Source organism: Melozone crissalis, unplaced genomic scaffold (genome assembly GCF_028551555.1).
Source record: "Melozone crissalis strain CALT ecotype California unplaced genomic scaffold, PUWL_Pcris_2 ptg000034l_1, whole genome shotgun sequence".
Lineage (NCBI taxonomy): Eukaryota > Metazoa > Chordata > Aves > Passeriformes > Passerellidae > Melozone > Melozone crissalis.
In genome coordinates, this window is record NW_026535812.1 from 10,692,244 (window position 1) to 10,836,422 (window position 144,179).

General features: G+C 39.1%; 1 protein-coding gene across 7 annotated transcripts; it reads right to left on the minus strand.

Annotated features, from left to right (window-relative positions):
* Positions 1-3,050: 3,050 nt before the first annotated feature.
* SPHKAP (SPHK1 interactor, AKAP domain containing) lies at positions 3,051-65,114 on the minus strand. 7 transcript variants are annotated; one of them, XM_054282394.1, is made up of 13 exons: positions 64,581-64,643; positions 53,215-53,340; positions 47,139-47,241; positions 41,308-41,418; positions 21,692-21,751; positions 18,647-18,781; positions 16,021-16,276; positions 12,033-15,747; positions 8,609-8,788; positions 6,632-6,718; positions 5,572-5,624; positions 5,303-5,487; positions 3,051-3,308 (listed from the first exon to the last, which is right to left on the minus strand). In XM_054282394.1, the coding sequence occupies exons 3-13, from the start codon at positions 47,220-47,222 to the stop codon at positions 3,165-3,167; spliced, it is 5,010 nt and encodes a 1,669-aa protein (XP_054138369.1). In that variant the 5' UTR covers positions 47,223-47,241; positions 53,215-53,340; positions 64,581-64,643; the 3' UTR covers positions 3,051-3,164. The 7 variants fall into 7 exon arrangements, with proteins under 7 accessions (XP_054138369.1, XP_054138368.1, XP_054138365.1 ...); XM_054282393.1 differs by lacking the exon at positions 64,581-64,643 and adding an exon at positions 64,124-64,273; XM_054282390.1 differs by lacking the exons at positions 53,215-53,340; positions 64,581-64,643 and adding an exon at positions 64,888-65,114.
* Positions 65,115-144,179: the final 79,065 nt, after the last annotated feature.

Below are 144,179 nucleotides of genomic sequence, written 5' to 3' on the forward strand. Positions count from 1 at the left end.
AGCTTTTTCCCGCTGTCATTTTGAAATGTAGACTTCAGGATTCACAGTGGCATTCCTGTGCTTGTTTGTCATGCAGCTCTGCATGAAACAGAGCAAGAGCAAGTGTCAAACTGGCCTCTTCAGAAAAGTTATCTACTGAATTTAGCAGGTGGCTATTTTTATCACAGTCCATAAATGGTTCATTTACTTGAAGACAATAAAAATTTTCAGAGGTACGAACAAAATTGAGGTAGATTATAGTTTTTCAGCTTCTAGTAACCTTAACATTAAAAGAACCCTAAACACAAAAACATAAAAAATAAAGCTTTTAAATATCTAATTCAAATACAGTAGAATTGCTTTTGAAGAGTAGCAGATCTGCAGGCCAAAGGTTGCTCTTCATTATGTGGGTGGTAGAATCAAGCCTGGGGTGGCAATGCACCTTCCCCTGAAGCCACCTCCAGAAAGGGGAGCACTGCAGCCCTGGCTGCTGCTTCCATGAGGCCTCTGATGGCCAGGGCATCCCTGAGACAGCTCTGCAAGAACTGCTGCAGCTCCCACTCAAACCTGTGTACAGCTCCTTGCATCCTCTCATTTGATAACTTCTCATCTCTTTTTGTTTTCTTTGAATCCTGCTCATATGATTTTAATTTGTTGTATCCTAGTTTTTATCAAGAAAGATGGTGAGCAGCCACTCCTGATGTTAAAAACCTATATCATGCTCATGCAGAGGGAGATTTTTACCTAAGGCTGTATGTTGTTCTCATTTGGGTGTATTCAATACCCATTTTTTTAAAAATTGAAAAAAAAGAAGAATGGACAAGTGCTTTTCTGATTTATTCAGTGAAGTAATGGTTTCCTTTTATGTGTAGACCTGAGGTATGCAGACAATATTGCAGTAAATGCCCCTGTGAACTTACACAAGGAGAGGGGAATGCCCAGAACTTCTCTCCCCACCCTCCTGCTCACTTGTGCAAGTACTGAAAGCAGCCAGAGTGAGCACTGATAGAGGCTTGTACATTGGGAATTATGCTGGGCACTCAGGGTATCATTTATCTTTATTGTGATACTAAGAATGTTATGTTTAGCCTTTTATCTCTTGAATGACTTGTGGAACCCAAGTAGCTCTGTCACTGAGGTAAGACCTGGACCTTGCTCTGCCTTGTTTTGGTCAGAGCCATGGATCAGATTTGTCATTGAGAAGCTCCAGGGATGGCAGGCAAGTATTTAATAGGTCAAAAAAATCCATAGCTCATTTGTGAACATTTTAGGAAGGCAAAGAGGACACACATTATAACATAAATTTATTTCTGAATTAATTGCAACATTAAGAACTACTGTACAGAGAAACTGCATCACACTGTTACAACTCTGTCATGATATTTGTGCTTTGTAAACATTTATTCTATCACAACAAAAAATTGTATACTGACAACTAACTGTATTTGGTTTAAAAATAAATACACTTTCCCATTGGCCCAGTGACTCCAGTTATGTTCAGTGTTTGCAATAAATTCACTTTTCTTTTGACTGTAAAGCGACCTCTCCTGTTCTGTTTATACTGCAGAGTAGATTGATAATTACTCATGTTATTTAATGTTCCTCATTAGATTTTGATTCACTAACAGTTTGTATTTTGTAACAAATGAGTGATGCAATCATGCAACTTTTGTAATGGTTTTAAAGATAAAACTGAGAATATGGCTCTTTTTCATAAATTATTTAAAACTACTTCAAAATTTTCAAAAATATTTAGTGCAAAAGGATAGGTTTTTTTTCAAGAAATATTACAGAAGCATATACTGTTATATGGAAAATAAAACTTCTCTTAAATAGTTTTTTGGGAAAAGCAGGCAGGTATTCTATTCCACTATTTGAGTAAGAGAGATGAAAAGTATTTTCAAAAAACAAATTGCAAAAGAGCTGTGATGTTGTAAGTCATGTTTACGTTTAAATTCACACCCAGTCTCTTTGGCAGAGTTGAGAGAATGTATTACTAAGTGCATGATATCAACAGGTCATCTCAACAGGACAATAGCAGAGTATATCTTATCAAACAATTATAGAAATGTTATAGGAATGTGAACTCTCACACATAGTATCTTCAAAATGAATACATATGTCTGCTGAAATTTTAACAAACATTTTGCTTTTTTCTAAGTTACAAAAATTAACCTTGAGAATTTTAGGACAAGATGGTGCTCTTTTAAGATATGCATTTCTTCACCTCATTAACAATTTATTCAATTACACTAAATTAAAATAGTTCTTTTTTTCACTGCTTTTAATTGATATGTAAAATGTTACATAGTGCTTTCAACAGCAGCACTTTAGGTAACAGCTGTACTATCATGATTCCCTTTTGCCAGGCAGGGACACTGAGGCACAGAGGTGAAATGACTCGTCTGAGGTTGCAGGGCTGGGGCAGGACAGGGCTCGAGAGCTGCTGCCCTGGCTCACAGAGCTGTGTGCAGGATCTACCAGGTGTAGCTGTACTGAACTGCACTGCTTCCCAGGGAATCCATCTTTTAAGGATAGGAACTAGGAGACTGGATTTTATTTCTTTGGGAAGGTTGCAGGAGTCAGGAATAGCTATGGAAGAGAAATAAACACATGGGAAGAAACTAAAATGTGTTTTCAGCAGCTTTTTATGGTGTTGTCTAACTGCAAAGGTGTTAAGTGTTCAAAAGCTTTTTTACTCCTTAGCAGATCATGGGGATTTCAGAAACCCATAAATATTATCTAGGGACAAGGGTGTCTCCAGGCATTCTGAAACACACTCTGCTTCTAACAGTTAAACTGTACAAATATCAGTGTTGTTTTAAAACTGAATGGTAGGCTACTATCCCATTTTACCTGACCGATTTAATTAAATTGATGAAAATTGAATATATTAGATAATTAAGTCTTTACTGTGCAGTTCATTAATTCAGGAGGCTAAAAATCCATCCCCTCATAGTACAGTGCATCCTACAGCACAACATGTCAAGAGTCCCTCATGATACAGACACAATAAATTCAGATCCACTTCGCTCCTGGGTCAGTTGTGGCACGGACTTGTGCTGTTCATGTAGAGTTTGTACATTTTGCACATTTTATTCAGTGATGTTCAGAAATCAGAGCATTACACAAACCACTGCTTATTTAAACTGGAATAAAACAGGAGAGCTGAACCAGGAGCTTTGTTAGCCCAGCTCAAGCAGCCAGTCAAACAGGCTGGGTGTGCTCTCTCTGCCCTCCTCGCTGAGCTTGCAGTACTGCACCACGGCTTGGAAGATATCCCCCACCTTCCAGCACTTCCTCTGCACCAACTGCACCACATCTAGAAACTAAATAAAAACAACACCATGAAATACACTTGAGATTTGGTGAACATTTTCTAAGGTTTGGTGGAATGCATAGACACAGACTCTTGTCAGCCCACCCTTTGTAAATGTACAGCTGTTTGAGGGAGTGGGCACCATTCAGTGCACAGCAACATCAACGTTCTTGCTATTGATAAAAACTTAATTTCTCTAGTTCCATAGCTCCCCAAAGACTGATGGGCTCTCATGGCATTTTCTAAATTAACTGCTTCTGTCAATTATTTATTTATTGCAATGAAAGTAAAACCAGACAAAGTCAGTCTGATAAAGGATCGCTATTTGCCATGTTACCAACGACTCATTGTCAAAATAATGGAAGTGAGATTATCCATCTTGAAAACATATTTTTTTGCATTACCACTAGCTATATTTTACTTTATGTTTAATTTTCTGTACTTCCATATTTATATGCCACAGTATTTTAAATATTCAAATAGTACTGATGAGAGGGAACTCTGTGTGAAATTTTGTCACATGAAGACATTTATCACAGGTGTGTTTTAAACATAGGCAGTATCTGTATTTGGGGGTTTTTTTAAATTTCTTGAGAAACCAGAGGTTAAATATATGTTCTTAAGCAGCTGTAAAAAAATCCTGAGTTTTGTCCACTTGGTACACAGGGTCATCCATCTGGTCCCTTTTTCTTCTGAAGCACATAAATGAAAATCAAAACTTTTCAATTCTTTTAATTTCACAGTAATTAGTTTGCTCCTTCTGTTTTTAGTTTTAGAGCACAAAAGAAAAGATTGTGTCTCTAGTTAGTGTAGCTGTTTGCTATTTACACACTGCAGCCTAAACTTTTAATATATATTTTAATGATATTTAATAGGCACGTGATTTCCAAGAATGCTGTTGTAGGCAGGATGTGCTTCATTATTCTCTAGTGTATTTTTGCAATTGAATTAACTGTTTGCCAAAGCACATGGGTAAAGCTGACAGCTGTTTCTTTAATTAGATGCAATTTGGACTGTTGCTGTTGAATGCATTTTAAATTATGTTTATGATTCCCAAATGCATGTACTCAAGAAAATCAAACAATATCTCTGCTACTCCAAATGATCTTCCCATAAGAGACCAAAATACTGATTTGTAATACTCTTTTCATTAATTGACTTAAACATTAGCATGTTTTTAAGTCTTAAAGCTTAAGCTCTCTTGCTGATCTTGGAAATGGGTCTCTTTTTAGGTCTTTCTTGAGTTGCTGTGGTTGGTATTTGGTGGGGTCTACAAGGGAGCCCCAGCTGATCATTCAGAAATAGAGTCTGCACTTCTTGTGGCTATTTTGGACTTCAGTGTTGCTCCTGGCTCTGGCTTGGGCTAACACCTCAGGAGGTTTCTCAGTCATCTGTCTCTCCACTCTCTCTGGAAAGAGACTCCTCTCAACAGCTGCACCCTCAGCTGGAGCAGTTTATGAACAGCCAGGCACAAGTCCAGACCAACCTCAGGCTGCTGTAGTGGGTGTTAGAGGCAAGGCAGAACCAGCATAAGGACTGAAAATCTTAAGTCCAAACAATGTCTCACATTATAATGACCAAGTAGGTGAACATTATACATGTGATGTCTACACAAAAATGTTTTTTATTTTTATTTTTTCAAACCTTTGCACTTAAACTCCATCTAAGCCACGCGCAGCCTTTCAAATGCAGCCACATAAAGGACTCTGTTAATTCTGCCTTGGGCATTAGTATTTAATGTATCATTGATATGAAAAGGTGAACAGATTCATCAACGTATCATGGTGACATTTTCTTACGCCATAGACAATGTGCTACATATTTCACATCCTTTAAGTTCTGACACACCTGTCCTCTCATTCCTTTCTCTCATGAACAGTAGTGTTGCCATCTTGCTGTAATGAAGATGTTTTTGCATCTGCTTTTAAGGTAAATAACTTCAATAAATCAGAACTGTTACAGTTATGTAGAAATTAATAGTATGCAAAATTCTGTAAACATTACCTTTTCAATTCTGTTTTCCTGAGATTTCTTAAAATAGATAGTTGGAATTCCAAGTTCAGAAGCAGCAATCCACTGCAGGGTGGCTCGCAGCTCCACGTCAGGGCACTCTGGCTCCAGATCAAAGTTTATCACCAGGAGGTCCTTTTGGCAGTTCGCTGTTCCCACTGAAAGCTCAGAAGTACTTTCTAGAAAAATAATCCCACTAGTTACTGTGTAATTGCTTGTGTTATCTTCAAACTGTATGTTTTAATTGATATAGTTCAACTTACCCTCAGTGTTTTCTGTCTGTTCTTTAAGGAAAACCTTTTCTTCTACTAATTCACTTAGAAACAAACAACAACAAAGCTTATTAGTCATACTTAGGAACAGTCTACAACACTGCTTCATGATGAATAAACTTCTCCCTCAATGCAAGACCTAGAAAACTGCAAGAAAAAGGTTACACAGGATGAAACAATAAAATGCTGAATATATTTCATTATTTAATCTGTGAATCAGGACAAACTGAACTGCAGCATTTTTCTGTAACAGGATGAAGTACTTGTATTAGTTATGTCATGTGTTACGTTTCACCAGGATCTGTGCATCTTTAGAGTTCACGAAATGACAAGCAAATGACATTATGGTAAGACACAGCAAGTCTCATAACCTGGGTGGAAATGCTGAATTTCCAATGTCTGTATTTTACTGTGACAATTTTCTGATGTCACTGACTTCAGAAGTTGCCACGTTCAGTATGTGATGTCCATTGTGTAGGTTTGTGCAGTGGGTGTGCCCTGGCTGCATAATGACATTCACCAGCTGGCAGGTTGTACCAGGATCTTTAGGCAGGATGCACTCACACATCTCTTGATAACTGAACTGCATGTTCAGTAGAAACACTCCCAGAAACAATAGGTAAAATTACTGTGGGCCAAATTATTATTGTTATTATTATTGGAAAGAATGCTATTGGGTTTTTTAAAAATTGTTTTTAATTGATCCTTATTTGCTTGACTTTCCTTGGTATTACACTAGAGTCTTGATAATATCTGAAGTTATTCAGAGAAGAAGGTTTGATGACAGAAAAGTGATACCACAGAGAACTGTGTTTTAGACAGGGTGGTTGATGGATCTGTGTTCTCAAGAGATCCACCTGATTGAGTTTTCCTGTAATTTTTCACTGTCTGGTGCCCTCACTCTGCACAGACACCTGCATGTGCTTTTTTCTGAAGCCATGGGCAGGCACAGCAGCAGGTGCAAAGCAGGGCTTGGCATGGTTTCAGTGGCATAAATGATTTGCAGTTAAAATTGGACTAAACATCAAGTCTCACTTCAGTGACTACTTACTTAATCATAGGAGAAGATGGCACGTTCTCCTGATAAATTTCCAGGTCCATAATGCCAAGACTGCTAGTTGTACTGCTGTTGCCATTGCTGACAAAGCAAAAGTTGAAGTATTAGTGCCAAGCTGTGCTGAACATGTCTCCATACATCTTCTAAAAATTTATTTCTGTACAAAGCAAAGCGGGGAGGAGCTCTGTTCCATAAAATCAATTGTGCTCAGCAAGTAGTTCCCTGAATAAAGCACACTAGTCTGCTTAAAGTAATGGGGCTTCTTTTAAAATAGTTGTAGATCAAACATGTATCAGGTGCATCAAGTGATGCTGTAAATTGCAAGGGAAGAAAGTGGGCTGTCTTCTTGTGAATGGCTTATGCAATGAACACTTGGCCTCAAACAAAAATGGAGTCTGAGTCCTTGAAAAGAAGGATTAGCAGGTACAGAGATGTCCTGCAAGAAACCTGCAAAGATCCAGCTCCCTGTGAACACGGGCAGTTCAGGAGCAAGGCACTGGCTGCCCATCACACACTTACCTGTAGGGTAAGTCCACACTGGTAACCAGCAGCAGTTTCAGTGTGTTGCATCATACCCCAAATACTGTTTGGGGTCTGATGGAACCCACAGGTACAGGGATGGCCCCTCATGTTTCTGACTACTCTGAAAGACTGAGATTTTAATCAAAGCCAATTGTTCATTGGGACCACAAATACAAAGAAGAATTCTCTTTGGCTTCTTCACAAGGATGAAGTAGCACACTTGAGGATATTTGGAAAAAATATTACCAGCTCACTTTATAACATCATTATAAATGTGACAGTGAATGTTTATGCAGATACTGTGATAGTCTCATGGACAGGTTGTGAATTTGCTGGCTGCAAGTCAATTACCATGAACAAATTCTGTGTGGCAAGTCGCAGTGAACCACTTAATTTTTACTGAAAAACCAACTAACAGTATTTTCCCCTACATTAGATGGATTGATTAGACAGTTCCTTTCCTAATCAGTGTGTTGAGACAATCTGAGACATTGTCAGCATGCCATGCATTCAGACTTGCTGTAGCAATTTCTGTTCCAGTGCAGAGCTGAAAGGCACAATACTTCAGCTCCTTCAGACCAAGGACTTTGTTAAAGGTTATACTGTAATAACAGGATGAACGTTCAGCTGCACTGACAGCCATGTTTTGTTCAGTCATTTCAGCCAGCCAACAGTGCTCTCTGACAGAGACTCTTTCTTTTCCCTGCTTCATTACCATAATGTCTTCCCTCCTTGTCATCTTAATACTTAAGAGAAAGATGTAATTACTTGATAATATTTTGAAACACAGTCTAAGAGCATGTGAAGGAAAAACCTTACTCAATTTGATGCTATGAAAGGGCTGAAGTCCAACTACCACCACTCTATATAAACTCCAAGGACTAAATAACATTTTCAAACTTTTGTCATGAGTTGAATTGGAACAAAATCAGGTCATTGTAGTAGGAACTCTTGAATTTATGTCTACTCAGGGAAAAGGTGGTCATCTTCTATTAATTTGCACCCCTGTGCCAGTCTAATCAGATCAGGGCTCAATCTTTGTTCTCAGTGCATGGATTTCTGCTGGGAATGGCAGTTTTGTCAATCTTGGCTAAGGAGGTGCCAAGATAAACATTAGGCAAACAGCAGCAAATAAATTAAAAGAAAGACTATAGAAATTAACTTTTACAATGGCCTTTTTGCAGTAGGACTGAGACACTTTAGTGATGCCAGGAGGTTTTTTTCTTTGTCTGAATTGAGCTACTCACCAATAGCAAAAAGACCTGGCTGAGAATCAGAACATGGGTAATTTTTTTCCCTTACTAAAAAATAAAGAGACAAAGTCTGCCATTAGACATTCTTTACAGTATTCTGAGTAAACCTTGAGCTGTTGCCTCTCACTGCTGATGCAGGGTAGGCTTGGTGGGCAGAGCACAGGGTGCAGGGGAAGAGACAACGTGGGCTGGGTACCTCAGGGAGCGCTCGCTGAGCTGCAGGTAGCTGCTGGTGTCATCAGGGTTGTCCTCATCGTTGGCCAGCTGCGACCAGCTGCCAGTGCTCTCTTCACTGCTGCTGAGATGGGCTGGAAATTCTTCAGCTGTTTTGGTCTCTCCGATGATTTCAGCATCCGATCTGCTCTGAGGGCTGCTGCTGGCAGAGCAATAGGGAAGGCACATTGATATTGTAATACAGCAAACAAACTGGTGCCACCAATCTTCAGGCAATGCTGCTCATTAAACTCAACCAAGCTGCAGAATTATACACATGCAGAAGATTGGACAAGCTTATAATTTATACATAGAGTCCAGCAGAACATCTGGCCTGAGATGCTCTTAAAAAAGGACTTTCTTATGACTGCTATAAATAAACACAAACGCTAGATTTAAGTATGCATAGCTTGCACAGAAAGATTTAGCATGTATAAAAATCCTGATCACTGTAAAGGTTTATTGCTTAATGCACTTCAGTCAATCAGCGATTGAAATATGTGATATATGTTACTGCAGAATGACAGAATTTCTTGGAGATATATATTGCTGCTAAATTCCTGTCGTGCAATGGGTGAATAAAGTTCTTGACAGGGTTTTCTACTTTATTAAAATTGTAGATCTGAGAGAAGTGAAAGTAGGAAAGTATCGTGAGTTGTGAATCAGTAATGATTCTGAGTCTACCATGTCCTTAGGATCTTCACTGCTTAGGTTGAGGAAGGACAAAATATTGCAACAGTCAGAAACCAGATTGAAGATGGAGCCCAGACTGAGTTTAGAAAGTACAGGGTTAAGGGAAAAAGGCACACTTGACATATGTCACACATGTGTCTATGCAATATATATGTACACATGCTCCCAACAAACACAGAAACAAAAAAAGAAACTGTATTTTTGCTCAGTTTTTACAGCTAAGCTGGGCTTTTGGTTCAAAGAAAAATAATCAGTCCCTCCAATAATTATATCACTGTAGTGCCAGAATAACAAGTAAAGCAAAACTGTAGTTTTGTTATATTCACTGGATAGTCTGCATTTGCAATTTAGGGATTAAAGCAATGTTATGTTCAGATAACCCTCTGCAGGATCTCTCTAGAGAAGTCTTGCCTTCAGACCTTTATCTGTAGCTGTGGTTAAGGCATCTGCTTTCAGGTAAAGCAGGAGGTCACACCAGAAATCTACTGCTCCTCAGTAATCACCTTGATTAGGCATACACTGGGACAGTATCATTGTGGGTATCTCTTTTTGCCAGCTCTCACTCTCAGAGGTTGCTGCATTAATGCTGGATGACAGAGATGCAGCCTGAGCAGGGAGAATGGGAATTGCCTGCCTGGGGCTCTGCTCCCCTGGCAGTCAGCTCTGCCAAGCCCCTGTGCCTGCCACCCCGAGCCTTGTGCCCAGGGCTCTGCCCCTGCCCTCTCTGAGCAGCCAGGCCACAGGGCAGGGGTGTCACTCAGCTTCTTAGCACAGGACAGGCAGCTCCTGATACCTGGTCCAAAACACAAGAGATTGTGTGGGTGATGTTTCTTGGCATTTTGGGTTTTGTTTGATTCATTATGCAATTACATCTCACACCAGTGATGCTTTGAACTGACAGTTCCCCACTTGTGAACAGTCACTTGGAACAGTTTCTGTGTAACTGTGGCTCTATTGCACTGCCTACATACAAGAAACAGCTTTTTTTTCATTGCTGAAGGTCTTCATGGCTTTTTTTCCCCCTAATTGACTCTTTCTGCTTGATATTTTGCTTGGAGTCCTATGTGCCTGTATCTGAACTGGCAAGTAATTTCATGCAGTAGGAGTGGATCAGAGCAATTTCTACTGATGCTTTTATAGCTACATTATATACATTTCTAGGTTTTCACTTCAGCCTAGACTTAGTCCAGACAGCCATGCCACAAATAGTTCAGATCTGTGTGAAGAACCACTGGAGCCTTTGCCTTCCCAGCAAGGATAGGAGCACATCTGGAGAGCACTTGAGCAGCTTCTATTTGAGATTGCTTTGGAAGAACTCTGCATTTCATGCTGCAAATGAGGCCAATGGACAGAAATGGAGGCAAGCTGAACTAGAACTGCACAGCATTGCTGAGCCAAGATGCTCAGGCAGATGTAGCCTCTGCTTAGCAATTCTGCCCTACCAATCCTGCTTTAACCATGTCATAGCCATGTTGGGAGCTCTGCTTCAAAGGCAGAGGAAAAGATGAAAGGGCTCGTAAAGTGTAAAAATAACTTCATTTTCAAGCAGTCAAGAGTCCAAATAGGTGGATTTCTAAATTTATCTTACTAAAAGCAGGTTGCATTTAAAGGAAGAGGAAGGTTAGTGCAGGAGAGTCAGTATGAAAGACCAGTGACACCACGGTAATTATCCACCCAATTGCTGCCGTACACAGGGAAGTGCTTACAATCTATCTCCTTTCTCACTTCAAGCAGAGCTTTGTCAAATGCTGAAACACAGCCCTGCCTAGAATAAAATGAGCTACAAAATGGTTTCTAACACCAGCACCTGCACTTTTTCTGCCACTCTGAGATAATGAGGTGCTGCAGTGCTCCAAGACTGGCAGTTTAGAGACCACTAAAGGAACAGATACAGTGAAGTACTGTGACAAAGAGACAACACCTTGAGAGAGAGCATTCCCTTCACCTCAGAGCACCCACAGCAATACTCTGCATTTGCACTGCACTCTCATGATGGCTCACACTTTACCTCAACAAAAGCAAGCTTCAGATTTCCTTACAAAAGGAGTACAGCTGTAAGGAGAGGGTGGTAAGCTGTGATGTAAACTCTACAAAAGGACATTAAAATAAAATGCTCTTTTCCCTATCTAAATTCTACCAGAGAAGTCTTGAACTAAGAGGTGAGGGCTACTTTTATTCTTATTTTTCCTTCACTAAAGAATTTTTACTACTTGTAACTCCAGGCTGTAAACACAAAGTTAAACCTCAAGCTCTCAGAAGTCTGGTCTTGTTTCCAGGTACAGAAAACATTACTTGCAACAAGCATAGCAGAGAAGTACAGGTCAAATCCTACTGTCTGTTATACACTAGCACTGATTTTTATTTATCTATTTTTTAGTTCAGATACCAGCCTGCACTAAATAAAAGTTTAAACTTGGTCCATCTTTCCTGCTTTATGGGAGACATAAATGTCTGTAGAGAGAGACCTTGTCTGTGCAGTACTAGATTTAAATCTTAATACCATAATGTCATAGTCAATATAAGTTTTCTTCAGAAAGTATCACTGTGACACATGATTGGATGATTTTATGCCAAAAGAAACCTGTAGTCAAAATTTATCCTGCTTATTTCTGTAAAAGTACCACTCTTATCTTCTTCCTTTATCAAAATAACTTTTACTGGGAAAATAAACCAAAGACCAAAGCAATGTGCTGATTTGCTGTTTTGTCACTTACCTACTTACTGGGGAACTGGAAACCATGTGTTTCCCATCCAAAGCTGCTGGAGGCTTTTCTTTGCTCTGATCCCCCTTTCCAGATGGGCCACATGAAGTCAAGGACTCTGAGTCTTTATCTGGCTCATCTCGTTGATCAGTTTCTATCTGAATTAAAGGCACTTCCCTGAGCTGTCCTGCAGGGAGGCTTCCAGGGCTCTTCATGTGCTCTTTTTTCTCATCCAAATTTACTTCCTCCGTTTTGGGTTTGGGCTGTATCTGGGTTGTGCTTTGGGAATGTTTGCTTTCCACGTGTTCTCGGCTCGTATAATCAAAGGAATCCTGCTGGACAACAATTAAACTTTTACCACTTTCAACAATATTTGCAGCCAGTCTTTTTGCATACTGTTCCACATGTGGTGGAGAATCACTGTAAAACTGGTCTGCCTCTGTAGCCTCTGTCTCATCTGCGATGATTTTGTTCTTGCGCATCAGGGACTCGATGGAGCTGGCCCAGGTCTCGTGGATCAGCATGTCTGTGATCTGGTCAGTCTTGCCTCTCTGGTACAGGCACGAGTCAGACTTGCAGAGCCCTGCAGAAGCCACGGTACTGACGGACTGGACACTTAGGGAATCTTGGCGGTGGTGGGCGAACCCATCCAGGGAATTTGCTTTTATTGGGACGTTGACTGTAAGCCTGGAGCCTGAGGATCGACTGTCGGGCATTGATGACTGCCTGAAGCAGAAAGGTGACCGCAGAGAGGGTGCCAGCAAACTGCCACACCAGTCCTTTGAATTCCGAGAGCATGATGCATTGTCTTTGTTCTCCTTTTCGATTTCTCTTAGCATATACCTATAAAACTCTTCTGTTATACTTTCTGTGCTGGACTGTTTGGATGGGCAACTTGGTCTTACATTAAGATGGCCATTTTTCTTGGCTACCTGTTGCAAGGCAGAAGTTAAGATATTGTTTGCATTTTTTCCTGCGTAATAATCCAGTAATAAGTCAAAACCTCTTCCTTCGTTTTCCATCTGGTTCACCATAAATCTTGAAAATTCATCTGTAATGCTTTCACAACTAGACTGCTTTGAGACAGAACTTGTCTGGCTCAGAGAGTGACCAAAGCTGTTCATGAGGCCTAGGGTGTTGAAAGAGGCTTTGGAATCTGAGTCCTCCTCTGGTATGCTCTCACAGCTTGAGGCCTTGGCTCGGCTCCACCTTTCACAGTGCAGTCTGTTCCTGGGGTGGTTTGGACCTTGCCAGATGCTATCAACCATGGAGAGTTCAGTGAGGTTCATGATCTTGGCAGCCACTTCATTCGCAAAGAGATTGACTGAATCTGGTGTGTCCTCAAGGTTTATAGATTCATCTACTACCCGATTCATCAATTTTTCCTTTAGCTCAGGATGCTCATCTGTTTTTCTTTTGATCTCACTAAGCCGAGGCGCCCTGTGCTTCCGAACCACAGAACCATTGGTATGGGTTTCCTTCTTCCTTTTCATGGTTCTGCATGATAAACTCTGGGTCACCAGATATTCATTGCCTCTCTTCCACGCACAGAACCAGGGTTGCTTGCCATTTGAATTTTCTAGACAAATGGCAGCTATTTCTGTTGCCATAGAGACAACTGTTTCTGCCAATTCTTCTGCAAAGTCTGTTATACAATATTTGTCCCTTGAATTTTTCACCTGTAGCACAGGCTGAGAAGGAAGCAACACATGGTTTCCTAACAAAGACAAGCTAAGTTGAACATCATTATTTAGCACAGAATCACACTTAATCTTGGCTTGGTTTTCTGTATTTATGGTGGCACTGGAAGACAGCTGTTCTTGAACACCGTGCCTGCATTCACTGTTTGCAAGAGTATTTTCTCTGTCTGAAAATGATCTGTAGTCTTTCTTCTGATGCTGATTGTTACTCTGATTTGGGGATTTGTAACAGTCTCGTGCGGTTCTTTTCAGGTATCTCTTCTTGGGAGATGTTTTTGCACCAAGTATGTTATGCCCTGTATCTCCACTTGGTTCTGAATTCAGTGTGGAAACTTCATTGCTATTTACATCTTTGAACTCACTCTTGCAAGTGCTTGTGACCTTTTCAAGATCTTTGCTAGTACTGGTGCTGTAGGATGTACCAAATGGCTTAGCAGCAGAGTGATCAAGGGGGCTGTGTGAAGTTTCACAGGCTGTTGGCCATCCTTCTGCTCTTGTTACTTTCTCTGCTTTTGTGCCTTCAGAAAAGAGAGGAGAACACTCTTCAAGTTGCCTTATGTCGTTCATCTTCTTGCAAGTGAAATATATTATATTAAAAAGTAACTCATTTGCAGTCTCTGTGAAAATGTCTTGTGTACTTGAGCCATCCTCTAAATGGGCTTGTAGCTGTTTCTTCTTCCTAACCTCTTCCATAGAATGTCGTAGAATAATATTGGATAAGTTTTGTGCAAGTTCGTCCCTGATCACTCCATCAGCACGTGGAATACGTGGTCTTGCTGCTGTTTCAATAATTTTCCTGTTCATGGATTCCATAAAATGCCCTACATTTTTGTATGTGTTGGGTTTTGTCAGAATTACGGATGCCTCTTTGAGAAGCGCCTCGGCAATGCTCTCATTCAGCTTCTCCATGCTGCTTCCTACAGCTAAGCTGCAATGCAGGGTGATGGCTGCAGAGGCCTGAGCAGCAGACAGAAGTCCACTGGAAGTTGCAGGGTACTTGTCCTCCTTTGTGTCCCCCAGGCCACAGATGGCTACAGCACTTGCCACTTGAGTCATGCCACAGAGTGCAGACGGGAATGAATATTCCGTGCCAGCACAGTCGAGGAGCTGTGAGGGTGCTGCCTGCCCCTCCTCATCAGCAGCCACTCCACTTCTCGAGTCTGCGGCTTCCTGCTCCCGGCGGAACTTTTCTGCAGCCTGGGGACTGGAAATGGTTCCAATGACAGTGGCTGCACAAGCCAGAGCCACTTCCAGTGCACTTTGGTCATGGCCATTTGAGTGTTCTTCCTCAAAGTAATCTGAAACTTCAGCAGAGCTTTCTGCCTCAGCCCAGTGGCTCAGGCTGGGGAAGGCAGACCCTGGCCAGTCAGGTACATTCTCAGAGCTGTCTGGACTTTGCACTATGACAATCTTTGGGAGTTCATTCCATGATCGGGAAGCAGATGCATCTTCTGACTTACAGGAGCTTCCCACAGAGATGCTGACTGCAGCCTCCTCACTGAAACTGGGTCGAGACTGTGACAGTCTAATGAATGCATCCTGCAGAACAGATTCTGCTAAATTTGTGGCGTACTGGCCTGTGGTCGCCTGCTCATTCTGGGAGGGAGGATCAGTTTTCCTGATACCTGCACAATCTTCCCCGTCTGCCTTGCTGCTGTGTTTTGCTGTGGGGTCACCCCGAGGCTCCTCTTTGGCCATTTTGGTTACAGATACATCTTCTAACACAACTGCTGAGTTTTCACTGCCGCTAGTCAAATTAGTAGTACTAAATGATGAAGTACCTTTTTCAGCTAATTCCTTCTGCCACAGTATTTCCTGGTCTGACTTAGCTTCAGGTTGTGAGATGCCATCTTCAGCCAAAACATTCACAGTTTCAGAGACCTGAGCAGCTGCATTATCTTTATTAATGCAGTTCCCTTCAAGAATGAATGGCAACCTGGCTTTTCTATAGTGAATGTTTTCAAATCCCTTTCCTTTACTTTTTTTGACATCTGAAGATGCTTCTGAAACATTTAATTTTTCATGACCTGTTGAGAAAAATTAAAAATTAGTTTTTGGAGACTAACTTGTGATTTCTAAAAGAAACGAGCTGTACAACTTTGTAGTCCATTACTGCTCTGTAAAAGTACTGCACAGGCATGTACCTTGTCTTTGAACAAAACTTAAAAAATATGAATGGCTGTCCATTTTCTAAATTACATATGCATGAATTAACATCAAGTGCAATTTCTGTGAGCATTGCTATAGCTGTTTTGCAGTATGAGCAACAGCACAATTATGCTCAGTCCCCCTGCTTTTACCAGCTTTATATTCATCAGCCTCGTTGTCATCCTCGAGGTGCTCGGAGGCTGTGAGGAAATCTTCTTCTATTGAGGACACAGAGCAGTTTGTGTCATCCTCAGGCTTTAGGACACGAGTTTCAGTCTGCAGCTGCCTCTCTTGAACGAGCTCAAGTCCAATCAGAAACTTGTTTATTTCAAAAATGATGCAGCTTGCGCTGTTCCTCCTGTCCCCCCTCGCACACTGAACCAAGCAGACATCTGCCAGCCAAGGACACTAGAGGGGAAAAGAATCTCAGTTATTCAATTAAAAAATAACACTTATTTTAAGCTTCCTTCTCTATAAATATCTCGGGAATGTTCTGTTGCACAGATGCCATACGATTTGTCATTTCGATGTTAGTAACAGCATGCAGTTGCACGTATGCCAAAATAAGATTCCTTGGACTGACAGCTTTTGCTATACAAGTGTTTTAGTAGAGAACCCAGCTGGATCACAGGGGATTGTTTGTTTTCAATCAACTTGTTGTTTTAATGACAGATAATTATTTGATGTTAGTCATCTGACATGCTGTTATTAATGACCTCACACTACCTGTAATACCTCTCTGGAGGGAATTGTTTGTGGGCATGAAATCCTTTTCAAGGTCACTTCTGTTGCAGTGCTTGTTTGAAGACAGCCCTGTAAATACTGGCCTGATAATTCTGTAAAGAGCAGGTCACCTTTAGATGATCCAACAGACCATTTTAAAATATTTTTTGTTTTATTCTGTTTCTTTGCTGCTCTCCCTCTTTATCCAAAGCCCCATTATTTCAGGCCAATACAACCTCCCACTGGAAATGGGGGTCCAGTGCACAATGTGTTCAGCCTTTATATAAAACTGCCTTCTCTAGAGAAGCTGTACAATTAAGTTGAATGCTGGACAGAAACTGAGAGGAAGGAACTCTTGTTATCCTCATTTTACTGATATGAAAACAGTTGGACATTTATACAACAGAGCTGAGTCGATGTCTCGGCATGGGACCATGCTTGTTGTATGGATGGATCCTGAACCAAAGCCAAGCTTCTACAGCTTGTCATGCTTTGAACTCAGGCTCCCAGGAAAGAGCCAGCTTGGGTGGCACCAACTTTGGATTGGATTGAGGCAGAAGTTTTAGGCTGTGCAGAAGATGCCCTGGACCCCCTGGGCATTTGCACAGTAGCTAACATAGGAAGGTGACACCATCCTGGACCTTTTGACTGTGAACGCAAACCAATCCTCTACTAATGAAGAGAGTGGGATGAGTGTTATGCTAGATTAACATGTTCATTAGCTTGCTCTTCCTTTCCACATAAAAAATGTGTCTGAAAAGAAAACCAGATAACTCAGTGTGTTAAAACAGAAAAGATAAATTAGATAGCTGCTATGAAATTGAATCAGGCTTGAGCATGCACGGTATTGTGAAAAATGCTATGAAAAAGAGATGCAGCTTTAGATCAGACGTTCCCTTGCTTTTTCCCTAATCCACATTTTGTAGGGTTGTACTTGCGAAAACGGCTTGAGGGGGAGTAGCATAAAAATCCTTTTACAAAACTCTGCCAGTCACCTTACAAATGAATTTCTCTGAAAGCCAAGCAATAGGATGACTGTGGCATATTTGGCCAATAAATCTCATCCAGTCTCAATGCAAAGCTTTACTCGACAGACATTTATTTAGTTCCTGTTTGCCTCTTGACTCCACTCTCTGTGAGAGGGCTGCCAGTCTCAGTGTCTGTAGGCTTGTGGAGACATGGGTGACTTGGGTATTTCAGTTACCTTGTTTGGGTCTCAGACCACCCCTGTGTGGATTGCAACATCTTGGGATGTGGGGTTTGGAGCTCCATTGCTCCCACCACAGCCTTGTGCCTGTATTTGTTAAACATTTCCAAACTCAGCCATTAGTCATGAGTGGCAAGAAAGCTCAATAACCAGGTAATTGCTCTCTTTAATGATCAGCTTATTGGTAAACTATAAAATTCAGTGATCTTTGAAATACAGCTGTCTCAGGGTCTGCTTCAGGAAGGCTTTTGTACACAACGTAATTTCAGTGAAAGAAAGTTCCCTTATTTTCTTATCTGCGGCAGACAAACCTGGCAATACCTGCTCACATTGTAAATTGGTGAGAGAGTCGTGTACTCCAGGGTAACTCTGCAGTTTTAATGAAGCTGAGGGGTGAAGATGGATTGGGAATGAAAGTGGGAAGTGGCAAGGCCACTGGAAAGGCCAGCGCCCTGGCCCAGCTCTATGCACAGAAGTGTCACCTCTTTCCCTCTCTGCTGCCCTTGAAATCTGGCCTTACAAATCAGTCATCTCTGACAGCAGTGCCTGCCTCCCCTGAAGGATCAAGTGCTAGTGTGGCTTAAAGCATTAGCAGCTGCAACCCAGATCTGCAGGATCCAGGGGGAATAGCAGGATCTCTCAGCTACCTTTGTGTACCTGGTGTGTCCCCCTGCTGTGCACCACACTTGAATCTGTCTGACAGAGGCTGTTTGTTTGTTTGTATGTTCACAAACTTCCACTCATCTCACACTGATCTCAGGTCTTTGCTTTCAAGTTCCTTTTTCCCATTTTCCAAATTCCACCCTTCACAGGCATGATGTGATCTTAAAGCTGAGTTTGGCTCCTACCTGGGGAACCTCATAATCAGCCTGGAGGTTTCCTGCTGTCAATCCACTGAGCAGGACAATTTCATTTTCCTTCGGTGGCTGTACGTTCATCGAACTGATCAGTTTGGGGAGGCTGGGTGAGACACTGATCAGCTTCTGTAGAAGGAAACAGAGCTTGCTCTCAGGTAATGAGGTCTGAGTTGCACAGTTATAATTATTAAAATTAAATATCATTTAGAGGAATCCTTTTAGAAAGCTCACTTGGAAGTATTGCTTCAAGTAGATGCAGAATAGAACTGGCAGCATTATAATGCACATTCTTTCTTTTGAGACACCAGACAAGACAAGGATGTTAGTATAAAATTTTGCTCAAGTGTCCAGCATGACAATCTGCCATCCCTCACACTGTTACATGGTAAACAGCTTGACTGGATTGGTGCATCTAAATAGTTCCTGTTACATGTGAGTTCCTTAGACTGTGAAAACAGTGTCTCTCTCATGGACTGAAACACAAAAGCTTCAGTAGGCATGGTAATGAGAACGGGGCAAATCTTCCTGTTTTCCTCCACACATATGACTAGCAATAAACCAGAGGAAGTTACCTAGAAATTGCCAACCAAATTGATGCAATGATAGCAAAAATATTGGAGATACATGAAATGTGCCTTTCTTTGCTGTTACACTGCATCCCTTCATGACCTTCCATTTGTAATGATACAGTCACTCCCTATGTGTTATGTATGAGAGGCAAAAGCAGGAACAGTCACAGCATCAGTGATGCTATACAGGAGATGTGTATTGCCCCCAGCTTGTGCAGGGGACATTTGGGCTCCTCTGTGTATGAAGGCCAGGCCAAAAAGGCAACACCTGCTCTGAGGGTGCAGTTCTCTCTGCCAAGGACCTTGGTGTCCTTGTTCTGTGAGCAGAGAACCAAGGCTGACCCCTCAGAGCAGGAGCAGAGTAAACACCACCTCCATTTTCTGCACCACCGTGGCCCATGTGTCAGTGCAGAATGTGTGGCAAAGCCCTTCAGGGAGTGCAGATTTGGGCACCCAGCCATCTGCTTTAGTTACTAACCAGGGAAACAATACTTCATTTTTTTTTCCTTTTTATCCTCAAAATATTAAGCCTGCAGTACTGTTAGTTCTCCTTGGATTGAATTAGATATAATAAAACATTCTGGCTTAGAAAAGCAAAATCAATAATGGGAAACAGTTCACTTTTCAGGGGAATGATCTTCAGATGAGACTAAATATTTTTATGTGACATAACTGAATTCAGTGCTTCAATTCAGTTTGATGTTTCACTGTAGCATAAAAAAGTTCTCATAATTTATTTTTTTCTTTAAAATTATAACCTTTCTGTTATCACAGACACTTCCTGAAGTATCTCTGTTTTTCTGCCTAAATAGCCCCATTTTATCAGATTTCTTAGGTAGGAAATGATGGCATTTTATATATCTTTTACTTCACTTCTTTACCTTTTCTTCAGAAAAAAAGAAAAGAAGTCTGAAAGGACAATTATTTTACACAAAACCCTCCAATTTAACCCATTCCAAAAGTTCCATCTGTGATACAAAATCCTAACAGTATCTATTAGTAAATCAAGTACCTGCTAGTAAATATTTATTTCTTATGCCCAACAGCTGTGCTAACATCTTCAGAAGTCTTCTCAGAAATGCTTTCACCACACCAGTGTATTGCATAAAAATTCCATGCCACTCAATGCTAATTTACAAAACCTGCTTATTACACAAAGAAATGGGGATGAGGGAGTTTCCTCTTGGAAAAGAATGCATAGTACCTGTGCTAGCAGGGGATTTTTATTACCTACACTGAAAACTGGGAACAGATGTCTAATTCTAAGATTGAGGGAGAAACTTTTTTTATTTCCTCTCATAGCTTTTGTTCCTCAACAAACACTGTAAACAGCAATAAAACCACCACATTTTAGAAAACAACCAGTGCTTCTGTGGCTTCAGTAAAGTAAAACCTCTCAAGCTGTTCTGCACAGTTAACCTGCTGATTCAATAGAAAAATCATTTTGCTGCAAGATGCCATATTTATTTTTGACAACTGAATTTTCACAGATCCAGGATGCAGAACACAGCACAGAAAAACTGTTCCTGCTAACAAATGACTTGCAGGACGCATCAAGGTGCCAGCACTGGTTGTTCTATGAGTTAGAAGTGTTTCCAGCAAATGAACTGTAAAGGTTTAACCAAGGAACTCCCTGGGTACTGCCAGGAGATCCCACCTGAGCTCACTCACTCCCTGTGCTCCTCTATTGGTGTGCCAAACATGGGCACCGAGCCAGGATGATAAAAGGAACTGATAAAGGAAGATGTAAGCACAAAAGTGACACCAGGCCCTTTCTTTAAAATGTGACTTCTGCAGATTTATTGGTTTTTTTTCTGGAATGGTATGTGTTTTAAATATCATATCATATCATGATGTAGTTTGTCTCAGTGATTATAAAAGAACCAGGGTTTTTTACTGCTTTAAAAAAAATTATTTTTTCCTACTCTTGTAAATTTCAGTTAAACAGATCACACACACCTTTAGTTCTGTTCCATCTAGACCCTCTCCTCAAGAGTACATAATCTACCTCTGTGGAGTTTGACTGAGTAAGACAGCTCAGCTGAACAAGACCTAGATGAGTGGAAGATTTTCAGGAGCTTTTTGGCTGTAGGACAGAGAAAGAAATCACAAACTGGTGCCAGAGCTGGACATCAGAAACTCTTTTCATGTAGTATTATGCCAAATTAAAAGAAAATGGATGCATGTGAACATTCTCTCATAAAAGCAAGAAATCTGCTCATATAACTGCTGTGAATTCAGACTGCAATGATTCATTACAAACTTCTGGGATGGGAATAAGAAATGATATGTAACATAGTCCAGTGCTGAGACAATTTCAGATTCCTTACGCATTGCTCTCTGTAGCACTTAAAAATCTAGGCTTGGCTTTGATTTGCTCATAGAATTTTAATCATTATTTTTACTAGAGAGCCCTGGTAGGCCTGAATAGATCCACTGTGCATGTTTTTAAGACATAAGCAGTTACCTGTTTCACTTGCTCATCGCTGCAATCATCTCTGTTGGCATCTAAATTCACAAAACAAACCTGTAATGAGAAAAAAAGAAAAAGCACTTTATAAAGTTGTATCAGAGTGGCAGCAACCCTTTTAAAGTCACTATATTTTCATTTTCTAGCCTTGTAGCTGAAGCCGTTCACTGTGAAGCCTTTTCCTAGTACAAGAAAGGTAGAAAGGTTTGTAAAGAGAACGGTGGAGTAGATGTTAAGAAAGGAGGGAAAAAAGGAGTAAGAGTCATGACTTTATCTGTGCTGACAATTGGCTTGTCTGATGAATGAGCAAATATTGCAAATAAACTGTAATACAGAGGATGTCAGTAGAGGTAGAGAAAATGTTGAAAATACATTTGATCACATATCTGATAAATTCTTCATGTCTTGTTTTTCCAATGATTTTTTCTTTCAGGCACTTGTTGCTAAATGTTTTTAAGTAAGTGCAATTGTGAGCTGCTTTTAGAGTTTTCTGCACATCACATAAATAATCCAGTACCTTTCCTAACTTTCCAGAATGTCTATGAGAAGTTTAACACTTTATAAAAGTAATTCTTAAAACTTGATTCATGGGGAAATATTCCACACGAAATTTTCAGCTCTGCTCACTGGCACCACAGGTGCAGAAAAGCTGAACTGCCTGGTGAGCAAGTTCTTCCCCAGAAAGTTCTACTTTTGATGACAAGGGCTTTTGCCACTTTGATTATTGTGAGTGACTATTAAATGGTAGTGAGATTGGCTTAAACACAAACTTCAGATCTAAAGACCATTTAATTTGTCAAGATTTCTGTTTTATTATATGCTTACTGGAAGGCCATTTTCTAATAAGAAAATCCTTCCTCCAGCTTTGAGTTAGAAGCAGGGACTCCAAAACCAGGCTGACTGTGAGGTTTATGAGAGTTTGGTGTTGTCCTCATTTAACCCAAAGCCTAACACAAATTCAAGGCACAGCTGAAGCCAACACCTTACTCCAAATAAATTGCAGGCCCAAAATTTAACATAAAAGAGCTGAGTGATTTTTTTTTTTACTTCTTTTCCAGTGAAGAGGAAATACTTTCCCTAATTCCATGTAAATATCCCATAGAAAATGAAATTGCTCTAAATTATCCCCTTCACCAACACTGTTGTGTTTGGCACCCAAGCTCCTGTTGTGTGCCTGCTTTTACACCAAGACAACCCTGATTTCAGTTTATATATGCACATGCCATATGTACAGATTATGACCATCTGCAGTAACAGCCAGCACAGCAGATGGAAAGATCCAGCCAGTGCTCCCATTATAAACCACAAAAAACCCAGTGAAGAAGAAAGCTTTTTGCCCTTTTAAATAGTTTAATGTCATCTTTATATGAACTTACAAACATATTTTCCAGCCCTTTTACATTTTTTAGCAAAAATATTTCTGTGTCTGATAATGACAACAATCAGGATATGCCACCGTCATCTGCTGAACTTTTAAGAAATAGTTATAAAAATGTCTAAGCTACAAAACAGTAAAAATATCCTCTAGCAACATAGTGTGGTGGTTATGTAATGTCCTAAACATGCTGCAGTTGATTAGACAAACACTTCTCTTACTTTCTACTGGGTTTTCACATGTAGACATGTCTCATACCAACAATAGGTAGTTACCAAATAGCATTAGAAAATGTCACTCTTGATTTGCCCATGACAGTGCAAGATATGAATTTATCATGAGTGAGTGTGCAGGTGCATGGAGGTGTTTTTGCTTAGGGAACCACCAGTTTGGCCAGGGAAGGAGAGGGGAGGGTGTGGGTCTGTTCCAAGTCCTCCCCAGCAGGGTCACCCCATGTTGAAGGTTGGGCTGTTACTGAGGAGAGCTGTGAAGAAGCTGCACAGAGCAGTTGTGTCTTCAGCCAGACACCAGATTCTCTGATAAACCCTGATTTGCCCTTTGCTGCCTCCATGGGGTGATGAGCAGTGGCACTGACTGCCACCCCAAAGCCAGGCTCTCTCCAAGCAGCCAAAACCATCATCACCTCTGGTTCAGGTGTGCCTGGCACATAACTCACTCATGCCTCAGCACAAGAAACCTCAGTACAAACAGGAATATCTGGTGTTTTAGGTCAAATTGTCTTTCTTGTTTTATTTTTAATTGATTTTCAGAACCTAATGAACTTGCACTAGAAAACCTGTGGCAGAACTGAATCCAGTTTCCAGATACACTTGTCAAGTTCAATTGACATTGATTTGTTACACTGCCAAAGCAGTCTTTTAGCATTTCCTGTTCTTTGGATTTTGCAGTTTTAATTACAGGCAACTTTGAAAAAAAGCCAGTTTCACAGTGGTGAAATACACTGATGAGCTCATTTACTTTTTCCATTTGCTGGGAGCAGGAGGCAGGACTAGATGGGGAAGTACTGCAACCATAAATCACCTCTAGAATTCCATCCTGGCCTGCTCTGTACTATTGTTTCCTTCTAGGAAGTTCACTGTGAGAGTATTTTTGTTGGAGATATTTCACTGGTGGTGCTCAAAGAGAAAATTATCTATTATGAAAAATCTCTCCCTGTTTTCTGCTTACATAATACAAGTTTTAAGCTCTCATTAGCTTGCCTTGCTTGATTAACTTCTAGTAATTATCAGGGACGCCTCCATTGAAACAAGGCAAAACAACACGAGAGAACAATTAATAATCTTTAGGATGGAAACACTGCATAAATTATGAAGGAAGGCCAAGGTCAGGTCAAGATTTGCTAACCTCAATTTAATTCTGATTTTTTTTTTCTTTGTATCAGATGCAGCTTAGTTTAGCTGCAAGCCAACCTTCTCCTCATCATGGTATCTTTAAATGTCAGTCCTTTCCCAGCCACTCCTTTACTTCTTCATATCCTTGACTTCCCACTAACACCTTTTCAGTTCCAAAGTGTGTTTGCTTTCCACTTACACTGATTTTCTCTCTGGAAACCACACAGAAATGTCAAGATATCACCTTTTTTTCTGTCTTAGGAAATACTTATTTTGCAGGGAGAAAACAACAAAATTTAAATGGTGTTGCATAATACAAAAAGGAAACAACTCCTCACCCAAATTCAGGCTTTACACAGTGAGAGAGTCACCCACAACTTCCCGGGTAGGTGCCAGTGTCTGCTTTTGGCTCAGTCGTTTTTCCAAGTGTAGAAATCCCATTTGCTCAAGAGAGAAAAGAGCTGTTCTTGTGGTGAACAGGTACCACTGCACTGAAATGTAGCACAAAGCAGGATGCTGCATGTCCCTAAACCACCTAATGCACTGGCACACTGTGAATAGCAGCTCTTGCACTCTGCAGAGTCTTGTACATCAGGAGCACAGATTTGGGTCTGACCCCCAACCTTCCTCTCATCAAACGTTTCTACTGGGATAGTTCCAGCCAGGTTATCATCACTAACTTGCTGAGCTCTTGAAGAAGTCTGTACTTTCCACAATCATATAAAAATCAAATAGAGAAACTAGTTTGTTTTTTTTTTTTTCCAGATTTTGCATGGTAATTTCTATGACTGGTAAGAGACGCATAGGGTAAATTCTATGGATCAGTGGACTCCTGAAATATGCTCTTGAGTTGGTGCAGAAATTATGTAAACACCTCACTTCTTAAAAGAACTATATATTAAGCAATTATTTTTTATAAAATATGTAAGGATGTAATGTAAACACAGTATATTTTCCTCACTGCCAAATGGCTCCAGGATATAGTTAACCTGGTAAGCAAAGCGAGCCAAGTCCTGTGTTCTGTGCTGTGAAGGACTGTGGTCAACACTTGCTTGAAGGGCTGCAGGAGGTGAGCTTTTTTCCCCCCGTAAAATCAAATAAATCTGCATTATACCACCCTCCCAAAAATTTCAATATCTATTTTAAAAGAAAGGAAGAGACAAGACTTGAAAATGAGAACTCTATACAGATGGCTTGTGCAACCTGAATTTTACCTCATATGCCCACATTTATGCAATGCAGTGTTGCTGCCTGACTCAGTGAACAGCAAGCCTGCAAAAAGGGGGAAATGATGTAGAATCAGAGCACTGTGTTTCTGCCATTTTCTGCCATTTTCGCCTGTGACTCTGTAACCTAAAGGACTCTCCCAAGCAGAGTTTCTTAGTTTCTAATCCATCAATAGCTGGATTAGGACAACACAGTTTAATAGACTATTAAAGTGGTAGCAGGAATGTATGCAGGTGACACAAAGTGTTTCATCCCTGTCTCGCCACCACTGCCCCATCCACCTGATCCCCAGCTTTGGCCTCGGTGTCCCCAGCAGGCTGGGTTTGGTGCCACACACCTCAGCACAGGCTAAATGTCTGTGCAGATGGTTGGATTTGCACCAGAACTGTGTGGAACTCTCCATGTTCTGTGCTGTCCTGGTTGGTATTTCAGGATGTAAATGATGTCTTGAAAATGAGTTTATAGAGTTTTAATCTCCCAGGTCTGTGCTGTTCTGCCTTTCCCATCCTCTTCCTGACACATCACTGAGTCAGGATGAGGCATGGGAATCAGTCAACTCATGCCAGGTGCCAATTCAGACACCCCACAAGACACTTAGAGAGAACAACTGGTTTGGGACTGCTCTGCTGTCTGCCCATAAAACTCATGTCTAATTTCCTACAAACAGAAGTGAAAAAGGTAATTAGCCCCAGGAGAGATCTCAGGAGAAAGTGGTTCTGAGCAGGCAGTTCCTGGGTGCCAAGTTAAAGCAGTGTAAATGCCCAAACCTGAGGATGTGCAGGACGAACTGTGGGATATGAGAAGGTGAGCACCTGCTGAGCCCAAGGCTGAAGGCAGTTTTATGTAAAAAGCCAGTTCAAGTGCTGCTGGGAATGCAGCCCTCGCGGCAGAGAGCTGCAGCAGCAAGTGCAGCTCCAGAGCAGGGAAGGCAGGATCAGGTGCTGCCCCTCCCAGTCTGAGCTTCCCCCATGGTTGTGTTCCCTTTAAATGTCCCCATCTGCTGCTGAGCAGAGTGCAGTGGCAGGAGCAGAGGCAGCTGTGTGTCAGGACAGCCAGCTGGGTCCTCTCTGTCCTGGTTTGGAACAGGTATGCAGCTCCCCAATGTCACTTTTAAATTACCCTGCTGTGCTTCTTGCATCTTGCCTCGCTGCTTGGGAGGGACATGCACCCTACACCAGTGCAGTGATTTCTAATTATTATTTAGCATTATCCTTTGAAATACTAGAGGCTTGGCATTTTATTTCCATGCGGTTTCTCCTCCATATTTTTGGGCAGGGATTGTTTATTCTCAGGGTGTGTGCTGTTCCTTATACACTATTATTCTAAACACTTTATCCCTTTTTAAATGTAGGATTGTGAAGGTGCAGTTTGTGAAGAGGGTGACTGAATTTTACATCAACTGTGATTGCTGTGACAGTTGTTTTAAGGATTTAATGGAATCTTTGACCACAATAATTTTTGCTCTTAGCAATAACTCTGTGATAGGATGGCAGATTTGAAATTCTGAACCTATTCTCATCCTAATTTCATCTCTGTAAAGTAGAAAAAAAATACAGTTGCTCTAAACTTCTATTAGACTTAAGTCTGAGTCTCCTGGCTTTAGAAAGATTAGATCACTGTAATTTCCCCACAGCACAATATCAGAATAGAGCTGCTCCAAGGCATTGCTCACTGGAATGGTGACTATTTCAGAGAACCTACAGCTGCACGATGGGCTCCCTCAGGAGCTGAAGTCAGTGAAAGCCCGAGGAAAAAATATTGTTTTACTCTGTACTTGTGAGCCAAAGTAAACTGTAACCCACAGAAAATATCAAAGGAGTGGCAACATGCCAGATTCTGTCTAGAAACTTGCTGTGAGCTTTGTCTCTTTGAAAATGACCAGAATCACTCATATATTTCTGACTTATATTAGGATAGCACAAAATGCCTTTTCCAGCAGATTGTACCCATACAGGCAGTTTGTGTGACAGGAGCATTTGTTTTGATGCTGATCTGCAAAGCTCCCAAATAGAACTTTGCATTTATTTTCACTTGTCTTATTTATGCTAATGTGATGGCTAAATAAAACCGCCTGGACTTCTTGTGATATATAGATATAAGTGTGTGTGTAGATATTTATGTGTACTGTCTGTAAGGTCCCCTAATCACTGACCTCTCTGTTCTTTAAAACTGCAATTTCTTAAATCTTGTGATCCCAATAGAGTTTCAAGTATCATTTTTTTAGAAAGATAAAAAACCAAATAGCTGTGAAATGATGGTTTCTAAAGAAATATTCTAAAATGTCACATAAGATCATCCATTAGCTAACAAGGAAACAGAAAAATAGTTTTGAAGACACTATTAATTTTTAACCATCTAGGTGTGGTAGGACTTGTGTGAAAGGAGGATGATTGCAAACTCTTTTTGGAAGCTTGTGGCTTTGGTCACTTCACCGCAATTATTTACTAAAAGAAAACTTTCATAACTGATACCTGAGGTCTCTGGCTCCAACTCTCAGTATAAATGCTACAATATAGTTCGGATTCATGTGCTGAAAAGCTGCAGTCAGGTTTTCCCTCTGACTCAGGCTTCAGAGAGTAGAAGTCTCCCTGCATTGCATCTCCAGACATCCCAAATGTCTGAAGATTCATTGCCCAAATGAATGTGGGCAAAGATTCATTTGCTCAGTGAATCTTGGGCAGATTCACTGCATTTGATGGGAATGTCGCTATCAACCACTCTGTGACTGCCCCAATGAATATGCACATGTTGAGTGTAAAATTTCCTTCACAGAAATGACTTTGCACCCATCAAGGCCAGGAGCAATAGCCAGCCTGATATTTCTACCCTTTTTTCTCTCTCATTACCTTTACAAAGTTAGTTGTTTTTCTGTCACCACTTTTATTTATAGAGTGGCATCAAAAGGAGTATTCACTGCAGAATGAATAGAACGTATTATTGCCTGTGCAAGATTAAAGAGTTAATGTACATTTCTGTAAAACCTTATATGCCTGCATTAATCTTCTTCATTTTTTTGATAGGTCTTATTATGCTTATTTATTTTCTTTCTTTCTGTACCCATTTAAATGTTAAATAGAATCTCAGAGGACTAGATAGTATAACTGTGACAGTTAACAGATCTGATTTGAAGGCCAGTCCAAATAAAAAAAATGATAAATATAAACCAATAAACCATAATTGATACCATCATTTAGCTTTGCTCAAGTCAATCTTGACTTTTTCCATTTCCTGTATTTGAAAATTGTTGGTATGGAAAAATTATGGTTCCATCAGACTGTTGCAAGAGGTGGTATTTAAAGGAGAATTTTTTTCATGAGCAAAATAATAGCCTGAAATCAGTTTGGGGTTGCTCAGGAGCCAGTCCTGCACCTTTATCCTTCTCCTGCCTCTGAGCTCCTGCTCAGCAGGGTGGGCCTGACACTGAAATACAGCAATGCACCAGTGACCAGGCTGCTCCAGAAGGAAAAAGACAAAAGTTCATAAAACAGCATTTTTGAATTTTAGACACTTCCAGGGAAAAGATTTCATAGAAACAGTTGAAACTTTAAATTGCCAAAATGCAGTAAAGTTTTAACTGTTGTGGTTAATTATAGGCCAGACTCTGCTAAATAACTCATCAGAAAGAGAGGTCAGTCCCAAAAGGTTTTGTTTAAAATGACTGAAACCATCACTGGCTAAGAACACTGTCCCAGATGCACCAAAGAGTATAAAATATTTAATGGTTTCTAAAACCAAGCTATTTAACAATGAAACCAAGGTGAAAGACTGACTCCCTCGAGCCCCAAACTCTGATTGTCTTGGCAGTCTCTGCCCAGGCTGGTTTTGGTAAGCCAAGAAATACAACTGCCTGCAGTCTCCAAAGCCAAAGAGATGAATTCTTTAATCCTATAAGCAACTGAAGCAAGGAAATTATGATGATGTTTGGTTTTCAGAAAGGAGAACATTGATGGTACAGTACTAAATGAATGCTCAGATTTCTGGGACAGTTGAGTATTTGCTTAATGTTTTCTTTAACACACCTAGGTACTTTTATTTGGTACAGTATTGCTCTAAACTACTATAAAAATCAATTATTTTTCTCAAAGACATTTGTATGACACTTAGAAGCACAAAACAAGATTAAAGCGTTATAAGTACTTAAATCCACTCTGCTTATCTGTGCACAGCAATCCATTCTGTGGTGCTCTACAGGATTTTTCAGTCCTTGAGAAAGATGAGGAAGTCAATGTGGCTGAGCCTAATTAAAAAATGCAAATGGTTTTGCTAAACAAAGATGTCATGTGAAAATACTCCATAGCAGTGACTGTGAGATTGATTGGACTCAAATTCCACCTGCCCTGGGTCTCTGGGGGGTCCGGATGGGCAGGTATTACCAAGGTGGGAGTGGAGCTATCAGCAGACAGAGTCAATTGTGCATTACACAGCTGATACAGGCTGTCAGATCAGCAGCTAAAACACCCATGATTGGAACAGTCTATTTGGGTTTGAGTTTTTAAACTGAGCTAGTTCTTCTTTTTGGCCTCCACTACTCTAATTATACTTATAATTAGAGTACATTATTAGAGTAACATTATAATACATAATATGGTCCCCCCCATCTTTTTAAGTAAAATGTTAGTATGCATCATAGTTCAGACCATGTATGTAATTTCTGTCCTGTTTTTCACACACTGGGGCAGGGCTGCTGTATTTATTTTGCAGTCTCCCAGGCTTAGGTGCCTTTTGTTCTGGACTACACTGGGGGAAGAAGGAATGGGGAGGCGGCATCTTTCAGGACAGCAGGGAAAAGCAGCAGCTCCGTGGTTGCCACACGTTATGAAACCCTTCCTGATAAATCTCTACTCAAAGCTTTCTGTGAAGGGATTTCAGGACTGTATCCAGTAGATGAGAAACTGTTGTCTCTAGAAGAAAAACAGGCTCTGTGTCTTTTCTGATTAAAAGATTCTTTACTGAAAGCAGATCATTCTGCAAGTTCTCTGCTTTTCAGAGGATGGGCTGAGAAGGAAGGAAGCACACAGGTCTGATGATAGCTTTTGATTGAGCTCAGTCGTTTGTTAAATATGCACTATAAGAAATTAGGACCGTAAAATCTAACTGCTCTGGATAATTTCCTCAGCTCTTCCTTTTCTTCACTGGGCCCATCCTGGCCTCACTCCTTCTTCTTGCTTCCTGCCTCATAAAATTACATTTTTAAACCAAGACCTCATGTTCTCTCCCCTTAAAAAGGATTGTTTCATCCTTCCATTAAGAGAATTTACATTCAGCATACAAAATATCCACCTACAGCTGTCCACTGTTACAAGCAACAGAAATTACAGCTTTGTGATGGATACAGTTTGGTGACAGTGATGGTTTCTGTCATTTTTAACCAAACCATTTGGGACTGCCCCCTGTTTCTGCTGCAGTAGGTGTGCACATCATCTGTCTGCTCATGCATGCTCTACAGATTGCAGGGCAGCTCTGCCCCAGCTGTTGGACAGGTTATAAATAGGTAGAGCTCTGAGGCAGCAAGATTACTTGAAAAAGAAGGAATGGTACAGGTTCTTGTGCTTATGAATCAGTCTGGAAAACAGCTGGCTGTCAGCCTGCTGAGATTGGAAAAGTCTGCTTATCTGTGTATTAGCATCTTAAGGTTAACTTTTCAGCATGTTGACATGGAAGCTCTGCCACTTTGCTCTCAGTAGACTTTAATAAAGTGCAGCTCTGTCTGGTTTCTCTGTGGTATAAGGAAGGTTTGAGTTCACACCCTTACAATTTCTCAGTTTCATCTGTATTCATGAAACCTGTAGGAACTCTGGCTCTGGAACCTCTGGCCTATTGTCAAATTAGACAGATAGCATCCAGTGAGCTCAAAAGTGACTATTTCCCTTGAGCCTGAAATTATTCCTGTTGGTAAACAGGCAACCAGAAACTCTAATCATGCATTTTTACAGAGGCTGTAATCCTAGGTGTTCTCTTGATTCTTTAAAAAAAACTTAAACTAATTTAAATATAATTCAACTAGTTTGTCAAATTATTTTTATTCACACAAACCCAAAGCTGCTTTGGGAGAATGTTTTGCCACATGAATTTTTGAACAGATTTAGGTGATTCCTCAGTTGAGATCTGCTTTACTGAGTTTCAGAATCCAGTATGAAATAGTAAAGCTAAATAATTTCCTCTCACAGAATTCCTCAAGCTTTGAGAGAACTAAAAACCAAAAAGGGTGCAGGGTAGATGTGTAGCTTTGGAAGGACATTGCTTACTCAAATACACTGTTCAAGAAGTAAATGGGGAAATTCTTTACACTCTCACAGTAAATAAAGTGATTTTAACTGGGAAAATTAATTTTGGTGGATTTGATTCTAACTCTTCCCAGATACCTAGAAAAATTACTTTAAAAATATGACTACCCACATTTTCATACTGTCAGTTTAAAAGAGCATGGAATATCTCAATTAAACATCTGCTGCAATCTGGAGGAAGTGTCCATAACGTCAGAATTATTGAATCCATCCCCAGTCCCTGTGTGTCAGACAGAAGTACCTGTTACTTCTGCACACTCATTCATTCTCACATGCCCTGCATTCTCAGAGCCAGATCATGGAGCTGCTGTAATCACAGATGTTTTTGTACTAAATTACATAGCAGCTGACAGAAATAAAGATCTGTCCATGAGTCAGTTGGGTTATTAACTTTATCATTACCATTTTAAGCTCTGAAATAAAAAAGAAAAAAAAGTTGTTTGTTCTCTGTACTTAGTTGCATACACAGATGGAGGAAAAAATACCTGAATAACATTTCTGAGGGGTTTAGAGCAAACCCCTGAAGTACAACAAGAATCTTCTAGCTTTCCATTTCTTGCATCTGAAATAGTAAAGCTGGGAATCAGAAAGGTATTCTGGTCTGAACTTCTTCCCTAGACAAGCTTCTACCAGGAAAACATCTGCCTTCTTCACGGTCATCTTAAATCTGCAGGTCTAGACTCATCCTACAGAAAGAACTCTGACAGTGATGATTAAAGGCTGGGCTTCTGTAGTTCCCAGTCTCTTTGCAGAAGACCAAAGTGGTGAGAAATCTTGGCATCTACTTGAGGATTGAATTGGATCTTTTTGGAAAAGGAGCTGGAAATCTCAGCCTGTGCTAGATTCCTGCAGTACTGTAAGGAGTGGTGTTTGTGGTCATTTCAGTGACACTGAAATGTGTGGTGATTTCTGTTTGTTCTTGAACTTGGAGCTGTTGTATGGACAGTTGCAGAGCATCTTTCAGGGCACACTGAAACACCCTTTGTCTGTGCAAGGTCCTGGCAGAAGCTCTTTGGAGATCACCTTTGGCAAACACTCAGCTGCAGTTAGGTGCAACCCACAGTGCAAGCCAAGGTTCATGCTGAGAGCACAAAGCTGTGCAGAAGAACATCCACCCTGGAATGCTCTTCAAGTTCTCACCCTGCCATGGGGCCCCTGTGTTTATCTGTGTGATAAACAAGGGCTCTGCTGCCACAGCCAGAGCAGCCTGAGCTGCAGCAGAGCCCTCAGACACCCTGCCTGGGGCACACAGCTCCTGCACCCACTCAGGCACACTCTCACATTCCTCAGCTATGTAAATACATCACTGTGCAGTCACACACAGGCACTAATGACGAGGAAATGAGGATTAGCTGAAGCAGGGATGTGCACGTGACTTTCTTTTGCATATGGTTTCATAATGCCCAACGTGTCATCTTCATTCATCTTCCTTCTGGTTTTATAGGAGGCTTTAAAATGCCTTCATGCAGAGCAGTGAGGCGTGTGACACTGCCATTATAAAGCATGTAATGGAAAAGACACTTTCCTATAATTTCTGGGAAAGAGAGATCTCAACCATTAACAAACTACCAGCTGAAATGTGTGGGTTTCAGGTAATATTCTTCAGAATGTTCCTTCAGTGTTCTCCCACTTTTTTTAATCATTACTATTATTTTGCCTCCTATTACTCCACCTCAGAGTAGTTTTGGGAAGCAGGAAAGATTTTGTTTCATTTCTTGCTATTAAATTGGTATGCTGTCTTGGGTAACTCCTAAAAAGTGTCTCCTTTTCCTGAGCATACAGACAAGTATCTACTGAAGTAGTGTATATATAATGTATATAGTATATAGTGCTTTAAGGACTTATATAATTTTGTGAATATCTATGATATTATAAGAAATAAGGAAACAAAAAATTGCCAGTTGTTGCTTTTCTGTTGTGGGTATTTGTTTTTGGATTACAATTTCCTTTCCTCCACTGAACAAATTCTGGTGACTTGTTTTCACTGCCATTGGCTCTCATCACTTCTTTTTGGGGTCATTAGCAGCTATCACTAATATGCAGAATGCACAGTTATAGTAGATAGGAGACTGGGAATGGTATAAGAGATGTAGCTCTCTCCTCCATGCACAGTAAAATTTGACCTTTTATATTTAAATGGTTAAAGAGGATCTTGAGCTAGAATATGTCTTATATGAGGTGTTTGAAATAGCCTGATAGTGACTCAGAATTAAAAAAAAAGTTTCTGGAAGACAGAGCTAATCATCCATTAGCATTTGGATGCAATGCTTGTCACACATTAATTTCCATGCTTGCCAAAATGATTCTGGCAGAGGAACCAGCTGTGAAATGTAGAAATTAAAATATTAGTTTGGAAGTACTAGATATGCCCTGTAGCTACTTGCAAAAGGATTTGCATGAATGAAAATGTGAGGTAGCAGTATCATACAGGTGGGAGAATTTCTGTGCCCCCTTTTCTCCTTGTGCTGAGCAGGATGTCACATCTATGGGACATCCCTTGGGCCAGCTGGGGTCTGCTGTCCCAGCCTGCTGTGCACCCCAGTGAACTCACTGCTGGGGGCAGCACACAAGCCCTGCTCAGGAATAGCAAAAACATTTCTCTGTTTATTCCCTGTGTTCAGCAGAAATACAGAATATAGCTCCACACCAGCCACTGCGAAGAAAATTGCCTCCAGCCCAGCACACAGTGATAACCTCAGAGTATGAAGCAGCTCAGGCCCATCTTCTGTACTACAAATAACTCCAAAGGCTTCATGGCAGGTATCCCTCAGTGGGATACAGCAGTACCTTCCTTATCTCACCAAAGTCAGATCAGGCTGCCATCAAAAAATCCATTTGTGTCAGAGTAGGACCATGGTGCTCTCCTGGCAGTTTCTCTGCCCAAAATTACAACAGGATTCAAGGCAGGTTGGGGAAACATCAACTTGAAGCTCTGAGCCTTCCTTCTGTTGTATGGTCCTTTGCATGATTAGAGAGAGGCAATTTCCATCTCTAGCTGTGAGTGGAGGAAGTCTTCCATTCTTGCCCTATATTTTCATTGGGATGGTGACAAAAGCCACATTACTCCCTTCAGTCTCCATGTAAAAACCTCTCCTGTGAGCTGCACAACTGCTATGTACCATGACATGAGGGTTCCAACCACTCTCCTTGCAGGCCCTAAGAGAATGTTTCCAAAAGCAGGCAGCTCAGTGCATCTCCTGCGAGTCACTCAAATTCACCTAAATAAGGTCCTGACATGACTCTCCCTTGTCTCCCCAGCCCAGCCACAATTCTCTTTCTGGTACACCTTGTATGTTGTCAGAAGGATATGTTATACTGCTCTCCTTCTACCATTTTTAGCAGTAATGAATTTGAAATTTAGTCCAAATTATTCTTCAGAAGGTGCTTATCTCAAATGACTTGGTGGATTTTTGGTTCTTGATATTTTAGAGCCTATCCCTACTTTAATGGCTGGACTGCATTAATGAATCTTCCTGAGTTATCTCTTCATAAGCCACTGCTTCAAAAACAGCTGTGAATATTTTCTTCCCATTAAAGCTTATTCCTTTGGGTTTGATGTAATTAATTGCCACTTAAGACTTAGAGAAAATATTCCAATAAATATTTATGCCACATGCACCATCTCCTCTCTCCAGTGCCCTGTATACCTAATGTTTAACAAATTTCTGCAAACCTCAGCCTGCAATTTATGTTAGAGAGAGACTGTGGTTGTAACAGCAGCACAGTCACAGATGTCCACTCTGGAGGTAGCACAAGAATCTCATTTCTTGATAAAGCAGGTCGTGGAGAATATGCCAGAGTGGAATGCTGGAGAGGATACAGCTGCAATACCACGCCTGATCCCCCAGTGCTTATTTACAGCTTTGTCAGAGTAAGGTTAAGCATCTGCTTCTCTTAAGGACAGATAGAAAACCACTGCACTGTGAGACTGTCACAGAGGGACAGGAAAGAAGATGGCATATCTAGACAGATGATTAAAGAGTGTCTCAAGTCTAAAGTTACAGGAAAGAGAAGAAAATCTATTGTCAACCTTTCACACTCTGAAATTCATGAGGCTATGAATTTGACTGCTGTATGGTACATGTGTGGTACTGAAAATGTGGAAATGCGACCCTTTAAGAGCATATTTGAATTCTGTCTTAACATTAGCTCATACGTGAAGATATATTTTTCAGAGCCAAGTATGTACAAGAGCAGAAAGAGAAACATATTTTACAGATTATGCAAGTAATCTTTTCAGTGGTCTTTGAAGTGAGTGCTCAGTCTGCCTGCACTGTGCTCCATAAGGCAGAGAGCAATTGCTGGAGAGGAGGGGTTTTGTTTCCCTGTGCAAGCCAGGGGGGGCTCTCTGGAAGGTTCAGTTCCTTACCACAGCAGCATGAACACCCACACATGCCTGAGACAGGACTACAACTCAATGCCAGGATTTAGCCTGCTGCTGTTGGTTCCTGCACCTTGGCAGGATGTAATTAAGGTATCGTCAAGCTGAATAGGAAGATGAGACTTAAGCCTAAAAATATCCCCAGTAATTATGGTTTAGATCTGGAAAGCAATGGATGGATTTTGATTTCTGAAAGAGACAGTGCTGTTCCTGAAGATGGTTGAGTAATTATGGAGTGAAAGGTAAAATAAACAGCCTTGTAATTCCCTGTCTGTGACATAGTGCTGAGGTGTGCAAGCAATCTCATGAGGGAGGAAAAAGGTCTTAGTACATAGGTCTGGTGGTTTTAGGGCTTTGCTATGTTTGCTAGCAAATGTAAAACAGGGCTTTGCTATGTTTGCTAGCAAATGTAAAACTTCATTCAAACACAATGAAACAAAGCACCTGTTTCAGCTGTGCATGGTCACTATTCAGGAACATCCATGGCTTTGTTTTAAAACAAGCCAACAAACAAAAAACTCCTCCTTTTGGACTCAAGATTAAACTTCTGTATTTGCCTGTGTAAAAAGCCTTGCTGACTAGTATTAGCCTGGGGAATAATCCTTCTTTCTGAGCCCCTTTAAGACTACACCATCACTCTTCAGTGAGGGCATGCTCTCATTCTTTGGACACTTTGAAGAACACATTGGATAAATGGACCCTGACTAAGGGATAGAAAATGTCCCTGACACAGTGTCTGCACTATTGTTAGCAAGTTACCTGGAAGTAATCTAGTATCAAAGACTGATGAAAAAAAAATCTGTGTATTTCTACCTAAACATCCAAAGATACATAGTGCCCTATCTTTAAAAACACTTGGGTGAAGAAAAGAATGAAACCACTCATAATATACTTTATTTCAAGTGAAAACTGCTGTCCTTTATTTCATCAAAATACACCTTGCCAAAGATTTTTCCTTCCTGCATATGTTATCATTCAGTTTGGAATAATTTGTGGTAGCTGTTTCCTGGATGTTTTTGTTCCACTCCTTGAGTGAGCAATGGCATTTATCTGACAATATGGTGAGATGATTCAAGGAAGACTTGGCTAGAAAAACTAATTTCTTAATTTCATAGTTACTTTTCTCTCTGAATTGATTTACTGCACATTTGTACAAATGCCAGGGCAGTAAATGAGATGAAGCAGGAGCTGGAGGAGGAATTGAGACCACAGAAGCCCTGATTTGACCAGCTCAAATTAGTGCATAAGGGCATCCTTAACCTCCTCCTGAAGTTGTTTGAAAGGTTGATGGCCAAACTGCAATGAAAGTGAAAATGCTGAAATACCTGGTTAGGACAGCAAAGCCATGTGATTGCAAGGCAAGCAGCCAGTTCTGAGAATCCAGCCACTCTGATAGCAAAAGGACATTCTTCACTATATCAGCTAATAGAGACACCACAGGCCATGTGGTCCATCATCACATCACCTGCTTGGTTTGGTAACAATCTAGTTTCTCTCTCACTTGTCACTCACCTAGGTACGCATTGCTTCCCTTCTTTGCAAAGCTCAAGTTTGTCTCCGAGGCTGGGTATGTTCTCCTGCACTAAACCAACCAATTTAACTAACCCTAAACTGTAACTCTTCCTCCTTCTGTGCTGCAGATGGATTAGGGTTTTTCCATGTGGCATTAGCCCACTCAGTGGCTGTGCTGCCTCCACTGTCCCACCCCCCCAGTCACGCTGTCCTCCACTCTCCTTTGTGCTTCCACCATCACCATCAGACCACTTCCCAAAAAGTGCCCATGGCACAGGGGCACAGGAGAGCAGCCAACAATTAGACAGGAGGGTGTTTAACCAGGGCTGAATTTGACTGAAGTTTGGGCTGCTGTCCTTGTCCTGTCCCTCTGCCTGCATTACTTACATCCCTGTGTGGAGCGTTCTGGAGTGAGCATTTTTGTAGTTACAGAGTAGGAGCACTTGCAAATGGAAAAGCTGCTGGACTATTTCAAGAATGTTTCAAAACCTTTAACACTTTATTGAAACTGTTCTCTCATCCATCTGCCAGCAAATCCAGTTTGTTTCTGAGCTTTAAGGAGATATAAAACAATTTAAAATGAGCCCTTGTCACATCCTGACTCTTTAAAAAGTGTTATCTTCTTATGCTAAAGTAAGCAATGAGCACTGTTTCTAAGTGCTTTGTTTTAATTGAAAGGCAGGTATTTTCCACCTTCCATATTGCCATTTAGGGGTGTAGCTTCTGCTTCTCCAAGATATTTGCCAGGAAGTTTGCAGGATTTCTGCCAGTCTGGAAATCCACTGCCCCTCTCACAAAGGCACACTGCTTGGGAAGGAGAGGTTCTGCCTGCCTGCATCAGTGGTTCTCCAGGACAGTTCTCTGTTAGGCTGTGTGCAGTGGGAATGTCTTTCTCCCTGTCTGTGTTGGGACAGGATGGGCATGCAAAGAGCAGTGGGGTGTGAAGATTTTGCGGGGAGATCATTGGAGCCTGGGTCCATTTTGAGAGAATTTTTTTTTTTTCAGTGTAAATATAATTTCTAATGGCTTTTTGCTGGCCTGGAGCATGAAAGGTCAGAGAATATCTTGAAAATTCACTTATAAGCATCTTGAACCAAATGAGTGTCAAATATCTTGTAGGACCATTTTTTTTTTCCTTAATTTAGTTTTGTATCCTGCTCTTTTCCTAAATAACAGTTTAATGACTACGTTCATGAAGAATTACTAAAAGAAAATTAAGATACATCTTCAGCAGTGTGGCAATACCACCTTAAATATGGAGACACTGTAAAAGAATTGCAAAGAAAAGTGTTAAATCTTACCAACTGCTAAGATAAAGTCATCATTGACATTTCTGTGTGCAAGATGAAGAGACTGTGCTTTAGGATGGTCCAATGCTAGAAGAGAACTATAAGTCATCTAATTAAGCAAGAATTTAGATTTCTTAACTTGTACTAACATGAGCCAACCACAAATATTCAGCACTGGTAATTAATCTAGATATTTGCAGAGAAATTAGGGACAAAGTATCTATTAGTTTTCTCTTTTCCAATAAGGTCTTCATCAAAGCATGTCCAAAGCAGGAAAGATTTGTTATCGATCCAGAGAAAGAAAGCTGGCAATACTGGAGTAAGAAAAAGTATCTATTTTTATGTGAAACTACTTTTATGAGGTCACTCCACGAGGGTAAGAAGAATGTCACATTACAGAAATTTTAATTGCATTTATACATTACCATGTGGATCTTATGCATTCTCATTCTATTAGGTGGATTTTGATTAAGTTCTCATTTAGTACAAACTAACAAAACAAGACATCTATAATTAAACTACTTTCAAAATACTACCTGATTATATTAACAGGAAACTATGTATCCTAATCTCAGTGGTAAACTGCTGCTAAACAGTACCACTGTTAACTGAAGTAAGCTTAATGAAATGTTTACCAATTAGACAAATATTCTCCAAAGAGGAAAAAAACACTTATAATATTAGTGTAGACAAAAAAGCTCCTTAAGGTACTTTAACCTTTTAAAACAGACAGCATGGCAAAATCAGAAAAGGTTGCCTGAAATAAGGACGCTAGCATGGCATAATCTTTCTACAACAATTTATCTTTGCTTGGTATGCCCAACCTATCAGAGATAAATATAATTTCCTCTAAGATTCTACAGAAAATTAAGCAAAAAGTCAAAAGCTCAACAGGTAAAAAAGCAAGCCAGAATTAATTCTTATATTATTATTTGAGGTAGTAATTTCCTCTGAGAAAATAAGCCTAATTTTTAGGATATTAAGTACTAAATAGTAAAATGAAGTGACTACAGTCAGTATGTTTTACATTCAAAACAATCCCTTCCTATGTGAAAAAACGAGGATACCACTGGTTATCTGCCTGAGGAACCTGCTCTGGTTGAGGATGTGTTCAGGTTCTCACCTTGTAGGGTTGCTCACTTGCACACTGGGACTAGGTGTTGTATTTTGCTCACTCTGTCTTGTGATAGAGCAGCGCTGGGTATGACTGAGTTAAGCCCAATAACCTCTGGCCACATTCCTAAATCCCAGGGCTGCAGTGACACTGCTGTGTCCCTCCTGCTGCCCTCAGGCACTCTGTGTCGCCGGGGCAGGACACGAATGGTCCATGGATGGAGACTGAGTTTCCTGGCAGCTGCAGTCTGGGCTCATCAGCTGGAGCTGAAATCCCTGTCCTTGAGGGAATCCCAGCAGGCTCCAGCAGAACCATCAGCTGGTCTTTAGGTTGTGTGAAGCACAAGCAGTGCTGGGAACCTTTTACCTGAGATAAAGCTGATCTTTCCTAAAGCCCTACTTTGCTCACTGAGACCAGGGAATAGCATTCCAATAGGATTCTGGGGAAAGATCTGCTCTTCTGACTCTTCCATCAAGTAAAAAACCATTAAAAACATAGCCATGTATTTCCATCCAGTTTCATGTAGATAGTTTATAAAGCAACATAATTCCTATTTCTTCATGCACATTGTTAAACAAAAACTGATCTTTATCGCATTATAACCCACAATAATGAGATTGAAATTTAATTTCAAGTGCAAAATAAATCTGTATGAGTTCTTCAGCAGCTTCCTTTCATCTAACATGGAAAGAGCTTTTTCTCTTTAATTGTGTCTCTCTGCCTTCAGGAACATTGAGCAGCCTTTTAAACATCTGCTCTTTCCAACCTGCCACTTAACAAGTTATGGTTCAGAATAATTTTCTCTTTGGCTTATTTTTCTCTCTTGTGAGTTGCAGATTATGAACATAAAAAAACACAGAGAGCCACCAAAGTCTGAAAGCCAAATATGGGGAAACCTCTGCAGCAGTCTTTATTAATGTGCTCTATATAGAAATCTGCATTTTTAGTTTTTAAGTTTGTATATTTCCTTTTAAAAGAAAGCTGGAAATTACAGACTTTTTTTGGTTTAACATGCACTGTTGTCAGCTCCACAGCCTATCCAAAGAGCTCTCAAGGAGGAGATGGCAGTGAGTACTTACTGAGGCACAGCTGCTTTCCGACTTGTCTTCTAGAAAGCCAATTTGGCATGGTGTCCTCTGATTCTGCAGCCAGTAGTCTGTTGATTCTAGCAGACTGTTACTGCAGAGAATCTGTTAAAACAGTTAAAAATAGTTAAAATAATAACCCTATTGTGCTTTGGGGGCTGGAACCCTGTTGTTGTAACTAAATGGAAATTTTGTTGACAAAACTGGGGGAAGTGGATTGGGGGGGGAAGATGGACAAGACAGGCCTGTTTGGTTTGGACCCGTATTTTTGAAAAATTGAAAAATTCTGAAATATTGAAAAATATTGCTATTAGTTTTGTTCTGCATAAAAGTGATAAACAGACATATTAGAAAAACTAATTATTCAATTACACCAGAGCACACCAACTTGCAGCCTTCATGACTGACTGTATCTGTCTCCACAGTATATCAGTACTGCTCATTCTGCCAGCAGCCTCATTTCTGGCACTTCTAGGCTCCAAACTCTTTCTTAAACAAGTTTTTCTGCTTTCTGAGAAGCTGAAGTATTTTGGACCTTCTGTAATGAGCCCTGAAGTCAGTCAGCACCCTGAGACCAAAACTTTGTGTTGAGTCTCTGTGTTGACTCAGCCCTACAGCTTGTGCCACAGCCCCACTCAAACAAAACCAAAATGGGGCTACAGAGATCTGTAGACTTTAAAGAGGCAAAGCCAGTTTGCAAATCTGATGCTTAGATTAAACTGAATTCTTTACTTTCTGCCTCTGTACTAATATTCTACCATGAAAAAGAGGGACCATTAGTATCTTTAAAACAGCTAGGGAAAATATTGGTGCACCATTGGTGCTACTTACAGAGCATTTCCTATGGCTTATCATCTTCACTAGGCAGCAATGTTAAGAGGTATATTTGTGAAATATATGTATATTTTATTTTTACTTCTTGCAATTCTTGTACTACCTGGAAATAGCCTGTACTCTCATTTTTGGACTTTAAATAATTATATTTAAAAATAGAAATTTGTTGCTATACCTAGGGAAAGAAAAATCTATTTACAGTACTTTCCTTTACCTGACTGCATGTTTTGTATTGACACACATTTGTGCTACTTCAAGAACACTTGATCTCTAAGCCTAGATCCCTTCCTTTGGAAAAGAAATGAGAATAACTTGTGAGTCCTTCTCATTTCTCAGGGAAGATGAATGACTGCGGAAAGCTCATCTGGCCAGCTGACACAGTTTCTAATCCTTGGGGGCATCCAGGAGTAAGCTTATTACCACCCACAGATTAACTCCCACTCTAATTTTTATCTTTCTGGTAGAAAGTCAGTTGCACAGTTAATATTTCACTCCCTGTATTATACTTTTATTGATTTCTGAATAAAAGTCAGCAGGAGAGGGTTGAGGAGGTAATGGGGAACACCACAGGCCCTGAGCTTGGCCTGCTTCATTCCCCTCTTTTCGTGCCCTCCATGGAGACTTCCCACCTTTGTGGTTGTTTCTCAGTACACCAGCCCTGCTATGGGTTTTCTTCCAAAGATCTTTAAAATACAAATTTAAGGTTCAAAAAATATTCATGGGAAGTAGTGTACCCAAAGACTTTCTTCTGAGAGTGCCAAAGGCTCTCAGAAGAATGGATGCTTCACCAGCCTCTTCTTGGGGGCTGCCAGCTAATCTTGTTTACCAGTGCAACAACTCTGCACTCAGTAAATTTTATAACCTCCCATCTCGGTGCAAAAAGATTCCTGCCATCATAACTAACCCCAAGACTAGACAGGGAAAATAATACTCTCCATATCCCAAAGAAACAATTTCCTGTCAGTGTAATCAACTGTTGTGTGGCTTTCGTTTTTTTTTGGATTTTTTTTTTTTTGAGCAAATCTTGAAGCATTATGAACTGGTTGGTAAAATCTAGAATTGAGCATTGTTTTCCTCTTTCTGAAAAATTACCATTCTCTGAGGCTTTGTGAAGACAACAGAATTGAACATACAAAACCACACATAAACATATATTTATATATGATTTCAGATTTAATTAGACTCTAGACATTCTCATCCTCAAGGGCTGAAGTTCTAATAACTTGTTAAAACATAATTTTGTATACACAGGAAACTTTAAGCTCAAACAGCTTTTGCTGTAACAAGCAATCTTGTTTAATTTCCTTAAAGATCATGGTGAATTTTTCTTCAACCTTAATGACTTTAGATCTTTCTTTCCCAAAACTTGTTTTCTGAGAAACTGTGATAGGCAGAAATTTATCATGTCAAAACAAGCTGCAGATATCCTTGGTGCTGCTCATCTTTGTCTCAGAAGGACTTTGTCTCATTTCAGAACAGCTCAATCATAGCAGATGTATATTGTACATGACAAACCCATGAAATGAGCTGGGCAGTCCACACTTCACCTCTCCTGTGGGACGTTAAATGATCCTTGGTACCTTTAATTTTCTTTCAGAGATTGTTTTATCAGGAAGCAAATACTGATGAAGATAAATGTTTTGGTCTGGTCAGGTCAGGTCATGGTTGCCAAGCTTGAGTCACTCCAGGGTGGTTTATGAGTTCCAAGGCTTTATATTGCATTTAATTTTTGTGTATAGCTTTTCATAACAGACTGTGAAGTCCAGGGTAGAAATTACTACATGGAAGTTTGGGACAGCATGTGATTTCTAAGTAACCCCAAGTAGATAAGTTGGCAGAGGTCAGCTGGTCAGATCCTAAGGAACAGAGGTTGGCTCAAAGTAATTTGGAAAGGCTCCAGAAACTGCTGCAAAAAGACAGTGCTATGGGGATGGGGGAATGCAGGAATGTGTGCCAGAGGTGTCCTTGCACATGGTCTGGTTTTACACAGGTCTGAGTGGAGATGACATTTGAGCCAGTGGTGGCAGGAGCGAAGGGTAAATCTTGGATCAGTTTAAACTCCATCTTATGAAACACAAACTCTTGCATTAGGACCATATAGACATGATATGACTCAGAGCTTTCCCCTTGGTACTTCTGTGGAGGAAGGATAATTTGGGCTACCCTGCAATGCTGGTTACAGGTAGGGTTACACACAACTGCTGTGCAAAAATGTATCTCTAGACACCATGTGAACTTTTGGCCATACTTCTTTGGTAACATACAGTATTGTTGTGATCAAAGACACGTGGTGAGAATAAATGGAATATTTCTTACAGCCTCTTGCTATTGTAAGGCACTTCTCCCTGTTAAATAGGTTCATGTGTTTAGACAAAGTGGGAGTTTGCACATGCATGAAAACTTGATTGGATATTCATGCTTTTAAAAGAACATACAAAGTCCTTATAGTAAAATAATATATGACTGCAGTGATCAAAAGTGTAGAAGCTTGAAGGAGTTGATCTAAATTAACAGAGCTAGTTAATTAATCACAAGCAATGTGAGAACAGGGACTCTTCGTATCTCTACCAGCATATTACCACTGCCATTCTTAAAATGGTAATTCTTCTTCTTTAAGTCTAATTAAAGCATTTAAGCATTTTTTTCAAAATATACTGAGGTGATCTGTACCAAAGGGCAAGAAAACGAACCCTCTTCTCCTTCAGCTGTCAGCCTGCAGTCCTGCTCTTTATAGCAAAAACTATCACTTGCCAAAATTTCATCCTCCTGTCTTGTACTTATCTTCATTCTTATTTAATTAAGACAAGTGCAGGGCCAATCCCACTGACACATTGTTAGAATTTTTCCTATCAGCTGAAAACTGAAAGCAGAATTTGATGCATTGACCATCCTCATGTGACAGCTGCACACACTATACTGCTGTATATCTGGTTTGGAGCAGGATCATCACACTCAGAAAATAATTCAGGATGAATCTGCATCATGCACTAAATGTGAAATCAGCAGTAATTCATGGTTCTAAAAAAAAGTTTTCCACTCTCATCTAGAGACTCAGCCGTCAGCATTACTCAGTGTGTTGTGAATCAATGAACTAAATCAGCCTCTAGCAGAGTGTGGATTAGAAAAGTCACTCTTTCCCAGAGGAAAATACTGCATATGAGTTTAGTGTAACAGCTTCCTGCTCCCTGATTTAGATCAGAAGACATTAAAATACAGTAAATATCTAAAACCGAGACAGCATTAAAAAGGCTCTGCTCCACAAATGAAACATCTGCGTCTTCGTGACTGAACATCTTAATTGCTTTGGTTAATTACTACTCATCAAAAAAGATAGGAAAGTGGGATATACAGAATAAAATGAGATATCAAGGGGCACATCTCCTGCATTCATTTAGGTTGGTCTGTGTAGTAACAGGCTACATCTCATATGGTTCCTGACAGGAGCCAGTCATGCCAAATATAACTGCTCAAACCTGCAAGTCAACTGTTTAAACTGTTCATTTGCAGCAGGAGCCCAGAGCATTTCACTCCACCACCAATTACACATCTAACTGCAAAACCACCTAACACAGGCTGAAAGAGAACTCTTCATCCTTTTCCACACACACACACACAAAAAGTAAACTTTCTCTGACAGTAGTGTAAAGAAGCCAAAAACATCCTGCTGTTTGTCAGAAGTATTGTCAGAAGTTAATAACTTTTCTTTTAGTGTGCTGACAGTCATAAAATTGACTTGTTTTACAATGAACAGCTCATGTGATACAGGCTACCCTTTAAAAGAGAGTGATACTTGTGAATGTGATCAATCAGGAGTTTTGTAAAGGCAGTGGTGGCACTTAGTGTTGTGCCACTCTCCTTCACTCTTATATAAACTAAATAACTCTGAGATTAAATGAAAATTTAAGATGTTTTCCCACACAGTAGATTTTCTGTCTATATGAGTCAGCAGTATTTTTAAAAACTGTTATTTTGCAAATGAACCCTTTGATCAAATGAAAGAAATATTGACATTTTATCTTTTAGCCATGTTGGGGTGAGGAAGAAAAGCCCAGTCCCAGCATACACATCTGTCTTATCAAGTTCCCTTTTTATATCAATGATATTATATCTAACAAATTTTCTGTGCAAGGTTTTCAGCATAAGGAAAAATCTTTAGCATCTACATGTTTTATCCTTCACTCTTCTTACAGAAAACAAACAAACAAAAAACTACAAACCCAACATGAAAGCATTATTAAAAGACAGAATTATGAGAAGACTGAATGAACTGTGAAAGTTTAAAATGAATGCTATCTTTTCAGCTCTAGAATTATGCCTGTGGGAGATAGTAGAGCTCTGAGGTTTATTGCAGAGTGAGAGGTGAAAGCCTGTCCTCCTCAATAGTGTCTGGTAGTGCCCCCTTCCCTCAGACTGTGCTGCCATAACAAGCTTCTAGGAAGGAGAAATAAAAGGTCTTCACCTTTTATTAACAGTTGTACTGAAATTAGCTACATGCATAAAATGACATTTGACCCCTCCTAATGACATACATACACACACAGGTGCCACTCCCCCCCCCTCCCCCCCAATGCTCTAAATTAAATTAATAACAACAACATATAAACCTGGTTTTAGGAAACAATAATAGCAGTCTATACCACCTCTTCTTGTAGAAACCATTCCAATCAAAGTTTTTTTCATGAAGGACCCTCCATTGCATTGACCTGAGGAAGCAAAGCTGTCTGGGTCCCAGAAAATTGTCATTTACTGAGAAGTAGTCCTGAAGGTTTTCATGCTATGCATGGCTTTTATTTCATATAATGAAATGTCAGATAATGAGGTAAATTAGAAAATTTCAATGGGAGTTTACCTCCCATTTATGTATAATGTATTTTGGGACCAGACCTTTTCTAAGTATCGCTTAAATTTTGTATTCCTCACTAAAGCTGAAAGCTAAAAAGCAAAGCTGTATATATACTGGACTTTGAATATAACATAAACTTAAAAGTTACCTTCTTACATGCTGTGACAGAGCTTCCCAAACTGCTTGCAGAACTGTCTGTGCTGCTGCCTTGGCGCTCTGGGACTTCACGCATCAGTGGAGATTCCAAGTTGCTGAAGAACAAAAAAGAAACAAGCCCCCAAAAACCTTTCCAGTGACTCAGCCACATAAATAACTCAAGTAATACCAAAACACAGGTCAGTAAAGAGATGTAACTTAGAATACTAGATGCTGTCTGTATTCTGCTAGCTGATGTTACCTACTAGTCTATTTATTGCTAATTTTCCCGTTTAGGAAGACTATCTTGAGCTTTTGGATATAAAATAGCAAACTGATGTCTTTTGAACACTAGAGGAAAGCATAAACTGCCTACAACGAGACCTGTCTGTCTTGAATGCCACTGTAAAAAGTGGCACTAGCTTGTTTTCATAAGCAGGCAGCTTGGAGCAGCAAATGAAATGCTTGGTAAACAACAGGAATATTTGCTGCATTTTTACCTGCCAGGAAGGAAGAAAAGGGGTAGTGATTGCAAAGTAAAAAACACAACAGCAGAGGCAGTATTCTGTAATCCAGATGGAACAGCTCAGTACACTGTAGGTTTGGGGCTAAGCTAAATCATGCACATATTCTGTTTTGTGATTCAGTGGTACACAACAAACATGTTTACTTTGGAACTGTGCAGATGTGAAGTACAAAGCCATAAAACCAAGTTCCCCCAGCCAAATTATTTGCATACACAGCAAGAACCAACCCTCATACTTTTCTTCTGGAATAGTTCAGGCCAGTCTTCACAGATCTTCCATCAATTAAAAATCACATTGTTCCAAGATTAATGCAGCTTCTCCCCCTGGTCATGACACAATCACAGTTAAAGGCCATATGTGCTAAAAGACTATTTATGCAGGAACATACTAAGAGAAAACTATCCTACATGGTCATGTTTTGCTTCTCAGATTGGGTCTTTGGAATGCTTAGGACTAGCCATGAATATATGCATTCCCACTGGTAAAAAACTGTGTCAATGAGAATTCTGCTGACGTGTGTAGTGCTATTCCACAATAATTTAAAAAAGTATCTAGATGCACTGGAACTAGAAGAGTGAATTAAAAAATATAAAACTAATTTAGGAATTTTTAATTTCTAGCTGGGGGGAAGTTTCATGAAATACATGGGAGGACTGAATATAGATGCACAAGAGAGACCAGAGGATTAATTGACTTGGAAAGTATGTTACCACTCAATACTCTGGAAGATACCAGCATCATTTGTATTTAGAAAGAAGACTTTTGCCTGTTTACAAAACTCTGCTTCATTGTTCAGATGATATAGATACACAGTAATATTTCTGGGCAGTAATTTCTCTGGCATTTGACACAGCAAAACAGCATTTTATAGCTCTTATACTGACTTCTTTAACAAAATGAGGGAAATTAAACACATGAAATCAATTCTGGCTTTCTACCTCCATCTAAAGTAGCAATCTCATATTCAGAGGGTCAAATCTTATATAAGTTAAGTATCCTCCTTGATAAGTCCACATTGAGATGCAGCCTTTGGGTGAGGTAAAACTCACCACTTCTAGCAGAAGCTGTGCACTGCCTCTTTTTATAAGATGCATCACCTCTGCAATCTGACAGAAAATTACAGATCAAGGCTGAACTACAAGACCTGTTGTACTCTTTTCTCCTGCTCTTCACTGAGAGGAAGGCTGAGGGCCCTGCCACAGGGAGCTGATGGGCTTCTAATGACTATTTGCTCTCAGTTCCACTGTGTGCAGGGAATTGAACTTCAGTGCCTGAAGTGTTGTTGAGTCTAACAGCAGCAAAGATAACAATTTGATAACTACCTGAAGGCCTTCTTTAGAACTTAATTAAACAGTACAAATAGAATATCACATTAAAGCATAGCTGGAAAATGTAGTTGAAGAGTTACATTCTGGAGTATAAACAAATCTGCACTATCTCTAGACAGTATATCAGCAAGGGGTAGCACATGACATGGGCCATACAAAGCAAAGCTCTCCTCCAAGTCATGCGGAAAGTGAAATGATCTGTAAAAGCTTCTTAATCCTTTAAAATCTGTGTTCTTTTCAAAATAAGCCCACTTTTCATTTGTAAATGTAGAAAACCCTGTTAAAAGCACATGGTAATTGAAATAAATGTAAAATGCCATTAAATATTTTCAATGAGACCAGGCACTCACTCATACTAAAGTTCAGACAGGAAACTCAACTGCCTTCGGTATTCCCAAAATTTAGTAAACCTAAATCCTCTTGTCACCTATCCCAGTCCTCAAGAGTTGTATTTCACATCCAGCTGATAACTTGGAGCACAGGGAAAATCAGCAACTGTGTTTCACAGGACAAGGGATACTGCATTTACAAGTATCTCTAACACTTTCAGAAGCACTTTCAGAGCTTCTTTTTTAGGTTCACATCTCTTGTTCTGTAACTGCTGAGCAGAATCCCTGTTCTCAGGCTGCACTGCAGTTCAGCTCCTGAATTGTGCCAGGGACAGGAGCTCTGGGCTCCCACCACTTGCAGACAGCTTAAACCAGTCAGGGTTCAGTTGCTGAAATGGAGAAAATTTTAACAAAGAAGTGTCAAAATAGGAGAGCTACATTCAGTTTTAGACTCCACAGCCTTTTCCTTATTGAGTTTATGGCTACACGATTTCTAGAAGAAGCACAGGGAAACCCCCCTGGCCACTCTCGCTGGTCACTCAGGTCCATGACTAGGTGTGACACAAAGGAGACGTGCAGCAATGCATGCCAGCTGAGGGGAAAATGAGCACCCAGCTGTGCTGCTGCAGGCTGGGAATTCAGCACCATAAAAATGAGTCTTCTGTAACTCAGGAAGTGCAGTGTATGAGGTCCTGCACAGATACTTTCAGGGGCAAAGGTCTTTCTTCCAACACTGAACGTGGATTTGGCTTTTCAACATCTCTTTTTCTATTATCTCAACTCTCAGTTAGGGCAAAGTTCCCTTTTCTCTTTATCCCATGGGTACCCTTCCTAAGCTTTCATTTTCAACAGGTGTTTTCTCAAGAGACCCTCCTCAGGCCATACAGCTCTGCCACCCTCGCTCTGTAGCAAAGGCACTAATATAAACCCATTTTTCACTAACTCTCCAGGGAAAAGATATTCTGGCTTTTAGAAGCTTCTGCTCTCATTAGTTCCTCAACAGCAGGAAGCAGAATGAAACTCTTGCGGAGATGCAGCCAGCTCATCATCAAGCAATAGCTCTGCATTCACATACTATGCTCGTTACTTCACATTAAGAGCTTACACCAAGTGCTGGACTTTCAAGACATCTGGCACAGATTGGAGCCTTTTCACTACAAGATAAAGAAAGCTGCTAGAGTTTTTAGGTCTCAGTTCTCAAGTTTTCTTGGCTCCCTTGTTTAGTATGTGATGGAGAAGGCTGATCTGTGTTAGATGTGCTCATCTGACTTGCAGGTACCACAAAAAGCCACAGGCATAGCAATCGATCTCTGTTAAGGAATGGCTCATTTTGAGAGTTTTCTTTTGGTGTGAAAGATCCTAACCTATAATTCAGCTTTTGAAACTGTAGTTGGGAACCTGGACCTAAGAGTTGGTGTTAAGTGCATAATTTTCACTTTGGTATTCACATTAATAGAGAAGTCTCCACACTTATTAACCACCAGGTGCTGTCTTACTGATTCATGAATTGTCACTAATAACTTTTTTTTCCTACAAGCTATATGCACTCACAAAGAATACAAACAAATTTCCTGGAAATTAGAGTTCTGTGGTAAATGACTGTGAGGTTTATATCACTGACTGTAATAATAACACATGGTGTATTACTGTCCAAAATGCAAACGAATTGCTTCATCTTTCCTATGTTAAATAATTCAAAAATACTGACCTCGATGACTCAAGACTTAATCAAAAAACCCACAGCTGCTCCTAAAAATAATTATCTCTGCAGATGTGGCAGATGGTGCTACATCAACTAAGATGAGGTAATTTAAAGAATTCCCCAGGTTATCACTAAAGAAAATTAATCTTGTGAAACAGTATCTGAAACTTCAATTTCCTACCATCTTGAACAAGCATAAACAGCTTCCCAAAACTTGCTGTTCAATAATCATTCCTAAGGAGCAATCTCAATAAATAGTAAGTGACCATTACATATATATTTTTTGAATCAATCATATTACAGCCTGCTGCTTTTTCACTTTTCATTATGACTCCTAATCTTGGCATTTTGAACATAGAAAACATACTGAACCATGAAAAAAATAATCTTGAAGGAAGCAAACTGAATGAACACAGGGAGGTTTGTCAGTGCAATTAATGCCAAGCTATAGTGAGCTCCATTTCTGTTGTTCTGCTAATATCTGTAGTGAACATCATGAACAACAAAAAAGGGATGCATCCCATTTTGAAATAGAAATATGAGAGAAGTGAAAGCAGAGCAAAATACCTTAGCATCTTCTTACTTCTACCCTCCCAAATAAACCTGAAAGCTACTAAGCAACTGAGGGAGGCAGCCAGCTTAATCCAGACCCTAAGCAAGAAGCAGTTTTGAAAGGCATGCAGTGTTCAAACAGCATCTCTTAACTTCAAAGCCTTTTGAAGTGGACAGACTGGTCATACTTTTTCCTCATTCTACCTTTCAAATTTTACAGTTTTAAATTTTACCTTTGCAAGTAAACAGGTCAGCAAAGTCACTAGGAGCAAAATCTTTAGATGTAACAGTGTCAAAGTTACTATTCTAATCCATATAAATGGTTTTTATTCAGTCTGGACAATGTGTATACTTCAATCAGAGCACAGATGGTTAGTCAAACAGATGCTCTATAAATATCTCTAACAAATGTCTTTCTGATTTTATTATGGATTTGGAACTCAAGAACAGAATATAATCACTGGCAATATCAGGATTGCATCTTGTAAGGTATTAATAGACTTTTTTCAGTCTCCCACGGCTGCTATTGGCTTCATGGGAAACAAAAATACTGAATATTTCCCTTCACTGTCTGTACACTCTGACAGGTACAGGACTGGGTTTTCCAGATGAGCACACTAAAAAGACTAGAAGTTTAAATGCTTTATATTCTGATTTCTCATTTCATAGTGTCTACTGGGTACTCTTGATTTACATTTCATTTTTATGAGTGATACAGCTGCCAAAAGACCAAGTCTTAAGCTACATGCTGATGAAAAACAGATGCAGAGAAAAGATAATCCATGCTGGGGTTCACTTCACAATGCCCAGAGAGCCCTGAATGACCTCCAAAATAAACCAGTAAATAAATCTATAAGTCTCTGTAAGCAGTAGCAATCATCAGCCTTCTTTCAAATCATGTTTTTAAAATATTATCAAAGAACAGGCAACAGTTTTACTGAAGAACAAATGTAAAAAAAACTAACTACATTTTTTATGATCTACTTAGAAATATTCCTTCCTTCTTGAGTTTACTGATTGAATTACTAAGGCTAAAATAACTTTATGTACAAGTCTGACAAACTCCTCCACATTCAGTAGCTATGGCAGGATATATTCAGTTCAGAGAGCTGACAATCAAATCAAAGAGTTGGCACTCAGGAGCTGAAAAACATATGATTGGGCTGGTGGCCTTTGACGGTCAGTAATTTACTGACAGAGAGTCAGCCCAATGTAAAACCGGCTTTTGCACACAGCTGATAGGCATCCTGCCTTTTCCCCACCTACCCCTGGATTTGAGATGCTGTAAGCCAATTCTAGACAGAACTTTGTTATGCTAGTAGAATGGCTACTTAATAAAGAAAACTTCCAGAAAGAAGTTCTGGAAGTTTTCCTTATTATTTCCTTATTTCCAGCCTTGGACCTTAGTCAGAGGAAACTACAGGAAAGGACAGGAGGAGCTGTGAGATCTCTTCTGGTGGGAAATGCCCACACCAATTCACAGGTAACAGGAACAGCTGCTGAGTTCCTGAGGTGCAGGGTGTTTTAGAAGGTACAAAAAGATGACCTGGATCAACAGCTAGGGATCAGCAAGGTCTGCTGAAGAAGAAGGGCTGACTTGCAGAAGATTAAGGACAGACCCTTAAATGCAGGGAAGGCTAAAGGACTTTACCTTATGGAGATGGACTGAAAGACAACTCAGACTGCTTTTCTTGCTTTTCTGCCCCAAAAGCAAGGAGTGTGTACTCAGGTCTGGAGTGCCAGCCAGTGGGAAACTAAGGCTCTGCTGAGGGTTTGACTGCAGGAAAGATAAGAAATCTTGTTAAAGGAAGGATTCTTTGAGCAATTAGCCTGTACACAAATAACTTAAGTGAGCAGTGCTGACTGGGAAGATGATTTTAGAGAGATACAGGCACAGGTATCACAGAAACATCAGAACAAGGCAGTTTCATTTCCTCTACAGCAAAGCAATAGAATTGCTACTATTTCAGCCTACTAAGTCAGCAAAAACCAATATAAAATCTGAAAAATTCTTAAAAACATGTCCCACAAAAAAATCCCTTATTCACCTACCGTATGTAGGTGTACTGTACAACACTACTGGTCCTTGTGTTGTGGAAAGGAGAACCAAAGAGGAAATAACTGTTTTTCCATTCTAGCAAAAATATGTTCCTGACTGTGTATTTATTAAGAAATTTATATTATTTCTGCATTTTTGATGGCAATGCCTATTCTTAATATAGGATGTGTTGTTAGTGCAGCACAATGTCATAGTTCAAATGTATGATGTTACCTGATCCTCCTTTAAAAAGACTGGAAAAAACATTGTGACACAGCTGGAAACTGGTGAAATTTCATCCAACTTAAATACATAACAAATGTGCAAGCAGCTCCCACAGATTTCAACTAGAAATAGAAATTCACAGCACTTTTCAGGATGAAATCAAAGACATTGAAAATTAGGCTGTCATGCCATAAACCACTGGGTAATTTTTCACAGCCTGTTTTATATGTTTCTTGTATCCAACAAACAACTTGTGTTCCCTGGCTGCTTCTCTCATCCTTTTGCTGTGCACAAACTGTCAGCTGGGAGTCCCAGGACAAGCAGCGCAACACCACACAGGAACACATAGGTGTTCTTATGTGGAGGATGTAAATTACACCTTAACTCATTCATTAAGTATTTTTGGCATCCTATTTATACTATATAGCCAAACACCACAGACAAGCTTCTCAAACAGCTTTTGTCATCAACAAATGTGATTCTCATTTGGAGCATCGGAGCAACAACAGTAAAATACTGACAAAACAAGCCTCAAAGCACAGAACATGCAAACCAGTATTTCACTATCTTAGAATTTTTTTAAAGGCCATCCTCTAAAGATCTCAAATTTAATTTATAAAAGTTTTTCAGTGATTATATTCAAGACAGATATTGAATATTTCTGAAGGCAAGAGTAATGTGACGAAGATGTTCATAACTTAGAAGTAAATGGATATGTCACGATTTTATTTGAATAGAAAATGTGTAGCTAATCAAACCTTGCTAGCTGTTCGTGTGTTTTCCTTTTTAGATTGATTATAAATCAAATAGACTGTACAAGCATAATTGAAATGTGGCAGGTAGTCAGGATTATGTGCGTGATCAGAAGGTGAACATCACTTTCATCTTTTGAATGGCATTTTCCTAATATTCAGCAGACACACTGAAATTCTTTGTACCACCTCTCCATAGAAAGAATAAATCTGGCTTTGGAATTATGAGATTAAGGAAGGGGTCCTGTCTGTACCTAAATACAGATATTTAAGATAGGAGCTTGGGAATTTCCCACTGTTGCAGCATCACTTTCAGCTACTTTCAAAAAAATAAAAAGCAAAAGTCGTAGTGAAAATGGACTGCTGATACTGGAAAACCAGATTTTTCATAACAGAATTTGAATTATGGAACAACCTGGGGCCTTGGAAACAAAAAAGTAAGCATATGACAAGCCAAGTGGTTATAGTATCATGATGTACAGTGTTCTTTATTACAAAGCATGAAAACTGACTTCAGTGTAGTGAAGATGCACCTGTCCATATCACAGAAGTTAATATCTCTGAATACTTTAGGAAATTATAACAAAATATTTATTCCAAATGCCTGAAGACTCCTCAGCCACCAGTAAGCCACAGAATGGGTCACTAAAGCATGACAACTTCTTTTTTCTTTTCTTTTTTTCCCTGTTTTTTTGGGGGGGAGGTGGGGGAGAGAAGCATTTCTGTGATCTAAGTCAATCAGAGCAGAGGGAGAAAAACATGATGAGGTGATCAGAGATTCCTATTATCAGGAATCTGTCAGGCATGCACTAGGTGAACCAGTGTCACACACAGGGACAGTGACACTGCAGAGTGATCCTTCCCACCAGCAAATAAATATCCAGGTCAGCCTGTGTGGATGCTCTCAGGTGGGAAGGAGGGAGTGCTTCAGGTGAAACAGGCAGATGAGCCTCACTCTCAGCACAGTGGTGGCTTGCAGGTATTTTGGGAGCCACCAAAGACATTCTGATCTCCTGTTTGGCAGAACAGATTTTAGCAGGTGCTTTGAACCCAAATGCTTGAATGCATCCCTTCTACTCAACAAGAGAACCAAGATTTTGCTGCTGTGAGCAAGGCCAGGAGAGTTGGTTGATACTCTTCTAAGGAGAGTCTGCTCTTCTTCCTCTGTTCTCAGTAATCACATTGCCCAATTGTAACATCATTTCTACTGTAAAATGAAGGCAATTTGTAGCCTATTGTAATTAGTTCCTTTGGTCAGGCACCTATACCAACATATCTATGCATCAAAAATAAAACTGGTCAAAATGACACTTCAGAGTTGGGATATTGGTCCCTACTAAACTCTATTTGATTATGGGAAATATTTTACCTTAACAGTATCTACAGTACTTTCAAAAGTACCTATCCAGCAAATGTATTATTTCTAGTGAATGCATATATTTCTTCAACTTCATTATTTTTCCCAGCCCTTTCAATTTGCAAGGAAGCCAAGTTGGTTTAGATTCCTGCTAAACCTTCCAAAACATTGTCTAGGATTGTAATGGAGTTCAGAAAGCAATATGTTTTTACCTTGACTAATGATATTAGAAAAGTAAAACAATAGTCTAAAAATAAGTGTTTTCATCTGAAATATTCACAGAAATTTCCTATTCTCTTTAATCCAGTATTGTTTCTATGACCACCTGCAGTTACACTTGTAAACTAGTTGAAATGTCAGGGTACATTCTGCTTATTTTAATGCCAAAGAATACATTTTGTCCTGGTTTATTCACAACAGATCTTATTTTAACATATTTTACATGCCTGAAATATTCTTGAACAATTCTGATTTGCTACTAATATCCCAAAGAAACAAAAATCTTACCAATTTTGATGCTGTGTGAATATGTCAATGAGTACAGTCTGTGATTAGAGAGAAAAAAAATCTCAAAACTCATTACCTTAAAAGTATGGTTTTTTTAAAAAAGAATGGTAACATTGTAAGAGATGTGAATTAAATGAACCTGCCTCTAATCACCTTGGCTTTTAATATGATAAAACATGGTTTTGTGCCATTCTGTCAAGATACTGCAAACATTATATTTGGTTTAACTAGCTTCAATTTGTGAATTTCCTTTTTTCCATAGACTGTAATGTGATAAACAGGATTGAGTGGTAGGTGAAGGCAACATTCACAACTTTCTCCTCACTTATACCAGCTTAAAAAAAGCATGAGATTTCAGTCCAAGAAACTTGAGCTTTTTTGGCAATATGAGTGCTTATTTCTGCTCTCTAAAATCTACAGCCTTTCATACTCTATAATGAACATGGGACATTATCTCTGGGAGTCTAACAGTGAATCAGGTCAATGTGTTACTAATTTAATTAATTCCTTGGTAGCATGATGTAGACAAACTGCCACTGCTTTGCAATGAACCTCAGATTAATTATGAAATGTTGTGATACCTGGGTTTGACATGGTTAACTTGTTCCCATTGGGATGCACAAGGTGCAGCAGGACCATCTGCCCCACGGCCTGAGCTCAGGTTAAGCTCTCAGACAACTTTATCACTGCCTGCAGGGTGATTCTGTGAGTACTGGCCAAATGAGTATTCCTACACTTACAACTGATGAAAAAAAAATATAAACCAGCTCTTCCTATTAACTTCATTAAGATCAGAGGTTGCCACTTGTTTCATGCCTTTGGCTGTGCTTAAATTTTACTCTGAACATTAAGCTCTTTCAATTCAGAGGAACGAAAACACAAGTACGTACTTAAATCCAGGTTTAACCATATTCATTCCTGTTGTTTCATTAGTGGGGGTCACTGTAACAACTGCAGCTACAAAAAGACACAGGTAACACAGAGGTCTGGTTCTGTGTATGCAAAAGCAATTCATGCAAAGTAAATCCAGTCCTACAGCCTCTTTGTTTGTTTCATTATTGGACTTGGACTAGTATTTGTATTTATATTACTTGTATATGGTCTGTCGCTATTTTTTCAGTAGTCAATTATTTTTCTTATATGTGATGTCTTAAAAGCCTTGCCTTCGGAATCAGAAAATCACCTGTTGCACACAACAAATACATACTTAACTATAAAATAATTTTTCTAGTATGAAATAAAAATCTGCAACTGTTTCTAGTACCAAAAACCACCTCTCTCTTATAGTCATGTACACTGTTCCATAATGCACAGATTCCCAAAATCTCGGAAGTATGGGTATATTTGTAAAAACTCTGTGTTTGGTAGCTCTACTAACCTTAAATTACATCATGTAAACACTGATACGGGTCATATATGCTACCTTTGGGAAAGTGGATAAAGTGACCATTGGATTTCACTGAATTTATGGCATGTATTATGTTTAGGATTGAAGGTCTTAGCAGATACAATGTGATCTACAACTAAGCTCCCTAAGACCTGGGCTATTACTTCTGTATTTTAAAATGTTCAAGAAGCATTTTGATTTATTCCAGTTGAGGGGAAGGCCTTATTCCAGAGTTTATGTGAGGATAACAGGTTTTCATTTCAACACCACAGCACGCAAATCTTTTCCTTTTAAAAATAAATGACCTGTTCATTTTTATTAGATGTCTACAATGGTAATACACATTTTTCACTGAGAAGGAGGACATTGCCCTGACAACATAGAAGAGGAACAATCTATAAGTATGTTGTTGAAACATTACCCTGCTGATTTGATTTCTTCTCTTTTCAAATTGAAATAGCACAGATGGTTATAAATGCATCTTAGGGGAAACAGATTGGGACCTGATTTAAACACAGTTCTGGAAACTAAAGAGTCGTTTCTTTCTCCCTTTAATATTCTGAGGAGCCACTGCGTGTAATGAACAGCTCCACAGCTGATGGAATGCCTGTACATGAAATTTTGATAACTATGCAATCTCACAGAGACTACATGAGGACCACAGATATTTTTCACTGCTAAAAGAAAATACAAGTCAGCCCTATGAAATTCTGTGCATTTTTCTGTTTAGAAAGTTTTAACTACACCACAACAATGTATTTGTTCAATGAATTTCAATTTCCTAGCAATTCATGTAATAGATCAAAACTTTTCCAGAAAATTAAAAAACTCCTATAATACTTGGAAGATAGTTATTGCAAGTGCATGGAGCCAGCTCAGGACAGTGCATAAAGGCTAAGTTTCAGTCTTAAAAGTCACTGCCTAGGATTATACAGGACTTGCTGACCAGTTCTGAATTTCACTAGCAGTGAAATATGTACTCCAGCATCAAGTTCTGTGTTAGCAGTTTTAGAAAATAACTTTTTCTTTCAGTGATAAATCTAATTTAATTAAGACTTACAAATGACACTTTCTTACATAGCAGTCAAGAATAATTAGATGTAAAAGAAATTGTGATGTCACAACCAAGAGGAAACCTAACTTTGATAACTACTCATTGTGTGTCGTGGGCACTGGCAGTAGCCAGATATTTAATAATAACCAGGCAAGTCTTGCAGTGAAGAAAATTACTGAGGGAAACTCCAGAGATTAATGACAACAATCCAAAGGCTGACAAGACTTAAAAAAGAAGTTTTAAAATTCATTCTGGGCAGCAAATTAATCCCAGTTATTGTAGTATTAATCTGCACATGCTAACTTTGTAGTTCGGGTTAAAAGACAACCAGAAATACGCAGTATATTTTCTTTCTCTCTTTCAGTGAAGCAGGAGGAAGGGAAGCCGTACTGCACATGCTCTCTGAAGCACTATTGAATCCACTGATAAGCAAAGAGGTGGTTAAAAAATTGGGAAACAAGCCCCACCAGTTTCTGACACTGAGATCCTGAGAGATGTGAAGTTTTACAAAGTGCCTCATCCCTGTGAGTGCCAGGCAGGCTTCCCCTTTCTGCTTCTCCCCAGAGAGCACAGGCAAGAGCCTGCTCAACACATCAGGAGAGGAGGAGCTGCTGCTGCATTTTATCCAGTGAGTTGGTAATTAAAACTATTGTTCTGATGTAGAAGTTTAATTAGTTTTCCTTCTTCTGAGTTACTGCTCAAAACTACGTGGCTATTAGTGCTTGCAGCAAGGAGGAGAAGGGTTGGTGTGCACAGGCAGGGTGTGAACAGAGGGACTGACACTACTGCAACCACAAAGGGGAGAAGGGATGCACGGGATTAGAGCTGGAGCTGAAAGAGGAGATTAATGGATATTTTCAGGAAAATAGTGAGAAATTCATGTGGGAGGCTAGGGTAGGCAGGATTAGAGAATTCAAACCAGATGGGATTGATTAAATAAGGAAGAAATGGAGATGCCAAGCCTGGACATAAGCTGTAGTGTACAAGTGGGTTAGTGAAACAAAGCATGGAAATTCTATAGTTAACTTCTTTACTACTTCTACGAGTCTCCTTCCTCCCTTCACCCACAGTCCCATCCCTCAAGGGATCAAATCCCTCGTGCACAGACTTATGACGTTTGACAGTTTAGGTTCCTCTTGGTTTTAGCTGATTTTTTTTTCTCCCCTGACCTCACTGAAGGAAAGCGTCTCTGAGAATTTTGTCTATGTTTAACAACACAGGTTAGCCAGGTTAGTGAACTGCTTCAATAAATTGCCCATGAAAACAGGGCACAGCATGTCATTTCAGGAATTCCCACCACTGAGACTGAAACTAACATTGGAAGAAGTTAGTGAATATTGAAACTTATCAGATAATTTTTCTGGCTGCTACACTCATAATATCTGGTACATTCGTCAGCTAATTTGCAAATAAAAAGCATACCCAGCAAGCATTAAACTGATTCCTCTGGTTGGGCTGCAGTACTGGTTCTGCATGAGTGCAGAAAAATAAATTTCATCCTCATATGTGACACCAGCTGCTGCTCTAATGCACGTAGTTTCCTGATAATGGGAGTTCTGACATTACTCACTTGTTCAGGGGACTTATTTCCTCTCTCTATTTTAAATAAGATTTGTAATACGTTCGATTTTCCTTTACTCACAGAGGTGGAAAAATATGGAGAACAGGCCTGTAAGTTGTGCTCTATGTGGTCAGTCCCACCAAACATTACCCATTGCTCCTCTTCACTTGTATCATTTCACTCATCACTGGTAATTTTTCAGAATAAATGTTTAGTATTTATTTCTGTTTATATGTTGCTTTTCTGATTATTTTATTTTTGTTGGCATTCTCTTTTCTTTAATGATTTATTCCAATGAATTGTTATCTGCAGCTTATTCCCATGGCTGTTGTGGAGTCTTTGCCTGCAATCTTGTCTCCTTAAAGGATCAAAGTTTTATTTCACTCATTCCTAAAAGCATCTTAGTTCAAAGCCACCAAATCTGTTTTCTCTGTTATACAAGATGCAGGCTGCCTTGCTGGAGCACAAGAGCAGCTGTCAGCTCTGTCTGTGACAGTGTTACAGTGAAAATTCCAGAGATACTCAGTGAGTGCCACATGCCTGCTGCCTGTAAGGAAGCTCTGACACAGCCACAGCTTTTGGATCTCTTCTCAGCTTCAAATATCTTACCTTACCTCCTTACATCTGTTATCAGCCCTAGCATGTTCATCAAATGTAAACAGTGCTTGGTTTCCACCAGGATCCTGTAAAACCAGAAAGGCCTTTCCCAGCCATTCTCTGGGCACTCTGTGCCACACCAGGTATTTCTGAGATGTGGCAAAGATCATTTTGTGTTGGTGATTCAACGCTTTTTTTATTACATGCAGAGCAAGTTCTCAGAAATAGAGGGAACTTGTCTATTCTCGGACTTGTCTTTTCACTTTTTAAAACGTAAAACCTGCTACTTCTCATCTCTGTTGAATGTACAGGCATTTTAATTTTTCCAAATTACTATTCAGTCTAATGTTGCTTCTAAGCTCCACTGCTGTTTCCAATTATGAATTGAAGCACACTTTTAATTCCTCCCTTTCTTTCCAGTATTTACACAAAAGTTGTGTTGAAAGCAGGTTCCAGTCCAAAAGACGTGTTGAAAGACTTTTATTTGGCAGCCAATGTTTCTTTCGGATACAGAAAACTGCATATGTTTATAGGTTTGGTTTCATAAGCTTGAGCAGAAAAACTGCAGTTTTACAGAAGAGGGTGGTTGTATGTCCTTAAGCAGCAGCATCCCAGATAGTCACTAACACAGGGGCCAGAAACAAGGAAGTTCCTGCCTCATGTGTAAAAAGTTCATGCCTTTTTCTTCCTGTCTCTCACCTGATAAGGCAAAGTGCAAGCTGGTATATTTTTTTAATGTGGGGGTGTTTTTCCTCCTCCATAAAGAAACCCCAACAAACCAAAACCAGCCACCACAAACAAACAAAAAACCCCCAAAATAAATCCTTATAGATCACATTTCCAGCTCCCCAACTGCAACATGCATCAAAAATGCTGCTTGAGGGGAGAGTGGCAGCTACCAGCTCTGTGCAGTTCTCTGCAGCTGCTCATCTGACCCCCAGGCTAAGTGTTCACTGCAAGAAGCTGCTGCTGGAAATGCTCAATTATCAGAAGCCTGAAGGCCACTTGCCTGCACTGCTCTGCAGTGACTGCTGGCATCCCAGCCCAGGGTTTATGGATTTGCCTTCAGCTATGGAAGCCAAAGGAAGGGAAGGCACTGAGCAGGAGCTGATGTGCAGCTGAGTTTCTGAGCTCTGGGAGTGATGGTGATGTGTGACAGTCAGCAAGTGGGCAGAGCTGTGGCCTCCACTGAGGAAGGGATGTGTAGGTGACTGAGATAAGGTGTAAACAGGCACAGAAACAGGTTAATAAAGCCTGAAGTGATTCTGTAAGGAAAATGAAAAATACCCTTGATTTCTAACAGTTTGACAGTGAAAACTTTCTTTGGTGAGGTCAGTAAAGGTAACTCCCAAATGCTGACATTCAAAGTTTGCATTTCTCAACAGCTGTTGTGACTACATCTCAAATAAAAGTTGTCTAAATATTGTATGGTGGGCATAATGAGCTGCAGGTGTATGATGATAAGTTATCTGTCCCATGGCTGACAAGATGCGCTTGTTTTTTTTTTTTTAATTCAGGGTTTCCTGACGAAGACAGGCATGACCTGAATAAACTACTTGCTGTTTTGGTCACCCCTCCTGGAGTCCTGGGATCCTTATTCCAGACAGAAAGCTTACAATTAAAGCTTCAGCAAGGAAAGGGTTACCTTGATTAACAAATAACAAGCAGCTGTCAAAAGAGCCTCAGGAGATAAAAGAGAGAACTGGTAGCTCTTGGTGTAGGGAGTCTGACCTGCTTAAGCTCTGGGAAGAGAGTCACTTTTCAGGAAGATGAAAGAGGTACCTTGCTCACATGAATAGGATTAGCCTTGGCCTTGCTACAGAAATAGGCAATTCTATCTGGGTTAATAGGCCTATTGCAGAGGTGAAGAGATGACCAGATGGCAGAGCTCTGGAATGGACTAGGACTGGCTTCCTCAGTTTCTAAACACAGAGAGGAAAAGCTTAGCAACGATTATGGAGTTGGAAAATGACTGTAGGCTTGTGAGAAGGTAAATTTGTAACAATGAGAACAAGACCATAGGCAAGAAAAGCAGCAGCTTGTCCAATTCTTGATACCTTCAAGACTGTCTTGCTGGAATATCTATTTATCTTGGGGTCAAGACTGCATTCTACCCTATTTTTGTAGAGTGTGAAATACAAGAAGTCATGTTAGATAACCTAAAAGCCTCTCTTGCCTTAAAGTCTGCATCATTCTCTCTTTCAGATAGTGACTTCCCATAAAATACTAAAGTTACTATAATCTCTTTGCTATTCATAGTGTAAAAATGCATTAAAATTATGTGCCATGATCAATAACAAAAATTAAAAAGCTAAGTAATCTTCTCTTCACCCTGAAATATCAAGGGAAAAATTGGCAAGGACTATTTCTAGACCAGGCAATTCTGATGGAAGTGCAAAAGCATTATTAAGGTTTGGTCAGTAAATGTTATTGATATGAACCACTATTCAATCAGTCTCTCTAAGGGATTGCTTTAAAGCTTTTTGTTTCTTTCAAGTAAATAGAAGCAATTTCTCCTCAAAGTAATTATCGCCCACTCAGGTGTCGTTGTCCCTCCCTCCCCCAAGTAGTTCCTCATGTGTGTTTAGGTAGTTACACATCGTTTCACCATCTTCCTTTTTAGGTTGTGCATCCTCCAAACTTTATTTCTATCCGTTTTTTACGACTCCTTTAGACATTGCACTGGGAGCAACTAAACCAAAACGAATTGCAATAATTGACAACATATGGGTTTTATCTATGATAGTTTTAAATGGTACATTTCTATAATACTTCTGTCTGCCTGCTACTATCAAAATGCAATTTACTTGTGATTGTTGAAAATTATGCTTAACCACATCTTGCATCTCCGGTAGGCTCCTGCTGCCCGTACATCCATTTCCGTCTCGCAGGAAGTTTTGCGCTAATCGGTTCTTCATGACCGCTATAAATGCGCGTTCGGTGGAGCCAGGGTAACACAACTACAGTGATTTTTAGCTTTTTCTTTCATCGTGAAGCAATCTGATTAACTAGGCAGCGGACACGCGTCGAAGTGATTTAAGCACAACATCCTAAAGGTATCATTAAGCACTAATTAACTTACCGACTCTCTCGAGATGCTACGGCATGAGAACCAGCTGTTAGAGCGAATTTAGACGACCATGGCTATTTTTTCTTTCTACTGTAAGAAAAGCCCTCTAGTTGCTGCTTTAGCCGTAGGGGCAGAGCCGCGGCGGTGACCGAGTACCTCCCGGCAGGTGCGGCGCGCCGCCCGCCCCTCCGCGGCCGCACGCCAATTCCCGGAGCCCCTCCGCGCCCAGCAGCGGCTCCGCTCCGCCGCGGGCACCGCGGAACCCAAGCGCGGCTCCTCGGGCCGGGGAGCCCGTCCGTCCCGCGGGTTGCTGTGCCGCGGAGAGCGCGGTGGGGGTGCCCGGCAGCGTGCGGTGCCCGGCGCCGATACTCACCCGGCGGCTCCGCGGCCGCCCTCGCGCGGCGCGGCCCCGAGCGGCGCGGCCGGGAGCGCGCAGGCGGCGGCGCGCGGGGAGGGGCGCGGGCCCTACCTGGGGGCGGCGGGCGGGGGGCGCCCGGCCATGGCGGCGGCGACGGCGGCGGGACCGGACCCTCCGCTCCGGCCGTGTCGGGGCAGCGACGGCGCGTCCCCGGCGCTGCGGCGCCTCCCGGCCCTGCCCTCCGCCTCACTCCTCCCCCGCCCGCCCCGCCGCCCACCCGGCCCTCCCTCGCGGCCGGGCCCTGCGCTCCCGGGGGTGCGGGCTGCGGCGGGGCCGAGCGCGGCACCTCAGGGACCGCAGGGAGCCCCGAGAGGCACCGTCCCTGTTAGGGCAGCGCCGTGCCCCGCTCTCCTCGCACCTGCGGACCGCTGCCTGGCAGCCGGAGCCCGGCCGGGACATGCGGGAGGCGCAGCCGGTCGGAGCTGTTCGCTGGAGCGGTGGCGGCTGCGGGAGTTCAGGATGGCCGCAGAAGTTGCTGGCGTTGTGCTCCGGCCGCAGTGTGGGAACGGGGATGTGACAGCGAGGTGCGCGTTGGCTCCAGAGAGATACGGGCGATCCTTGCCGAGTCCTCGTTACGAATGTCATGATGTTCCTGGAGCCCCAGCCCCGTAAACCATGTGATTTAAATGACAGGGATTGCTTTCTGGCTGTCTCAGATGTGACACACAAGCATTTAGAGAAGGAGCCTAGAGTTAACTACAACTTACCTCTTGTTTTGAGCTCATTCAGACTATTTTATTTGGTTACTTTCGGCAAACTTTCCTTGGTTTGTTTGCTTTTTCTTTTCAGGAAAATACCGAGTGCGTTGAGGCTTGGCTCTATCATGTTTGCATAACCATGTCAGAGAATCTGTGCAATACAAATGATTAGAACTGGTCTCTAGTCATGAAAGGAGAGATTAAAAGCACTTGACACAAGAGGTGGATGCACGGTGCAAACATTGTTTTGAACCCTAGGTTCAGCAGGAGTCCTTTTGCCTCAGGTGTAAAATTTGGAGGGCTGGAGACAACTGGTATTGCCCTGTAGTTCCTGGCAAGATTCCACTTCTGCTGAGATTTGTTTTCAGTAAGTTTAGTCTTAAGGTCAGAGCCCAAGATGTGCCCTGTCCAGTTAGTTGATGAGTATTATCCTTCTGTTAGTTACATAGCAAACACTCAGCAGGAATCCAGCTGTAAAACCATGGCAAGAGCTTACACAAATCTACAAATGCTGCTGAAAGCTTGACTCCTGTATGGTGAGCCCTGCTCTTTAGTCACTGCTCTGTTCAGAGATTTGTTGAGTGCATTCAAAGACAAAGAGGAAAGGCAGGGGGCAAGGGCAGTAAATCCATGTTTGGACAACCTTTTTTTTCTGCAATAAAGATTCAGTGTTTCTCTTCTTTCACTACATCATTCCTTTGTCTTTTCTACACCTTGCTATTCCCTTTAGCTGGCACATCATTATGAAATTGTGAAGTTCAGTGAGTTTTGGAAGGGCCTGGGGCATGTGGAGAGAATTATTTTGTATATTAAATCAGGTTTTGTTCTCTGTTCCAATTTACAGTGCAGAAATTTCTTAACCAACTTTGGCTAGAGGCACAGTGTCCTTTAACTACTGAAGAAACACTTTTTGTTGTTAAGAAAGGCTACCTGAAACTTGACGAGTTTGTTATTGGTGACTTCCACATAACCAAGAGGAAGAAGTTTCATCTTAATTTTTAAATATCTCAGGATTTTATGCTAAGGATATGGATTACACCTTCTGTCAGCATGTGAAGTGACATTAGAGACAGAAAGCTATGTCATGGTCGCTGAAGTTAAAGGTCAATCAAAGCAAGGAGAAGGATTGGGTTTTAAATGTAAAGTGGAGAAGCTGAGGAAATAGAGACACAGCAGCCTAGCAGGGGGGTTGGACTAGATATGGTGTCCAGAGGTCTCTTCCCTGATTTCTGTGATGCTACCTAGGTGTCTCTTAGGCTGCATTTAGGCTACTGCTTAAAGCTGGTCAAAGCTTATTTGCTTTACAGATGTGGTTTTCACATTTGTATGCCTGGGTTTGCTGAATAGCTTCTTCAGTATTGTTAAAATCTTTTGCCTCTGTTGTGAAGGGGAAGGACAGGCACACCTTCAGTTAGGAACTGAGAAAGGAAATTACCATTTTCTCTCAATGATGTTGTCGCTCCAGAAGTTCAGAACAGGTTTTCTACTCTCTAATTTCAGATTTTTTGCTCTTGTGATTTGACAAAAAGGAAAAGCTCTGAGACAGAAAAACATAGGAGAGGTTTTTCCCTCATTAGGGGTGGGACTATATGTTGTTCAGTCTCACCATTATGTTTGATTTTTGCTCCCTGATATGATAAGGATATGGGAAACCCTGGTTTTTCTACCATAAACACTGCTATTCATCAGTCCCTCACTGCAGCAGATAGCACTGACATTACCAGCATACTGGTTTTGTTTGATTTTTATCATATCATTGTACATGATGTGAAGCCCGGTGATTCTCCCTATGGAATTTGATTTCTTCTCTTTTTTTTTTTTTTCTTTCCATTAGTAAATCTTTATTTTCTGTTTCTGTCATCTTGCAAAAATTCCACAAACCTGTTGCACAGACATGTCCTCTTCTATTGCTTCTTCTCACTGTGTCAGAGCCCTTCTTTGAGCCAGCCATTACAGCTTGACTTCTCTGCAATCTACCAGAACTATCCTTTTCTCAGGTAGCCAGCACCCCTTTTCACTGAAAGCCCATAGTTTTTATTTCTGAGGGGTTTAGCCAAGTACTACTTTGTGCCTTTGTTCTTATTCCTTGACAATGTTGGCACAGAGCCTAAAAAGAACTATTCTTTTTCTGGAATCCAACTTGACAGAAGAGAACTGATTACTGTCACACATTGACTTGTTTCAAAGCTGTCACCAGGAGTGTATTTTTCTCTCAGCTTTTAGATATGAATTGGCACCAGGAAGAGAATACTGTGGCTTTTAGTTAGCTGTCTTTTATGCGTCAGCCCAGGACTCTGTTCCCATACAGGATGACAGAAGGTTATGGCCAGAGAATACGATATTCTTATGTTTTAAGGGTACAGACTATTCCAGTTGTTAAGATTTTGCTGATTTCAGCTTTTATAAAAAATGACTGCTTAAAAATAATTAGTCAGCCCTTCTGTTGGGAAAAGAAGCAGAAGAAACTGCTGCAGAGCTGTTAGTTTGAACCAACAGAAACTGAAACAATAGCAGCAAACCAAGCTGACTGTCTGCTAAGAAAATATGTCAGTCATTCCTGAAAATCAGAGGGAGCCAAACTTGCACTAGGACTTTGATGAGACTTCATCCATTCTCTGAGATATTTCATACCCCATCTGGATATGGTCTTGCACAACCTGCTGTAGCTGACTCTGCTGGCCTGTGGGGTTGGACTAAGTGCTCTCAAGAGTTCTCTTTCAAACCAGAAGATTCTGTGCTTTGTATGATTCTGTGCTTCATTAGATTTCAAGTTTTGTTCACTTGCAATGAAAAATTCTCCCCAAAAACTGCTTATGAATGACTTGGTTTGTCTTAGGAACTCTACAACTCAGTACTGACCCTGTAGCTGGATGGTATTTTCAAGTATAGATCAATGTTGTAGGGGACTGGAGGAAACGGAATTTTTCTTTCCACTTCTCTTTGCTTGTCCTTTAGTTGCCTTGTACAAAATTCTCCTAATTAAAAGTATAGAGGTGGAAAGCTTAGCATGTTGCGAAAGCAGGATCAAAAAACTGTCAGCATTTTGGCATTTTCTGGACATAGGCATAATATTTCCAGAGTAAATACATTATTGTCAAATCCCAAGTACAGGGACCATCTCTCTTACATAATAAAAAAAATTTGCTGCAGTTAGGACAAGCAGCACCTAATCCTAATAGGGGCCTTTGGACACTAGTGCTAATCAAAAGTATTTTAGGATGAACCTCTCTTATCCTCCTCACCCATATTTGCTGTGCCACTGGTGTGCACACAACTATTATTTAGTTAGTCCTTCACAACTAACCTTTATCCCTTTTCCAATGAATATTAAAGGGGTTCTACATGGTTGTCCTGTAGTTGCTGGAAGTTTTTTAAATACAAGCCATCTAGCAGGATTTATATTTGTCTACTAGATGTTTGCTTACCAAGATGGATATTACAGCTGGCTGTACTACTATGTGTTTGATTATTGTGCATAAGCAATGACCTTGTGCAGGCAGGTTATTGATGAGGTTGCATAATTCTCTTTGTGTTGTTGTTCAGTAGGTTGATTGAGTACTGACACAGTAGAGGGACACCTCTTTTACCCAAAATACCAGGTGTATTTTGCTTGTAGAGTTGCATTGGTTAAATTGTTTGCATTGAAGATTAGGTTGTTACCATTTGTATGTTAATATGTTTCAGACAAAGCTTTTTGTTCACTAGCCTGTTTGTTTGTTTTATTTGTTGCTTTGATTTGATTTAGGTTTGGAGTTTTTTTACAGTGACAAAGTTTTGTTCTGCCAATCAAAGTTCTGTTCCCTTTGAGGTGGGTACTTGGGCTGTGACTGAAGCACCCTCAGTCAACAAACCAGAACTGAAGAGGCGTCATAATATTGCAACAAGTAAGTAGCATGACTTAGTTTCATCTATATCAGAACAGATCTGCCTGACAAGATTCTTACTGACAATGGCCAGGAGCTTTAGAGAAAGTTGGTCTGGCCAAGATAGTTGTTGAATGTAGTCTAAAGAGAATGAACAGTTGTTTGTTGCTTCACTCCAGACTGGTGACAAGGCTCCCTGTTTAATAAATGCAGCTCATTTGCCTCGGGGCATGGGTGCGAGATGATTTATTTTTCTTCTATGTACATATCTGCAACTACAAAGAGAATTTTTTCTAACACAACCTCATTTTTTTCTGAGTTAATATGCAAGTTTAAATATTAAACCTACTCAGTCTGTCTGCTTGTCTCTCTCTAGCTCCCAAACCTTCACTCTATTTTCAGCTTACCTGCACCTCTGGATAAGACAAGGGAAGAGAAAGGACAAAGAGATTGCATTTAAATTCTGAAAGATAAATCAAGAATAATAAGCTGGTCCCAGATTTTTTAAATTCTGAATAGTTTGTTGTCACTCTCATTCCAGTAAGCTAGAGAGCTCCTATGACTGAGGGTTCCAGCTGATCTCAACTGTATTATTCCACAGAGAAAGAAGCTGGTATTTACAATAAGCTCAAACTGAGCCATACAGTTCGTCTTAGGTCAAAAGTAATGCACTCATTTTATTCAGAACTGGGCTAGAAGCTGATGATAATAACCAGCTGGTGGGCAATGAGCCATCATGTGTAGCATTAAGTGAAATCTTTTAGGCATCTGAAGGTGATGATGCATGTAGAGCAGACAGAAGGTGACACATTCCCAAACAAGCTCTTTGAGTTCATCTTTGCTGCCCTGGGTTTTTTGATAAAGATGAAAAAAATGCTTTTGGCTTCCCCTGTTCTCTGAGCATCCAAACCTAATGTCCCATAAGCTGTGAAAATATAGTCTACAACTGCTGTGTGCTTGCTCTTGCCCTTTCCTGCAACTCCAGAGGTTGTCCAGAGTGCTGCTGCTTACTTAAAAGGCTGTGGTGATAAGGCTCAGCTCTGTTTTCAGAATGCATGTAGAATTTTTAGATTATTCTGAAGAATTAATGAAAATAAGAGCTGGAATTCTGAGTCTTCCTGACCATCACCAGCATTTTTCATTGCTAAACTATTTTTGGAAATTTTATCTAAATTCTAGCTGCCATCCTCCAGTGTAGTGTTTCCCTCAGGCTTCATATTTTTGGCTGTTCTCCTGGGTGAAATTTTCAAGTGCTGGGAGCAGTTAGATTTTAAATAGGTAGTATATTTTGTATGTCCACAGAAAAAGAGGTTGAGTCAAGAGACTTACTAAATATGTTTTATAGTAGCTATCAATAACAACTATCCATTTTTACTTCATGTCAATAGGCAGGTAGAAAACAAGAAAATATGAGAGAGGTTAAAAAAGAGGCTGAAAAGAAAATTCAAATACCAATGTAACCGCTAATGCAGAATGTTTGATTTGATAAGGTTGTCTGTAGCTGTAGTGTTCTGTGCCATGTAAGATTGCTATTGAAGCATAAAAATTGCATAGGTGGTATGAATATACAATTGAAATGTGAAGAAGAAAAAGAAAAGCTTTACTTTTTTGGTACATTTTTCATCTAAGAGTATACCAACTGCTGTGTGCTAATTTTCTGTGTGGATTATATATTCATGAGATGCAATGTGAGAAATTGCTCATGCAATATATTTGAATAAATGACAGGATATGCTGGCAATAAAATGCAGGTGTATGAAAAGAACAGGACATTTACTACCGGTTAAAAAAAAAAGAAAATACCTTCAGCCCTTCAATCTCATTTAAACATCTCTGGCTGAACTTGCAAGAGAATAACAAAAAGCTAGCAAGCTTTTTACAAAGAAGAACGACTTAAATATGTGTGAAAACCTGACCTTTCATGTTTTTCATACTTTAGGCTGCTAAATTACCATGTACAGTTGTTTAAATAGCTGCAGGAGGGGAGACTGTAAACAGATGCCTACAGTCACATACAAAATCCTATGGAGTTAAAAGTTTCAAAATTACCATGAAATCAATTTTCATCACCATAGTAGCTAATGGTGTTTCTAGAATCATAAATACCAGTTGTTAAACTGAAATGTGTATTTCCACTGTAACAGGTACAGAGGCATGAAAGCCCCTCTGCACAGCCCTTTTATCATAGTTCAGACCTACTCTGAGTCCTGAGGAAATTCAAATAACACGGCCCTTGCACCTGTAATCCTCCATATTTTCTCAGTAAGCTTGTTACAGGATACATTTTTGAGAGATCCATGCAAGGATTGCATCAGAGCCTAAATTTGTAAGGGCTGAAACACTTTTGAATGAAATTTTGTTTGTAGGGAAACATAGAGATAAGGCAGATAGATAACAAGCAATAAGGCATACTGTGGAAAGCTTTCAAGCAGACAAAGGCAATTTCATTTATAGTTCTGAATAGAAGAGCTTATCTAGATTTAGGGAGAAGATGGGAGTGTTTAGAGCTTGATGACATCCTGAAATAATTTTCTGATTTATGAGAAAAAATTAAAATTAAGATCCTATAACTGCATGTGAAGGCAGGCATTTCATTCCACAAATCTCTGTTTATCACTATATGCTTTTTGACTTCTGTCAGTGAATTTTCACTTCAGTGTTTAAGTTATTTACAGTTTGATATAGAAACAGTAATAAAAATAAAGCAAGCTACATGTACTTCTGCTATGTGTCTGAGCTCTAATTCCTAAAAGCACAATTAGCTGGAGTCAGAGAGATGCCTCATTTAAAAAGATAATTGAAGATTCATCTACGGAATGGTATATTTGAGAAATAAGTGAGTATTCCATGTGGATGTGCAATGCAACTTCACTTGAATTGGATGAATTGCGCATCATTAGAAGAGGAATTGGTAAAATAAAAACATTTTCCTTTTAGTGAAAAATTTTGAAATGTATGATTCCCACCTCACCTGCTTTTTGAAGGACTTTTAGAAGAAAAGTTGAAATAGTTTGAGAGACATTTTGGTCATGGTGTATGTTGGGAATTTGTGGAGGAAAAAATTCCGAATATTTCTGGCATGGTGAAGCATACCCAGAATGGACAAACGTGCAGTAAATATTTAAAGAGTCCTAGTTCGGTGATGGCTAGGGGTTTTCTAGGTCTAATTTAATGTTTTCATATTTTTATTTGCGGTTACATTTAAAGCATTATGAAGGTCTGCTTTCCTGGCAGACCACAGTACTTAGGTGTTCTCAGTCTTCAGAAATATGGTTTAGACAGCAACTGGAGAGTTACAGATCGTCAGTCACTGAAAATGACTGTGGGATCACGGGATGCTCTTGGGAGTGGCTGGGAAGCCATCAGTAAGGATTGAGCTTAGCTACCCTGAATGAGTGTGTTAGTTTCACTGACACTACAATATGGACTTGCTGACTTCTTTAGGTTCTTGCCAGTATCAGTTTCTGTATCAAACATGAAAAAAATGGGAATTAATTTTGTTTGTTTGAAGAAAAATATGAACAAATCCAAAGCAAACAAAACCCAACTATATTAGCAGAATAACAGATCACACTTCAGAGCTCTCCCATGAGATTATCTTCTCATGCTGCTATAAAATAAGAGTTTGGTTCTGACAATGTACAGTAAACTAATGTGAAGGAAGGATTGGGCCCTTACTATGTAGGTGTTATGTTAAAAATTGGTCCAGGTGAGTAATGCTATTAAATTTTAAATCTGGCAAAAGGATCTCTTCTACTAAACTATTCAATTATGCAAATATATTTCTTACACTATTTTGATTATGATATGAAATGATGTGAAAATCAGGAGATGGAAATAAATGTGCCTTTTTCTATTGTAAACCAAAGTTCATATTTTGTGGTGTAGTAAAATTTTATCTGCAAGTTATATGGTTTCATACAGAAAACTGCTCTGCAAAACTCTAATATTTACAGGTTGTTTTACATTTGGAATATGTTTGTGTGCATATTTTGTGTAGTTCTCAACTTAAATCTTGATGAACAAAATTTAATTGAAAATTCATTACTTAGCCTAACAGATTTATAACTGTAGGCTCAAAGATACAATATATAAATAGAAACATTCTTTGAATAAAATGCATAATTAGCTTGGGAGGATGGAGTGCAGTAGTGCTAATACTCTCCTTGATGCAAATGTTAGAACTTGGTGAGTCTGCATTGGCAGATCCTGGTTAGTGTTTTCTGTTGCTGTAGAAGGGGCTGTGTCATGGTTTTGGAGAGACTAGTTTGCTCTAGTATGAACAGATAGGATAAGGCACACAACTGGAGAAAACCCTTCTAAATGTTGTGGTGTTTTACTGCACTTTGAGATTTCTGTAGTGCAATAGGAATAGCTTGTGCGAGAAAGGATGAAGAAATGGAACTCTGAAACATGAAGCTCTTGAAAGCCCTCTTCAGAAACTCTGGCTAGAGATCTATAATTCTTAATTAATTGTTTGTTTTGGCATTTTTTAAGCTCTGTGGGGCAGCCTGAGCAACATGTGAGTAACATCACAGGTTCAGGCTGTACTCGCTGCACTGCATTAGAGAAGGCAGTGTTGATCTGAAACTGGACAGCTACTGCTTTTATGTACTTTTAGCACTTCTGCTCTCTTTGAAACAAATAGATCTGTCCGCTCATGGTAGTCTCTAGAGACTCATCAGCAGAGTAGCCATGTCTTTAAACTTTAATCAGGCCACAGTAATTCAGTGACAATAAAGATGTGTATAAGGATAACCTTTCAGGCTAAACAAATGGAGACTGCCTCTGTTTAAAGACCTAGAGATAATGTGAAAATCATTATTAAGAATTTTCTTATTGCTTGTTGATATTCTGATGATGAAAGTACACAAAGGGTGTGACAAAATGGAAAGATTTTTTTATGCTGATAGGGATTTCTCATGTGGCTTAGATTTCATGATGTTACTACCCTTTCAATTTTCCAAAGTTGCACCATATTTACTTACAAATAGATAAGTAATGGCTAGTTATTTATTTTATTTTGGAACAGGAAGGATTACAGTTTAGATTGTTTAAAAAAAAACCCCAAAGCATTAATTACTAGGTATTTGTTCTTGGAATGAAAGAATGTTGCAGAATTAACAGAAGTCAAGAACAGAAATTATAGGATGAATTTGTAAAAAATATCTGTCATGGACATCTCATTTTAAGTCTCTTGTTTCAGGGGAGAGGTTTTGCTAATCTTTGGTTGGAATGTAGAACCTTGCAGTGTTGCTACTTACTGAATTTTGTAGCAAGTTAGTGCCTAACTAATTTGAAAGTTATGACAAAATTTAAAAACCACTGCAAAGTCCAGTTTGTTCAGTTTAATGTCTCAGAAGAGTTGTGTGAAGATCTTATGCAGACCCATAGAATTCTCCCACACTCACATTTTGCACTGAGCAGTTATTACTTGCACCTTTGGCTTTTACTGACATGCCTAATGACACTTCCTACACTTCCTGCATTACATTTTCAACTGGCAGTATTTTTCAAAACCAGTCAGTGTTATCCACGCTATCCATACTGAATGTCATGCTGCACCAGTGAGATTTTTAGGAGCCCCACTGTCAGTCAGTAATTGATAATTCAGTAAACTTAAGGACTGCTTCATCTTTCTTCATAGATTTTTCTTTGTCATTCTGTCATATTTCCTCTCCTGATCACCTAAAAGCAAGAAAAATGTTGTGCCAGCTCCACTACTTTTTGCAGAGTGAAGCTGGTCTTTAATTATAACCTTCAGGATTGGAATTGCCAACTAGTTTGGAATCTGGAAAATGTTATATTCTGTGCAAGCCTTTTCATAGGCACAGCAGACCTAATTTTGGTTCTCCACAGGATTAACATTTTTCTTCTTCATAAATTGTACCTGTTCTCTCTTCTGACTGAATCTCCAGCACCATGAGTTCACTGATAAATAGAGGCTCTGTGTATGCAGTTTCTTCTGTTCCTGTTCAAGTTGCAGTGTACCATCTTTCAGATTCCTAAAAGTCATACCCAATGTTAAGCTTTAAATTTACTGTCAAACACACCAGAGATTCCACTCACGCAACTCTCACATCTGCCATGTCAACAGCTCAGCATATTCCTGGATGCAGTTCAGACAATCTGAGCACCCACCAAGCAGCTCAGATTTCTAGTAAGCAGCAGTGGAGCCCAAGTGACAGTAGGCTCAAACTGGGCTTCAAGTTTCTGATTTAGGGCTCTTTTGTTTCCTTTTTAATGTTTAAGCATCTATTTAATCAGCCTTCATCAAGATGTTATACTGCATTGTACAGACCTCTTTAAGGGCAGTCCATTCTAACAACAGAAGTATATTTAAAAAATTTCCTGAATGTAAGCCTTGCATTTCAATTTTGGTTTTGCTAATAATAGTTAAAATGGAATAACAGTAGAGCCATACTAAAGCAGCTTTGTCAAACTGAGTTTGTAGTTCAGTAATTTAAGTAAAGCCTGACAAAATTAGACCTACTTTGATGGGGAATTCTCACAGCTCCCAATTACAGGTTCTTAAACCTTAGGGAGAGGGAAAGCTGATGGTAATTATATCGTGACTTGCTTCTCTGAATGCCTTACTTTATTTTTTTGCCATACTGAATTGGTATAACTTTGGTTGAGCTTTATGTATGCATACAATGAACTATTTGGAGTGGACTCAGGAGTATGCAATCACTCGCTTCTCCATGGTACATGCTCACATTTCTTCACTGACAGTCCTCCAAGCTGAAATCCCTGCAACCATTCCCCTACTCTTATAGAAATCTGAATACTGCATAATGCTACCAGGCCCTGCACTTTTTAGGATTATTTTTCTGTTGTTAAATCCACTTTAATATCCAGTCTTGCTCTCTACAGCAATGATGGCCGAACTCCCTTGCATTTCCCTAGCACAGTTTGAGTCTTAGAAGTAAATACTACCTGCTTGGATATATGGGACTGCTTTATGAAGTGTTTTGGGACAGCTGAGCTATTCATACTCCATAGGCTGAATTTAAACACGTGCTAGGTGAGGAGGGAGTGGACAAGTACAGTAATGGGTGACATTCCCCTTCTTTCAAACACCATTAAGATTGTACATTAATATGTAGTACTTAAAATGAATGTCACACATTATTATGTGTGTAAGATTCTGGATAAAATGTAAATATTTGAAAGTAAACTAGTATATACACTATCTGATATCTTCTGTAGTTATCTTCAAATTCAGTATTTATGCAAGGACCTTATCATCCTTCTTGGAACTAATATTTCAGCTTGGTTGCAGTTTATTGATCTTGTTTCTCAGTGGAACATCAAAATGTCTTATGTGTTGCCTAAACCCTTTTAAGTTTCAAAAACCTTGTGTTGAGGGGCTCTCACTAAATATTTATGCAGACAAGGGCTTGATCTTCACCTTTGATATGATGTTAAAGGGTGAGATATTGCTCACAGCATATTTGCTTGGATTTTGGTTTTTATTTTCCCATCTAAAGGACAACGGGGAGAAAATAGAGGTCCTCCTCATATTCTAGGTGTATGCCAATGGTTTTACTCAATGTTGCATCAGAAATTGTCTGATATATATAGATATATATATATATATGTTTTTAATTATCTTATTTAGGGGAGGGTGAGAATTTTTAGTTTGTTTTTAATTTACTTTGGTTTGGTTTATTTCTATTTTTATTTAAGAAATCTAAATGCAAGCTCATTTCTTATTTCTGGTTGATTTACAGGAAAACATCAGGAAATAAACATAAGACTAAAGTTAAGTTTTATACTGTGTGGACTTAGTTGATTTGTGATTGGAATACAAAGACTACTTATGCCATGGTATTTAGAGGGAACTCCTCCTCTCCTCCTTGGCTTGTATGAACAAAGTCAGGTCATATGAACCTCTTAAACTTGACAGAGTTCTGTTTTGTATGAAGCATGGGGTTTTGCATAGTTTTCATATCTCAACTCAATTCTCAGCATCTACAAATTGTTCTTAAACTAAGGAGTAAGAAACCAGAAATAATAATAATAATGAGGGAAAAAAATATGGCTTTGGAATATCAGCTATGTAGTCCTTAAGTTTAAGGGGGAAAAAAATAGACTAGCTTTACAGCTTTAATGGTGTTTTGGACATAGCTTGTTTTTATCTGTCACCAAAATCTTCAAATATTCTTGTTCTTATGGAGCCATGAAGATGTTTTCTTGTGAGAAAACACTCGCTAAGAAGCAAATTCTAGAGAAATAAAAGTATTGTGTGGGTTTATAACACACTATAAATACATGTAAATTGCACCATGGATCAAAAGCTCATTTATACTAGCTGGTAATGATGATAGTTATACTGAAGATTGAACTCAAGAACTTTGAATTTTTTTCTAAGGTGATAATGTCTTGGGACTTGTTTTTTTATTTCGATGTTGAGATCTTAGGGCTGACTCAATGTATTACATACTTCTAATCCATTGTATATAGGGAAAAGTGTTCACTGCCTCAGAAAGTTAGTTACATAAAAGTTTATTGTTGTAGCAGCCAAGCTATTACTCCTATTGCAAATTAAAATCTGAACAAGTTCTTATTTCATTGTTGTGTATATTCATCTGTAATTACAGTTCAGTCAGATGTGAAGATCTTTCAGAATGGTAAAACACTTTGGACAAATTCTAAACATGTAGAAGTGTCCACCAAAATCTTCAAAATGTGGTGCTTTCCAAAGGGAAGGAGAACAGCTGAGAGAAATAGAAGGGAAGTACCAACAGATCAGAATATATGTGCACACACCAGGATTAAGGGTAAGAAATGTGCAGTACAAGAACCATGGTTATATGCAGGCATTTATGTCACCAACCTCGTGTATGGATTTCCATATTTGGTGCTTTGACCTCTAAAATCACAGTGGGGCACAGAGGAGAACAGTGGCTCCATGGCAATCTACACAGCTACCCAGGGAATTGGGATAAGTTGGGCTGGAAGAAACTTCAGAAGGCCACCCAGTCATGCCACATTCCAAGAAATGTGAACTGCTGCTTTTTTACAAATTTGTAATGTGATTTTAATGCTGGTATGCCATGGAACTCTACAAAATAGGTCTGGGAAAACCCGTGAAATATAATCCCCTTTTCTGAAAGTAATGTCAACTATACTTAAGCAACTGTCAGAAGCAGTTAGTCCAACATGTCCTTAAAAATTCCCTCTGCTAGACATTTCCATAAGCACTGCAGGTAATCTATTCCTGTGCCTCAGCATTATTGCAGTGTCAGGTGCCCCTGTACTACAGGTCACAAGCACAGAGAGCCCTCACTGAGTTAAAACAGCAGGAGACAAATAGGCTCAACTTCATTTATCTAACTATCAGATTCAAGATACTGTCTCACTTTCGGGCTCCCAAACAGATAAATTCTGCTACATTTATGCTGTGCTTTAACTGTCAATTGGCATGGTAGTCACAAGAATATTTATCTTGGGATGTTTCAGCTGGAAGCACTTCAACTGAGCCTAATTGAGAGAGACTGAAAAAAAACTGTAATAAGAGGACTGATCTGAAAACAATTAAGAATATACTTGGATAATTATGAGCCTACATCAATTCAAGGATTTTAGAAGAGGAATTGAGTGGAATTGTCTGGAGTATTTGCTGGGTTGTGATACAAATGCTGTTATGCTTGTGAAAGTTAGGTAACCATTAGTTGAAGTAGTTTGTACAGCTGTGAAAAAAAGCTAAGCTATGCAATTTATATTTGATCAGAACAACACCAGGCAAAGGCTGCTGAATGATACAAAAACTTGGAGAATGTCTGCATGGAGGCTTGGATTTTGGGACTAGAGTTGCAGAATTTAGACCATTAACCCCTGTGTAAATGAGCCCCTCCAGGCTTTCCAGAGTAGTTAAGCTAACACCAGCATTTTGCTGAAGGAAGGTTGCTCTATTATGCTGAAAAATGCCAACTGATTTCTCCAGAGCAGCAGTGTAATGATGTCAGTAATGCTGCAAAAGCCTCCATGTGAAGGTCTCATCTTTAGTCCTTGTTGCTGCTAGAGGTTATCACGACTCGCTACTTTCATGATGTTCTAGGAAAAAATAAGCACTACTAGATTATTAGTTATCACTGTCACAGCCCAGCCCTCTCTGCTGCTAACATAAAATGGAATTATAAGCATCAAAGGGAAATGAAAAATCAAATCCAATTGCCTACCGAGTGACTCAATTGCATTTTCTGTTTATTAGATGTGATGACAAGATAAAATACCATCATTCCTGGGCAGTTCAAAAGCAATCACTGGCAATTTATTTGATAGTTATCTCTTTAGGCTCTGCCTTTATTTCCAATCTGCACAAGAAGAAGCATTTATCTGCCTAAATTTAGCCATTTTCCTCGGATGACTGTGTTTGCTGCCTTGTCTTCTAGTCTGCCTAGGAGAGATGGAAACACCTTCAGAGGATTTTTGAGTAGGTGTAGAACTCTGAATCACTGTCTGGGAGAGCCCACTGAAGCCTCTTTTTCCGTATTTTCTTGGGCAAGTTGCCTCCTTTATATAACCGTTGCAAGCTGGCAGTGACTAATGTGACCCCTCTGGGTGTCAGCTGAGATAAACTCCCTGCTGTTCCCCCCTTCTTCCTTGTGCTTGGGACTAGGGTGGTTATTCAAGGAGAAAAGTCAGTACAGGCTGGCCTTTCGGAAGAATGAAACATGATACAAAAAGGAACCCCATTAGATGTGCTCTAGGATCTGTCTACTTGAGGTCTTTTTAAAATCTCTGGGACTTCACAAACAGACACATTACTTGTTCTTTGTGCCTTACAGTTACTTGAGACATAACAGCATGGAAATAGCTGGTTTTAAGATTTAATTTTTTAATAAAAACCCTATATCCCAAGGCCCTGCCTCCAACAAAAATCAAAAGCAAATATCTAGGATTGAGAATGAGAACAGGACAAACATAGATATATATGTCCACCATCCTCTAATCCTTTCCATAGCCCCAAGTATTTTTTATACAGAAACATGTTCAAATAATATTATGTAAAGAGTAATTGCCAGCATATATCTCTTCCACAATTTTGTCTGGTTTCTCTTTAATTTAAAAGAAAAGAAAAAGTATAAAATTTCATGGTTATATCCACAGCTTTACTAGTTTGGTTTTTTTAAATGAAAAAAACAACTCTTTTTATTTGTTTTGAGTTTGGTTTTTAGTGGCCACATTTGAGGCCACTTGCTTCTTCACTTATATGGAAAGAGATGGTGAATGGGCATCTAATCTTACAATCTCTAGGACATTCACAGTTTTGAAGATCTGTTTGCTTTTCTAGATTTCAAATCTTAGACATTAAGGGCAAGCATTCTCCTAGCTTTTAGACATCTTTGTTTCCTCTCTGAGTTCTGTCTGACCCTACATTTTGAGAGGAGACCAGAACTTTCCACAAGATTTCCCACTGCTCCCTCACACTTTTACCTTGTCTGATATGTCCGAGGGTTCATTTTTTCAAAGTTGCAGTATTTGTTCAGATTTGGAACAGCACAGAACAGATGCACAAACATGCTATTCTAAATTTGAAGTTCCTGTTCTAGATAGTTTTATTTTAGTAACTATTAAACATGTTTCATCTTAGGAAAAAGCTTGAGAATGGTTGAAACAGAAAATGGCAAATTTCAGCCATGTGCAGAGTTTAACAAATTTCTGTGTAGCTGAATGGAGGTTGTGCACTGAAGTGTGCTACCAGAGGCTTTGCTCAGTGCTCTGACAAGAAGCTGTGTGTAGAGATGAGTTGCCAAATGCAGGTCTCCTGCTTACTTTGTCCAACTTCTTGACTGCTGTCTTTTTTTGTTCAGTGCATCAAGAAGCTGGTGAGGCAGTTTCCATGCTCTCCCTCTTTCATGTTCCTGCAATGCAATTTGAATTTGCTGCAACATGTGTGCTTTTTAGAGGAACAATAATCATGTTGACCTCATGCAAATCAGTGTTGAAGCTGGCTAGTCTTCATGCTTTTGCACATGTATTTGAAGTGTACTGCAGTGAAATGATACACCACCTCATTTTCCTTCAGTAAAAGCCCTCTGGGCTGAATTTACAGGGCTCCTATGCAAGCTGCAGCAGAAGAGTAAATCCTATTATGGGATTTCTGAAGACAAACTGAAGAGCTGACCAAAAGATGGGTCAGTCCAACTAATCAGCTTTGTAAATGTATTAACATTTCGTTCAGCAGAGATGACCTAGAATGGTCAGCTGCCTGCAGTGTCCATAGGACTGAGAGGACCAAGCTGCAGAGCCTGTCTTTGAGGGGTGTGGTGTGCAGACAAGCTGCCTGTTCACATCTCTGGGTGAGGGACATGAGAAACGAGCACAGGGACTTCACCATTCAGTTACACTCACATATCTTTCTTTATGCCGTGATTAATCTGAACAAGCATCCCCCAAAGAATTTTACCCAGTGATCATCCTGCAGAGGGTCTACTTGAAAAATATCTAATACTTGACAGATGTGTAGCTGATGTTGCTAATTGTAACACAGCTGCAGCACAAAGCAGGCAGCAGCTATTGTATTCACAGGACAAATTTTAGCATAAGATGGCTACGAGCACTCTAATGGCTCTGCTGATCAGACCTTTGCTAGTGAGGTAGCAGAGGCCCTGATCAGAAAAATTTTGGTGGTAATTACCTGTGTCAAAACCAGCTTCATTGAAGTCAGAACAATCACTGTTTGGAATGAATGTGTTTATGCAGAGCTGGGATTCAAGTGATTAAATAACTACAGGTTTCTCTCTTTTGTACTTCACTGTCTTTCCAGGCTACTGTCTATGCATTTGAACAGTCATTTATTAGGCTGTAGTGGCTATACAAGCTGCAAAAATGCTTGCAAAAGAGCCCTGATCCTGTGATTTAGAAAATGGGAGTGCCAAGGGTTAATGAGAAAGGGTTGCTTTCTAGAAGCAGTAGGTGGTATGCAAAAGGCAAGTCCTGAGCAGCAATTCCCAGGTGTGTAAAATTGTTCTGGTGCCTGCAGTGATGATGTGGCTCAGAGGAAGCAGGGGCTACTGCTGCTAGTGTAAATAGAAATATCAGTGAGACAATTAGAGTATACAGAGCATTTGCTGGATTATTATCTTGTAACAGCAAGAAGGTGCTGGATTTCCACAGCCATGTCATTGTCATTTTATTTAGACTAAAACAAAGTCAAAGGGAAGTACGAATTATGTGAACATTAAGTAATCCTGGTAAAGAATGTCTGTGAGTTTGGTCTTTTTGGTTTCTTTTTTTCTTTTTTTTTTTTTTTGGGGGGGGGGGGGAGGGGTAAGAGGATTAGGTATCAAGTGCTACATAGCCAGACAGTTATATAATTACATTGAATCACTGTTTTTGATGCACTGAATGCTCTTTCCAAATGCATAGAGAAGATCAAGGTATATTACGTGTCAGATAGAAGTTACAGTGAATGAGGTGTAGTGAAGAGTGGCTCTGTAGAGTTCACTGGTCTTGGGAGAAATAAGAAGCTGTGGCAAAACACAGATAGCTTCAAAGCTGTTCCTATGAGCAGAAAGAAGAACTGGTGTATATTTTAGGCTGAGTCTAGTTATAGCTCATATTAAAAATCTGCTGCTTCTACATCATAAATGTTAACATCAGTCTTGTTAGTTAGATACCTGGGGTGCATGTGCATTTCCAATGGGTTGTTGATGCCAAGATCTAAAAGGGATTTCAGTGCAGAAGTAATATTTCATTCTTGATTCATCATATGCCCATGTACTGTCCCAAATAATAGGAGGCCATTTCACGTCTGCTAACACCACGGCTGTACCACAGAAGATGGTTACAACTAGAAATAAGTTATATTAGGGATACTTGAACTAGCATTGTTTTTATGTTGTTACTTTATAATGAAAGGTTCTCTTGAGCAAGGACATGAAACATGATTTTTTCAAACTGAGAATGCTGCACATTCCTACATGTGGGGAGTTTTGTACATGTTCACAGTAGCAGATGAAGACACGATTATGCAAATACTTGTCTTGTCTGTTAAGTCAAAAAATGCACTGATAAATAGAGGCCAAGAAAAGAAATCTAGTAAAACATTTGACTTCATAAAACAAAAGCTATTTAGGAGCACAGCAAGGTTATAAACAGTAGTCAAAGACAACAGAAACAAACCCAAAATATTTACTTTGTGCTTTTGGTCTTCTACATGCAGCTTTCTTGTTTCTGGCTGTGCTTTTTTCCAGTCTTATCCTGGCTCTTGTCCCACCTGCCAGTCTGTTTTCCTTGCCATATCACCTGGGAGAGAGGAGCAGAAGCATTGAAACCCAGGAGTGAGAGTGTTTCTGCTTGGGTTTCTCTGCCTGTTGCCTCAACAGCTTGGGCTCTCCTGCTGGTGCCAGGAGATTGAGCATTTGTGAACTGCATGGGAACAGCTAAGTAGTATCTTTCATAGAAATGGTGAAGAGTACATTCTTGGTGAAAACATACATAGCAAGATGTTTTAAAGAAAAGTTGTGACTATTGTTAATAGGAGAAAAAAAGGAGTTTTGACTAATGAGAGGTTTTACAAATAACTGAAGTGCTTCTGAGACGATGTCCAAAAAACCCACAACCTAGTAAACCCGGTATGGAACAGAAAATGTGTGAAATCTTCAGTTCAATTTCTAGGAATATGAGAAAATTATAAAGCTGGCTAATATTTCCTTTATAACAGTTATACATTATAATGGTAGACACTGTAATGGTATCTGTAGGCAGCATTGCTTCCTTGGATTATTTTCGTTTACATGTCTCTTATGATTTAGCTCATGGGCTCTCCCAAAGTTTTTCAATTGCATGAATAGCCTCTGTCTCACTTGGCTATTCCTAGGCTGCCCTGTTATTTCCTGCTGAATTGTCTCTACTAGGGAAAATTTCTGTGATGCTGCAGTTTGCATCAGTCTGACCATTGCTTGAGCACATCATGTGTTACAGTATTACAAGTAAGACCTTAGAATAAAGTAAATAGGTTCTTATTAGGAATTATTTTTTTACTGCTATTTACTGACTTGTTTATAATTTTGGTATTGGAAAATGAATATGATTATGTCTCTTTTGGAGTGTTTAAGAACATTGATGACTCTGTATGTGTAACTGTATCAATCTATTTGTTGAAACAAATCAAGGTTTATTTGCTAACATTTTCATGACCAACAAGACAAAAATAGCCAATATGTTATTGGTGTAGAGTCTTGTTTTGTTTGTTTTTAGTGGCAAGCTGTTGTTTTTGGCAGTTTAAAATACTCTATAAACCTTCCTTTGGGTAACTGTTAGAGAATTCTGTATTTGTAACATAAAGAGCAGTGCAAAATAACGAAGCTCTTGAATTTCTGCGATAGGGTTGTCTGCACTGACCAGTGGATTGATTGGTATTCATATTAGTTCTTCTGCAATAAAATTGCCTAGTAAAAAATTCAGTATTAGTTACTCCAAGGATTAAAAACCCCCACATAAGTAAACAATGGCAGGTTAAGAAAAAACCAAGTTTTTTTCTTGTTAGATTTACTTCTAGATTTTCTTTGTCTTTGACATTTACTTTTTTGTCTCAATCACGAATATTAGAATGGTTTTTGTTTTTAATGGGAAATAAGCTTCTCAATTAATGTCTCATGTCAGAACATGACCCTTTCAGAAATAAACTAAATAGCACAAAACTTGAAGCAGAATAGAGAATAAACAATGCTGTCTTGACATTGCACAGAAATGTTTATTAAACAACTCCATCAATATCAAGCTTCCAGGCTTGCTCTACACTCCAGAGTTACTGGCATTGTTTGAGACCTGGAGTTTTGAGCGGTTCAGATATATTTATGTTTACTTTGCATAGAAATAGAACAATCTTGCTTGTATTAAATGACTGCAGTATGAGTTAAGGATTGCAACAACAGATGTAAAGGAAAAAAGCTATTTTAGCAAAGGTTGTTTTCCCTGTGTTGCCTCCAACTGAGGCTTATCTCTCTAACTGCAGAATTCTATTCTAAAAAATGACAATTAAAATTCAAAGTTTTATGTTTAGATAACTGGCTACCTCCACAGAATACCCTCATACACAGGATTTAGTTTGCTATTTAGGTTGATTTTACAGACATCCAAAATCCTGTCAGGTTGAGCTCCAGTCTCCTCCAGCTTTATGGAATATTTCCAGAGTAAGCATTGAATTGGATAGATTTCATGTCTCTGTTGCTTCCACCATTACCTGGTCTCAGTGCTCGGTCATAAATTGTCTTGGCACTTTTACAAATTTAGATATTTCTTCTCTGATCCTATTCTGAATTCTTGATCTAGTATTTTCATGGTCTTTTTGGGTATATAAACTTACAGAATCACAACTAGCATCTGCTACAGCCAACAGTAAGTTCCTTACAAACAGCCAGAAAAATAGCTGCATATCTCTTTGAAGCAAAGTAATACAGTGAAAAATGTGACTTTAAAACTAAGATGATGAGTCTGGGAGCTGAGTGAGTCTCATCTATAGTAAGATGGACCACCCAACCAACAGGGCAGTAGAGGCAGTAGGATTGAAATTGTAGGTAGGTTTTGTTTGCTGAGGAGTCCTGAAGCTACTTGACTCTGACAGTGCTAGCACATTGGTTTTAATTTTTTTAATGTTACCATGGCATCTGAGTTAACAAACATTTAAAAATTACTCCAGAAGTGTTCAGCTCTTAACTATCATTGTTGTGTGGTGCTTTTCAGAGTGATCAAGATCCCAGCATCCATCTAGGGTTGTGTAACCTAGAGAGTCAGGATTTCTGCTGCTGTGCTAAACTCCCCTCACTGCATCCCTGGCTGGCTTAGAGCTGGGATGTGGCAAATGAAAGTACTCCACAGAAACCTCTCTCAGCCCCTTAACCCCCAACATTAATGTATGTGAAACATACACATGCTCCTTACTCCCACAACAGTCTGATGGCTGCCCTACTATGAAGCATTTCCTGACATGGATGAACTAAAAAAATTGGGTTGAAAAGGGCTTTATTAAACTATTTGTTTCAGAACCTCCTGCTGGCTGGAGGTGCTAAAGGTGGACTATACTGAAAAAGCTTTTGGGTGTAATGGAAAAAACCTTATGGTTTGCTGTGGAAGAATAGAATGTAAGAAAATAGTGCAGAAGGTAGTCTCACACCTGAGGAGTTGCAGCTGTACCAATCACCAAAGATTGGGAACAGGCCTGCCCTTAACAGGCCACAGCTGTGTCCAATAAGAAGATGAGTGCTACAAAAGAGTGGGTGAGCTGGGTGAGGAGTGAGATGGAGTTGGTTGTGTTGTGAAGAGAGCTGGAGTTCGTTGGCTGTGAAGAAGAAGGAGGAGTCAGTGCTGTGAGGAACTGACCATGAGAAATCACCCAGAAGGTATGGAAGATTTACAATAAGATGACAACAGTTTGCAGTGTATGATAGATCTGGTGTGTGTTAATGTTAAATATGGTATAAAATAAATTAATTAATTACTAACAGGAAAAGTCTAACTAACCTATTTAGAATGTTTGAAAGTGCATATGTCAGTTTATTTTCTCAGCAAGTTCTAGCAGGAGTGACTATTTAAAATGCATCTCAATCCAGTTTTCATCTAAGATTTGGTGGTAAGGTTATTTTATTGTTTATTTTTTAAAATCTCTTATTTTAGAATGAGCTGGGCCATAAAACAAAACTTAATTATTTGCATGGCCTTCCCCTCCTTGCCCGCCACCCTCGTGCCAAAGGTCGTGCCCTCACAGAGCCTCATGGCGCCGCCATGGTGTGAGTGCAGGCCAGCATGGTGCCAGAGCCCTCAGCCCTTCCTGCCCCAGGCTGGGAGCAGCACCTTCTATACTCCCAACTCCCTGGGATGGAGGGCAAAGACTGACCATGCTGGAAAGGGCACCTTCCTCAGAAACCATCACAGAGGTTGTTTATAATTCATGACCAAAGTTAAGGTACTAAAGTGGGGCCCCTCAGTTCCTCCCTAGGGCTGTGTGGGGCCTGAGGTCTGTCCCTTGCTGTGGGCCTGGAGGTTGTGCCTCATACCTCCCAGTTTATACATTTATTTTTGTAATATCAATCTTTCTCTTCCCCAGAAATGAGTCCCTGATTGCTTTCTTTGAAACAAAATGATGTTTCTTTTAAAAATCCAAGTTAGAACTGCCTACCCAGTTTCATGGAAACCTGTGAGGAAGCCTGCTTTCCCTGAACCACCAAGTTCAGTGTGTGGGTGAAAGGCATTATTTAGGCTCTTGTAAAACAACAGGAGAAAAACCATGTAACAACATTATCAGAAAAGGCTTAAAATCTGTGGGGTTTTATTGCAACTAAAGGAAACACGGCTGAATGTAATGACAAAAAAGCCATTAAAATGCCTTTCATTAAGGAGCTATTTCTTCTTTGCCTTTCCCCTTTGTTGTATAAAGCCTGCAAATATCAGGCAGTTGTGTCCTGGCGAGGGAGCAGCTGCCTCTGGGCAGAGGCTGTGGCTGCAGAGCCAGCAGGAAAACATCATGGCACACAGCTAAGGGATGGGATCCAGGCTGCAGAGCACCTGCCAAGGACTGCAGCTTGTACAAAACTTCTCTCAGGTGATTTCAAGGGGTGGAAAGGCAGATGACTAATACTGCAATGAGGTAAAAATTCTGCTTTTCCACTTCAGAAGACCTCAGGGATTCAGGTATCTCCTGGCAAGTGTCAATTCTAAGCTGGTGACTTAAAGTTAACTTTAACCTAAAAATATTGTAGACTGCATTCCCTTAAAGCTTAAGGGAGATTTTTCTCTCTCCTATTGGTCCCCTCATCAGTAAGTACATTTACTGGAAGTCTTTCATTGGGAAGCAGAAGTTACCTGATACAGGTGAAATGCTGAGACATCCCTCAGGCCCAGCAGCCACCAGCCTTGGTGCCTGTGGCAAGTGGGCTGTGGAATGTTGAATTTAAGTTCTATAAAACACTTTTTTCTGTTAAATGTGTTAGAGTCTTGTCATAGGAAGTAGTCTTAAAGACAAAATAGTTGTTGTTTTCTTTGTTTGTTTTTTTAATGGTAGGTTTCAGCTCAAAGTTGCATAACAGTTTACAGCCTCAAAAGAGCTCAGTAGGCAGACTTTAATTTTTTTAAATGCAATTTTGTTGCTGTTGCTGCAATGGGCAAATCTGTTGTGTTCCACACATAGAGCAATACTGCACTTATCCAAAGTATGGCCTCAAGCTAGCAACTGAATCAATGTCAGTTTGGGATTTCAAACCTGACTTCTTGTTCAGTGTCTGGAATTACTTCATGAAAAAATAACTTACCCATACATTCAACATTCACCTGTGAGACCACTCAGTCCTTTATTCCTCATTATGCAGAAAACCACTCTTTAATAGAGACATTTATGACTTTTTATTACTGTAAATGATAGACCTGTCTCTGTGTTCAGAATATATTTCAGCTGAAATTATCCCAGCCAGCTGCTCTAAGAATACTTACCCTTTAAACTGTCTAGATAAAAACCCAATTTCTTTATTTTGTTGCAGCCCACACTTTTCATGAAGTAAACATGCTTTTTTGGTACTACCTAAAAACAGCAGCCAAACAAAGTTAAGGGAATTAAAAGCAGTTCTTTTTTACTGAAGGGCCTTCAGTTACATCTAGGGCAGACAAAGCCTCCCCAGGGGCTACACCCAAAAAATGGATGATGGTTTTTCACACTTTTATAAGTTTGCTCCTTTTGCATATTGGGGGTTAATTTTCCAATTACAGCTTTGGATAATGAAGTAATTTATCCCAAGTTTGCTCCCCCCAACTCACTTTTGTTTACATCCCTCAGGGCCTGAGAGACAAAGGACAGTAAGGTGTCCTTCATTCCCAGGCCTAGAGAGAAATTGTTTTGCCTCATCAAAATGTTAAAGCAGCAGCTAACACTGTATATGGAGTTTAGAGTTATACACTAAAATGCAGGATTACAAAGATAAGAAAAATATAAAAGCTAGCATCCTGTGGCATTAACTATATTCTGTAATTACAGAAATGTTTTTATACCAGTTTGTTGCTTATTTGGCAATATTTGTCATACTTGCATATTTAGTTCTTATCAGGCACTTACTGGGTATGGAGGATGATCTTCAACAGGCAAGTGAAGGAGGTCAGACAAAATGAAGAGTATTCATCCTCTTTAACAAGAAGCTGCTTTAGCAGAACCCCTAATAATGAAACAAAATGTGGGAATATATAATGAATACAGGGTTTGTCCAGAAAAACCCAACATTTTTCTTCAGAGGTTGGACACTGATGGATTAGGAAATAGTGACAGTGATGGGGATGTGTGACTTCTAACATAAAGGAAGGAATAGCCTCAATATAAAGCTCTCTAGCTTTATGCAATGCATGCCAATGAGATCAAAAGACATCTTATTGCTTTATCATATAAGAATTGGATTTTGGCATGCACTAAAGAAATTAGTTTAGCTGCATCAGAAAACCTTGTAGTTTTATGGGTCTAAAAAGAGTTTCATGAATTCAAAGGGGAGTACTATTAGAAATGCAGGAAAAGATAGCTGGGGAAAAAAAATCTCTTATCAACTGGCTGAAGCCATGGTCTGGGCCATCTAGGCAGGATGGGAAGGGATCTTGGTGTAGAATTCTTTATGACAGTCAGGCATCCCATATTTTTTCTTTGTTGCTCAGATGTGGTCAGTTTGGTGCTTTGTCAGCAAGGCCCCCAAGTGCCTTAAGAGCACTCTGAAACCAAATGGAGAAAGTGCTTGAAAGGATCTCACAAGCAGGCTTGGAGATTATTCCATAATGCGCCTCTCTTTTTTGGAGTGGTTGGGTGGTGAGACTAGGAGAATATCATTAGTGCTTCTCCTGCAGAAGCAGGTTTAAGTTCCTGAAATGGCTTGTGTGACTCCAGGAGGAGAAGCTTTGTTTTAGGGTACTTCTGTCCCTTTTTCCTTTCCAGCCTTTAACTCTGAGAATGCAGTGCAGAGGGAACTGACCTGCTAAACATGCCCCAGCTTCCTATGCCATCCTGCTGGGGGTTGTTTTAAGAACTGCATCAAAAGCAAAGTGATATGTTTAGCCTGTAACTGCTGTGGAGTTATCTTTAAGTTTCAATTGCTTTTCCATATTGAAAGTTCTATTTTTTCCTAATTTAGTTAATTTGCACATTTTCTACTTGGTTTAACTGCACTTACAGGTGCATTTCAGTATCTCTCTGTGCCTAATAACTGCAGGAGAATTTATATGGTTCGTGTTATAGCTTCAAAGAAGCTGGATAATGCAAGCTGATTTAAATGAAGATATTAATGCACTAAAGAGTTGCCTGTGCAGAATTTGCTGTGACTTCTGTAATCCCTGTATTTATTTTTTCATACACCCACTTGCACATCATTTATCAGCATGTTCAATATAATCCTCAAGGGCTATAGTACTTGGATTTTTGGTTGTGAGCATGACTTGTGTTTCTGCTACTACTTGGAAATCAGTCTGTACATAATTCCTTTAAATTTCTTTCTGTCAGAATCAAATGTATCATTTTAAAGGAACAAGCCCACAGGGCTTTCATATTTTGTCAATGTGCAGCAAGAAGTTTCATGAGAAATGTTTTTAATATCAAACCTCTGCACTGGTATTTTAATAGCCTCAAATTTTACTGTATGACACAATAATGTTTCTGACAAGAGTGATTACATCTTTGGCATTAGGACAGAAAGGGACAGGTTATATTTTCTGCACTATTTATCTGTTATTCCCAGCTTAAGAGGGACTTTAACTTGCTCTATAAGACCACTTAGGCATCTATTCATTTACTTATGATTTTTAATTTGTAAGAATGTTAAAAAAGTGCACCTCTTCCATGAAGACATCTGACTTCTGCTGGGAATTTCTGCAGCAAATACTGCAGATACTCCTTCTGAATGTTTTTCCACAGCAGATCCAAAGGGATCCCATCTGTCATAGCTTGCACGATAAAGATTTGATTTTTACTTTGACTATTCCAAAAAAGAGGTTGTAAAAAAAAATAAAATTAAGACTAAGTGGTTGAAACATGCATGCTTGCACCTAAAGGCACTCAAATTTAGACTGTGGGTCTTTTGGTTTTATTTTTAGAAAGTATACAGTCCCCTGTGGATGTCTTTGGAAGATAGGACTCAACAGCTTTTAGGTCCTGAACTCCCTTCTTTCTTTTTGAGATGTTAACCATCTGCTAATTGTTATAATACTGATTCTAGACATTTACCTACCATTTTTCCAGCATCCAGTTTGCAAAATATATTTCAATTCATGCAGAAAACTACTTGTTGAACCAACTAGAAACTTAGGGCTTCCTTGAGTGATGCCTTAACACCCTTGATACAAAGAAAACTGCTGCTCTGCTCCACTTGCAAAATGTTATATTGAGGATTAAGACCTTATACGAGCAGAGGAAGGTAGAAAATTTGCAAGAGCCACCAGCATGCAGGAATCTAAGCCAAGCTGTGAGAAAGTCTTGTCAATTAATTCAAAAGTGCTGTTTAAATTAATCACTATCACAGGAGAACTCCGGTAGAAATGCTGACAAGACCATGTATATCTGAAGTACTTAAATGCTTCAAACTCTCCTATAATGACTTTGCACATACAAGATAAAACGAACAAATGTGTTTAATAATTATGAGACCAAACTCACCATTTGGCACTTGTAATGTTAGTAGAGAAGGCTGTCTTTTATATATTGACAATGTTATAGGCTATTCCTATAAAATATTCTTTCCTTTTCCTGCGATATTTGAGGAACTCAGTGTAGGGCAGATGGCATGAAGGAAGTTGCAGTGTTATTTTTCTATGAAAAAAGTAGAAATATGTTCAGTATGTAGCACAATAAGCTGCTTCCCTACTAGATCATGTGCCTCCAGCCATCTGAGCCTGGTGTTTCCTCTACTAATATTCCAATCAAGTGTCCATCCTAGCCCTTAAGGTCATGTATAATTGTAATGCTTCCTTGAATCACAAAACACTGAGCACAAACTTTTTTTTTTTTTTTTAATTTGCATTTGTCTTTGTCGGTCTGTTGACTCCCTCATGTATTTTGTCGGCATTTTGCCTCTCTTCCATGTTGCAGGTAGGAGTGTTATGAAAGTTGCACAAAGTTGGGTGCCGTGTAAACTTTGATGGCTAGCTCTGTCACAACCTTTTCTTCTTAACAAAAGGAAAGCAATTGCCTTGAGTAATGCAAGAAAATTGGCAGAAGTTACAGATGGCACTGTCAAATAGCAAAAGAAAAAATAATGTCCCATCTACTGTGATTTGTCTGGCAGAATTGAGGATGCTTCTGTCATTTCCCTGACATGATGCTATACTTACCCGTGGCACATGGACAAGACTTGTCATTTAGATAAGAGCTGAAGTGAACAGAGAAAGCAGAGCTACAGTAGATTTATTAGTTTGGATTGAATTCATAAGAAAAACTGCTGTTGAGAATTTTGATATTCATTTCATGTGATTCTGCACTTGCTGTAAACTATAGCAGCTTGACCCAGTAAAGATGTTCCTGTTTTTTAAACATACCATTGTCTGAAGTTAAAGTGCAGTATCTCTCTCTGCATACCTTGTAAATGGCTCATCTATGCTGGTGATAAAACTTATGCAAAACTGTGGTATCGACCTTGTGTTATTTTTGTTTTTTAAAGCCACCCAAATAAATAGAGCAATCCTAGCAACCTGTATTGTTACATGCACGGAGTCAGTCCCCCAGTTTCTACCCTTTTAATGTTCTTCTCTGTTCTGTACAGCAGCCATATGTCATTTGAAACAGTGTGTTGCCTTTTCAGGTGTAATTTGATTTACAACATGTTTATTCTCAGCAGGCTTTTCTCTGGTCTGTGTGACTCTGAAACCACTTCAAGATGACTTGCACAGCGTGATAAACTTCAATAGTAATAATAAAAACAAGTAAAAAACCTAAGCAAAACAAAAGACCAAAAAACCAACAAACCAAACCTAAATAAAACAGAAAAAAAATCCCCCACCCACCTAACTGAGAGTAAAGTAGAAGTTTGCCTTATTTACATTGGAACAGATCCAGAATGTGTCAGTGGAGGGAAGTATTGAAAGAAGTTGTGAAAAAGAAGGTTTAGTTTTGGTGAAGGAAATGGGAACAGGAAATCCCAGGGACAGGCTGTTACCACAGGTCTGAGGATCCACTCCTCTGGATTCTGGGCAGTCCAAGCAACCTTAAGGGAACTCAGTTGTTCTCTGTGCCTTTTGCTGCCTGCCCTGTGTGCTCTCTGTACATCCAGCCTGGCCGCTCAGATTTCCCCACGGTGAGAGGTCCTGGTGGCGCTGCTGCTCTGCCTGCAGCTGAGTGGGAGGAGCTGTGCATGTCCTGCAATGCTCTGCTGCTGCAAAGCTCTTCCTCAGTACCTGTTTGACAGGAAAGGAAAGGGTGTGGCAGTGCCCAGAAAATGGGTTGGTTTGGTGTAAAACCTGGCAGCAAGTCTTTAACATTGGTCACATGTTTGTGACCAAAGTCTGTTAGGAAGTACCTTCATGTTCTGCACCCAGGATATTGACAGGTGTGTTGATTTAGAGGATAAGTTCATGAGAACTGTGTCTTCACAGGCATACTTCAGAAAATTGAATAAGTCATAAATCCTTGATTTCTCAGCCTTAAATGGCTGTAAAAAAATGTTTTGGGGAGGAAATGGTTTGGTTAGTAGTGGAATATACTAAATTATTGCATGATATTTCTTCCTTTCCTGTTTTAAAAGTTTTCTTGGTACTGACCCAATGACAATGTCTCTCCTAGGAGGAAATGGTTAGACACAATAACCTTGGATGCCATCTTGTAAGAACCATGCATTTAAAAGGAATAAATCACTTTGAAAGAGTTCTGAAAGCTCCCCTGGGTATAGGCTGTTTATGCTGTCCTGGAGTAGTGATGGGGGGAACTTCCTGAGCGTGAGAGGGTCCTGGGGTGGTGCAGAGTCAGGGTGGCATCTCTTCCATATCTGTAACCCTCCATAAGGAGGAGGCAGTCACTGGTGGCTTCCATAAACATCTTAGGAACTTTCTAATGTGTGTCAGAGGATGTGGGAGGATAAGGACACTGGTGTTCTTTACCTGTGTAAAGAAGCGATTGATAGCTTCTGTGCTTCTCCATTGTGTATGCATGCAGCTGTAACTGGTGTTCTCTGATTTTCCAAGAACTTCCAAAGACTGTCTGAATGTCTTCCTTACTTTTTAATTTGTTTTTAAGTTTGTAAAATACTAACTTTCCTAGAGCTAAAAACTAGTATGTATTGGTAGGTTTGGTCATAACAAAGATGGGACCTTGGAGAAATTGCGTAGTGGGGGAGGAATTCAGTCACAATAGTTCAATATTGCAAACAATAAAGGGAGTAAAGATGTAATGGGAAATAGCTTGAGAGTACACTATTAGTAGGAACAAATGTAAAATGATGAGGATGGAAATCCAAAAACTCTGAGAAAGCAGAAAGGAAGCATAAATCAAACAACTATTTTTTTTCTACTGCACTCTAAAGGACGATGAACACAGTAAGGAGCTGATGTGGGGCTGTATCTTTCTTTGGAGTGCTCTCTCTGGAGTCAGTGAGAAGTAAAATGGTAAGGCAGAATTTGAGATAGAATTCTTAAAGCTTGATTTAGATTCATTAAAACATATCACTGCAACTAGAATAAGTGACTCAAATCAATGACCAGGCTTTTGGAATAACCCCAGTTTATCTACATTTTTCCCACATAAAATCCAGCATTTCCATACAAATATCAGGATTCTAATTAGGCCTGATGGGGAAGGACACACCACCAAATGGAAGCATGGGAACATTATGTTTCAGCCACATGCTTGGTAGTAAGAATGACATGACTGCAATTCTCTATTGCTCTTCAAAGCTGAAGAATTAGCTAAACAAAGGGGTGGCATCAGCTCTCACTGATGTAGTCTAAGTTTTGAGTCCCATCTCATGGGCAAATTTAACAGCTCCCCTTTGTGTGTTGGGGCATCCAACAGACTGATCCTAAAAGTGGATACTGCGTGACCTAAACTGTTGTGTTGCCTAATAAAAAAACTGCCTGTAAGGCTCCACTGCCAGCAAGAAACACTTCCCCCATTGGAAAACATCAATACTTTGTTCTTCCTTCTCTTCCTTGGAAGGCTTTTTTTTTGTTCACCAGAATGTAATAGTACCTCGATAAAACAAAAAAAAAACCCCAAAAAAACCAGGAACAATTTTACCATGTCAGACCAAAATTCTGTTTAGCCATTTTAAATTTTCAGCTATGGCAGTAATGAAGAGATGTCCAAAGCAGGATAAGTGTAGAGTGATCCACTTCCATGGGCTGTGGAAATCTGCAGTCAGAGCACTACCCAAGTGCAAGACTGCATGAATTGTATTAGTGTCCATCAATGGATCTGTTGTCCACAAATTGTTTGGTTCCTTTTTGAACTTGCTTGTTTTCCTGATCACCCCAGTCTTCTGTGGCAAAATAATCAATGAAGTATGTAAAAATATTTATTCTTCTATGCTTTTAAGAGTAGCACTAAATAGCATGACATGGGTAATTGTGGTGTTCTGAGAAACAGTCGATAATCACTTCCTATTCATCTTCTCCACATTGACAGAGATGCATGAAATAAGCATACTTCATCTTTATTGTCAGGTTTCTACTCTGAAGAGTCCTTTTCTATTCAGTCTCTATTTTTAGAACATCATTTTGTCTCTAATCATCCTTTGTTGCCCCTTTCTGAGGTTAGTAAAATTGCGCTTATTATTCAATCCTGTGGGCACCCAAAGGATTTATATAAAAATATAATGATGTTTCATGTTTTGTTCTGTTGTTTCCCTAACAATTTCTTATTTACATTTAGACCATTGGCTCAGAGATTATATTTTTATCCAAGTAGCTATTATTTTTGATCAATATCAGAGATACTACATTACTTTTTGAGTAGGAAAAGATAATTTCAAGCACGTAATTTTGTACTTTTGTTTTCCCGATGAACATTTCTTCATTTATTGATGATGCATTTCATCTGCCTTTTAATGACTCATTCAGCATTGTTAGGTCTTTCTGGAATTCATCTGTGTTTGTTATGGTCTTTATTACCATGACTAAATTATCATCAACAAGAGAATTGTTTATTCTTATAATTTGCCTTCTGTCTTCTATCAAATTATCAGTCTGCCAGGGGATGTTCCTTCTTACCCAATGACATTTTATTTTTCTTAAAGGTCATTTAGGACTTTTCTAAATTAATTTTTAAAGAAAATCTAGGATCCTCTATGGCTGGACTATGTGATCTTGTTTTTGCAAGTTCAGAAACTTAATAAATTTGAAATATTATTTTTATTGAAAAAGGAGAAAAGTTGATTTGCTTTCCATTCTGTTATGTTGTTGAAAGTAATCACCAAATTTATTATTTATTTTACTTTCAACCTCTCTACGCAAGTTAAATGCTTTTGTCAAGGTTTGTAGTTGCTTGGATCAACCTTGCCAATATTCATTTCTCTCTTATGGAAGTCAGTTTCAGTGACAGGGCTTTATAGAGTAGCAGGTAGTAAACAGACATTTCATTAAGAAATTCTTTTAAACTCTTGGCTGAATATTATCAGGCATGTTGTTCAGGTGGTGATTTGGCTTGATTAATTTGATTTCAATAATTAAGCCTTCTACAGGCACTGCAGATTTTAATGGATTCTTAGATGTGACCTGGTGACTCTTAGGAATGCTCTGGGGTGAGAAGGTCCCCACAGCTCTTTCTGCCCTGTGAACATCAGCACAGAAAAATCATTGAGCTTTTTTCTATGGTTTCAGCTTCACTGAATGCTTTGCCTGCCCTTCAAGCACTATCCAGAATGCATCCTGGCTTTTATGTCTTTAGCAAGTATTTTCTTTAAAATCTCTGCCTGGCCTTGATACTTTTACATTAAACTCTAGGATGTTTTGTTTGTTCTGTTTTGGTTTTTTTTCCAATTTGTTGTGTCTTCTGTTTTCTTAAGAATTTCAGCTCTCTGCTCAGTGAAGAATCACCACTTTAAACTGACAGGGTATATTTAGATTAGATGGCAGGAAGAAATTCCTTACTGTGAGGGGGGTGAGGCCCTCAACAGGTTGCTGAGAATCGTGGGTGCCCCATCCCTGGGAGCATTCAGGCAAGGCCAGGTGTGTCAGTCTGGTCCAGTGGAAAGTGTCCCTACCCATGGCAGGTGGTTGGAACTGGACGATCTTTAAAGTCCCTTCCTACCTAAACCCTTCTGTGATTCTGGGCTACCCTGCTGCCCCATGAGGACTGAGAGCTTTCATCAGCTGAGCGTGGAAGAAGTTCCAATGGAAAAGGGGGCATTGGCAGAGCTCTTTTATTGCCACACCTTATTAGATTACCTTTCAGGGGAAAAATACTCTTTGTCTTTTCCAGCAAGAGCCTTTTTTCATGTAGCCTGTGATGAAGATCCATAGTCCAGTTAGTCACCAAAACACAACTAGGGTTAAAAAAAAATTACATATCACTTCAATAAACTGTTCATTCCTAACAGATTCAGTGTGGTTAGATTTCTCATAAGAGAAGCCCCTGAAGACAAAAATTAGGCAAATTACCTGGGCCAGTACTGAGTGACTGAGAACTGGGAACTTTTAATTAAGTTGATATAAAACATTTATATGTTAAATGTTCTTTACTTAATATTGGCTGCATAAATAATTCAGCTGAGAAAAAAGATGAAAATTCCTAGACTAGTAGATTTGACAAGCTTGCTTGTGCTCATGAAAGTGTAGACAGAGCTTAAAAATTATACGCTCAGAACAGGGATCCTAATGTCACCATTATCACAAGTTACTGAAATGGAAGAAGAGCAGCCTATTAGCTTTTATTTGCTAATAAAATTTGGCTAGTAATAGCAGCAGCAACAAAACCAGCAGGTGCTCTGTGCCCATTAGTCAAATTTATTATATAACAACAGTATTTGATTACCAGACTGATGACTTGTGAAGTGTTTCTGTGTGTCTGTGTGCACAATCCAGAGCCTGACTGCAAATACCTGATTGCCAGAAAAATCATGTTGGGTTCTTTGGGTTTCGTTCCTGGTTGGATGAAGCACTTGTGCAAATAGCTGATTGCAGTGAAAGTCCATTGGAGAGTCTCCCTGGTGGAACCAGAAAATACATTTGGTAGCCTTTTCACAGGGGCCAGACATAAACTATCTGAAATCACAGAAAACTCATGTTTATCAACAGTTCTTAGAAAGAAACCTTTCTTTATTTTTTTTTTCCATTTATTGCATTTTTTAATGTTTAAACTGTTAATTGTACTACTGGAGTTCATGAGAAAGGTTCATCCACTCAGAAATCTGGGGCCACAGAGTTTTGCCTTCTGCAAAATTGTCTCAAATATGTGCTAGAAATGTATCTGTGTAGTTTGGGTTCTAAAACAAGGACTAAAATCATGATTTCTGCATTTTTCTATCTGGCATATGCATGTTTTGGTTTCATACACATATGGTTAATTTCCATTTGACTTTAGTGAGTGTGTGGATGGGTTTCACCTGCTACGCACAGCTTCAAGAGGGAGCAGCCAGATGTTGGTACTGCTGCACAAAGTTAAAGGTGGGCAAGAGGGAAGTGGGAAATGCATCCTGCAAGTCACAGCTCCTATGCTTTTCTCCTGCCCATGGAGGTGGGAGGGCTGCTGTGGCAAACATGAAGCTAAGCACTGCATGGTAATTTCAGACAGTTGTTCTAAAAAAGCAGAACATTTTGATTTACTTGGGTTGGGTTTGATATAGGCGTCAAGGGAACTATTTGGGTTTCCCCAGTATGAGGAAAGGAAAATACAATTTTTATAATTTTTTTCACTGATGTTTGGCTGCAGTCTGGCTCCCTTTATTGTACTGGAGTAGCTGTGGCTATTAGTATTTTGTTCCTTCCCTCTCCCCCTCGGAACTCTACAGCCCATCTGGAACAGGCCGGAACAAAGAGGAGGGAGACAGACTTTTCGGAGTCTGTCTTTTAGCCCCAGGTCTGTCAGAGAGGACTCAGACAGTTGAGCAGAAGCTGTTAAAGTAACACCAACATGCTGAACCTGTATGTGTCCTCACCTAACCTCTCTGGATGCACTTTGTTTTGCAGCCTCCTGTGTCCTCTCTTTCCTGGGGTCTTAATTACACATTTGTGGCCAGGGCAGGGCTGGCACATGAGCTGCCTTGGGGCTCACATCCTCTCACAACACGTGTGGGGACATGTGTGTGCAGCAGGAGGAGGACAGGAGGCCTGACCTCCTGCCTGTGGGTGACTAACTGGATCTTCCTCTCGATTACTTCAAAATGTTAGAGAAAATTTGTTGTTCAGCTTTTCAGAGCAATTACCTGAGATGAAGGCAGCACAGAAATCATGGAAACTTTCTCTAATAGTGAAAAATACAGTTTAGTATTTTTATTGCTCTCATACACAAAAACATACTGGAAATTGTTTCACTGCAAAGTGAAATAAGAGGTAAAACATTAGAAACACTCATTACAGCCTAAAGTGTTAAGAAGTGAAGTGTTGAATAACACAAACAACTGAAAAGAGATTTAAGCATTTGTATTTAAATCTCTAAGATCTCCTCAAAGGAGTAACACATGATGGAGAAGCTTCCTACATTGCCTTAAAGCATCAGAGTTTCAGAGTTCTTGAGTATACATGTGTGAAGTTACAGTACAAGCGAAGGAGCAAAGAATATATAAGATCAATTTAATTATCTATTCATTTATCTGAGTATTAATATAATAATGTATTTATTAGTAATTTGATTTCCTTCTCACAAGCTATTTCCACAGTGCATATTTTGCTCACAGACTGGGCTGGAAGGGACAATGTGGTACTGCTGAGACTTCACTCTGGTGAGGACCAGCTTCTGTGCAGCACAGTGTGCTGTTTGCAGTCAGTTCAGCTTTTAAACAAAACTAAATATGGTGGTTGAGAAATTGTGCTTTGAATGTGAAATGCACTAAAATAGCATTAAAAGTTTTATTATTCTGAAAAGGGAACTCCTTTTGTGCCCTGCCTGCTACTGGACTCTTTAGTGCCCTGGGTGCTGCAGGTTGAGTCTGTTTGAGGTGCAGAAAACACTGCATTCCTTGTTGGGAATCCTACTGAGCCCACATTGCTCATATGCAGCAGGTGTCCTGGCAGGGTAGGTGTGCCTCTGTGTTGCTTTGATACACAAGACTGTCTGCAGTTTAAAAACAAATCATTCTATTTGTTTGTTTGTTTTTGTCCACATGTTTTTCATTTGGATGATTATATTTTGAAGCGTGGACTCATTCTTCAAGCCTTGTCTTTTACTTCTCCTGTAGCTGTCTGCGAGAAGAATAATTCAGTTGTAAATGGACAGAATGTGATGTAAAATTAAAGAGGCAATAAACATAAACTTGATAATATAATTAAATGTGCTTCTGCAAGAGACATATTTTGACTGTGAGTGCAGTTCAACTCTGAACCTTTATGCAGTGACCTCATTAGTGGTGCTGGTAGAGACTGCAGTAGGACTAGCAACAAGTCCTCAAACAGGGCAAATTAAAGCAAATTCCACATCCATGTAATTGAAGCCTCTGCAAGCTGAAAATTCTAGAAAATTGCTTCTCAGTTTCATCCTTTCAAAAGCTTGAATTTTTTTTTTCCTCTTCTGGTGATTTTTTTAGTTTTCCATTTGGAAAATTTAGAATATTTTCCTCCTTAGGCTTTTAATGGAAGTTGAAGTTGCAGGATATTTTTTATGTTTTTGAACAAGATGAGCTTTTGCTTTATCTGTGGCTAATCATGAATTATTGAGAAATAAGGTATAGAGCTTTTTTGTGCATGGGTTATTTCTTAGCTGTTGTTTTCTTTGTCATTTTGATAAGGGAGTTCATGGCAATTATTCTGCAGATTTCTCGTTAAAAATGTTTGTGATAAAGCATTAACTGTTTCATAAACTGTTGGTTTATGAATAAATATTAGCAAGAATCTTTCTAAATTTACATAAAATCATTGTAATTATTTTAAAAGGTTCCCAGACCAAAACATATCTTATAACAGTGTCGATCGGCTACAAAATAAAACTTGGATAACAGTGAACATGTTTCTAAACATGTTGCATATATTAAGAGACATGACTAAACTCTTATTTTATAAAATCATAAGTAACTCCACACAGGTTATCTGTCATGTATAGGAAGTGAAGGCAGAGCTAAACCAGAGATTTTGTGTTAGGAGATATATGAAGGATGGAATGCATGAGGGGGAAAAAGTGAAAATTGTTTGTAAATCATAGGTTGCTTTTTTCTATCATCTTGTGGGGGGATAGAATGTAAGACAATAGAAATAGTGCAGAAGGCAATCTCACCCCTGAGGAGTAGCAGCTGTGCTAATTACCAAAGATTAGGAACAGGCCTGCCCTTAACAGGCCACAGCTGTGTCCAATAAGGATGAGTGCTATAAAAGAGTGGGTTGGGTGGTTGAGGAGGGAGTTGGAGTTAGCTGACGGTGCTGTGAGGAGATGTCCATGAGAAATCACTGAGAAGGTATGGAACTTTTACAATAAGTTGAAAATATCATCTGACTTTTTTTCTTTGGCAGTTCTTCTGCAGAGAGAGTTCTCCAATACTAGAGACAAGTCCCCCATGGGAGGAAAGGCTTTGGAGAGAATCTCTGCCAAATTTTGGTGTCTTTCTGCCCAGTACCTCTCTCCATTAGTTCAGTTTGTGAATGAATAGTCATGTTGGGCTATTGATCAAAATGTGTGGTGGCACAGACCAAAATGAGAGGTATGGCTTGGCTACTATTAATTTAGGAATTTAAGTTTAGTTTGTACTCCAGTATCTCTGAAATACATATTGTCTATAAAATCCCATGTAAACAAATCTTTGAAACTTAGAGGGCCCTGTTCCTTCTGGTGGGTAGTGCCCCAGCCTACAGGTCAGGTGCCTGGAGAACTCAAGGATGCCAATGAAGAAATTCTGACTTTGTTCTCTGCCAGCATTGTGTTATTTGCTTTAAAGTATTTGAGTCCTGTTGTTCAATAGTGATACATAGGCTTTGTGATGTGGCTGAGGGGAAAAAAGTCAGTATCACAAACTGCTCTAAAATAATTTAGTAAAAGAGGAAATTAAGCAATTCCAGCTTTGGGATGAGTATACTGACACTTAAAAGGTTCTAGTTTTTCATTAAAAATGATAAATAGCAAAATTATGATTTTCAGCACCTTGATGTTCTAGAGGATTTGGAATATGCTTATCTGTTTGTTGACTAAAGCTTGTAAAGCAGTGGGGACCTGTGTTTTAGCTGAAGAAAATATTTTATATCTCTTTTTCACTTCCAAAAGGGGAGTAGTTTAGCTGAGGTGTGTCTTTGAACCTGAACATGCAGAAATATCATGCTGACATCTTTAGTCTTCGTCTGTTTCTTCCAAGTTCATTGGGACTTAGGCCAGGAGATGGGATTAATTCAGTGGCAGAGGCTGTGGTCAAGTGCCTTGGGACAAGCCAAGCTGCAGAGCCAGTGGTTTTCTGCAAGTTGTTCTGCACATCACAGCAGTGCTGCAAGCAGGCCCAGGCCACAAAGGTGCTTTGGGTAAAATACAGCACAGAGGAATGAGAGGCTGGGGGGTTCTCCATGTGAGATCATGACTGCTTTACCTTGACTGAGTTGAGCTGGGTTTGAGGGCACTTGGAAATGGTGAAGTGCCCTCAAACCTGACTCAACTTTGTCAAGGTAATGCAGTCATGATCTCACATGCCGCGATCATGACTGTGGCTGTGGCTCGTGGTAGAAGAACAAACAGTAAGAGGTGGAGGGAAGGCGTTTGGAAGTAGTTGATTGTTCTGCTTTCTTACCTACCTGCAAGCTTTTCTTACCAATCGTTTTTCAGTTTTTTCCTGGACATCTTGTGAAATGTGAAGGGAAATGTACACAACAAATTGACCCTGGGAATGAATCTGTGGTGCTGGCATAATTAATTTTTTTATGTTGGATTGCCTGAGCTGTAAACATCAGCACAAGCAGCTGGTAAAAGATCCAGTTTCTCTTGCACATAAGAAAGGTGGAGTCAGCAATTTTCCTGGGTTTTTTGTTCCTCCTTCTTCCCTGTACTTAGGTGGTGGTAAAGGGTTTCTGCAGGCCAGGTATGGTTCTGGATTTTTCACAATTCCCCCCAAGTAAATACAAGTTCATAGAAACAAATCTTTCAGTGTCGATGGGTCTGTCTGGCAAAGTTTTTATCAAAAGGATCTTTTAAATTCTAGCATGTAACTCCTACCCATTCATCCCTCTTCCCCATCCCTGAATAGTCTCTGTATTGCTCTATATTTATAGTTTTACCTGGTACTTGGAATTCAAGAGCATTTTCTGTACTGCATCTGAGTGCTAAAGTTTGAGTGCTGTGGAGGAGTCTTTTGTTTTGGGCAAATGGAAAACAAATGCCAAAAGTTTGCCAAACAGAGGTCTGGTTTTGCAGGAAATTTTAGTAAGGACAACTGCAGGAGAAACTTTCTTCCTAATTTGAGACTCTCACTCATCCTTTCATCTTATTACATTGTCAGAATCTGTAGGTGGAAGGGCTAGATACCCTGTAAGATGTGGCACACCTGAGCTGTTAGGAGAAATCTGCTGTAATTGGGTGTATCAATGGCAAGGTTAGTGCTGGTTGTAAGATAATATTTCTGTTGTAATTGTGTTTTCTTCTGCCTTTCCCTCTCCCTGAAATGAAGCCTAAGTACCTTTGACTTCTAGCTGTGTACGTGTATTTGTGGATAGAGCTTATTTGTGGAAAAACATGCCTACAGTTGTAAAGCATCAGCATTGCCCACTTCTCTTCCCTTGCAATTCTGTGAAGCAGAATTGCCCTCCTACAGTGTTCTGTCACATTCAGTTACAATGCCTCACTACAGACCACAAAACGGAATGGCAAATTCACATCTGCATTTGTAAAAGAGCATCCCTGCACCATTTCTAATTCCAGCTCTTTGATCCTGCTCTCCTGGTGCCCTGAATTGGGAGGGATGGTTGGAAGCTCTGAACTGCACAGTCCTTGATGTAAGAGTCTGTGCCAGCAGGCTGACAAGGAAAAAGCTAGGGCATCTGAGATTTCATGGTCTAACTGAATTCAAAGCCTATTAATGATTTGTTACAGATAATTGCAATCTCCATCTTTTAGTTGTATTTATATAGTGTCACACTCTCATTTTATTTATCCTCTGTAATGTATTTTTATCTATGAAAAATTCTGATAACTAATTCATAGGAAGATTTTGTGTTCTTTGGAATTTTTTTAATATGGTATTAAAAGGTATGTATGTTTGTTTATGCCATGTTTCTTACACTGCTAGTGTTGTTTGAGCTTAGAAAATGATTTGGGATATTATTAGTCTTGCAGCAGCATACAGGATGGTCATGGAGGAGTGTTTAACCTCCCATGGGGCTCTGTGTTGTTTGAAAAGTCATGGAGAGAAGATATTGAGAAGAAGGCATAAACAGGCATTTATAGGCAGTATTGCAATTTCACTGGGATTTTTAGATTAGATTTTAATATACAGACAAGTAAACTATGTTCAAGGCCATATCCTGTGAATTGTGGAAGATCAGGAAAATGAAGTAAAATCTTGCATCTTCACCTGTGACTTTTTCTGAAGATCACCTCAGTTAATCACTTCTAAAACTTTTTTTCTTATTCTTACAAGTTGCAGTGGAAGATGAATGGGCATCTTTTTTTCATTTCGGTATTCTCAGTCTTAGATTAGTGCTGTGCTAAATGCTCTCTTTTCACAGGTTCAGTTTCACAATTTTTTTTTTGGTTCCTTTCCTGATCAGTGTCACAGAATATTATTCTTGCCAATGAAGATAGCATTGAAAACTCATAAAATACCCAGCCAGTTAGAGTAGGAAAGTAAAGAAAAAAACCCCAATTCTAACAAAAATAATGCCTTACTAGTGCTCATTCAAAAGATGTTAATTTATTGCTATATTTGGATATTCTGTGTGAAAGTAAATACATAAGTACATAAAGGAATTAAATGTATAGGTTGTATTTATAAAGCTGTTAAATTTAATGACATAAACTTAAAATGGAGATGCTACAGGAGATGGAACCCTACAGGGAAAAGCTACTGTACAAATATTTGTATCAGTCCCACCAGCTGTCAATATGATTGTGGATCGATTTATGAAGTAACTTATCCCCTTTGGTTAAGAATAAATAAATCATTAAGCAGACTAAGAATCTCACTAAAAAAAAACCCAAAACCAAGCCAAAACAACCCACAATAAAATAAACCAACCCCCTAAAAACCCTCCACAAATTGAACTAAAAAATCAACAAAATTTAACCTAATCAAGTTGAAGCAAGTTCTGTGGCCATCTTAAATAGGGGTTATGCTTTATTCTTTTTATGCTTTGTCTTTTGTTATATCCTTCTAATACTATAATCAAGTTCATGCTACTTTGCTTTATGAGAGTAGAGCTAATATCTTCAGTCTGGGGCTCCTCTGGAATTTGGGAGTAAAATTGAATAGATGCCCAATCATGAGTGTCTTTCACTTCCTTGGTGGCAAATCCAAATACAGGGGGATTGAAAGCAAATCTGTGAGAAGTTCTTGATGCTGGTGCTTTCCATCAGTCTCTTTCCATGCTGGTGTCCAGTCCTAGAGCTAAAGGAGATGAACCCTATCAGGAGTTATTCCCTGGTCCCTTTGACAAGGTACAGCACAATACCTGAAGCAGGAAAATCCCTGCTGTCCCAGGCTGCCTCTCCTTTCAGCCTGTTCTAAACAATGATGCATTGATTTTTTTCACCCCCCTTCCTTATCTGGGGCTAAAAAGAGGTGATATGTCATCAGTATAGATACTAAAACTACCAGAATTCACATCATACAATGAGCTAGAGTTCATTAACAAACTCACATCACAAAGTTCTAAGAGGGCTGCCTGAGGAGCTGTGCAGGCTATTGACTATTGATCTGTTTAGTTCATTTCAGAACACTGGAAGAATTGCCTGAAAGTGAAGGAAGCTAAATCTGTTTTTGTGATGGCTGAAGGTAGAGAGGAATAATCAGTCATTGATTCCTCGTATATTTTTGAGTAGTTGTTATAGGATTCAATAACAAAGTATTAAAAGAAGAAATAAGTGTATTGCTAAACAACCAGAAGATCATTACTTTGAAAGGATCTGTCTCTTCTCTCTGGGTTACAAGTTTAACTGATGCCAGGCAATACTGCTGATATAACTATTTTTGCAGAAAATGTCAGCTGCTGATGGTCAGAATTTTGCCTATGAAATGAGAATGATAAAAAGCTCACCATTACATAGAGAAGGGATTAAAACTCAGATAATTGTCAAGTAGCAATCACTGTCAGGGAACTGCTTGTTTTTGGTTTGTGCAGGCTGTGACATTTGACATTGTTATTTTCAAAGTAGGTATTAAAACTGCTAAAATAATGATTAAAACTTGCATATGATACACAAGAGAGCAATCAAACAATGTGAGAGGACAATGGGAAGTTCTGTGTCTAGATCTGAAGCCCTTAGTGGGCTATAGTGAAGGAGTAGTTTGTTTTGGTGTAAATGGAAAACAAATGCCAAATCCTGGGCTGTGGGAACAAACGGCCTGTCCAGTAGGAAGAGAGGGAATCCTTCATGATTAGCAATTGTTTCTGTTTCTGGAGCACCGTATCAAACCCTGGGGTGGTGGTTTCAGGAGGATATCAGTAGGGAATGTTCATCTCATTGGGGCAGGGGGCTAGAGTGATTTCACACAATCAACTGTTGTAGTTTAGCAAATCACTCCTAAATGTTTTCCTGAACAATTTCCCGTCCCCTCCCCACCCGCCGTGGGGGGGGTGTATTTATTTTCCTTTTGTTTTCCTCTTTAACAGAGAAAAGATATTGTAGTCTGGGTTGAGGTTGATTTCCATTGCTAGCAATTTGGAAACAGGTATCATTTTCCCTTTTCTGATTTTTTTTTTTGCTTTGTTTTTCTGAAGATGAATGTTAAATTCCATTTGAAAATTAGTCTTAATGTCTTCAAAACTGTGTTTCTATGTTCAAGCTCTCATCTGTGTTATTTGGGAGAGCAATAATATTTGTTAACAGTGGTACCCTATACCTTTTATACCAATGTGAGCCTTCCCGACCTCAAAAGCAACAACTCATTTCTTCAGAACAAAATAAGGATCAGAAATATGCCTAAAGGTGAAATCCCATAAATAATAAACTACTGGCTTCTGTCCTTTTGTCAACAAAATATATAAAGATGCCCTTTATTTTGGTTTTATAAAGTCAAGTTATTACAATTCTGTTTGTGCTCTCTTGTTTCCATGGAAACAGTCAGTCTAATTTTAGGGAATGCTCTTCACTCCTGCCATTCAGTTAAGTGTGACAGAAATTTATGTAGTACCTCTGGTGTCTCTTGCACTGTCATCAAGAAAACTCAAAATGCAATTGGAGACAGTGCACACATAAGATAAGCAGAATACAAGTGAAAGTTTCCCAAATGAAGAAAAAAAACCCCAAAACCAAACAAATGCAAGCTAACAAAAACTGGAAAGAAACCCCAAAACTCCCAGAAATCTACACTGTTTCAGCTTTGTGTGGTACCTCTGTGTTAGATTAAACATACTGTCACTGGATTTGTCTGAAATAATATTAAATGAGGAAAGAGTCTAGCAAGTGGGTTATATTTATCTCAGATATATGCAGCAGACCTCTTCCTTCTGAATACTTAAATTTTAAAATAATTAAATAATGCACTGTGATATGCACACGTAAAAATGAAGCAGAACAGCAAATTAGCAAATTAGAAGAGAGGTGGAGAGACAGTGCTGTTTGATTTCTAATGAATGGATAACTTAATCTGTGTTTATAATAAAGATGGAGCTACCTAATAATATGAAAGGTGAAATGTCACCTATAAAGGCCAGGGTGCCTGTACTAAATCAATAGTGCCAGTGTGTTGCCTACAACACACTAAGGAGCAAAAATGAGGTGAAATGTCATATTTCAGCTGTCAGAGTATCGACAGATGGAACAGGACCATCTAAGCCATGGTCACACCCAGGAGCAAGAGCTTTGCTTCTGCTCACACTCAAATGGAGATTGTCAGAGCATCAGGAGCTCTCAGGAAAATTGTGCTGCAAAGATTAGGGGGACATGAGAGAGGTTTAGGAATTCCAGCTTTAAGAATGGCTGTGTCTCATGATTTAAACCAAATAAGGGTTCTAGAAATATCTGTGATTTAGAACAACTAATGATATCCAGGACATTGCACTAGGAAGTGCATAGAATATGTCTAAAGTTCTTAGCATTGAGATGTATTGAGAGCAAAATAATCTATATTGATGAATGTAAAAGAAACAGATGCCATTTGCACAAAATTTTATTCAAGGAGGTTTATTGCCATAAAGAGACAATTATTGACTCTGGTAATTGTAGGGGGCCTGAATAAATTAGTGTGTGCATGGTGCTTGTTGGTTTTGGCTCATGGCTGAGCCCCAAAATGCTCCTGGAGCCCTGAGTGTATTTACTGAGGGTGACTTACCTCAGGCAGTGAACAAATGTTCATCTATAGCACTGCATACCTGTGTGCAGTCATATGAACCAGGCTCTGTCATTACTTCTCTAACAATAATAAACTACTGTAGAAATAAAATCACAGGCAATGGATTGTTAGTTGTCATGTCCTTAACCTAATAACATTATTGTGGAGATTGCAATGTTTGTCTTCCCTCTTGTTCTCTTATTTTTAATTTTATTATGACCTAAGAGGAATTTTAATGAATTGAATGTTTGTGCTTTCTTTTATACTGCATCTATAAATATGGATGAGAAACCTATGATATAAAAAGTAGCATCATAGAACATGCAGATGGAAAAAGATCTTCACAGAAAAAGTAATGCTGCTTTATTTAAATTTGCTAATAAGGAATCTGGGATATCTTTCACTATATGCTTTGGAGACTTAACATGGATCCCAAAACACATGTAACAAATTCTTTTCCTTGAACTGATGTGAACTAAGTAGCGCATTTAGATTTACATTCAATAACTGGGTAGCTTTAAGGTATTTTAGCTAGAGATTAATTTTCTGTTAATATTAAAGATATTAAACTTCCCAGTTGTAGAAGTAACTTAAGAATGAGTAGCTCCCATTTAACAGGAGTCTGGTGTGTTTTAAATATTTCACCATGTTTTTATAAAATATGGTAAAATATTTTGAGAGCAATGTGGCTCAAAGTAATTAGGCATAGTGACTCCTCTGGTTTGCAGAGGCATGAAATAGCAGGTGTGCCATGACCATTGCGCTGTCTTCACTTCTGTATTAAGGTCATCTCTTTGACATTTCTTCTAGAACTCTCACATAACTGGATTTTAAAATAAATTTTTAGCGGTACTTCTGTTTGTAGTCATATATGTCTGGTGGCAATGAATCTCTTCCTCCTTTGTGCTCGTGCTCCAGCAAGCACAATTTTTCTGTTCATGTCAGGAGACCTGTTGCAGTGCTTTAATTTGTGATTTGTGAAATACATCTTGTTAGAATCAGAAAAGGCTACCCCAGAAGAGTACAGTTGGTGACAGTGCAAGCAAGACCAAGAAATTGGCCGCAGAACAACACACTGCTGGGAAAGCATCTGTGCTGTGCTTTCAAAAGTGGTGTGGGGAGGGAAGCAAGAACAGTGTGAGAGGTAGAAGCTGTAGTTCCTGGCTTATACCTCATACAGGCTCAATATAAAAAAAAAATTAAAACACTGCTAATAGTTTCAATTAATTTATTCAGTTTTATTATTTTCCTATTTTGGCAGGGTTAGGAGGAACTGATTCTTTCCAAGGGCTGTCAGAGATGTACTCAGGCTCAGGTGCTCATTGAAGTCTTTAGACCACCTGCTAACAAGCCTTGCTTGTGTCCTGACCCACCCTGTGTTGCCTTCTGTTGCTCTTCTGACCAGCCATACCCGTCTCTGAAGTATATATATAATTCTCAGCAAGACATAGCTGGATGTTTGATCTATTCTGGTGCCTTCATTCCTTTTGATGCTTCCTGACAACAGTAATGGAAGCTGCTTCCCCTAAATTGATATGTTAGCTGCAAGAGGCAGGGCTGTTTGCCTTTTGTCTAAAACCTCTGTGTGTGGTGGGTTACGCTGGAAGAGGGCTGATGTGGCTTTGAAAACTCCTGGCTTCCCAAAGAGCACTGTGTCAGCTCAGAGAGAGCCTTGGTCTCTGTCATGGCACAGCACACTCAAAGAAATGCTCCTTTAGTATCCCAAATACTTATGACAAGTTCAGCAAGGAGTGGCCCCATTTATGCTGTCAGCTTTACAAGTGAAAGGCAGGAGTGCAGACTATAATGGAAACCAGAAAACAGCCCTGTGGCTTTTGGCTGTCATACAGAGGCATCCTATGGAAGGACTATTTTGCGGCCTCCACCCACCTTCCTCAGCCTGCTACTTTGGCTTCTGCAAAAGATGGCAAAAAACCCCCAACCTAACCATTCCCCCAGTCCCTGCAAATTTAGGTGAAACCAAGCTGTAAATATTTTTCAGAGAAGAAAAATTGGTGAATCCTGGTGGTAATTTAAATTGGTGGGCTTTTCTTGGCTTTATTTAACATAAAATGATGTATGGTCAGAGCTTAATCTGGAAGATTTTCCTCTTATAAAAAATAGAAAATAGCCATTTAATTTAAAACCCCCAAATTTCTTTTCTTCTCTAAGTTGACAATGAAAAAACCCAGATTTGCTGCATGTTCTTATAGCTAACAATAACAAATTGAGAGCAAAATTAAAAGCTCAATAATACATCATAAAGACAATATTTTGCATTTGTTTAACAAGTGCATGGTTAAATCCAAGGTTACCTTTCATTTATGTATAAAATGCTAGACCATTTACTATATTTTTTTCTCAGTAAGTTGCACTGCAGTTTTTGACATATTTGAATGTTTCCAGTGGAATAATACAATCAATTTTACAAAAAGAAACCTTGTGCATCAAGCTCAAAAAGCATGAAATGGAATAGTAGTAGACTAGACAAGAATGCCTGGCATCAAGTGCTGTTATCATTCTCTTCAGGGCATAGCTCATGGTCACCCTTGCCTGGTTTACAGGCCTAAAAGTATTTCTGTGTTAAGCTGGAGAAGTTTCTTAGCAAATTCTGTTAAGGATCAGAGAAAATGTTTGAAGAACAAGGATCCTACTGTGTTTGCAGTATCACCCTGGTCAACTTTTTGTTGCCATCAAATAAAAAGGCAGTAGTTCCTGTGGAGCTGTCACTGTCAGTAAGCACTCGGGATGTTCAGGGAGCTCATGGGCTGATGCTGAGATGGTGCAAACCCTCAGCTCCTCCACAAGGCTCCCAGCCTTGGTGCCAGAGAGGATGTAAAGATCTCCAGCTGTGACATTTTATGCTGAAGGAATGCAGCTCAGCAGACATCAGTCTGATTCTGCTGGAGGGGTTAAGATGTGTGTTTCTGGTAGATATTTATGGTGATTTTGTTATACCTGTACATGGGCTGGTATTTGGAAACATTAAGTGTTGCTGTCTGTGCTGACCTTGCCCTGTACATACTAAGATAAATAATGCATGCAAGATGTCATCATGATTTGAAAGGCTCTGCTTTGAATACCAAGTGCTGTTGGATGCTTTCTTCCAAGCCATCAAACATCTACAAAAACAAAAAGGTTTTAATATGTGAATTTCTTGTTTTTGCAAGTAAACAAACACATACTTTTAAATTATGCTTCAGAAGTGTTATGATTGTATAACAAATTAATATTGTGGCATGTGATAAACAAAGACAATCATGGTAACTGTGGTGTTCCTTACAGCTAATTTCCCAACAAGATTTGTTTTCAGCTGGAAGGTTGGCATTCAGCTTTCATCACAGTTGTCCTATTGCTACAGGATGTTTTATATGAGAGCTGACATGTAGGAAAGCCAGCTTCTACTTTGCCTTTCAGCAATCTTCTTAATCTGTAGGGGAAACAGATGCAGTTTTAATCCTTTTTATCTATTCATTGCGAAGTGACAATGCATATTATGTAGGTAAAAGGGAGAACAAAGTACTAATGTGTTTATTTAGCTTTTTTTGCATGTGGTTGTTTTGTTTTGTTTGGTTTGTTTTTTTAATAACTCCAAAAAGACTACTGAAAAAGACTACAGGTTTCAGGGTTTGTGCATGTATGTGTTTCAGAGACAAACATTAATGGGTTTTAAATATGTATTTATATTTCTCTTTGGTTATAATTGAAAATCAGGGTAACACTGGCCTAGGATTCTATATACGTCTTTAAACTAGTGTTAAGCTGCTTTTTGCAAATCATTACATTTATTAATTTCTATTTGTATAGCTACAAACAACTGAAATAAGCAAAAAGTATTTTTTCTGTTCATGTATTCCTTTCAATTCAAAATAATATACAGGCATGGTTACATAGCTAAAAAACCCAAAACCAAAAAGCCCCAAAACATTTCCTTTCCATAACAGTAGTATAATTTTGTCTGGTGCAAGAGGAATCTCACAATTTCCTGCTGCCAGAATGTTAAGACATGGAAATCTCAAACTGCAGATTTGGTATTTGTATTACATAAGAAAACTTCACGTTCTCTATGGCAGACATGATATAGGAAAGCTTTCATAATTTTAGAATACTATGGTGTAAGTAACTTTTCTCCAAAGGGTCAAGTCCACAAAAAGAGGAAGAAAGCTGCATTCCTATCTCTTTGATGGATGTGGGGAAAATGATGGAGCACTGACTCTACAAATTTATATAGGATCAAAGCCAGAAAGATGCTTTAATATGATCTCTGAAAGCTTGAGAAAAGCCAAATGGGATTTTCAACTACTTTTTGTTGAGTCAAAAGTCCTAACCTATCCCAGTTGACCTAGAAAGAGAAATGTGGGTGTGTCACTGGTTGGTAATAAATAAAGAAAAAATGGGAGAAAAATCTTTACTTGTGTGTGTGGGTGAAGTGAATCCTGCTGTTCATCTTCTCAACAGGCCATAGGATAGATACCCTTAGCATCCTTCTCGCCAGCCAGTGGATTTTGTAGGTGAAGAACAGTTTTTTTCTTTTCTCTCAAAAACATGGTTGAGCAAAAAACTAAAATGCACACAAGAATCTTATTTTGGTTTGGTAATGCAAACAAAAGAAAAGGAGAGGGGCAAGCCAGAACTGAAGATAAGAGTCAGCATTTGAAATTAAATTATTCTCCCTCTGCTTCACTCCCCCAGTGTTCTGGCACCACAGCTGACAATAAGCATTTTCTAGTTAGATTATCAAAACTCTTGATATCTGCAGCAGCACTGTTGGTGCTGGAATGCATCTGTGCAGTGAGGATTATGCAAAACAACTCATTTCAGCCCTGTGGAGCCACAAGCTGCAGCCAGTTCCAGTGTGGATCTGTTCAGGTGCTCCAGGAGATCTCCAGCATGGGGGCCCTGCTGTTCTGAAATGGGAGGTAAAAAGAGAAAATGTGCTCAAGGACTCCCTGAGCTATCCCAAAGCCAGGGTTTTGGGTTTCCTCACCAGTGAGTGGCAGAGGATAGCTTGGGGTTCTGGGGTGCTAGATGAGGCTGGCAGTGCTTTTCTGCAATTTAGACTGCAACATCCTTGTATGGGTTTACCTGAGTTGGAAAAAGCATGTTGTGTGTCAGTTGTACCTCTGTTGCACTGTGTGCTTTGTTTGTTGTTCAAAATAATTGTGCAGTGTGTTGTGCTTCAAATACAGACCTAAAATCAGAGCTGTGAAATGCATTTGTTCCATGGGAGAAGCAGTAGACCTTGTCTCAAAATGTTTGTCTTCTTTATATACAAGTGATAAAATGAATTAAAAAAGGCATGCGTGTTAATTTGAAAACTACACGTGATAGTTGATGAAAGGAAGCCCAGAGGGTTTCTTTACATAGTAACCTTTTATGAAAGTCAACACAGATTTATGTGGAAAGAAGTGAATAGGAAAGAGTTTGACCAAAACAGTGCTATTAATAATGTTATTACTGCTAATCTTATTAATCCTAGAAAGCTTTTATTAATGCAGTATCTAAGTGTACGTCCAGTTACTAGTTTTGAATTTCTATTGAGCATTTCCCATGCTCGGTAATAATTTTCCACATGTGGGATAGCTACTTGCAGTCATTTGTCTTAAATTTAACTGATTAGGTAAGTGGAGTTCATGCAAGAGAGAGACATGGTCTCAAAAGAGAGTACTGGTGTGTTTTGTTTTCTCCCTTTCTCATTCTGGTGAAACAGAGGAAGTCTGTGTTCTGTCACAGAAATATATCTTTCTTTCATAAGTGCTATATAGGCACAAGGAGGACATGAGAATTGTCTCAATTACTCATAATCTGTGTCTTAGAAGAATTTAATATATTGCTGCAAACATCAGCATTTGGGAAAAACAGCAAGCCTTTGCTTTCCTTTCCCCCTCCCCATCCCCCTTTTTTTTTTCCTTTATCTATTTCAAACATTCATCCTTCATCTCATTCATTAAAGCTCTTTGGGAAATGCCCTGTATTTGCTCCCTGGCAGAAAAATCATCACAGTGTGTTCATGTTATATGAAGATTAGAATTTTGCTGCTGACTGAACATGAGAGCAAATTCACTATTCATATTAATTAGTTATAATTTTCCCAAAATAATTTCAGAGAAATTGATCCTAAACCTACACAATAATGTGCAGCTCTCCATGGAGTTATACTGATAAATATTTTAGAAGGAAAATCCTAAAAGGTGTCAAACATCAACATTAACAGCTTTCTTGCATGCACGATTAAAAAAACAATACATTCCAAGGTATGCCTGTGAGTTAGGTTGAAGAGATTAGTTGCACAGATTTTAGGAGAAAAAGAATTCTAAGCTCTGAATTATCCACTATCCTCTTAATTGAGCTCCAGCTGAAGTCAGTGAATTTAAGTGAGCTGCCAGTGTAATTAAGGGGAGTTGAATTAAACCTGTCTGCTGCCAGTTCTAGCTGGAAAGGGAAATGTGCATAAGCAGAGTAAGAAGTCAAAATCCTTTCTTTTATAGTCTTTTTAGAGTCTGTGATCTGCTGTTTCAATAGTGGGGAGAGAGACATCACTTCTAAGGGGTGGCAGAGTATATCAGTAAATGGGCAAAACCTGTAATTGTACACACCATCAAAGCCAGCAGATAATGCAGCTGAAGCACCCAGTACCTGCTGATGTGGACAGTGAGAAATGGAGAGTTTCAGGATAAGAGCAAGGCTAGCAGGCTGTGTAAAGACTGTTATTTTTGTGCTGGCTGGTGTATTTGCCCATGGGGAAAGCTGACTGTCTGGGCTTAGTGTTGGAATCTGTTTGCCAGTTGCAGTGAGGGGGCACATTCAGTCTGACCTTGGACAATAGAGTTAATGTGTCATTTTACTCATTTTATCAATGCCCTTCTTTCTTGAGGCTTTTTCTGAGACTTGATTTCTTCTTGCTGTTTTCCCTTGCTATTTAATGCTCTCATTAATATTGGCTACCAGTCTAAGAGAAGCAATACCCAAATGAGCTGTGCTGGGGAAGGGCTTGGCTGTTTCTCTGCTTTCATTTTCAAGACCTTTTTGTTGCATGTGTCTTTATCTCAGATTATTGAAAGTTATTAGAAACATGTTTACAATTCTCTCTTTCACTATCATTAACGGATTCCTTCAGCTTTAGAGAGAAATATATTTTAAAAACCCCCAACCAAACAAAACAAACAATGCAGGTGTTTATGGCTGGTTTCTCTTGATTGTAACATTAAAGAACATTCAAAGCAACAGCAAAAAATGATGAGGCATTACAATTATCTCCCAGTTTTTTGTACTTGTAGTCCTATAACAGTCTCTGTATCTCTGTAAATCAGCCAATTGCTGAAAGCCCTGGAGAGAGTGATAGAGCTTCAGAGCAATTGCATGTTAGATCATCAGTGTATTCCTAATTAGTTTTCTAAATCACAAAAGACTAGGCATTTTAGATAGTCAAAGAATACATGCCATTGATTCCCTTGCTTTTATTTTTGCTTTCCCCCATATTTTTTTCTTGCCTTTCTGCTGCTACTGAGTCAATTACAGGAGCTGAAATGCAGTTTTCCTGAATACTACTCTTCTTTCCAGTGGAGAGGCTATCCCTTATTTCAAACAGAAGGCTTGTGCTCCCACATTACTGTGGCAGAATCCTAGTGCATGGCTTTTTCTTTTTTTTTTTAGCCATTATCTTTGTCATATTCTGACTCATAAATCAGCCATGGGGTAGAGAAGAAAGGAACAGGTTGTAAGTTGTCCTTACATAGTGCACTGTGAATCTGGATTCTGATACTGGGAAAAAAAAGATTTCCTGGGAATTGTTCTGTTCTTTAGTAGGATCTGGTCATCTCCAGTTATAAAGACATCATTTCTGTGCTTTGGACCTGGTGTGTTCTGGTGGCCTGAATCATGTTCCTCTGCTGATGCTCATTGTTATGGCTGAGGGAATGAGCAGTGCTGTCATCCCAGTTAGCTGGGGAAGAAGCTCAGGTCTGATATTCAGCTTCTGACACCTGATCAGATAAATCAGTTCAGAACAACTGAGATGCTGCCTGCTGGGCCAGGGCTGCAGAGGCTGCTGCTATTTTAAGAAGACACGGTACATTTAGCATACTGATGGCAGCACTGCAACTGGCAGGAAGTCAAGTGATCTCTTCTAGGAAAAGCAGTTTCAGGTACTAAAACCAGCACATCTGTATTCTTTGTAACCTTCATTGTGAATAAAATGATATTGAAAACTTTCACTGAAGTCTTAAATTTGAGACAGGTCACAGGGATCCATGGTGTGTGTGTGAGTCGAACACTAATCCCTTAATGGTATTAATTAGACCTGAGCAGGTGTGATGTTCAGGCTGTGTTGGCATTTAGTACCACACCTGCTGTAAAAGACTACAAAGTGGTGTTAATTGGTACCACTTTTACAGTCTCAGTTTGCTTCTCTGCAATGTTAGCAGAGTTTGTTAGACAAATACATTCATCCTTTTAGCTAAGACAGTGTTTGCTGATTTGGGAAAATACAAAAAAATAATCTGCATGGGTGGATTTTCTTGGATTTTGCTTTAACTTCTTTTTTTCTTGATGGAGAACAACAATGTTGTGGGTCTTACAGCATGCTACCTAACAAACAGGCTGAGACTGTTAATGAACATTGATAGAACCAATTGATTATTCTACTGTTAATTAGACTTCCACTTTCTCACATGATCACTGCAGAGTCAAATCAGGTAATTTAGCTGCCTGAATCTCTCATTTACAGGAAATTTGCAGGATTTTGGATAACCTAGGTTAAATTAGCTAAATGACAGCACCTGTAGTCGCAGATAGCCTTAGCAGAAAAAGCTAACCATTATATAGAAATAATGAGCATGCACAGTAAACCCTCTTATAACCAACATTCAGAGTAGCCCCCAAGGTGAAGGGGAGGATGTGCTTTGCAACTTGCATCCACTTTTTAATTTCTTGAAAAAAACCAAATGTCCAAACAGCAACCAATTATGGTAGAATAGGAGAAAGGCAGATTAAAGCCTGGCAGTGTTGCAGGGAATAATTATGGCTGTTTTACCTTCATACAAGAGTAGCTACAGAAAAGCTATTTGTTCTGATCTTCTTTTTGAAGGCCAAGCCATTCTGTGTGAAAGAAAAAGTTGCACAACTTTTAGAAATCTTTCTGTCTTGAGGTGCTTTGAGAGAGAGGCCCTTATAATTTTTTTTTAATCTGCTTTGGAAGCAAAATTTATAAATTCATCTGTAGGTAGGAAACAATTGTTCCATTCATGTCTTGGCACATGCCCTCAGAGTGTGTAGTACTTGTCTTTTTGGAGATCTCTGCTGTTAAAAATATGTTAAAGACAAGCTCCAGGTAGAATCAGAACTATTTTTGAGTGTAGTAGTTGCAGAGGTATTTATGCAATTTAAGCAGCATTGTGTTTGCTGCTTGTCTGCTGATTTGTGAACAGGAAAGGGGTGGCAGTATCAAAGAGCCTTTCCCTTAAATCGAATAGAGTGGTGTAAGAAGAGCAGTTGTGGTATCTGGTACAAACCTCTCTGCTTCTAGACCGTAATCTGTTCTCTAATTCATACAATTAGAAAGACAGAGGCATAGGAGAAATGGCATATGTGAGGAAGCAGAGAAGATGGGAGGGGAAAAAAATAGGATAAATTCTTTGTGGGAACTAGACCTTGGACATAGCAGTAGATGTTTTGTTCATTCAAAAGAGGAACAAAAGTTATGGCAGTAGAGAGGTCAGCTGTGGGAAGGGAAAGGAAGAAAGCAAGAGATGCTTTCTATCACTTCTGCTCTCTCCTATATCCCAGAACATGATTTGCTCATCTTCCCAAGCCTCCCTCTGCTCCCCATGAGATCTTGTTCTGCAGAGCATTCTTGAGGCAGGAGAAACCAGTTCTGCTGCCAAGTAAAGAACTTCTGAGTGGGCTCAAAGAAACCCTGCTCATGTCCAGAGAGAACTATTTGTTTCCCAGTCTTGCTGCATCTAGCAAAATACTGCATGTACTTGTGTCTGAGGGTAAGAAAGATTGTTCAATACAGCTCTTGTGGTAAAATCAGAATTTTGTGCCATGTATATTATGTATGTAACTTTGAACTCCTGCAAAATGTAATAATCAAATTATAATTCAGCAAATAATTTGCAAATTCAAGGACCATCTTAACTTTCCGCTGCTGAATCTTTTAAATGGGTGTTGCAGATACTCTTGAAGCTCCATGTGCTGTGTTTCAGTCAAGGCAGAGCAGAAGTGAAACTCAGACCTAAATAAGGTAAATCATCACTGTTTAGGTTTTATGCAGCATTGTAGGTCTGCTTTAATGTTAAACTATATGCTTACAAACCACTTCTCAAATACCCAAGGACTCAAGTAATTATGCATTTGTTTTCAGATTAGTGTTTTAGGCAAACTGACATTTTTTACATGCTTAAAATGGGATGTCAGCAAATAAAAGTAGAAGAAAAAACGGTTGTTAACTATTTCAATGGTAAACAACTTGTAAAAATCATCATTCATCATTACCAGGCAGGAACTGAGGTAAAAATACAAAGCTAAGGTCTTGCTACTAAGAATTTCTATATACACATATGCTTCAACTGTGATTATTGTCCTGTTAAAGTGAATTAAAACTTTGTCCCTAGAGTCATTTAATATGACTGCTGTCACATTAGTGTTTCTATTCAGTGATTTTTGTGGAATTTCTTGACAATCTGATGGATTTTGTTGAAAGTGAAGTGAATCTACCAAAATGATATATACTAATATTGTAAATGTAACTAGTTCAGACTAATGATGAATTATTAAAGTCTATTAATTGATAATATTTAATTTGGTTATATCACTTTTTAATAAATTTATAACTCTTAACTATTTCACTGTAAGTATGAATATAGATAGAAATACATAGAAATCCAGAAGAGTATCAGCAGGAAGATGTTGCAACCAGCCCTAATCTCAAAAGTTTAGACAATTTATCTGGGGGATTGTTATAGTCTGAGGCACTGCAGGATGGAGTTTTTCTTGCTTCAGTGCTCTCAAAGATTAACGAAGGAAATCCCACTGCTTTAGAATTCTTGCTTTTTTCCTCTTCCTATGATGGTACTTGAGAGCATGTAATAGGAAATAGGTTTGAATCACAGATCTGAACTTCAAAAATCTTTATCTGGCTCAAAATTTAGTTCTACTTCTGCTGCACGAAAAAACCAGTGAAAGTTATAGTGGCTTTCAGCTTTGTCATAAAGGTGAAAAAGCTGAATTTAATGGAGGAGATTTCTTTTGAATGTGCCTAGAGTAATTTTTATTAACTTAAGATTTTTCTTATTTAATTTAAGGTTTTTAAGGTAAAGGAAAAATTACTTTTTACATTACATTACTTTTCTCATCAAAGTATAATTCTCATCTTTTAAGAACCTTGTCCTTGTTTAATTATTTTAAAGTTAATCCTTTTTTTTGGAATTTATGCAGTTGTTACTGAATCACAGCAAGGAGCTGTACAGGATGTGTCCCACACTGCTTTACTAGGCTGCCATGATGCCCTTGTGGCTGTGTTGGTATTTTGGTCTTGTCTGTACCAGCTCACACCTGATGCTGTGCCATTCCAGCATGGCAGCTTATGTGTTTTGTTATCCTTTACTGTTTAGGTAAATTTAGAAGTTTTTAGGATGTCCACAGGGTTTCATTGCTGCTTATTATTATGAGGTAATCCTGCAGCACATTCCAGCTTTCTTGTGGCACAGGTTTGTGGCAATTTTTCTCTGAAGAGAATAAAATTCATCAGATCAAATGAGATGTTGCAAGAGTGTGTGTTCTCAAAATGCCTGCTGGGATTAAGGGCTTAACTTGGATGTACAAAGTCTCTGTACTGAAATGCTGGTACAAATGAATCCTAAACTCCTTATTCTACTGCTTTTTTCAAAGCTGAAGGAGCTTGCTCCCATGGGCATCCATTTTATTTGAGCTACTTTGGAACAGAAACTTAAACACAAATAAACACACATACAAATTTTAAAAAATAAGTCATAGAAATATATCTGTTGCAAAGAAAGTAGAGTCCTACAATTCATGGAACAACAGGATATTTGATTGCTGTATCTTCTTTTAATTGTACACTCAAGAGTGTGTTAAAATTACAGTAAAGGTGCAAGAGCTTTTCACTCCTAAGTACTTATGTTTATGTAAACCAAATGACAGTTAAACCATATTTATTATTTCATTTCTAATCTATGAACAAATGGAATGCCATTTGGAGATCATTGATGTTTTCTCACCTTAGTCAGCAAATATTTGTTAGTGTATAAAGACAATATTTGACAGTGAGGAAAATATTTCTTGGTACTCTCGATTTTCTTTTCAGTATTTGAGGATAACTCAGATCAGGGATTTTGAATAAAACATGTGTGTTTCACGTGCATTACTCTGTGGGTTAGCAGTGTGAAAAATTGATTGAATGCTGTTCAGTATTCTATATCACGAGAGTAAAAGTATATCCTGAGCAGTATTTTCTATAAAAGCTGGATGAAATGTCCATAGATTACTTACCACACTGTGAAGTGTGTTTGAAACTTCTGTTCCTTGATGATTGCCTCCATAATGGGGTCAAACAACTCCAGCTTTGCTGAGCAGCAGTGATTCTTCTAAGTAACACATTCTCTACTGATAAGTAGCTGCTTACAGGAGCTGTAGTTTATTTGCAGAGGAAACCATATAACCTTAGGAGTGGTGGAGGCTGAAACACTGGTGATGTCTGAGAGGATATGGCACTGTAGAAATCTGACACTTGATTTTACAGGCTGTGGATTAAAAAACCCAGCAGCAGAACAGGTTGAAATTTGAGAAGAAACAAAAATTTTGAGTTTCAAAATTAAAATCTTCATATGAATTGTTTTATTTTTTTTGCATGTGGCACACTACAGATCAAACTTTTACAATTTTTATTCTGTAGTTGAGCAACTTTGGTCTCTGTTTGGGGACCAGAGCTCTCTCTAAGGCTTATACAACTCTTTACTTCTTTCATCCTGTGCAAATGCTGATCAGATTAAGTCTTTTTGGAAGAACATCCTCTCTCATTCAAAAAGCAAGTATAAAGGAGTAGTTACATCTTTATCATGCCCAAGTGGAGGAATGAAGAATGAAAGTGCATGTCATGGGCAAACCAAAGATCTTTCACGTGTTTGAGAAGCCTTAATGTGGTATTTACAAGTAGGATTTCAAGGATATTTCCAGGAGAGCTATTTGGATAAAGGTAGAGTCACAGTAAGTGTTCACAGTTGTTGAAAATGCTCATATAAGGCCATAGTTCTTGTATCTTTTCTTAAACATTTTTTTCCATCCAGTGGCAGGATTTGAATTATACTGGCATTTAGGTGGTTGAACTGGAGAATAGGAGAAAAATAACTATGCTATTAATGACACAAATATTGAAAACCAGAGAAAATTTGAGATAGATCTTTGCTTCTAATAAAAAATTATAAAATCAAATAAATTTGCTGCATTAACAGTAAGGAGGAGGAGCAAAAGAAGAAACCTAAGGTCAAAATAAGTTGATTTTGATGGTCATCTTCTATTTTCCCATGCTGTGAGAGTTATTAGTCCTTGCAAATGTTCAGCCCAATGAGCAGTGTGCATCTCAGCCCATTTTTGGAGCTGCAATCTGTACTGATTTTAAAAGTGAGAAGCAAGAAACCCAAACACTAGACTGGGGAGCAGCTGCTGTTGTAAAGGGAAAGATGGGGGAAGTCGGAAGAGATGAAATGAATAATGAAGTGGAAAACAATTATACACATGTATTAAAATGTTTTAGTCATGGCCTTCTCAGGAACTGGGTGTTTTCTGAGCAGAAAGAAAATGGTGGATTAGATGAAAAATCCTACCTAGGTCTAGGAGTCACCCCCATGTGAACGGAGCTGTTACCCCTGACTGGGGACATTTCTGTTCTGTTGTGATTGTACAGAGAAGCAATGTTGCTGACCTAGAATGAATTATTTTCCCCTTTTTTCTTTTGTCCAATGGGCTGACAAGACACTTATTTCCACAGCTTTAACTACAATCCACAGAATGTATATTTTTCAGAGTGAAGTTATTGCCTCAGCCTCCAATTCACTTTCAGGCTTAACCTTTCAAAGCAAAATTGCCACTTGTTTGTTCTGTCACAGCTTTTAAGTTGTTCAACAAAGTATGAAATAACTGCAAAGTCGTAATGAATAAGTGATCCTTTTGGCTTTTACTCAATCTACTAGCATAAAGACATTTTGGTTCCTGTGTAATTGCTGTACTTAATTAAAAATATGAGGGTTTACTGCTTTGTTCAATTTCTCTGCTTTAGAGCTTGTTTCCTTGATGTGGCTGTACTGTGGACTGGCTGCTTTGCTTGATGGGGCTGGGATGCTGCTGGGATTGTTGGGATAACTTGTTTTCTGAAGTAGACAGTAAATCTAATTCTCTAATGTCTGTGTTGTGAGATCAGCCAATCCTTGGTGCAAGTCAGCCCAAACTTAGTTTTCCTTGCAGTCAGTAAAGCTGTCAGTAGAACAAAGGGGCGTTTTGTGTTTGTTTCCTGGGCTGAGCCCTGAGGAGGAGCAGGAATAGAGACCAGTGTGGTGACTTTGCTTTGCAAAGACATTTGGGGCTGAAAAAGTCCAAATGTGGGGCCAGAGAGGCAGCTGTGGCAGGTATAGCATTTCAGCACACTACAGCTGTTTCCTTTAAGAGCTCTATTCTTCCTGTATTAATTATTCTAGAACACTGTCAGAAGTAATTAGTATTAAAAGGCCAGTAGCAGTTTCCACTTAATTAGTTCTGTAAACATTTTTTTTAAGAGAGAGTCCCACAGGGCTATTTTTCCACACACAAATAGGAATAAGAAGTGGCTCCAGTGTAGAGTGAAGTTCCCTTGCTGAGCACTGGACGCAAGGCAGGGCTGGCTGTGCCCACTGCTGGGGCTGAGCACCAGGCTCTGCCTCTGGGCACTGTTCCAGCCTCACCATGCCCAACCAGAGCCCCCCAGTCACTGCACAGCTGCTGGGGCCCCTGTGGCTCCTGGAGCTCCCAGACCAGTTACAGCACAGCTCTGTGCCTCAGGTAGCACACTGAAAACTCATTGTGTGTGTAATGGCAGGGCTCAGGTGCTGTTGGTATTTAACGAAGTCAAACATCAGCAGGTTTAAACCATATTGGGGGAAGAGTAGGAATTGATTCTGTCCACAACACAGCTGACTTTATATGTGACAATGAGCTAACACTGAATTCATATTTTTAACAAGATGTATCCACATAAATTCCTTAAGAAAAATATTTTAAAAGAAATTTGAGGATTTCACTGCATCACCTGCAGCCTTCTTCCTATTGTGTTTTTGTGGTGTATCTGCTTAATCAAAGAGCATTTGATTAGAGAACATTCCTATTAATATGTTTTTACTTTTCTTCTGCAATGTGTTTGAGATATTGTGAGATATCTAGCTACATGGCAATCATTAATTTAAATGAGTCTAAATCTTCTCTGTTCTTTTCTTATACTTTGATGCAGAGAAGTATTACAATAACCTTTCTGTTATTGTGAACACCCTGATCATACCCTCAAAATCAGAGTTGGCACTTCTTTAAAAAAGTCCTTAATTGCATTGTAAATTACAACAAACTTTCTGCTGAATACTGAGAAGTAAACTGTGTGTTCTCAGTTATTTCAAGTTGACCTAGCTAGGAGGGAGTGACTTTAAAATGGAGCAAAGAAATTCAGCAAAATTAATGCAAAATTATTAAGAAAATAATTATCATTGTATATACACAGGTAAATGCTGATGCAATTTTTTTTTCTGTAAAACTATAAATATTCTCTGGCTGTTGTTTTGGTTTCCTGCTATAGTGTTTTGATTAGCTTTACTGAGTAATGTATTGAGGCTGTAGTTAATTAAAGCATTCCTGCTGATATAGTGTGTTTGCATTTATCCAGGCTTTCAATTTGGCTACCTCAGACAATCTCATGGGCATTAATAAATTAACATCCATAACCCTGAAACTAGTAAGAGGGATTAGTACTCCTGTTTTATAATTGTAGGCTGAAATTAGAGTAAAGAGAGAAATGTGTGTTGCAGATCAAAATCAAGCATTGTGGTTTTGGAAGGTATTTTCAGACTTTGATATTAATGTGTATATATATGTATATACACACAAATATATATATATACACATATATACACACACACACATATATACATTCCATAGAGTGCTGAATTGTAGTTGCTTAATAATGACCAAGGATTAAGATGGTGACAGTGTCAGGGTTACAGTTCAGAATCCTGTCTCTCAGGTGAGCACTTGAAAGAGCAGAGTGCTGTTTTTCATTGGTTTGAGGTGTTATTCTGACTAGTAGGGGGTAATTGTTTGAAATGGAGAAATCTTTTTCATCCCTTTGAGTCAAATACACTAGGGAGGATGGTTGGAGGGGCTTGTAGAAAGTTCTTTTAGTGCTGAATTTTTTTCAGTGCATATGAGGAAAAAAAGGCAACTGAAACTTTGAATGGGTAGAGAAATGGTTTGGATCCCTAAGTGGAATGGATATGTTTTACCTTAATTTCTATGGCACTGTGTCTGTCAATGCTATTAATACCCCTCTGTATGGACTGGCATTTTTGTAACATTTTGGTGCAAATTTGTCTTGCATGTAATTTGGATGAGGCATATTGAAACCAGACTTTTATGGATGAGTTAATGAGCTGTTTTTTCTGATAACTGATGCTGAATTGTGCCAAGTTATTGGCACTGATGTGCTTTCCACTCTGGAAATCCTCAACTCTATTTCAACATGGGGCTACTGAAGTGCAACTCCCTTATCTGAGTAGTGCAGATTTAGCCAGAAGAACAGTGATATGCTTCTTGGTCAAGCAGGCCTTTTCCTTTTTTCTTTTCCTTTAGAAAGATCTTTCTTTTTGAAATTTAGGAGGTTTATTTTGTTAACATTGCTAACCAGAGAAGGTTTGCTCCATCAGTTACATGCAGACATGGGATGGGTTGCTGTGCTTTCATGGAACAGCTCTTTGAGATCCATGGTTCTGCGCTCATTGCAAAATCTAGGACTCAGATCTAGAGAGACAGTAGGCATGTTGATAGCTTAAATACCATAGTTCAGCTGAATCCAAGTCCTGAATTCTGTGATTCAGTTGCTCCTGTCTGATGTGGTCTCTTTACGGTCTTCCTGTATCTCCCTTGGGAACTGCCACCCCTCCCAGTGTGACCCATGAATGGCCAGGCAGCTATTTTCAGCAAGTTGGTGCCTGTATTCCTTTACAGATCTTACTGAATTCCCTGTCTGACTAGTGTGTGCTGTATTCTCCAAGCCAAACCATGGAGTTGGTTTACTGTTGAAGACATGCAATACCATAGCAGTTTTTCACCCAGAGAGTGGTTGGGCACTGGAACAGGCTCCCCAGGGTGCTCACAGCACCAAGGCTGACAGAGTTTAGGGAGTGTTTAGAGAATGTTCTCAGGCCCATGGTGTGACTTTTAGGTTGCCCTGCTTAGGGCCAGGAGTTGGACTTGATGGCCCTAGTGTGTCCCTTCCAACTCAGCATATTCTATGATTGTATGATGTGATTTGCAACTTGTGTGCTGGTGCTCATCTCCTCTGTGCCATGGTGGTGAGGAGCTTGGCTCAGAGCTCTTACAGAAAGCAAAGGGAGCACAGAGAGCTAAATGCCATTTCTACTGCCAGCCCTAAATAGCTTAGCTTGATATGGAGAAGGATTTCAGAGCTGAGAGTCAGGGAACCTGTTCTAAATGGAGTGGAGCTCATCTTTTGCACTCACTGTGGCAGTAACAGCTCCTTCTGTGTGCTCTGCTGCATCTGGACATTCCTAGGAAAGGGAGCAGTTTACATGCCTTACTCCTCAACTGCTCCTTCTCCTGTCTGCTACACCACAGGTACACCCATATGTGCAGAGCTCCTGTGTGCCTGGAAAATGCCAGTCACACAGAACCTCTGAATATTCCATCTATTTTACCAGCAGAGCCACACTCTGCCTGCAATCTGGAAAACATCAGAAGAGTTCAGGACTATCACAGAATATTATTTCCTCAGTAATAAATGGGTACTTTGGATCATCCAGGCAGAAAAAGCTCAGCAACAGAGGCTTTTAAAACTTCCCTTACGGTCATATAAAAGAAAAACGCAGAACCATTTACATTAAAAAATAAAAAACAAAAAAACAATGGACATTTAAATACATATCTGCTAAATACTGCACTACTCCTATAATTTAAATGGTATAAAGGTATCTGAACTGCTTAGATGGTTTAGCAGCCTTTAGATACCTCTCCATTTTTGCATGTCAGGCCCTCAGTCACCCAGCTCATTGCCCAATCCATTTCTAGTTTCTTAGAAACAGATATAATAGCCTTTCTGTGCCTACAGATAAGCTGTAAGAAAAAATACATCAAAATCTTGTGCTGTTATTCTTCAGTAACTTCACAAGCATTTTACTCTCTGCATATTTTTTGGAGCCTAACAATTATTAGTTGTACTGTGGTGCTCTTTGTTGGCTTTATTGAAAGCTTAGAATTCCTAATAATATGCCTTGAACAGAAACTATTACAACTTTTTTGACACAAATAGCACACCATCCCACCCCATTGCCAGATCTAGCAGCAAGCTGTTGCTGTTCATGCTTATTGTTGTGCTGACAAAGGATGTACTGTACTTTGAAGGCATTCTTGTTTTCAGTTTTTCATGGTAGGATGCACTTCTGTATAAAAAGTATGGTATTTATACTGTTATCCTCCATTGCTTATGTGTGATGGATGATAAAGCTCTGCAAATGCAGTGCTGCTTGTTTTGGTTTTGATATGAAACTGCAATTTGTTTGCAAAAATTGCTCCTATTTCTGGTGTTTTTAATTACATCTGTGATGTCAAAAGAGAATCCTGTCAAATGTCTTTCAACCTGCTTTGCAGACCAAAAGCTAGTGGAAAACTGTTTATGTACTTGAAAAATAAGGCGTAAAATATACTTGAAAGGTGATAAATTCTTGGGTTGCCTAAACAGGCATTCCTGAGCTTTTGCCATTTGATCCTTTGATATAACAAACTGTTGTAATTCTTTCTTCAAAAATATTTTTCAAAGATTTCCAAGAGTGGGTCTGTTCAAAGAAGTAACATGTAAAGTTCATTTTAGGTGTTGGATATTAACAAAAACCAAACAAGGAATTAAACAAACAAATTTTCCATCACCCAAATCTCCAAGTTAATTTTCACTTTTCTTAATATTCAAACGAAACAGCTGGCTGGTAGTTTTCTATTTCACCTGGCACTCTCTGATAACCATGAAGAGGAAATATTTTTTTTATCAGTGGAACAGTCAACCCTCCAGAAGATATAATCAATTGAGTAGGAAAAAATTACCTGCAAATTTAATAACATTATAAATTATGCAATAATTCTGCAAGACAGAGTGATACGTAGATCGTGCTAAAGAAATTATTTACTTAGATATGCAAAAATCTGGTTGTTTCAGAAGCTCACCTTCAACTCTGAGAATTACAATATTCTTCATATCAAACTTATCTGGAAAGTAGTGCTTGGGACCAAAGATTTTCTTCCTGAAAAAAATGAAAATAATTATCTCTAGTCTGTGTAAAGCATTAAATAAATGCAGAATCATAGGGAGTTAGGAAAATTTAAAGTTCCTGTTTTTCTGGATTTATTGGCTTAGATCAAATGTACAGCAGAACTGTTGAGAACATAATCAAATACACTTGTACACAGCATTAAGGAATATGCATTTGTTTAATTACTGCAGCTATCAGCATTGCAAATTACAATCTGATTTTGCCAGGTTCTGCAGAATGCTCTGTGTTGCCTCTTGGTAGCTGTTCATTTCTGTAGTTCCACTCATAATGATATGTCAAGGCTTCTAATGAAATAAATTAATGTATAATGCCAGGTGAGTAATGCAGAAGGCTTTCAGAAAAAGTTCCATTTATGAAATTGAGTGTTTATGTTTGTTCTGTTTTTTAATAAGTTTTTCAGTGTATGAGTGGGTTTCAGTCCTCTAGTCTTGGAAACAGAAGCTTCACAGGACCTGACTACCAAAATGCTCTGTCTTTTGAGGCTAAATAGGCACTCTCAAGTCATGATGTAAATTAATAGAAGGGGCACAAAGGTCAAGTCTACATACTTGAATGATCTGTAATCTGTCTGCATCAAGTGGTCAAAGAAACTGCTGGAGTTTTCCCATTGAAGAAAGCTCTGAGGAAGCATCTGTGGGTCTTAAGTTTGTTGCTGTGTAACTGATGAAAACGTTATTCCATTTTACTTTTTACTCATGCAGCCATTGCCAGCTGTAATGAGTAATAAACAAATGACAAATGCTACTGACTTACATACAAATATTTGTGGTTTTAAGATAAAGACAAGCCAGAGTAATTATAAAATCAAGGCTGCTTCATAGAAATATATATATATATTTATTTATTTATACACACACACAAAAATCACCAATACCCCAAAACCAAAACTGAGATTTCCCTAGTAGTCTGAACTACTTACAAGCTGATCAAATATCCTGGGAACAGTCTTGAAAACAGTCAAGGATTCTGTTTACTGCTTATGTAAATCATGTTGCCTATCTAGGAGGAAAAAAAAAAACCAACATGCCTCTTGAGATTTTGTTTTATTGCTAAAATTGTCCTGAGTGGTGCTCTGACAAATGAAAATTGCTACGCAGGGAAGACTTCACCCACGTCAGCATTAGCCTCTTGGTAAAACTTTTAAGCATTAGTAACTCTTACTTAGATATCATTCTTTTACATCTTACTTGAAACTTCTCTGCACTAGTATTGAAATGTGTTCTGTCCTGTTGAACTGAGCCTAATCTATTTGCCCTTCTATACCATTTGCCCAGATATGAAGAAACTGGTGAACTGCACAGCATGAAACCATTGACATCAATGAGACAAAATTCCATTTTTCATCAGAAGAAGGATTAATGCATAAGTTTGTCTAGCCCCTCCCTCTTGTGCAAAGATGCAGTGAAAAAAATGTCCCAATGTTTGTAGGGCAGAAAATTAGAAACTGCTGAAATGTGCAGGTGTAAGTGTGTGTAGGGAATGCAAGGGCAGCCAGTCCTTTTGTGTCTCTACTGGACTGTGCTCATCTCCAAGTTGGAGGAGGTCAGTGTTGTGAAAAAACCCTGTGTTTAGTAATTTTTCATCCCTGCTATGCTTCTGGGAATATTTTATTGCACTAGCTTGAAATACCTCTTCTGACAGTAGTGTTTACATTGTACAAGGGATTTGGTTTTGTTCACTGCAAGGATTGGCAGTGAAACGTATCTGGGGTCTTTTTAATGCTGTGTAATGATGAGGATCATATAAACCACTGGTGCTGATATTCTCTTGATAGAGTCAATACAGAGAGGTTCCTTTGTGCCTGCTGACAGCCTTCTAAACTTTGGTAAGCTGTTCTCTCTAAAGCCGAAATGGAGTTGCCAGAAACATAGAAATACACAAGAGGCAGTTACAGGTTTGCACAATGTGCTGAGACTCATTAGGAGACTTGTTTGTTGCTCTTTGTTTTTAATGTGTTTTTAAGTCTGTTTTTATTCTGTTGAATAAAATACATATCTTCATTATATCTACACTGAATTTATTGTTTAACTATGGTAATTAGATGTCAGATCTCTTGGAGAATTTCTGAATCAAAAGAGTTGAGTGAATAAAAAGATGTAAATGTTTTCTCAGTTGCCAACTTATACTGATATCAAGGCCAGAAAACCCTCAAAAATCAAGTTTTTCTGCCAGATGTGATATGAATTACAATTTCACCTATTTGTATGTATATAACATGTCCTCTAGCTGCTGGCAGAAAAATTTAAATGTAAATTTAAATGTAAATGCGTGATGAAGAAATACATGAAATTGGAAATTGTGTACATAGTTTTCAGAGTAATTGCCCTCCCACCAGCAATGAATTGGATGCTGAGCTCCTTAATTATTAAAAAAAAGCACTGGCTGTACTGAGTTGTTAAATTAGTGTTCCCCACATTGATCCTTTCATTGATGTAAAGAATGTATTATGAAAAAAGCCTGAGGGATTTAATCACACATATTTTAAAGTCAATGGCGGTGTGACTGTATTGACCTCAACATGGGGACATGTTGCCATGATTTTCAGGACAGAGGGAACATAGCAATCATGCAGAGATAGCACTTGGTTTAAAGTCAAAGTCCTAGAACTGAAATATATTAGCTTCCAGAAAAAATATAGTGCTTGGCCTTCCTTCAGAGGAAATAGCCTTTCTGCAGTGCAATATTCTTGTGGCATGCCAGAATGAGTGTCATGTTGAGACATCTTGGATCATAATCCACTGATATACTACACTTCCTACGTATTTATGCGTGTTGTGGTTACCATCTGCAGCATATTCATTAGTTCTTTGCCTAGATTACACTGAATGACAAGGTCCTTCATTTTAAGGTTTTAGCTATTGGTTATTGGAATATCTGCAGCAAATCCACATGGTGAAGGAGAAAGAAATGCATTACTTTTAGTAGGTTATGTGGCAGCCTTCCTTCTCTTTGAACTTAACAGATGTGAAAAAAGGGCCTTGAATGTGAGCTCTAGGATATGGCTTTATGTTGATTTCTTGAAAGCAGGGGGTGTTTATTTAGGAGTTGATTTTTTTTTTAATTTTTTTATCTAAAGATAAATGAGACAGTGTGACAGTTATTGCCATCAGGAGGGTGAGTTTAAAATTTGCTTACTTGTAATGCCAGGATCAGCAGTTTTGCTTGTTTTGGGTAAGTAGCGAATTTAATAATAGGTAGAGACCTGGCACATGCAGCTACATGTTCATTTTAATTGTAATGCCAAATTAATTATGGTAAGAAAAACTTGCACATGACTGAAAAGCATACTCCATATTGATGGTGCTTAGAGAATTTTCCCTATAGAAAAGAAATGAACACAGCAGCTAGTATATCATATTGTAAATAATTTAAGGTATGTTTATGAAACACATTCACATAAATGGTTCTTTTAAATTAGCATGTGTGCAAAGCAGTAACTTTGCTATCCATGAGGGAAAAATATGCAAAAATATATTTGATATTTTTTGTATATATTGAATCTTCATTTGTTTTATCTCTCAGATTTTTATATACATTATGAGGAACTTATAGTATTTATATTATAATAAACAATAACAGATTTTCTTTAAAATAAACAACTGTGTGTCAACTCTGATAATATCTATTATAATGCTGCTTCATTTGTTGTTGGTTCTGGCCATTTGTCAGGACTGACTTGCTTTTGTAGATGTATGGGATGAATTTAGGCGCTTTATTTTTTGACCAATAATAGTACGTAGCAAGCAATCTTCTATTCTTTCAAAATTCATGTTATTTTCTTGAGGGTTTATTTTCATGGGCTCAAAAAAGGATGCATATTTTAGAATAAGCATATTGATGTGCTGACGTATGGTGAAGTGTTTGTATGTGACTTCTGCAAACTGTCCCCACTGGCCACGTTTGATTAAATCACACTAACTTGACCTTTTGGCAGACACTGTAATTCACATGACCTACTTAGAAGTTGTGTTGAAACTAAACCTAGAAAATACTCAATCTTCTCTCATCCTAATTGCATTGGTTAAAATGATAGATTGTCGGGGAGGACACTCGCAAAAAGAATAGATTCTGCTTTCTGAAACTACAGCTGATGCAATTATGTCCCTAAATGGAATGTGCAATTGCTATCTCTCAGGGAACATAATTTAAAATATAACTTATGCTTAAAATAAGTGAAATGTGAATTCCTACCTGTTATTAACATCCCATCTGATACTCATTGAAATCTTTCTACTGAATGGTTAGATTTAGACCCTTGGGTCCCTAGAAAATGTCCCATTGCCTGGGACACAAAAAGGATCCAAGAGGCCCGTCTCCACAAGTAAAAATCTATGCTTCCTTTTTTGCCTTTATTCCTCATTCTTGTTGGAACTTTGGTCCTCTTCTGACCCTTTTCCCCCTTGACACTGCCCCCCTCTTCTTACCCCTCTGGGCCCCCAGATTTCCTGATTTGGCTTCAGCCATCTGTTATCCCTAGCTACCATTTACTGCTCTGTTCATAATAGTTCTAATCAGGACTTAAAATATATGTGGAAAATCTGAAAAAAAAAGGACAAACTAGTGCCTAGGGTCAACATTCAAGAAAAGTTCATCCCCAAAACTGCTGAATAGGATCTCAGCACCCAAAAGTAAAGGCTCAACCTTTCATCATTACAGCATTTTATTGGATCATCTTCCATTTTGAATGGAAGGCCATGGAATATCCTCTCTGCAAGGCTTACAAAGTTCTCGGGAAGCTGAGCTGATGATGGCAAGATCCCTGGCATTATTGCTAATCCACACATATCTGAACATGCAGCAGTCTGTAATTCTACCTGGGAAAATCAGAAAGGGTTGCAAAGAACTGGATGTCTGTGCTCTTGGGAAAGGTAGGGCTTTCTTTCACATTAGGAAGGTTCACATTAGAAAGATTGACTGTTAAACATGGAGTAATTCCATGTGGGGACTTCTTGTTTGAGATTTTTATTTTACTGTGAGTGTTTTTCATTTTTCTCCTGTGTTTTTCTGTGCTGGTGAGGGAAGTTTCCTACAGTCTGCAGGCAAATGTAGGCTTATTCGGGACTCCACCCTGATCCCAGCCTTGCTTGTTCACTGGCATTTCACTTCATTTACAGGCATCTGTTTGTGCTTAGAGCGTCTGTGTGCATGGAGTAATGCATGCACAGATCTTCTACTCTTTCACTGCTCCCTTTGGATGCTCTGTGGTTTTTTGTGTGATATTTTAATCTAAAATTCTGAAAGTGAAATTTAGCTCTTGGGTCAAAGCTCCAGCAAGTATGAAATAATTTGAATTTGGCATCGATTTTCCCAGGCTACAGTCTGAGCCACTCTTTTTCCTGAAGGGTAGCATAAATTGGAAGAAAAGTTCCTGTTTTAATCACTGCTAGATAGCATGAAATCACTCAGTTATTAGACATTACAGGGAAACTGTGGTGGTCAAAGACCTGACACAGATCGACTTTCTTGCATGACGTAGCTCAGCCCAATGTTCCAGTGTCCTGCATATCTGTTAGAAACAATATTGGGTTAAATCCTGCTGATCCTGCCCCAGCTAGAATTGGTCACACAGTTGGCTCAGCTGAAGTCCCTGTGGGAAGGCTTTATTTTAATGTGGGGAAAAAATTAGTCTTATACAGCCAGGAGGATGTAAGTACTGTTGCTATGTTGTGTGATTTTTTGGTCACTCTGAATGTAGCAGTCACTGTAGTTATTAAAAAAAAAATTAAAAAAAATATATAAAGCCAATTTGGCAGCAGGCTTCAGATGTTCTCTGGTTGAATCAGCAGACAGCCTCTGATATTGGCTTCATTTCACCTACCATTACTGTGGGCACTTTCATTTACAACTACCAGTGTGCATCAGATATTTCTCACAACAGGAAACTGAATCTGAGAGAGAGCAAGAACAAGTATCAACCATAATCACATTAATACATCTAAATACCACATCTAAAACAGCCAGGACAAATTTTCTGTTGGACTGTCTTTTTGATCCTTCAATAAATTCAGTGGAGCCACATTAATTTGTACGAACTGAAGTTCTTGTGCAGTTAGTTTTATTTTTTGAATGGGCTACCAAGTCACTGAAAAGTAGAGTTTAGCGGCCAGTGGAAGGTGGAATAATAAATTCTGCCTGCAGCACCAAATGAAGCCTTTCTTCTACCTTGGAAAAGAAACAGACCTAACAAAGTTCTGTAGCTCAGCTCTAGCCTAGAGTTGCCCACTGTTTCAGTGGGTAGTGAACTTTTAAATATTTTGTCATGTCAAGCCCTGCTGGGAGTAGGGTTTTCTGATCAAAAAATGAGAAGGGCTTGCAAATGAAGTAAGTTTTTGAGAAAACAGAATCACCTCTCCTGTGTTTTTCTCTGAGTTAAGATGTTGATTCTTCAAAGGACACTGTTTGTGTGGGCCATGGCTCTGAAAATGCCATCACACAGAAACAACTGAAGGAGATTTGACTTCAGTGTTAGGAAGTTTGAAGCAAGTCCTGGCTTCTATTGTGCCCAAGAGCCAAAGCTGAAGATGAAGCAAAGGAAAAAACAAAGTAATCATACTCAGAATTTTTCAAGATAGTGGTTAGTAAAAAAGGGGCTGAAGAAATTAGAGGCTATCTCTGAAAAGAAAAGACCTGAAGGCTGGTTCTGGCTTTAAGGGCCAGCTTCTAGACTCTGCCAGTGGGAATTAATTTTTTTAATGGAAACTTTGAGCTTTCAGTGTTGATGGTAACATTTCTGTGAAATATCAGTGGAGCCAAGAATTTCACTCTATATATTCTGGTAAGTCTTTAATGCAAATGTCACAACATTAATGGTATATTTTAGGACCTTATTCACCTTACCACACTGAAATAAAGAGAACACATTTTCATAACTGAGATGCATTAAGCTGAAGTTTGGCACAAAAATGCCATGTTTTTACAGCTGAATGTCCTTCTTATGAGATTTAGAGTATTGCTGACTGCAGAGGTCTCTGTGCAACACTTATTTTAGCAAATAGTCTATTTTTAGATCCTGTTTGTTTCAAAATCTAGGTCAGCTTGCTTGGCAAAGCAAGGAAAGAAGGATATGCTGGTAAGACTAGAAGATGGAGTTCTGAAAGACAGTAAAGACATTGACTTTTTTTACTGGTGATATCAATTTTATTTCTAGATAAGAAACTTTTGAAAGCTTTTAGGATTTATATGTTATTACTAGAAAGTAGTGATGGTGATATGTCTCCATTGCAAATACTTTTATTTGTTGCATGATGTCCCAACTTCTTTTTGTTTTACACCAGAAAATATTGAAAAAATATTTCCAGAGGAATTTACTTCTATAAAAAAATGAGTAAGTGAAAAAAAAAACAATTGAAAAACACACCTGATTCTCAAAGAAATTTGTTTTATCGGCATATGTGGAACAGAAAAATCATTGTATTTCATAATATTCAAGAAACTTTCATCTTTCTTTTTGTACTTTCTTTAATCTTTACTTTTTTGTACTCTTACTGTATTTAAGGTGCACAATAAACAGCAGTAAGAAAAGGGAAAGCCTTTTTTGTAAAACTGGTAGCCAAGCTTACCCTAAGACTATCTGAGTGCTGGGAAAGGTTTTACAGATCAGGAAAGACTGTTTTGATCAGTAGTCTTAATTTCTACCTGCTAGTTTGAAGGGATCAGAGCTATTTTGCTCTTACTCAAATTACACAGTTCAATGTAATGTTGGGCTATACTTCCCAAGAAGGAATATTTTTGTCCTTGAGCTTAGGATTTTCTGTCATGTGAGCAAACATTTTAGCAAGTTTTTGCTTTAGGAAAACCCATGTCAATAGGCACAATTCAAAAGCATTCGCAAAGAGATTTCTCTGGGGAGGCAAGATTTATTCTAATCCCATCTCTTAATTGGATCCTACATTTTTTTGGTTTGAAAGAGACCTTTAAGGATCACCTTGTTGAGGCCCCCTGCCACGATCAGGGACATCTATAACGTTTCAGGTCCCTCAGAACCCTGTCTAACTTGACTTTGAGCACTTTCAGTGATGAGGCATCCATGTTTCCTGTGTGTAACCTGTTCTACGGTCCCACCCACCCTCATTGTAAAAAAAATTCTTCCTTAGATCCATACTAAGTCTTTCTTCTTCCAGTTTCAAATCCTTGTTCCTTGTCACTACAGGCCTTCATAAAGAGTCTTTTTCCATCTTTCTGATAAATTCTCTTTTGGAAGATGGTTGGTTCAGGCGCTTTTGCCTTATGGAAAGGTTCTCATTTGACTGCAGGATTTTTTTTCAGTTGTATTTTCCTTTACTCTTTCTTTTTGAGTTTTTATCGACAAACAGATGTTCAGGGCAAAAAAATAATATTGCTTTCTAAGTATCCTCTCTCCTTCTGTAACATTTTTCTGCTTGAACTCAACATCATCTCTCTCTAGCATAACATTTATTTGCAGACTGTGGCTTCAAATGAGACATAATCAGGAGGAGCAGATGAGTGAGTGGTGAAGAAGCATAGATCACATTTTCATGCAAATATGCTACTAATAAGCTGAGGGAACAACCCTGCTCTTGAAAATAAAGATGCTAGTTGGTGGAATTAGCATGTAAATTAAACCTTCTTCTAATCTTTCTAGAAGGTTGTAATTTATTTTTTTTTCAGTTCTGCCCTGTTACATAAAATTTCATTCGTTATATGTACTGCAGTCTAAGTAGTGATGTATTTTTAATTTTTTTTTTTTTTGCAAAATATTATTAATTTTGACATATAAACCTGCCTAAAAATTGTAGGAATTTTAGGTAATTCAGGTTGAAAGAGACCATAGGAGATCTCTTATCCAACCTTCTGCTGAGACAGCTACAAGATCAGATCACATTACTCGTGGATTTATTCAGTCTGGTCATGAAGACCTACAAGCTTGGAGACCACATAACTTTGGCAACCCCTTCCACTGTTTTATTGTTCTTGAGGTTTTCCCTCTCATTATATTTAGTCCAAAATGTTCTTGCTTCAATTTATGGCTGCTTCATGCTTCCATCATGCACTTGAAGAGCCTGCTTGTTGTTGTTAAGGTTATGTGGAAGGATGCTCTTAAGTCCTGCTTGAAGCCTTGTCTTCTCCAGGTTTGACAAGCCAGGTTCCTTCAGCTTCTCCTCATAGGGAAAGTGTTCCAGCCCTGAACATCTCAGCTTGCTCTCAGCTGAACTCATTCTTGTTTATTGAAATCTGTTGCTGGTGGGCCCAAAAGTTTCTCACTATCTACAGCTCTTGGTTTACAGAAACAACTCTACTCTCAGCACTTTTGAGGCATGTAACTCAGAACTCAGCTACTCTAAGAACTAATATTACAGGTATCACTGTGTAGACAAATTTTCATATTGGATGGTAACTTAAGATGTGAAAATCACAATTTTGCCGAGTTCTAATCCAAGCAGCAAATCCAATTCTGAGAAATAGGAAAAAGCCCTAGTGAGTTTTTTATCTATCAAGATAATACAACTGGGACATGATAATTGTTCTGTCCAGATGTATCTTGAGGAGAAATGCAACACATCTACTTTCAGGATTTCATTTCACCAAGAAAGCTGTGTGTTTTCTATTCCAGAATTTTTTTTTTTTTCAGTTCTATTAAAGAAGTTGAGTCATATTGATAGGTCCTTATCAAGTCTAACTGAACTCAATAGAAGGACTTGATTCTGACTTGAAATCTGCTATCCAGGAACTTACTTGCTGAACTGACCAGAAAAGAAGCAATTGAACAGGAAAACAGGAAAGTTCACTGGTTTGGTTTTTCTTTCTCCTCTTTCTGGTCCTTTTCTCCTACGGTTAGGGCTGATCTTCCTGAGAGCAGAGTGCAGTTCAAAGAATGGCAGCCTCTGGGCATTTCTTGTATTGTGCATCCTACTTTCACTCCCTGCATCTTTTAAAGTCCTATGTGCACAAGCAGCTAGTTTTGTTTTGTCTTTGTGTCCATGACATTTTTTGAAAGTGAATATCCCAAACTGATTAGAGCATGTGACAATAATGTCTAACTTCTCTTAGTTTGTCGGTCTCAGACTTTTTCAATCTCTGTCCAAAATACTAGAAATGAAACAGAAAGTTGAATTTCTGCTTTGATTTTTAAAAGCCTCTAAAGAAATAGTGAACTAGAAATCCCTGCTAGTTCCTTGGATGCTGTATTCCTCCTTTCCTAATCAGACATACATGAAAGTCTTTCCAAATAGTCTTTGAAGACAGAACTGAAGCAGCTGATGTATTCATTCTCCCCTGTGAAAATGACCTTTTGCAAGGGCTGAGATATTTTCACAGGTGGATATTTTCCCCAGTAAGCTGCTTCTTCTTTCAGGTGTCTTTTTTTTTTTTTTTTTTTTTTTTTTTTTTTTTTTTGTAGTTGTTGGGTTTGAGATTTGTTTTTAATTAGTTTTAAAGGCTAACATTTCATGTACTATGAAGTTCAGGTGGAAATGAAAGCAAGTTTTTAGTATCTCTTAAATTCTTCAGAATCCTGGAGGTAAATTGTACCTAATGATCTTGTCTATTTAAACCTATCCAGCCTCTTCTACAAGACAATGTTTAAGTTATTTCAATAATTCCTTGCTGAAAGAATGTGTTTTCTTTTTTTCTTGTTAACTCTCCCCTGGTGAAGGCAGAATGCAGTATTACTAGAGGAAATTGTATTTTGCTCATTACAATCTGACTAATGAACACACATGATTACTTCTCATCGTGGCAATTCTGCAAATGGCTTTCAAATTAAAGCAGAGTGTCACTGACAAAGTTTTTGTTTTTAACTTTTACAGTATGAAACTGATGTTCTTCTGCTCCTGTCAGAGTTCCCGGGGAAAGTCTTGTGTGTACCAGTAAAGAGCATGGAACCATTTCTGATGTTCTCCCATCCCAAGACATGGTTTCTTTCAGTCAGATATCTCTGCATGTGTGTGTGTAACTGAGCCATTTCAGTGTATTTCTGTAGGTATTTTGTTATGTAAAATCAATTTTGTAGACAGTTAAAGGATATATGACATGCTCAAGGCCATAAGTAATCTGTAGGAGAGGTATTTGGAGTAGTGTGCTAATGCAAGTAGCAGATCCAAAGTAGCCATCACCTTTTTCAGCGAAAGCAAACCTCTTTTCTTCATCTCACAGGAGGGGGAATCAGGTGTGGAAAGCTTCCTAAGAAGGTTTCAACTCTTAAAGGAGTTTCCTTAAAAGTTGGTGGGGTTTTTTTCCACAAAAATTATATAGGCCTTTTAGAAAACCATTTCTTGATTATCATTGTCTGCATTGTATTGACAGGACTGGAACAAACAGTAAAGATTCATATACAGACTTTGTCAGCTGCAGTTTCTTGTTCACAGCCATTAACTGAGTACCAGAGGGCTGATGCCAACTCCCACCAGTCTGAGCTGTCAAACATCAGTTCAGGCTTATGAACTAAACCTCTGCTTTAACAGTAAGAAATGAACTTTGGAATGCAGAGTTCAGTATTGTAGAAATGCCATCCTTCTGTTAAAAAACCCTGTTTCAGTAGTGCTGGACGAGACATCATGTTATTCACCTACCATGAGTCAGTCAGACTTTTGCACAGATGAAGGACAGGTTGTGATGTTGAAGGATGTGCCTCTCAGATATACTGTCAGAAGAATATTGACTTTTAGACAATTTTTCCTTGCTGTGTTCAGAATGCAAGTTTGATCAATGTATTGTAAGAAAGATAATTTAAAATATTCATTTGGTTCAAATCAAGAGAGTTGGCTGCTTAAAATGATGCTGCTTTATATGGCTTCCTGAGCATTATTTTCCAGCCATAAACTTGTCATTCTTTTTAAGTGATAATGCTCATTTGTTCAAGAGCCAAGATCCTAATTTGGTTAGGAAGTTATATTTGGGTGTTTTGGTTTTGCTATAGGAAGTTAATGGGATTTATGCAAAAATTTCTAGATTGCTTCAATGAATATTCTCCCAGGGAAATAAACTTCGATCTTAATCGTAATGTTTAGATTTGTAATGCCCTTGGCAATATGCATTTACATGAATTTTTCATTCATTGCTTTATAATTGGAAGTTTCATTGAGCATTCTGAGTCTGCAATGCATTCCTTTCAGGTGTAACTTGCAAAGCTTGCCTCCTCTATTTCATAGTTACTCAAGGGCTATCAATTTCTACCTGCAGCAAAGTAAAAAGAGAGTTATGGATATTTGCCTTATTCATCTTTATTGATAACTTCTATATGGAAACCATAGGAACTACTTACTTTTAGGCTGCTAATAGCTTGGCCTTACTGAAGCACAGCTACTGTGTTCCTAAGTCATGTGTGTGACCTCTTAACTCCAGTGGTAGCAGAGGTTCCCAAAAGCTGATCATGTGTGAGAACTCTGCACAGTATAATGTAAGAAACAAATAGTGAAGGGGAGCTACACTGTTCATGCCAGTGTTGGAATAATGTGTTTACATCCCTGTCTTGTTCGCTTTTTATCAAAGCGTTTTGTCAACCAAGTTAGAAAAAACAGTGCTCTTGGAAAAGATCTTTAGAGAGAGATCTCAGTGCAGGTATTTTAAGATGTATTTAAGTTGTAGTTCCACTTGACATTTGTTCCACCAGCATTCTAGGGAGAACTCCAGTGTCTCTTTCCCTTCCTCCCTAAAGGAACTGTCTCTAAGGTGTTTATTAGACCCCACATGTTTTGTTAATTAACATCTCTTGATTTTCTTGCAGAACTTGTGACAGTAGCCACTGAAGTGTAAATACATCTTAAATAGATCTCCACTTCCAGTGAAGTGTAAATACATCTTAAATAGATGTCCACTTCCAGTGGAGTCAGTGGCTGCAGTGTTGTGTTGAAATGTGCTTCTCTTGCAGCGTGCACTGGTAAAGAGCAGGGCTGTGTCCCTCTCTTCTCCTCACTGTCTTCAGCCTCTCTGCCTCTGCTAGGGTAGGTTTAACACACACATAGTAGTTTTTATTTTCTGCTGATGGTGCACAGATTTACTTATGCTGTGTGTTGGCTGGAATGACACCCAGCATTACAGGAACCTGCTTGGTCCCTGTCAGGAGAGAAGTCTTCGCCCTCCTGTTCAGTGTGGCCTCAGAACTTGTGCAGAATGGCTTGGGACTCAAAGGGGCTGGAGCACAGCCTGTAGGAGGGTAAGGAGTGTTTGAGGCTGCAGGACTTGCTGGGATGCTGATGGAATAGTGTGTAGAGCAAATGGTGTTCAAAGTGACAGAGCAACTCTTTCAGGCTCTGTATACAGAATAGTCCTTGGAACAAACTATCCCTGGATGAACTACAGCACTGGAAAGAAAATGGTTCATCCAACCTAAAAATAGGATCTAAGCACAGACTAATATACATAAAATGTACATGATCAGACTGGATCAGGGCATGGAATGAATTGAAGAAAGTAGCTGTGACAAGGTTGCTGTATCTTTTATCTTCAAGGACATGGTGTCTGTGCCTCCAACAACAGATAAAAGAAATCCTTTTCTTTGTCTCAGTGGCTTAAAGTTTGTATCTAATTTCTGGGTTTGCTTTGTTTGTATTGCAGGCACTGCTTTTTGTGATGATGCTTCCTGCTGCAATAGAGAACCCATTTGTATCTAGTATTTCCTTCCGGAGCAAGCTCTGTTTGTGGCAACTTGATAACTTGATTACCTATTTTTTGTTTTGTTTTGGTTTTGTTTTTGATACCTCTTTAGATTACCAGGATGCATTTGCTGTAATCCTGGGATTAGATCTTTGACTGTTTTCTTCTTCTTGTCCAATTAATTAACATCCTTGTAAAGGCATGAGTTGAGGACTGTTTCCCTGTATCTGTTTACCTGTCTGTATTATGTACAGGGTATCAGTGGCTGCTGGCTGGAAGGAGACATCAGAAAGGTTTATGAGAGTGTAGATGAGAACCAGGTTGACCACAAGCCAGCAATATGTCCTTATGGTAGCAAAGCAGCCTGCTGGGCTGCGTTAGGAAGAGCCTCACAGTCAAGGGGTGATCCTTGCCCTTCCACTCAGCAGTGCTGAGGCACATCTGGAAACCTGGGTTCAGTTCTGGGTTTTCCAGTCTAAGAGACACAGATGTACAAAAGCAAGCCTCATGAAGGACCATGAGGATGAGTGAGGACTTGGTTCATCTCAAACATGGAAAGGCTGAGAGAACTAAGCCTTGTTTAGTCTGGAGAAGAGAAGCTTTGTGAGGAGTGTCTTATCAATGTGTATAATGAGGGTGAAAAAGCAATGGGGCCAAGCTCTTTTTAGGGATATCTGAAGAAAGGACAAAAAAGCAATGGGCTGAAACTGAAATACAAGAAATCCCATTTAAGCATAAAAACCTTCCTGGACCTCTTTGTGTGAAGAAGACCACTTAAAGTCTCAGGTTTTTTGACAAATACTGCAGAAAAAGTTAATTTTTGATACTGAGATCCAAAGTAGAGTTTTCAAATGTCAAAGCTGACTAAATACAATTTAACAGCTTTTTTACACAAATTAGTATTTGTTATTGAATGCAGACACACAACAGTAAGTATGTTCTGAAGAAATCTGGCAGTGGAGAGTGCAAAGCCAGAAGATATTTAGGTTGTCTGTTTCTTGCTTATGTGATGTGACAAGTACCCTGTAAAGGAGTGGTCAGATTCTGTTCAAAGTAGCACTGAAGATCAATTTGCCAGGCACCTGCTGTTTGCTTTCTATTTTATGGATCTAGGTCAGGAAGAAACTAATGGACATCTCACATGTTTGACATTTATTATTTTTTAGTCATTTTTTGGTTCCTTTTATTGATGGCTTTTACACACTGATCATGTTGAAAGCTGCCCTGGAGATATTTGCATTTGAATCAAAGTCTGGCTATTCAGGGAGAAAGCCAGGCCACATATAAGTCAAGATGTCCCCTCCCAATGAGACAGTTCCCTCTCTGAAATAAGCCAATAACCACTTCACTTGACACATTAAAATGACAGATAAAATGCCTGAGGCACAGGTTTATTATGTGAGTTCAACTGAGTGAAGACATAAATGGCTTTCCTTTATACCTACATTTGCCCTCAGGATGCTTTGATTTTCTTAAGCTATGAAGGTTGAAGTGATGATATTTACGTATCATTAGTTCAGAGGTAAAGGTGAGAACTCCAGGAAAGGTCCTCAGGCACAGTGTTAGAGTGTCAGTGTCACTGCCGAACTGGTGCTTTTCACAACTTTACAGATTGGTTGAATGCACAGGAGACAAGCAAACACAGAGAGGGGGAAGAAATGGTCTGGAAATAGACCTACATGAGTACAACAGTCTAGATGCCGTTACAGGGCAAAACTGAATTGATGGAAAACTGGAATATCAACTACATCCTGAGAATCACACAATCTCCTTGCTTATGCCAGGAATCTGTGTTGTGGCACTTCTTCTATAAATATGAAGTAGGTAGAAGCCCTAATTGGTGGTGTGCCAGTGCCTGTAGAGAATATGTCTCTTGATGAGAGCTCTTGACTTCCCTTCAAAGCATTGGCAAAAGCTGACATTTTTAAACTTACGTAAGTAGACAATTAGATCTTTAGCTCATTCTCAAGGAGTACCTCTGGGATGTAGCAATGTCATTTCTTATCTCCACTAGCATATGATAATCCTTATTTGGTATGGATGCAACTAATTGTACAATTTTCTCAACATTCAGCAGACTGAAGACTGAAGAAAAACATTTTAAAATTACCCCTGAAAACCCACGAAGATAGAAATTTAGTGCACCTAAACCCAGGCCTTTTTTTCATATCTTTACTGCATTGATAAGAGAAGTGCCATGAGATACTTTATCTCTTAAGTTTTAATAGTGTAAGCTAGAGTGTTTAGGTAGGTAAATTTGTTGGGTTTAAGGATATTCATGTGGTTGATGAATAGAATTGCTCTGTGTGCTTTGCTACATCTGAATCTGGAATTAAAGGGCATTGTGTCCAGGCTGGTTTCTGAACAGGAGTTTTACAACACTGCTCTGAAGTAATCTCAGCTGGGGCCAGATGAATGTAAAGCTTCCCGACTGATCTCTGTCCTGCAGGCACTATTTCAG

What these genes read in the sequence shown, in the direction of transcription:
- SPHKAP (XM_054282390.1), bottom strand. Translation starts at nt 65,114, where the DNA reads ATGACATTCGTAACGAGGACTCGGCAAGGATCGCCCGTATCTCTCTGG. An exon ending in CTCAGCGAGCGCTCCCTGAG is followed by an intron (nt 6,719 to 8,608) that starts GTACCCAGCCCA and finishes TTGCTTTGTCAG; the next exon opens with CAATGGCAACAGCAGTACAA. An exon ending in AGGAAAACAGAATTGAAAAG is followed by an intron (nt 3,309 to 5,302) that starts GTAATGTTTACA and finishes GTTTTTATTTAG; the next exon opens with TTTCTAGATGTGGTGCAGTT.